General features: G+C 33.7%; 8 protein-coding genes across 45 annotated transcripts in view; 6 read left to right on the top strand and 2 right to left on the bottom strand.

The window, feature by feature from the left end:
* The first annotated feature begins 3,871 nt into the window (after window positions 1-3,871).
* Window positions 3,872-19,957, top strand: LOC129805057 (TAR DNA-binding protein 43-like). 30 transcript variants are annotated; one of them, XM_055852893.1, is made up of 5 exons: window positions 3,872-4,458; window positions 4,514-5,149; window positions 9,959-10,171; window positions 10,249-10,466; window positions 13,839-15,379. In XM_055852893.1, exons 1-5 carry the CDS (start codon window positions 4,212-4,214, stop codon window positions 13,923-13,925), a joined length of 1,401 nt encoding a protein of 466 aa, XP_055708868.1. In that variant the 5' UTR covers window positions 3,872-4,211; the 3' UTR covers window positions 13,926-15,379. The 30 variants fall into 30 exon arrangements, with proteins under 30 accessions (XP_055708868.1, XP_055708982.1, XP_055708957.1 ...); XM_055853007.1 differs by having other exon boundaries at window positions 3,873-4,461; window positions 4,532-5,149; window positions 9,959-10,147; window positions 13,848-15,379; XM_055852982.1 differs by having other exon boundaries at window positions 3,873-4,461; window positions 4,532-5,149; window positions 9,959-10,147.
* Window positions 19,958-20,474: 517 nt separating this feature from the next.
* LOC129804557 (plexin-B) lies at window positions 20,475-41,677 on the top strand. Its single transcript, XM_055851953.1, has 3 exons — window positions 20,475-21,681; window positions 29,940-35,236; window positions 40,329-41,677. The coding sequence occupies exons 1-3, from the start codon at window positions 21,185-21,187 to the stop codon at window positions 40,358-40,360; spliced, it is 5,826 nt and encodes a 1,941-aa protein (XP_055707928.1). The 5' UTR covers window positions 20,475-21,184; the 3' UTR covers window positions 40,361-41,677.
* Window positions 41,678-51,206: 9,529 nt separating this feature from the next.
* On the top strand, window positions 51,207-64,343 carry LOC129804951 (differentially expressed in FDCP 6-like). The gene is made up of 4 exons (XM_055852749.1): window positions 51,207-51,561; window positions 57,120-57,325; window positions 57,581-57,769; window positions 62,782-64,343. The coding sequence occupies exons 2-4, from the start codon at window positions 57,227-57,229 to the stop codon at window positions 64,195-64,197; spliced, it is 1,704 nt and encodes a 567-aa protein (XP_055708724.1). The 5' UTR covers window positions 51,207-51,561; window positions 57,120-57,226; the 3' UTR covers window positions 64,198-64,343.
* A 465-nt stretch (window positions 64,344-64,808) lies between these two features.
* Window positions 64,809-66,615, top strand: LOC129805032 (RING-type E3 ubiquitin-protein ligase PPIL2). The gene is made up of 3 exons (XM_055852844.1): window positions 64,809-64,940; window positions 65,010-66,110; window positions 66,176-66,615. Exons 1-3 carry the CDS (start codon window positions 64,909-64,911, stop codon window positions 66,588-66,590), a joined length of 1,548 nt encoding a protein of 515 aa, XP_055708819.1. The 5' UTR covers window positions 64,809-64,908; the 3' UTR covers window positions 66,591-66,615.
* On the bottom strand, window positions 66,556-67,208 carry LOC129805579 (mitochondrial translation release factor in rescue). Its single transcript, XM_055853592.1, has 2 exons — window positions 67,143-67,208; window positions 66,556-67,080 (listed from the first exon to the last, which is right to left on the bottom strand). The coding sequence occupies exon 2, from the start codon at window positions 67,056-67,058 to the stop codon at window positions 66,612-66,614; it is 447 nt and encodes a 148-aa protein (XP_055709567.1). The 5' UTR covers window positions 67,059-67,080; window positions 67,143-67,208; the 3' UTR covers window positions 66,556-66,611.
* A 1,604-nt stretch (window positions 67,209-68,812) lies between these two features.
* LOC129805518 (uncharacterized) lies at window positions 68,813-74,397 on the bottom strand. Of its 3 annotated transcripts, none has more exons than XM_055853502.1 (6): window positions 74,234-74,397; window positions 73,817-74,178; window positions 73,619-73,723; window positions 73,468-73,558; window positions 73,279-73,397; window positions 68,813-69,797 (listed from the first exon to the last, which is right to left on the bottom strand). In XM_055853502.1, exons 2-6 carry the CDS (start codon window positions 73,863-73,865, stop codon window positions 69,649-69,651), a joined length of 513 nt encoding a protein of 170 aa, XP_055709477.1. In that variant the 5' UTR covers window positions 73,866-74,178; window positions 74,234-74,397; the 3' UTR covers window positions 68,813-69,648. The 3 variants fall into 3 exon arrangements, with proteins under 3 accessions (XP_055709477.1, XP_055709468.1, XP_055709461.1); XM_055853493.1 differs by having other exon boundaries at window positions 73,817-74,038; XM_055853486.1 differs by having other exon boundaries at window positions 73,468-73,723; window positions 73,817-74,038.
* A 189-nt stretch (window positions 74,398-74,586) lies between these two features.
* LOC129804963 (G2/M phase-specific E3 ubiquitin-protein ligase-like) lies at window positions 74,587-76,761 on the top strand. Its single transcript, XM_055852758.1, has 4 exons — window positions 74,587-74,844; window positions 74,901-75,002; window positions 75,075-75,466; window positions 75,535-76,761. The coding sequence occupies exons 1-4, from the start codon at window positions 74,749-74,751 to the stop codon at window positions 76,589-76,591; spliced, it is 1,647 nt and encodes a 548-aa protein (XP_055708733.1). The 5' UTR covers window positions 74,587-74,748; the 3' UTR covers window positions 76,592-76,761.
* Window positions 76,762-94,485: 17,724 nt separating this feature from the next.
* LOC129804746 (high affinity cGMP-specific 3',5'-cyclic phosphodiesterase 9A) overlaps window positions 94,486-125,270 on the top strand; it is a 145,365-nt gene continuing 114,580 nt past the window's right edge. For 2 of the 7 annotated variants that reach the window (XR_008752019.1, XM_055852318.1), the window contains exons 1-2: window positions 94,486-95,677; window positions 96,154-96,653. The gene's annotated coding sequence lies outside the window, so the exon portion shown is untranslated. Of the gene's footprint in view, window positions 95,683-96,153; window positions 96,654-125,270 lie in introns of all 7 variants that reach the window. The other 5 variants (XM_055852363.1, XM_055852328.1, XM_055852355.1 and 2 more) reach the window with 5 other exon arrangements.

Raw genomic sequence — 125,270 nt, 5'->3', positions numbered from 1 at the left:
ATTACTGATTTTTGGTCCGCGAAAACTGTCTCGTCGTTAAAGGGTTAAACATTTAAATGAAATTGTTATAGATATACTCACTAATAGGACTAATAAGACACTTTACATCATATCTCACCGGTCCCGTTACCCATAGAGAAAATAATTTTTTAATGACTATATAGTATAAGACTATATATCAAATGTAATTGAATTTTATTATTTTTTTTATATTTATATTTTTTTAAGCAAAACCCTTTTGGGAATTGAAATTACAATACTTATGCACAATATTTATGAATACAGTGCCCGCTTCGTAATCCGGATGATTGGGAGACAATTTGACAGATATCCGCTTCGTAATCCGGATGGATTTTTTGAATTTGTTCAACGTCTCGAAAATATAATAGAAGATTTTTATTCTAGAATTAGAATAAAAGTTTTAAAGAAGCTTTAAAAGACAAAATTAGAGAATTCTATGCTATTGTACTTCATTTATTAAACAAAAACTTCACAGGATAATTCATTTTCATTGCTGAACACACATGCATACATGACCTCAAAATGATTTTAAATGTAACCGTCGATAACTCGTCCGGATTACGGCGATCCGGATTAGAGAGCGGGCACTGTATATTGAAAATTATCATTCATTGTATTCTCAAAAAAAAAAATCCTTACATTTTTGGGTTATTTATATCTTATATTCCTATCGAGGAAAGGTATAATGGGTTGGGTATAATAAAACCATCGAATCCTATCTTGTTGGATTTTCCCATGTTAGATGACACTTTTCATGGTTTTTGTTTGTTGGTTTTATATTGATTATAAAATTTCGTTCTATGAAAACTGTGTGATCCTTAAAGGCTTAAGAATTTGTCATTTATTACCACCATTCCTTCAGAAATTTTTGGGATATGAAATTTGAATACATGGGGAGAGAGGTAGAAAACCCAAGGAAAATTATAGAACACACCCCATATTATTTATATTTTATTACATACATAAAAAAATACAAACAATATTTTGATAAAATTAAAAAAACAGGCTCAACAGGTGTATTGCGATCCTAGGATGCCTATATGAGCACTTCACTCATAATCATGACAGATATTTCTACTCTGATGCTACTGCTACTACTGTTGAATTGATAATAACACATTACTTCACATTGAATATGAAAAAAAACTATAAAATAAGAAAATTGATTTCCACTTTATTTTTTGAACTGCTTCAAGTTAGAAAGTCAGAAAAATTTTGCCCTTTCCGAAGTATCTCTTCCAAGATTTGCAGATAATGGACAATGGGGACAATCGGGACAATGCAATGATTAACGAGGAATGAGGATCTTACAATTCTGGAAATACGGTTTGTTAAACTTCTTTTCTTATTTTGATAAAATAGGATTAATTAAATTAAAAATTAAGAAATGAAAGCATTGACTCCCCGACAGATATCAGAGTGGTTCGTTCCTCTTTTGTCTTTCTATGCATTAATTGGTGCTTAAAAGCACAGTTGTTCCATATGCGTTTTTTTCTGCGAATTGCGAGTACTTTCCGATACAATTCGTTGGAAAATCTGAATAAGAAAAAGCAAAAACAGATTATCAAAATATAAATTTGGTTTATGTTTGAAATATATTTCAAGTCTTGGAAATGTAATAAATTTTACAATATTGTGAGTAAAGTACAACATAGTTAGCTTCATAGGATTACTGTTTTCCTTCATTAGATGATTCTCATAGATATTTTTAATTTAAAGAAAATTCTCCCTATTATTGGGTAGATTTTTTATCACATATGTAAGTTCTTAGAATTTGCAACATACAGTAGACTCTCGCAAATTCGGCTCTTTTAAGATCGGGCTACTTTATAATTCGGGCAGCGGTTACATTTGAAAAAAGTTTGTTGTCATTTTTCAAGTTGGATTATGATTATCAAATGAATCAAATATGCTCAAATTTAGCATGGTTTGTCTTAGTTTTGATGTGATTTTGCATTATTGAGAGATTTTCATGCAATTTACGTTATATATGAGTGTGTAAACTCAATATCTATATGCACATGTCGCCCGAATTTCTGTCTAATTCGGCTGACATTTCGGTCCTATATGCCCGAATTTGAGAGAGTCTACTGTAATCTTATGGCTTCTACACCCTCTAACACACGAGAGAAATTTATGTCCATATTGAAGGATTTTTCCTACACAATCGTAGGGAATTGGCGACATAAATTGTGTATAGTGTGTTAGTGGTGTTAGTTGAAAGTTTATAAGAAAAATTGAAAACTACAGGTGATCCAAGGATTATGTATTATCGGTATTATGTATATAATATTATTATGCAAATAGACTTAATCATCTTTGCCTACCACTAGGGGCTACTTCGTCAAATCATTTTACAAAAACCCATAATAAGGTAAAGTGCCCTCAATTCGACCGGTAGAGTTATTTATTCAATTTATTTATATTTGCACTAATATTTGGCGTATGATCTAACATTAATAGGTCAATTATTCCATAAATAATATGAATCAGTGACAATTTCATAGAAATTGACCATCAAACATTCAAATATTGACCACCGGCCGAGTCAAGGAACCGGTCGACTTGAGGGAACTTGACCTTAGTATTCAATTGTTTGAAGTGGTAAATTTGAAATTCATATCTCATGAAAAATTGTTGCTGTAAATTGCCAAAAAATCAGCTCTAACAATATTTTGCATATTATTACGGAGTTATTCTTACATTATTTGAAAGAAATCTTCTACGGAACGGATAATATGCGTATATAATCCGATAATATCCGCCGAATATGCAAATTTTCAGTAATGCATAAAGTTATTTCAGGCAGTTTTTTATATCAGTTTCAAAGGTTCCAAAAATATGCATAATCCCGGTACCTCCTTGTATAGGCAAGAATGATGATGATACTGATGGGTCCCGGTCAAAATCTCGAACGCCAAAATCCCGAAAGCCAAAATCCCGCACGCCAAAATCCCGACTGGGCCAAAACAAAATCCCGAATTCTTAAAAGTGTCGTAGTTACTCCCATGATTTCACGCACGTGCTGCTGGAGGCAAAGGGAAATCTTCGGTGTCTTTGGAAATTATTCTAAACATTTTCCTCCATATAATTTCATTCCTTTCAGGATTTTGAAAATTCGGGATTTTGGCTTTCGGGATTTTGGCCTTTTCAGGATTTTGGCGTTCGGGATTTTGGCTTTCGGGATTTTGGCTGCCACCGGATACTGATTTATCTATTAAGTTTAATTGCTGAGTACTTTACTCACATTAGGGGAAAGCGCTCTGCCTTTGAAAATGGCAGCATTTGAATGTTTCAAATTTTTTCTTATTTTTCAAAGCAAAAATTGTACTTTGTGAACAATTGTTTTTTATTTATTTAGAAAAATTAACTATTTTCTATTAACTTCGATTAACATAATGGAATTTTAGCTTTGGGAAGTAAGAAAAATTGAAGCATTCAAAGGCTCTGCCACCCTGCCGCATTCAAAGGCAGGTTTCTTTCCCCTACCTTTACACAAAAATTCTTGTTTCTATTTGATTGAATTTATAGAAGATTAAGTGGATTTATTTGAATTCTCACTTGAACATATTTGGTATTTTCAAATCTACAAAAGATAACCGAAAAACTTATTGCTTTCTTGATTGCACACTTCCAGTGAGAAAATTTCAGGATTTTTTTTTATCAAAAAAATATTAGGTCAGGAATTAATCCAGCATTTACTAAAAAAAAAATCTAGAAACATCGTTAGCATGCCAAATTCATTTTATATATTTGATTTTTATAGCACTTCACTATTCATACTCGACTGGTAAACAAAAGCTATAAATGTAAGCGTTGCATTTGCATATCGTGAGGAGTACGATGTGAGTTATGCGTGTCCTGTCGGGTTGAATGGAAGTGTCAGAGATTTTTTTGCGGAGTGAGTGTGACTGTGAGAAATAGTTGTATTTTTGCACTTTTCCCGGGATTTTAGATAGTTTGCTGGACAATATCCCCAAGGATAAGTTAACACGGTGCGTGATAAGTGTGTTTGGTGTGTGCTGAAAGGGAGAAATTGTGCAGAATTTTGTGTAGACTGACGCGCTCGTGCATAACCTCACATTTGTATTGATTCACTTTTGCCTCCCCAAACACTCAATTTTTGTATAAAAAAATTACAAAATACCTTCCTAAAAAGCAACGCCCATAGTTATAAAGTAGCAATAGATATGTCTATTGAGTTTCTGCAAGTGAGTGAGGAAGAGGGCGAGGAGCCCATTGAGTTGCCGGTGGAGGAGGATGGGACGCTTCTTCTGTCAACACTTCAGGCCCAATTTCCCGGTACATGTGGCCTCAAGTACCGCAATCCAGATTCACGCGCTATTCGTGGGGTGCGCCTCAATGAGGGTCGTCTCCATCCGCCCATTCCGGAAAGCGGATGGGGTAGCCAGGTGTACTTCTGTGTCTTCCCCAAAGGTGGTAAATATGGCAAAAATGATAAGTATCACTGCAATCTCCCCCTAACCATTAGCCGTAACGTCCATTGTAGAGAATAAGAGGAAGAGTGATGATCATCTGGAGAATTCAACGGCTAAGACAAAGCGCATGGAAACGCGTTTACGATGCACTGACTTAATTGTCCTCGGGTTACCATGGAAGACCACTGAACAAAGTCTCAGGGAGTACTTTGAGACATTTGGTGAGGTGCTAATGGCTCAGGTGAAGAAAGACATTAAATCGGGACAGTCCAAGGGCTTTGGTTTTATACGTTTTGGCTCCTACGAAGCACAGATGCGAGTTCTGGCCCAGCGACATCTCATTGATAATCGCTGGTGCGAAGTTAAGGTACCCAATTCCAAGGAGGGTATGGTGCAGCAGGTTCCCTGCAAAGTGTTTGTCGGACGATGCTCTGAGGATCTCACAGCGGATGATTTGAGGGATTATTTCTCGAAATTTGGAGAAGTGACTGATGTCTTTATCCCAAAGCCTTTCCGTGCGTTTAGCTTTGTCACCTTCCTGGATCCCGAAGTGGCTCAGTCGCTATGTGGTGAGGATCACATTATAAAGGGTGTATCGGTGCGGGTGTCCAATGCAGCACCAAAGTCTGAACAGAATCGCAATCCCAATTACACCTCTGGACCACCGTCGCATCATCAACGCGGCTCTGGTAAGTTTTTTGTTGTATTTTTTTTTAAACTTTTTTTTAATATTTTGCGAATTTACTTCAGTATTGTAAATTGTAAAGTTGTGGTCATTTTATCAAGAAGTGCTATTTTATAGAATATGCAAAGGTATCACAGTAAACAGCGCCAAAATCTCAAGTTGCAGGAAATTTGTACTGAAAAAATGGTAGCAATGCGTCCCATTCCCATACTTTGCGAGGTGCTCGGACTCACGAGAATGAGCTTTATGCCCAACGCACAATAACTTTTGTTTAGTAAACATGTTTTTGACATTTCAATGAGAGTGAATGAAACATAGATCTAGTCATCTCGTTCATTCTCATGGGAAATTTTGAAAACATGTTTACAAACAAAAGCTATTGTTAAGCCAAGAGATGGCCTAACTTAATTATAATCAAAATAATCATCAGATACATTTTCATTAGTTTTTGAATAATTCACCCCTCGGCCAAATCAATATTTTGACTATAATTAGGGGAGACTGTGGCAAAATTTGTCAAAATGAAAATTTCAATATTCACTATTTTCTAAAATAAAAGAGACTAAACATGAAATTTTTATTATAGATAGCTTTGATGAACCTTCTTAAACTTACAACGTTTATGGGATTCGAGGAAATATTTTGTAAAATAAAAAAATAATGAAAGTTTGAGCCCTATTTTTGGGATATTTGTCTTACAGAAAATATCAATACTGATCAGCACAATTTAAGCACATTTTTCGTTAAGATAGAGAAAAATTATCTTTGACAAAGTTGTAGAGGAATCAATTTCCAATAAAAATATATCTATTTGATATTTTTTAACGTTTGCGAGAGTAAAATGTCACAAATTATCCGAAGACTGACAAAATTTGCCCCAGCAATTTTGAGAATCTCCAACAAAATCGACTTTTAGAAAATGTTTCGAAAATCACATTTATTTCGAGATAGAGGAAAATAGTCTTCTGCAATGTTGTAGAGCAGTAAATTTCCTCTAGGAATATAGGGGAAAGGCTCATAATTTTGCCCAGTTTCTTATTTTGGACACTTTGAGGGTAAAATTGGACACTAAAAATAAATTGATTAAAATTATGGTTTTTTATTCCAATATTTGATGAATAATGAATTCCATTTAAATATTTGTTCTTTTGAATATGATTTGAGTTGAAATTGCTTTGTTGAAAATTCAGTGTGAGCCATTGCTTACGAGAAATATGACAGAACTTCGTGGCTTACTTCAGTCTTATTTAGTTTTGGTGAAGTACTAACAAAGTTTGTTCGCTGTTTTTGAGTGATATTATTGAATATTCATTGAATATTGTGTTGATTCACGTTACTGATGATTTGTACATTTGACCTGAAGTGAGATTTGCCTTGTGAATTATATTTTTCGTGTGAAAAATTGGAAATTTTTTAAGACATTCACCAGTGAGGTTATGATTCTTATTTTGGACAGGTGTTTTTCTCACGAAATTTCGTGAAGTTTTAGCTTTTGTGATGACTAGGTTGGACAAATGCCTGGAGAAACAAAGGAGCATCATCTCTACGAAAGAGATGTAGCGAGAAAAGCCTTGAAAGACTCCTGGAAAGGCCAGGGAATGAGCGAATCCACACGTATTTGAAGTAGCGAAGTCAACTCACTTTAATGAATGATATGGAAAGTTTCCGGGCTTCTTGTGACATTCTACGTTTCCTTTACATGAACAGGAAGAGGACTTTGTAAGATTGGTTCATGAAATGAAGAACAATGGGCATCCTATTGAGGCGGATTAGCTGTCCAAATTTACAGCCAAGTTGTCCAAATTAATAAACAAGTTGTCCAAAATAAGAGCCAAATTCACCTCTACATATCAATTCATTTTTAAACGTATTAAAACTAATTTTAGTAAAAATAAGACGATAAATAGCTTGCTAAGTTTCTAAACAACCTTTCTGAAAAGAGAGTAACAAAAAAAGTCAATTAGTATCGAAAATATCGCACTTCAAACTTGGAACATCGATGCTTATAAGCAGACTGTCCAAAATTATGAGCCCTTACCCTACTCATTATAAAACGTTTAAGTTTTCTCAGAGCTCGTGAAAGAATTAAATATATACGTTTTGACAAGTTTTGCCCCAGTCTCCCCTACGTTAAGCCGTCTCTCGGCTTAAGTCCTATGTGTGTCCAGTAGGACAATTCTGTAAAAGTGTGACAATATGTTATGACAAATTTAATTTTTTACTATGTAGTAAATTCCGATAATCTGATTAATATCAGTTACAAAAAGCTTCATAAATCTACTTTCAATGGCCATTCGATACTCATTGAGCTTTAATGTTACGCTGCTCCTGAATGTACTACGAAAATTTGTCATATGACAAGGTCATATTGTTACAGAAATCCCCTACAGATTTAAATAGATTAGATTAGATTTAAATTCTAATTTTGATCTTTGGCCTTGCATAAATCAAGGTGGTTATTATTCTGATCAAAGGGCCAAAATCGGCTAATCCAATTTTTATAAAAATTAAAAACTCAAATTTTTTGACGCATTTGATGAGGAGGATAGGGAACGATTGAGAAAAAGGGAGAAAAGAAAGAGATTGATATCGAGATAGTGTCATTTTAAAATTGGTCACCGAAGATCGAAATTTACCCTTTGCATTTAGATGGGTCAAAAAATTAAAAATCGTCTAAAAGACTATATTTGTACAATAAATCAGTTACCGATTCATTACCAATTGGAACCAATCACATTTGGATTTTAAATACCTTTCAAATAAATCTAAATTTGACTAAATTTAGGGACGAAATTTCCACTTCGATCAACTCCAAACATACCACTAAGTAAACGAAATGATTTAAGATAAATAAAAAAAAAAACTTGTTTTTGTGGGGTTGGAAGGCGTGTAAGATGAATCAAGTAAATTAATTCACTAAAGAATTTTGACTTAGGAGGAGGCTCACTGAAAACCAGAAGTCAATATCTCTCACTGTTTGTTGTAGAAAAAAATGGATTGTGCATAATTTTCTTAGAGTGCGAGCAGTAAAATCATTGAAATTTTAGCATTATACAAAATATTTATTTTGTTTTAAAATTTTTGTTTTATAAGAAGTTTTAATAGTTTATATAAGCATGAAAATTATAGCAAATATTACTCTACAATTAATTATTTAAAAGCCACTCTTGTAATGGCCTCTACACATTTAAGTAATTTATGCCCATATTTGGCATTATTTATGAAGTTTTGACGGTTCTTCTTACAAAAGCAGAAACTAAATAGTTCAATATCCGAGATATTGATGAAAGCTTCTTATTGTATGTAGCAACGGTAGCAGCTATAAAATAAATTTCGACAAGAAAAATACAGAAGATTTGAAAATATACACTCAGTCCCTGGATTATGCACATTTTCGGGACCGAAAAAAAGCGCGTAATGGCAATATGCATCGAGAAAATTTGCATACTCGCAGGGGCTTTCTTTTGAATAAATTGGCCGTAGAACGAATTTTGCGCGGAGTAAAAGTAATCAGAGCAAAAAGATTTAATTGTTTAATAGAAATGCATTAATAAATAGTACTTTTTGGCCAGAGTTGTTCAATAAATGGTTAGAATATTTAAAATTTTTATCTTAATAAAAGAAATTAAAGTTTTATTCTGAAGAATAAGCATAGTGTCTTCAAATTTCCCGCGTCACAAAATAGTATACATTCAGGCGTATTTCAAAAATGATTTCATAAATTGACTCCCAATGGTAGGCAAACTTGCATAATTGTATGTGCATAATTCTGTCACGTGCATAATCCCGAAGGACTTAATGCCGGGACAGAGTGTACTGAAAATTGCCTTTTAGCGGTATTTTGACATTTTATAATAATAATAATAATAATAAAACATTTATTAATGCCCCAAGCAAACAATTTTACATTTAAGGGACTATTACAATCCTACAATTATCCTACAGTGTAGTACGATTTCTTTCAAAAAAGCAATTTTTGTCGAAAATTACCTTAAATTTTTCAACGCGTTGTAGCCTCTACACTAGAGAAATTTATGTCAATATTGAAGAGTCTTTCCTATACAAGCGTAGGGAATTTGCTTCAATATGGACATAAATTTCTCTAGTGTGTAGAGACCCTCAAAGCCTTAAAGCTCCGCCCATTTAAAATTGACAATACCTCTTTCGGAACATATGATCATGTGATGTAAATATTTTGTCCTCTTATGGCCTCTACACACTAGAGAAATTTATGTCCATATTGAAGCGCATTCCCTATGATTCTGTAGGAAAAACCTTTCAACATGGACATAAATTTTTCTAGTATGTGGAGGCCATATTAAATAAAAAATCATAATTTATTGGTAAAATCTTTTTGTATTTTCTCAAAAATGCATTGCAATTCTTAAACTTAGAGATTGATAAATTTAAGTTAATATGGAATTTTCTTGAACAATTCTAAACTGTGTAGGGGAAAGTGGACTGCCTTTGAATGCGGCAGCCTTTGAACATTTTTTTTTCTTTTATTTCCCAAATCAAAAAAAATATATAATTTTGTTAATCGAAGTTAATAGAAAATAGTTAGTTGTATTGACTATAGTTAAGAGAACAGGGTTTTTACTTTGGAAAATAAGAGAAAAATTGAAATATTCAAAGGCTGCCGCATTCAAAGGCAGGCCACTTTCCCCTAAAATGAATTTTCGAGATTTATTAAATATAATTAATTTATGCACTGCAAAAAAAATATAATCAAAAAATGCGTTACGTCTTAGATGAATTATTTAATTTCTTCCCATTAGATGAGAAAAATCAACTTGAATTTATTTCTTTACAGTACCCCCAGATCCAAGAAATCCCATCAATAGACAGGAGAACATCTCCTATCCACAGAGTCGGGGCTACATGCCAAATCCCCCGATTCAGCATAATAATGGTTGGAATAATCAGAATCGTGGGAATTTGGATATGCCCAATCTTCAAGCACTTGGAATTAATCCACAGGGACAGAATCCATCAAATCAAGGTCAAAATTTAAATAATCCTCTTGGTAAATTTTACCCATTTGACTCATCACCCTACCAAATTTGCCCATTCTCATTTGTCTTTTCCCAATTGATTTTGCAGGGGTTGGATTAAACATCAATGCACTTCCGATGAATCCGGCCCTCGTCGCCGCCGCCCTCAATCAATGGAGTCTCATTGGGAATCTACAAAATCAGAATCAGGAGCAGGGCTTTGGTGGCTCAGGTGGCCCCAATGCTCAGCCGGGATCATCACAAGGAGGGAACTTCCTTTCGTGGATGTCCCAAGGAGGTGGCGGTGGCGGCGGAGACGGCCAACAGGTAAATAATGTAAGATGATTTTTTTTTATTCTTAAAATGTGCTTTTTGTTGACTGTAATGGCATAATATGGATTTGGTTGGAAGAATTTTTATCTTGTCCCGTGTACTTAAGCTTCTATCTAGAAGTCATTTTTGAATTATAATGGTTCCGGCCTCAGAGTAATACTACGGAGAGGATACGTTTTAGATTAGGAAAATTTCATGAAAATAAAATTCATGCACTCCAAATTCGTTGAATTAAATTGAAATTGTTTGAAGAAGAAAGGGATGCGAATTTCGATCTAAAAAGTGTGCCGCAGCCATACCTTTTGTAACTTGTGAGGTCAGGTCACAGCCAAGGTTTGATTTTCCAAAAGTGTCTCGGCTAAAAATCAGATACCTTTTTATTTGTGCAAAATGTTGTTGTTCGGAAAATTGAAAGAGAATTTTCACACTATGAATTCGCGCAAGGCTTTAAAAATTGATGAAATACCACAGTAAAAATCTGGGGGGGGGTAGTGGGCAGCTTTGAATTGGGGCAGATTTGAAATTGGGCTTTTTTCTCATATTTTTAAATGGCGTTCAGTCTTATCATCATATAATTATTCAGCTTGGCAATTGGTTTATTGAGCTAAATTACTTCATAAGATCTAGTTTCATTTAGAAATAAGAGAAAAAAACTCAATTTTAAAGCTGCCCCAATTCAATGGTGCCCCCTATTAAAGGAGTTACTCAGTGATTATATAGGGAATTATGAAGGGACTGCTGCTTTGATTTTTGCCATCACAATAAAACTGAACCATATCATTCGAGGAGATTCTTCGAAATTCGAACTGAAAATACTGCAACCACAACGTGGATGAAACTATAGGGAAAACTGGGGCACACCAAACACGGGGTACCACCAAACACTAATTTTTATTTCTAAACTACTTGGACTATCTCGACCATTTCTTCAGTGGACAAGCATCCCTATAGTGCCTATAAATTCCTATAGGTCTTATCCTCTGAAGTCGAATATCCGATTAAAAAATCGCAGTGTTTGGTGGTACCCCGTGTTTGGTGGTGCCCCAGTTTCTCTTAAGTAAGCCTTGGCTTTCACAATTGATTTTCAAATGCCTTTTTCTATTAAGAAAACTTCGGCTGGAACGCTCTTATTGGTTTCTAAAATAGCAAACAAATGACGAAAAAAAAACAATTTAAAAACCAATTTTCTGAAATATATCTACTAAAAACACTAAAATATCACGAAGAACCAAAAGTTGAAAATAATCACCGACATATTTCTCTTTTACTTAAGATAAAACATGTAGTAAAGAAGAACTTACAGTGAGTTCCGCTTTCAAAAAAAATTATCTCTGGGCCTTATCTTATTTTAAGTGCCAACGATTCAAAAGAACTAAAATTCATAATTACCGCGAGAAAAATATTTGCATGTATTTAGGGGAATTTCAGAAATTATTTTATAAATGAGCTTCCAAGAGTAGGTACTTTACATCAAATTTTTTCAATCCATTTTCACTCAAGCCGGCACTCCCTGTATAGCGCTGAGACACCTTTTAGATCAGGAAAATTTCTTGAAATCGAAATTCACATCCCTTTTCTTCTCAAATTGCTTGAATAAGATATCAGAAAGCGGTTTTCGACAAAGGTTAAATGTCGATGGGTGGCTAGAAGAAGAGGTGATGTCAGATCTATCCCCCTAACTCCCTTCCGCCATTTTGAAACACACTCCCAAATTTTGTTTTTTCAATAATTCAACCCCTATGACATGGCATCGATCAGGCTCAAATTTTAATATGTTTTAGGTGCACGGTGCACCTAAGAACTTTCGATAAAAAAACTAATCTAAAACTTAAGCCTCCCCCCCCTGAACCCTCTGACCCGTGCTATAAGGGGTCAAAAATTGAATTTTCGAATGGACATATCTTCTGTTCTAAAATTGTCAGAATTTGAATTCAGTGTTTTGGAAAGCCGCCGTGAAATACTACAACTTTTCTGACACCACTTTTTCATTAGATATTATCGAAGGCCCGAATAATCTAAAAATCGATTTTCGAAAATTCGATGTCGAATATTTCGAAAAATAGACGATGCTTTTTTCTTTAAATTTTAGTATGTTGTAGCTGAGGTCGAGACCTTTTCAAAGATGGGTCGTACTCTTCCCTCAATGTTCCCTGACCTGAGCTATAATCAAAAATGTCTGGACCGGATTACACTTTTGGTGTTTATGAAGCAATTTCAATGAAATTTTAGTATATTGAATCTGCGATCGAATCCTTTTTAACGGTGGGTCTCGTTTAAGTCTATTAACCGATTTTAATGATTTTTTTTCATTTGTTGGCCTTCTGTACTCAAACTACCGGAGATGCGGGTGACTTTGTTCTTCGTAGGTGACTTCGTCCTCTTCTGTTCGTAAGCTTCTCTCTAATTCTAGTATTTAAGAATGGTCTTTATCGATCCGATCTACCATGTCTGATCGGTAAAAAGACCTTTTTTAAGCATGAGAATTAAAGAAAAGTTTAAGAACAGTAGAGGGCACTCACGAAGGACAAAGTCACCCGCATTGATATTTAAAATAAAAAATTAGCAGTGATAGACCCAGATAAGTTTATGGTAGCTGAGATTCATTATAGCTAACCCCAGAGTGCATGCAACTCGAGGTGTTTGCAACTCGAAATACAGTAGAGAGTAGAGTCTTCTAAATTCGAACGCTTGGGGTGTATTTTTGACATTTTCTGATCTCCCAAATTCGAACGATTTTTTCAAAATGTAACGAAATTTATGTGAGATTAACTTGTACTTGAATTAAATTCCCGTACTTCTCTTTAAGTGGTAACATATTTCCTTTTCATTTTATACGATCATAATAAAAATTAATCAGTCTTCACGATTTAAAGACGCGTTTAAATGATTAAATTAAATAATTGAATTAATAGTTCGACAATTCATTTCACACTGAGAAAAAAAAGAGAGTGCGATTAACATTTTTTCCTTAGAAATTTAACACTTTTTAGGTGTAAAAATATATCAGCATTTTTTAATGTTAAGTTTACACCTTATTAAGGGTAAAAATAACATGAAAAAGAGTACCTTTAACCCCTAATAACCTAAAAAGGTTAATATTTACACCGATTTTTAGATCAATACTGCAGGGTAAAATTAACATTTCCGGAATGTTATTTTAACTTTTTTCGGATTTCTCTCAGTGCAGAATCCAATCATATTTTTGTATTTACCATATTATGCCACTACATCAATTTGGAGCCATATTATTATTCTATTCTAACAATGTGCTTTGAAATCCTAATCTAATGTGACTTTCTTCAATATACAATTTCATGGCGTTGTTTCTTGGTTAAATCAAATTCATCGTGTAAATGAAAAAAATAGCAATTTCAGGGTGGAAATCAACCCTGGTCGAGACAACAAGGAGGTTCCGGACAACCAGGTCCAGAACACAAGCAGAATTTTCTGTAAAGTAGCTTCTCCTCTCTCAAGAATGTGGGTGCACTGATAAAAGAAAAATTTAGTGCGAGTGAAAGTAAAGCGTCTTTAAATAGTGTTTAGAAAAGAAAGAAGAAAAACGAATGATGGTTAGGTCATATGTTCAACAGCCCTTTTAACATTTTTGCAATGACTTTTCCCATGCCCTATTTTTTGTCTTTTTTTTTCTTCTAGGATAGAAGGAAGTTTGTTTTTTTCTTTGGACATAATAGTGGCTTTTATTGTGGCATAGGAAGAGAAAGAATATAATTGAGAAGTGAAATATAATGTTGTTGATAATAGTGAGAAAGGAAGAAAGTTGGAGAGAAAGAGAGAGAGAGAGAGCACGAAAGAGCGAAAGAGAAACACACAGAAGTTCTAAAAAAATTATTTTGAGGATAAAAAAAAGAAGGAGAAAGAACAAAATAATTTGTGAAAGTGATTATTGTGTCTCACGATCAATTAATCTTTCTGTTGATTTTTTTTGCGTTATCAGACATTTCTGAAAGAGAAGAATTTGTGTGTTTTCTAAGGCGTATCTGTTTTTCTTTTCTTATTTAGGGTGGTGGGTGGCGAATGAGAAAATGATCATTTTCTTTTATTGAGGGTAAAAAAAAGAAACAAATAAGAGAGAAAAAGCAATGGTGTCGAAAGAGAACAGAGCATCTTTGTACATTTTATCATTCACTAATCAACAATGAGTGTGGTAGATGATTTTGTATTTTTTTTCATATTAGTTCTTTTTCTTCTGATTAAGTTTTATTTAATTAAAAAAAAATAATATTAGTATTCTTTTTGGGAGAGTTGCTACTACATGAGTTACTTGTTTGCAAGTGTTGTGAGTTCTATAATTTGATGATTGTATTATCCATATACAAAATTGAGTAAAATAATGAAAAAAAAATAATAATTTATAAAAGTTTATTTGATTTCATTTGAGAAAGATTGATTAGAGAGAGAGAGAGAGCGAGTAAAATTGAGAGTTTAATAATGATGACGCAATTTTATATAAATTGATAAGATTATATACAACAACAAAATACTAATTGATAGAGATTAAGAAAAATTTGTAGAGAATCTTTTTCCATTCAGTGTAAAAGATTAACTATTTTATTTGTATTGGGGAAGAACTGAAAGATTTTTTTTTTGGGTGAGAAATGATTTTTTTTGTTTTTGAGGGAAAATTGTGTAAAAGAATTTTTATTTCTTTCATTCATTTGTGAGGTGACTATGTATAATGTATCACTTTGAGGAAAAGAGAAACAAAGAAAAAAATTTTTAATAATAATAAAATATTATTACAACAGAACAAGAGAAGTTGTATGAGAATATTGTTAGATGTATGAATGAATAATTCTGTTGTAATAATATGATAGAAATGATGATAAAAAAAACTACAAATTTTAATCATAATTACAATAAAATATTCTTGATGTCTGCACATGAAAGAAGTGATTTTTCATGATGAATGTTTTCACTGGGTATATTTTTTTTATAGCCTTTATCCTTTCAGTTTATTTTTTTAAATTAAAAATGTATTTTATATTTCCTCCACTTCTGCGACTTTATGAATAATTTCAATTCATTTATCACTTTTCTTCTTTCAACATGAGGAAAATGAGTCGGAAAAGCGAGGTGAATGGGTAAAGGTTCAAGGGAATGGATATTTTCAATGTGGTGTACATTTTCCATTATGGCCTCTACACAATAGAGAAACTTATGTCCATATTGAAGCAAATTTCTTACTCTTGTGAAGAAAAAACTCTTCAATTTTGACATAAATTTCTCTAGTGTGTAGAGGCCATTAGTCGCTAAGGGGAGGTGGGGCTTCTTTAACCCTTTAAGGACGATTGGAACGCCGGTGTCCCATAAAGAAAATAATTTTTCATGACTATCTAAAGTTATTTTTTTCTTATGTCTGTACATAATTGGAAAGTAAAAGGTTGAAGGAATCTAGAATATTTTTTGCAAGTCTAGTTATTTGATATGTAGTAAATATTTAAGCTCAAAAATGGTGAATTTTTGAATTCTAAAAGTCATAATTGATATTATTTATTTTTTATACTTCCAATTTTTTTAAGCAAAACCCTTTTGGGAATAAAAAATACAATACTCATACGTAATATTTTTCATTAAAACGAAAAATATTATTTATTGTTATTGTTTCTGTCCCTATCGTTCATAGAAGCACAAAATACACCAAATTAGACTCTGTTGAACTTTCCAAGGTTAGACGTAAGACTTACCATTGATTATGTTTCTCAGTTTAATTTTTATTGTTAATTTTCAGTCCGTAAAAAGTGTCTCGTAGTTAAAGGGTTAAGCTGTGGGGCACCATTGTTATACGATTTTTTTGCATATTCCTAAAGTAAACTGGGTTTTAATATAATGTAATTTGTATAGACAAAACAATTGTGGATCTAAATAAAATTATTGTAAGAACCAGCTTAATTTAGAAGTAGGCGAAAAAATCGTATATCCATGTAACGCCACAGCTCAAAGTAGCCGCACCTCCACATATTATTTTTTAAAAGAATGTCGTGTTTACGACTGCCAGAAAATGCCACAATTTCATTTTTCTACGCTATTTAAATTAAATGAAGCTTAAAAATGTTTCAAAACATATCAACAATATTCTAAAGCCCCAAATAAACTCGGGTTGATCCTCGAGAATTATGAATTCGTAAAATTTAATGTAAAAGGTATAGCTTTAATCTTAAACTATAATACATAACATGTTTAGGATCATGTATTAAAGTTTCTTTTTGCATATAATTTCCCTTACCTGTTTGCCGTTAAATTTTATGAGTTAAATATTTTCGAGAATAAGCCTATTTCTATTTGAGGCTAGGTAGAATTTTCATTTGACAAATCAATGACAGTGTTAGTGATAAAAAAAATCAGATAAGACTTCTAGGTAAATCATTAAAATGTAAATTTTGACTTTGTGATAAAATATTAATAGGGGAGAGCATTTAAAAATACGATGATTTATTAAGCGGTTTTGATCCAACATGAATTGCAATCAGAAGATATATTACAGAAGAGACACTGAAATAAAAAGGGGATGGCAAAGCGTTCCAGAATTGCCTGCAGCGCTGGAGGTTGAAACGTCAATATTTTGTCGTTTGACGAAAATAGCTCCCAACGTGTAGAAACCTTTAACCCTTTAAGGACGATTGGAACACCGGTGTCCCATAAATTTTTTTTTCCTGACTACCTAAAGTTATTTTTTTTATGTCTCTAAATAATTGTAAAGTAGAAAATTGAAGGAATCTAGAATATTTTTTGCAAGTCTTTAGCTATTTGCTATATCGTAAATTTAAGCTCAAAAATGACTATTTTTTAAATTCTCATATTGAAAAATTACTATAAATTATTTTTTATACTTCCAATTTTTTTAGCAAAACCGTTTTGGAAAAAGAAACTACAATACTCAAACGTAATATTTTTCATTAAAGCGAAAAATATTATTCATTGATATTGTCAGAAAAATTACTTAAATTTTTAGGCTATTTTTGTGCCTATCGTTCATAGAAGTTCAATCAGACTCTGTTGCACTTTCCAAGGTTAGATATAAGACTTATCATTCATTATGTTTCCCAATTTATTTTTTATTGTTGGTTTTCAGTCCAAAAAAAGTGTCTCGTGTCTCGTCGTTAAAGGGTTAAACGCTATACCTCAAATCATTTAGCATCATTTACCGATTACCGGTTTACAATCGATTTATTAAACAGATTCAATCGCTTAAAAGATCGCCTAAAATAATTTAGGATTTTCTCCTATTTTCACAAGGAATTGAGGCTTTTCATAATGCAACTTAGCTTCAGAATTTGTTTGTCGAGCAGAGTTATGTTACAGTAGACTCTCTCTCAATCGAGAATATGGGGCAAAATGTCATCCGGTTTAGCGATAGAATTGAGCGTCAAAGCCTTTGTAAATTCCACAAAAAGCGCTCAATTATAAAGATTCACGATAAAATAGGAAGAACTACAGCGAATTTGAGCGAATTAGCTTCATAATTAAACGTGAAAATTGTCAACAAAATTTGACGCCCGATTGAAAAAGAGCCGATTGAGTGAGAGTCTACTGTATAGTAAAGTCCAGTTCTATTGAAATTAGGAGAATGCCGATTTCAAAGGTAGCTCATTTCAAAGGCCCTTCCTCCTAGGTGATAGTGCTATTATTAAAATTTAAATTACATGTACAGTTCTGTCTCTTTATATGCACACTCTCTATATGCACAGCTTTTGTGTCGGTTGCATTCAAAATCAATTTGTTTACATTTTGACAAAGTAATAAAGAAAATTATTTTCTTGGTAACTAATTTTTCTCGTTTTTAATTATCTTAATTTTATTTTTTCTGTCTCATATTATAGTTAAAATAACACGGGGAATTCTAGAACAATAAAAAATAATAATGTTTTAAAAGAAAGAAAAAAACCGTTGGGAATTTCAAAAAAAGTTGTGCATATTCAGAGAGAGAACTGTCAAAAAAAGTACCCAAACTGTGCATATAGCGAGACAGCACTGTATATTCACATTATAATTATGTAAATTTATCAGACTCATTTTTATAAAATTGAGATTTTTATGCCCCTGGCACACCTTTTAGCACGGTATAATTTCATGGAATCAAAATTCACATCCTTTTCGTTTTCAAAAGATTTGCATAAGTCTATCCTACTCTTTTGGTCTCAAAATTAGATTGAACTAAATTGAATTTGATGTGATGTTTAAAAGAAGAAGAAGAGTGCAAAAGAGTGGGATAGACATATGCCAAACTTTTATGAAAGAAAGAGATGTGAATTTCGACTTCATAAAATTGTCCTGATCTAAATAAAAGGTGTGCCGGAGCCGTTACTTAGGGTAAGTGTACCAAATTTCGGCATAGTTGCATGCAAGCGTCAAAGTCTCAAGTTTGAAATGTAATATTTTAAATACAAATTGATTTTTTTTAATTCTTTTTTTTTGTAAGAGTGTTGCTTGGAACCTTGTAAAGAGTTTATCGTCTTTATTTACTCTAAAATCATTCTGAATACATTTTAAAATGAATAAAAATATAGACATAGCTTTGGTGCCGTATTTCTTCCACCTTCATTCTCATAGTTCTTTGCCCTTCGGAAATTCTTTCAATATCTTTTTCATGTCATCTCGTTTGTCGAAGCGATATTTTTTGTTATTCTTTTGCATTGTATAATCTCTAGACGTAAAATCTAAAAGTTCATGGAAATTCGAGGAACAAAAAAGGTGGCCGAAATTGCAAGCTGGCCGGAATTTGGCACACTTACCCTACAAAATTTAATTTTTCCATGTTTTTTTTTACTAAAATTGTACACCACTCAATATGAGATTTCCTCCCTTGGCGAAGAAAAAAGTATCTACCAAAAAAAATCCATTGAACCCTTCGTGACTCTACTCATTTTCCTATGCCCTTTTACTGTTTTCTGCACTAAATGCTTCTTCTGTGGAGGATGAAGATGTATTTTAGAGAAATTACCTCCGAGCATTTTTCCACAAGTGTAATACAGAGAAAATATTCCCTCAAACATCCCTGTGAGAAGAATGAGGTGAAAAAAGAATATATATACAGACATCCCACCCCCTCCCCCCAAAAGTCTCGTTTGAAAATCATAATAAAAGTGGATGTGGTGGTGCTTTTGTGAGGGCAGGAGATTGTGATGAATTTGATAGAGTGACGTGAGTATATTTAAAATTAATTGTGAAGCGAGGGTGCGCTCATTGAGGTCTGTATTTTCATTCTATAATGAACAATGGTGAGCTGAAAGGGGGCAAATGATGTGTTTTTATCCCATATCTCTCATGAATTTATTTACTTTTTTTCTCTTCTATGAAATATGCATTTTCAGCTTCATGTGTGGTGGGACTTGTAGACAAATTATCTGCTGTGATGATAACGAAATATTAATATTGAAAGTGTTTGAGCGATTAAGAGGTGACATTGGTGGTGTTTAATGCTCCAAAAAAAAAAGTGTGTTTGGGAAAGAGAATGACCGAGTGTATTTTTGCACAAAAATTTTACTCTCCTTTTTAAAGAAGAAAACTATTAAAAAAAAACATCAAAATGACTTTGAGATAAAGACTGCTTGTTGATTATTTTTCAGGGAGGGCAGGAGAGGGATAAAAATAAAAATGTACTGATGACTGTGATGAATAAAAATCACTTTAATTGAAATGGATGGTTGTTTTATTAATGGGATGCGTTGAGGGTGGGAAAAGAAAAATTTGTTCATGACAACATAATCCCTACCGTGTAATTATTTTCAAATGGTCCATTGCATTCTGTGGAATATTTTGCAGTTTTGGAGAATGTACAATATACTTAGAAAAAATCAATTCTATCCTTGATATATTTTTTTAAAACATAATTCCAATAAATTATTCCCAGTTTTGAAGCTGCTTGAAAGAACATGCTTTGGCGACCGTTAGTGTTTAAAATCTGCGCGATATATCGAAAAGTCCCCTCCCCAATCACCGATATATCGCTGAGCGATGGAATTTTCGGCAAAATCGGCGATTTTCGGTACTTTCGGAGTTCGGTGTTCGCGACTGTCACGGGGTGTTTTTATTACTGAATTTCTCGCGAAAATCTCGTGGAAAATCGCAAAATTTCCACTCTAGTTTGTAAAGTATACCCCAAATTTCCTACTAATCATCAATTCCATGCACAAGACTGCCTAGGTGTAGTGAAAAAGTGTCTGAGAAAAGTTGGACAGCAGAACGTCTTGTAATGTCCTGCGTGAATTAATATGGCCGCGTTGTTTACAAGAGCTATTTTTGCTCATGTTAATTAATTGCATTTATTGGATTAATTGTTTGTGATGTAAACAAATTGTGACCAAATACCACGTGCATATTGTTTGAGGCACAAAGTGGAGGTGTTCCAGTTGGATTTTGGTGCTGATTCACGGGTATTTTTGGAGGCGAATCCAGAGGAAAATTCCGTAAAATACAATGGAGCTGTCAAAGAATCCAATCGATGGCGGAAACAAAGAGCTCCTGAATTGTTTGTAAATCTTCCGGTTACTTCATTTTGCACCATCATCCCGAGATTCAAAGTCTAGTGCCACGAATTCAAAGCTGGTTTCCCATACAAGTAACCAAGAAAAATCCCTCACGAAGCACAGGAAGTGCTACAATTCCAACATTTTCCGGATGTGAATAGATGAGAAAGATATTATTGCCACATTTGCAGTGCAGATAGCCTCGGGAATCGATTGTGTTAGATCAGAATGATGTCCGTCCTGCAACAATTTATCACAGTGACTTTCTGGTCAGTCTTTGTACTCATCCCATACGTCAAATCCCAGCTCTTGTCCCAGGATATTGCTGCCCAATACACCCTCCCACCGAATGCCAGCTACTTCACGCACTTGTCCTATGACAGACGAAGATCTGTGCTCTATGCCGGAGCCACCAATCGTATCTTTCAGTTCAACAAAAACCTAGGGCTCTTGGGGGAGTCATTGACGGGACCCAAACTTGACAGTCCACAATGTCACACTGGAGGCTGCCCAGACGATGTCGAGACTATGGAGACGAACAATCACAATAAGATACTCATTGTCAATGAAGGAGGGGACTCCCTGATAGCTTGCGGGAGTGTTCGTCAGGGAGCTTGTGAGATTTACGATCTGAACAAATTTCCCGGCTCCAGGGAAGATATAGAAATTCCTCTGGCTGCTAATGAGGAGTACGCATCCACTTTTGCCTTCATAGGCCCATCGAGGTGAGTTCATTATTTTTTAATCAAGTTAATTATAAAATTTATCCATGATATATCTAGTAAATATTAAGCTGATATTACCGATATTACCGATTTTATTAAAATAAAAAATGAAGTTGAAATATTTTTTGGAGAAATATTGGTTACACTAATTCTAATGTTATATATACAACTTCTTACCCTAATTTTAATTTTATAAATTAGTAGTATCACATTTTATTTAAATGTAGAAAAAACTGTATTTGAGAAGAATTAAGAGAAGTTTTTTTAGTATAGCAATTCTACTGTTTTTGAAAATTAGGTCTTAAGTTTCAGCCAGTGAGATAATCAGTAAAAACAATCAGTAAATCAGTAAAATGTTCATGTTCAGTTACCCAGTGAACTCAAAAAGATAAATAAAAAAAAGTTTTTATTCTTATTTTAGCAAAATTTTTTATGCTAAAGTTTAGCAGGCCTGGAATAAGGCAAAGAATGAAAATAGGAGAGATCAGTATTTGCTATGAACGATAACGTAAGTTTAAGGCTGGAATTTTAATTCCGTTCTCTAGTGTCTAAAAATTCTAAATAATTTTCAACCTTTAACCTATCCAAATCAAAATTTTCTGAAAAACCTTGTCTGATAAAAAAAAAAAATAGAGAGGCCCCAAAATGAATTCAGGCTGATCTTCAAAACTCTCAAAATTATTTATCTTGGAAAATTAATTAAACCAGGCACAATTAATGAACCTAAGCTCTCAGTCAGTGTAGGACAGTTTGTAATAAATAAAAAAAATAGCCTATTTGTACTATAATACAGGCATCAGACCTAAGTCAGCCATATGGCTTAACTTCTCTAAATCTTTATTAGTGAAGATTTTTAAAAAAAATTTACTTATAATTGAACTATTATGGGCAAATGATCTATTTAGAAAAACTAATAAAATTGGTTGCTACTTAGGATTTTTAGACATTCAAGAACTGGGTCTAGTCTGAAGACCGTAATAGGTCTGAAAACTGTCTAATTGATCTAAATCTTAAAACACTACTAATATTACAACAGTTTCTAACATTAAGCAAATAATGCAAATTAGGGGAGACTGGGGAAATTTGTCAAAACGGATCTTTTATTTTTTACAAGCCTTTCCATTACCAGCGTACCCTTTACACGAAATTTACCGCTCTATTTTTTTTTTGAAGATCTGTTCTCGAGCCATTTTCTAAAAGTTAACTATGCTGAGATTTTCAAAATTTCTGGAGCAAATTTAATAATTAGGCTTGGGATTTTATAGGGTTTTGCTGTGGTAAATGACAAAAATCCTGTGATGAAAATTTATTCCTCTACAACTTTGTAGGGGAGACCGGGGTAGATTGGCCACCAAATGTAATTTTTCATTGCATATAATTTGTACAAAAAATATTTGTTTGAGGCTGATAAATATTTCAATGATTAGGAAGGGAAGTATACAGTGACGACAAGATAAATAGCACACCTTCAGCGATTTTCCTATTTTGATGTTTTATGATACAATATCAATCTTTGTACCTGATTATTCTTTATTTTTTGGAAAATATAAATATAAATAAACCCATTATAAATAAAAATGATAATTATTTAATATTTCTATCTGTTAAAACTATATGTTTTTGTCATATAATGAGTTTAGGTATAATTCGTGCGGCCAATTTAAATAGCACACTTTCATCTTCTTTGAGAATATTACCTGAAATTTTGTTTTATTTTAAAATTCATTATATTCCTGTATTTTTGAACATTTGCAGACATTAATGCCACAAATTTTCGTAAAATAAAGTTATGAGAACTGAAAAATCATGTAAATAAAGCCTTTGTTGCAGATGTACAGACTTTACGTGAAGAAGTTTAGGATAATTAAGTTTTTTTTAATAAATTCTCTTGTTCAAGGAAGAGACGATTAATTTAATAACTTTTTATAATCATACTTAAAAATCACGCAAAAAACTCGAAAATTTTGAGTAGAATGACCATTTCTAGTAAAGACTCTGACATTATTCATATAATAAAATTGAATTATTCTGCAGCCGTACCGAAAACAAAGGAACAAATTGAACGAAATTTGAAGAAGTAACACAAGTGAGCATTACTAAAAGTCAATTATGTAAAAAAAACCCGGTTTAGAAGCGTTGCCAGACGTACAGAGTTAGTATTCAAACGAAACCGTACCTGTTGATAGATTTTTATTAAAGAGCATATGCAGAAACACCTGTAATTCTGGAATAATATTCTTTGAACCAATGTATTCCTGTTTAATATCATTGAATATAATATAATAAAATATTAGATGTCTCAAAAGTCAAGAATTTTGTCCTTGATACATAACTAAGAACGTAAAACTTAGCGGTGGTAATTTTATAGTACGGGGTTACTTTTGCGATGTGGCGTATGGCCTGTATACAGAATATCAGGCAATATAATCGAATTTGTTTGGAATGATATCTTTGGGCAAGACATGTACTTCAAAATCGAACAGAATTTGCTTTTGGTTTTTAAGTTTTAACCAAGCTAATAATCTCAAACACACTGCCAAGAGTTTGAAAAAGTGGTTCAATCAGAACAAAATTAACCTTTTAGAATGGCCAGGATGGTCTAAGGACCTCAATTTTGTTGAATTTAAAGGAAAAGATTGAATACAAGATAAATCTCGAATGTGACTAATTTGGAGTAGTTTTAAGCAGATATCCACACTACATGAAATACAATCATATTAGAATAGTGCCAAATCCTGATTTCCTTAATGATCCTTCGTTGTGAAGCCCTTATTTTTTCCAGAAGTTACCTAATTAAATACTAATTAATCCAAATTTATTTTTTAAATACAATTCGTAAGTTATTAATTGCAGTAGAAGCCAAAAACTATAACTGCTCTTTATAATGTCCCCTTAATATGTGCCATTTCAAGAATTTTTTTTACCCTACTAAATTTTTTGATAGAACTTTCAGGTTTTTTCTTCATATTCAAAATGTAATTATACGCAAGTTCATTTATTATTATTATTTTCATCACATAAAAGCATAATTTTCCGAAAAATTAAGCATACATTACAGTGTCCGAAACTGTGCTATTTATCTTGTCGCCACTGTATATTTAGAATAAAGAGTAGTTTCCCCAATATTCCTTCGAAGGCAAACTATTATAGATACCACTATCTAATACAATACGTGGCTAATTCTGCCCCGGTCTCCTCTAGATCTTTTTTTTAAAGTTCTTTTAAAGTTGGTCAGTATTGATGTTTCCTGTAAGGAATATACTCCAAAAACAGGATCCAAAATTTCAATGTTTTTTTTTTATTTTCCCTATTCGTGGTTCAAAACTCTTAAAAATTTCTATAGGTTCATGAAGACACGCAATTGCAAAAATTTGAAGCCTCGGTCTCTTATCTTGCAAAATATCGAATTAAGAAAATTTTCACTTTGACAAATTCTGCATTTTTAAATTATGTAAATTTTTAGTAAGCTAAATTTATACAATTTTTTCAAACAGAAACGTCATTAAAAAATCACTAATTTCCTGTCATATTGACTGCGTATACAGTGGTAACAACAACTATAATTTCGCTAGTTTTAGATAATAAATTTTGACTTAGAAAATTTTGTTTGTGAAAAAAGGCACAAAAATTTACGAACTTGTTTGTAGGTTATAACGATTTACGAGCATTTCGTAAAACCCCAGTGGAAATTCATAAACATTTACGAACAATTCTTTGAGATAATTTTTTTCTGTCTTATAAAAAGAATTTTATTTTTAACCCTTGTGTCTACACACTAGATGCAATTTTCGTCAAAAATTGCCTTTTTTAAAAAATTCTGACGTTTCCTCGTACAAGGATAGGGGAAATTTTCTTTAAAAAGACATTTTTTAAAGAAATTTCTCATAGTGTATAGAGGCAAGGAGTAATGGGACACAGGTGTCCCAAAAATAAAAACTATATTTTCGGAATATTTAGTGGACAAAGGACTTTCTATAGTCAAAAAATTGTTTTTGTTTTTGAAACACTGGTGTCCCACTCGTCCTTCCTTAACTCATTGAGTCAATGTACTAGAAGTACTTGAGATAGAATGCTCATATTTTGGAATTAGTTTCTTACAGATTAGAGAGAGCCATTCTGCTCTATTGAGAAATTTTTCAACAAATCTGTTGGAAAATTTTCAATTCCATATAAAAAGGGTGCTTTTATGAGAAAGAGTTAAAAGCTTAAAAATAAAAATTGGGAACAGTTTTCCGAAGCCCCTGGCAAGTTGCCTGAAATTTGAATGGTAGATGCACAAAACTCTTCATCTAATAATGCAAATATGTGACAACCTAAAAATCTTCAAAATGGCATTGTGATATGTTGTGCCTTGAAAATAATTTTCGTTCTTTGTTGTATCTTGTTTTTCATAATTCATTTATGGAAAATTCTAGAGACACTTGGCTAACCCAAATACAGGTAATGTTTATTGACAAATAAAAAAGTTCTTGTTTTCCATGAGAATTGTATGAAAAATGTTGGCAATTTTATGTGCTAACAATAATTGAGAAAACAAAGTAGAGTGTGAGGCGACTGTGATAAATAAGCATATTTCAAAATTCGATATCCACAAAAATAAAAAATAAAGTTTAAAATTTTTAAGAAGATATTAAAATTTTGATTCACTTAAAAAATATAAAATTTAGTCAATTTTTCTCCAACATTCATGCAACATTGGTGTATTTTCAGGATAATTTGGATTTAATGAACACGAGTCCGTTGTCTGTCTTGAACTCCTGGAAATGTTTCGAATAATTTCCCTTTCAGGAATTCTTTTATCAAAAATTAACACTATAGGGTTTAAGTGTGTCAGGTGAGATGACACGGGGTAAAGTGTGAGAAAAATCTGAATTTCTTCGGTCCACTTGTCTTACTTGTATGAAGGGAATATCCAGTTTTGTAATACTCTGCAACCTCTGCAAATTTATTACAGACCATTTTGTTCTATCTTGATAAAAAAGTGATTTTTAATTAATTTCCCAAAAGTTGATTTTCGGCAAGAAAAGTCTCTTCGCAACGCCCTTTTTGCTTCATCTCTGCCAGTGAAGAAGTCTTGGCAACAAAAAACAACATTGGTTTATTATTTCAAAAATGTATTTCTCATTAGGGATAAAATAAAAAGCTTTTTGGCAATGTTGTGGAAGATTAAATTTCCTCTCAAAATATGTCAACTCGCAGATATTTTCCCTTTAAAAGAGGTCCATATTTAACGAATTAAAATGTAAAAAATCACCCCATGCGTCTGTCAATATATTTACCTGTTCACTTTTAAGAACTTTCACAGAATAAACTTTTGGAAAATATCTCGAACTATTGATATCGGTCTAACCAGGAATCCAATGGCAATTTCCAACTTGCAAACCATCAATGAACTGTCATCAGATCATCTCCCAGTTACATTTAGTTTCAGTCTACGTTGCTCCCCCGCAAAAGAGGTTATAAACTCTTTCAACTTTTCCAAAGCCAATTGGTCTTTTTTTAATAGTACTGTCACTTCTTCTTTTCCAGCCTTTCACAACAACTCATTATTCTCTTCTTCAACTGATATTGATGAAGCCGTGTCAAAGCTTACCGTGGCCATCCAGAGTGGCATCGATAAGGCTGTACCGGCCAATAAAATTCCCATAAGTTCTAAATTTTCCCTGTCGGATAAAACGAAACAACTAATTTCGTATAGAAATTATGTACGTAGACTGTGGATTCGTAATAGAGAAAACTCTGCAAAAATATTTTTAACTTTCTTAAACAAAATTATCAAAAAAAAAACTATTATCGAAGAACGAAACTTAAAATGGAATGAAAAGATCCGTAACTTTGCCCCTAATAGTGTACAATTTTGGAAATCAGCTCGTAAATTAAGAAATAAAAGCATTATTCTACCTCCTCTTTTAAATTATTGTAAACTCGTTACTTCTAATTCGGAGAAAGCCTCTTGTGTACAAAATGTTCTTAAGCAATTTTCCTTTTTATGTAGTCAAAATTATTAAATCATTCCTTTCTGATAGAAGCTTTTATACCAAATTCAATAATGCCGAAGTTAACGATCCCAGCTGGTGTTCCCCAAGGAAGTACCTTAAGTCCTACCCTTTTCAACATTTTCTCTTACGATATCCGATCAGCTATCAAAGTTTGCTCAGTAACTATTTTCACAGATGATATTTGCATATATTTCACTTCCAAAAATCCAAACAAAATCTCTAAAGTCCTAGCCAATTATTCTGACAGCTAGCCAAAACTCAAGCCGTATATTTTACTAGAAAGCGTAGCACAAAATTTTTACCTAATTCTCCATTACGGATCATGAATGAAAATATTGAGTGGCAGCCTAATATTAAATATCTGGGCCTCACTCTTGATAGGGGTATAACTTGGAAAAATCATTGTGAGGTAGTTGCCTCAAAAGCCCTTACGCTTATTCGCACTCCAACCCCACTTATCAATAGAAAATCCCATCTTCACATCAAAAATACACTTCTCCTTTTCAACATGGTTTTCCGTGGTATCATCCTGTACTCTTCCGTGGTTTGGGGTAACTGCGCCGAAACTCATACACTGGGAGAAATCCGAAAAAGTTAAAATAACATTCCGGAAATGTTAATTTTACCCTGCAGTATTGATCCAAAATCGGTGTAAATATTACCCTTTTTAGGTGTATTGGGGGTTAAAGTTACCCTTTCTCATGTTAATTTTACACTTAAAAAGATGTAAAATTAACATTAAAAAATCTTGATATATTTTTACACCTGAAAAGTGTTAAAGTTATGAGGAAAAAAAGTTAATCGCACCCTCTTTTTTTTCTCAGTGTACCAATAAAATACTCAACCCCCTTTTAATTATCCAAAACACTGGATGTACAGTTCTGCCAAAGTTTCTCCTTTACGTAAGGAAATTTGTAAACTTAAAGCTAAATTTACTTCTGAGTTGTCCAAAAACCCTAACAAGTTAATTCAAGATCTATTATTGTAAAAAAGGGGGTCGTTTCCCGGTTGATGGGGTGCCGATCGTGTTTGGAAGCTGGGTCGCTGGTCCCGGTGGGTCGTGAAAGTAGATGCTGCCAGTTGTGGTGGGAATCCTGAGAGAAATTCACAAGCTACCCCTGACCGAGGGGTTTCCGCCTTCTTTTCCCCTCACTCTTGTAAAGGTATAGCCCTGGTGGTTTCTGTCAGTGTGGTGAGGTACTGGCGGGCTTTCATGATTTTTCGCGGTCTGGCGTTTTTGGGTTATTGAACCCGATCGACACTCGTTTGACTTGAAATTCGACCACCACCCTTTGATATTTCTTCTGGTATCGGGATGGCAAGGCGTGATTGGTTCCGACGGATCGACTTGGCCTTGACCGCTTCTGGGGCCTCTCCCTTACCAAGGTCAAAATATTATTCATTCATTTGCTATAAACTATTACTTTTAATTACGTTTTTGAACTTTTTTTGTTTGATAAACTTTTTCTTCTACTTATGGCCTCTACACATTGGGAGCAATTTTTGTCAAAAATTGCTTTTTTGAAGGAAATTCCTTGCAGCGTTGTAGGGGGAAACGTCAAATTTCTGTCAAAAACGCAATTTTTGACGAAAATTGCTCTCAATGTGCAGACGCCTTTAGTTTTAATTTTTTGGCTATGCTACATGTATGTATTCAAAGAAAGCCCTTCTAGTGCCCAATTCGTATTCAATATCCGCTAGGATACTGTCAATTAAGCCTCACTAGCTGTAAGGAATTTATTATATTCCATCTCTAAATATATTTCTGTATGATATGAATTCAAATGTAATTTTCGATATATATAAATAATATATAAAAATCTCGAAAAAGTATTCCTTTTAAAGATAGTGAATAATGGGGTTTGTCAGAGTTGGATAGGGGTAAATTTTCTGAATGTACTATTTAGAAATCTATTAAGTCTTCTAGTAGACTGTTCTAAAATAAAATACGCAATAGGCGGACTTGGGGCTATTTTGAGCTATGCGGCTACATTTATTTACGATTTTTTCGGATATTTCTGAAGGAAACTAAGTCCTGCCATAATTTAATTTACATCTACGATTGTTTTGTCTATCCAAAAAGCCTAGTTTCTTTTAGAAATATGTGAAAAAAACGTATATCAAACCATAGCTCAAAGAAGTCTCATCTCCTCCCAATGTGGATTTATCCCACATGTTTTACAATGATCTTTATATGATAAACCCTGTTACAGTGTGGCAAATTTGACTTTGCTCACCAATACGGATTTTTATTTTCAGGTACACATCGTGGAAGAAGGAGGACATTTTGTACGTGGGCACAACATTTACTAACGTCGGGGACTACCGTCACGATGTCCCAGCCATTTCATCGCGCAAACTCAATGATCTCAACTATGCTGAATTCAGTATTCAGCAATCAAATATAAATATCGATGTTAAATACAGGGATCACTTTCTCGTAAATTACGTCTACGGATTCAATTCTTCAGACTATGCCTACTTTGCTGTGGTGCAGAAGAAGAGCCATTTGGCCGAAGAGAATGGTTTCATCACGCGTCTAGCACGCATTTGCGTCAATGATCCCAACTATGACAGTTATACGGAAGTTTCGATTCTATGTCGCGTAGACGATGTCAATTACAATATCTTGCGAGATGCGAAGGTGACACAAGCGGGTCAGAGATTGGCTCAAGAGATGGGAATCAAGAAAGATGATAGTGTACTAGTGGCGGTCTTTTCGCCGTCGAGAGAGATCACGAATGAGCCTCAGGATAATTCAGCTATGTGTATTTATAGTTTGAAGGAAATTGAGGAGATGTTTACAGAAAATATTCATATGTGCTTCAATGGGACGCTGAAAGATCGCAATTTGGGATATATTTCGGGTACGATTAATGATGGAAAGTGTCCGATGGTGGGTTCCATTGGGAATGTTCATGATTTCTGTTCTGTTGGATTGAAAATTAGTGGTGTGGCACCCATTATGGCAAGGGCTGTTTTTCAATTTCCCAATGAGTCTATCACATCGATTACGACGGCAATTACAGGACCCCATACGGTGGCCTTTCTGGGTACACAGGATGGGTTTATCAAGAAAGTTTGGCTGTCGGGACCGGTTGCGGGGCAGTATGAGAAAATTGAGGTGGATCAGGGTAGTAAAATTCTACCGGATACAATGGTATCACCTCGGCATGATTTTCTCTATGTTTTGTCGTTGAAAAAGATCACAAAACTTAGGGTGGAACACTGTGGCATTTATACAGATTGTTCAAAGTGTCTGGAATCTCGGGATCCATTCTGTGGATGGTGTTCATTGGAGAAGAGATGCACTGTTAGGAGTGCATGTCAGAAGGATACGTCGGCATCTCGTTGGCTAGCACTGGGAAATGGTCAACAGTGTATAGATTTTGAAATGGTGCAACCTGAAAAGATTCCTATTGATGAAATGACAACAGTTCATCTTACAATACGAACACTACCGGAACTACCGTTTAATGCTAAGTACAAGTGTGTCTTTGGAAATTCTACTCCAATTGATGCTATTGTTACTGAAAGTGGACTAAAATGTCAAACTCCGCCGTATAAATATCGACCACAAATTGAGGCACGCGAAGATCATGTCTTAGTACCGCTAAGTGTGAGATCGTCAGAGACTAACAAGGATTTTGTTTCGAGGAATTTTGCTTTCTTCGATTGTTCGAGGCATGAAACGTGCAGGGGCTGCGTAAAGAGTGAATGGGGCTGCAATTGGTGCATCTATGACAATGTATGTGTTCACAATGCTACAACTTGTCGAACAGCCATTACAAATGCCGTGATAAAGCATGAACTGGCATGTCCACGACTCAGGCAAAGGCCGAAAAATGAAACTATCTATCTTCCTATTCGTGTTGCCAAGGAAATTCGGCTGGAAGTGGAGAATCTTCCACGTCCTCAGAGTGGTCATGTGGGTTTCACGTGTACTGTGACAATTGAAGGAGCTAATATGGGATTGCCAGCACGTGTTGAAGCCAATAAGTATATTGTATGTGAGAAAACTGTATATTCGTACGAAGCTAAGACGAACGAATATGTTGCAACGGTTGAGGTAAAGTGGAACCGTGTTCATCATATCGATACAACTAAGGTCATCCTGTACAAATGCGACGTCTTGGGATCTCATCGGGAACATGCTGATTGTAGTCTCTGCGTCACACGTAATCCCAAGTATCAGTGTGCATGGTGTGGAAACAATTGTGTCTACAATGAAACCTGTGAATGGGGTCAATCAACAACGGAATGTCCAAAGCCTAGGATTGACATAATCAAGCCTCTAAGTGGTCCAATAGAGGGTGGAACGTTAATAACAATCGAAGGAAGTAACTTGGGTGTTAGACGGGAGGATGTAATGGATAAAATCAGGATTGGTGATGTACCCTGTGAATTGGTAAACTATGAAATTTCAGTGAAGATTGAATGTCGAACAGGAAGTGTGGGCTATGAATTGACAGCTCCTGTTAAAGTTGGCAATGATGCTGGGTATACAGAATCGAGTGTTCAGTATCACTACAAAGACATTCAATTACTTGGCCTAACGCCAACAATTGGTCCCCAAAGTGGAGGAACAAAACTCTCCATTATTGGAAAGTATCTCAATGTTGGTTCCAGCATAATGGCCTACTTAGATGACTATGTGTGTGAAATTAACATTACTCAAGCTTCTTCGAGCCGCTTAACGTGTATTACATCTGCTGCACGGGGACAAGATCACATTAAGACCCTAACACTCGTAATTGACGGTGCAAATCGCACTCTAGCCTGTCGATCCAATCGTAATAACTACGATGAAGTATGTAGTGTATTCAATTATACCCAAGATCCACGTATAATGCAAATCAAACCACTGAAGAGTTTTGTAAGTGGAGGAAGAATGGTGACAGTTCATGGGACAAATCTCGATGCCATACAGAAGCCTGAGATTGAGGTATATGCAAATGATGAGAAAGTGAATAAGTCAACGTGCTTTGTGATAACGTCACATCAAATGGAATGTCCATCGCCGGCAGTTAATGCTAAATTTAGTTCACTGAAAATGAGTGTGACAACGTCAAATGGGACTAAGCGTCACAAGAGAAGTAATACAGAGTCCCTGTTTACAACTGTCGGCTACTATTCGTCCTCTGTGGTTCCGGGAAGTGGAGGTGATATTGCAGCAGCTCTCAAACGAGAAACTCAACTTAGTCTGCAAATTCGCTTTGTGATGGATAATGTGCAATCGGTGAAAGATCTCAATAAACACTTTCCCAGTTTGAGGAGTACGTTGGTGTATGTTGAAGATCCAAAATTTCACACTTTTCCAGCGAATGGAGTAAAGTTGTACAAGGGTGAGAGTTTGGTGATTGAAGGAGATAATCTCAATATTGCAAGTGATGAATCTGATGTGAATGTTACAATTGGAACTATGCAGTGCAATGTAACGAGTTTAGCACTAACACAACTTGTGTGTATTCCGCCTGAACAACAACCAGGAGGAACTGATGAGAATGGTATTGAAACGAGTAATGATTTACCGTTGGTTGTCGTAAGAGTTGGTAGAAGTTTGAGATTTCCAATTGGACATCTCAAGTATGATCTCATGAAGCCCTATGTACTGTCAACAGCTATGATTGTTATAACGATAACTATTTTAATAATCGTCGTTTTGCTGATTGTGGTGCTGATTGTATACAGGAGAAAGAGTACACAGGCTGAGAGAGAGTACAAGAGGATTCAGATACAGATGGATACGTTGGAGAGTAATGTGAGAATGGAGTGTAAGCAGGCCTTTGCTGAACTACAGACTGATATGACAGATATAACGGCAGATTTGGAAAATACGGGGATACCTACACTCGATCATGTCAATTATATCATGAAGGTCTTTTTTCCTGGTGTTTCGGACCATCCGATTTTAAATGCACCTAAGGTTAGGATGAATACACCTCATACAAATTACGATGCGGCTATGTTGCAATTTGAGCAACTGATCAACAACAAATACTTCCTTTTGATGTTCATTGAAACACTAGAATCTCAGAAATCCTTCAATATTCGCGATAAAGTGAATGTAGCATCGCTTCTAATGATTGTTCTGATGAACAAAATGCCATACGCTACGGACATTCTTAAATGTCTTCTTCTGAGACTTATTGATAAGTCAGTGACGTCTAAGCATCCACAATTAATGCTAAGGAGAACAGATAGTGTAGTTGAGAAGATGTTGACGAATTATATGGCACTCTGTATGTATGACTATCTAAAAGAGTATGCTGGTTCATCACTCTTTCTCCTCTATAAAGCCATTAAGCATCAAATTGAAAAGGGTTTGGTGGATGCAATAACGCATGATGCAAGGTATTCGTTGTCTGAGGAGAAACTTCTTAGAGAACAAATTGAGCATCATGTAGTTACATTGCATATTGTTCAGGATGATTTGGATGAGAAGGTGCACTGCAAAGTGCTAGATTGTGACACAATCACTCAAGTAAAGTCCAAAATTCTCGATGCACTCTTCAAGAATACGGCGTATTCAATGAGACCGTCAGTGCATGAAATTGATCTGGAGTGGCGTCATGGACGAGGAGGTCACTTGACACTACAAGATGAAGATCTAACAACAAAGACACACAATGGCTGGAAGAGGCTCAATACATTGGCTCACTATGGGGTGAAAGAGAGTGCTGTGATGTCTTTAATTGCTCGTCAGAATGAAAATTACAACAAGCAGCAGCCTTACTTAAATTGTTTCTACATCAACAATACCCAATCTCATATTATAATCAATGCTGACATTGATTCAGAACTTCATCCGCCGAGGGTTTATCATTTAGTGAAGCCATTGATGAATGATCATCAGTTAAATGTTAAAAATGCTCATATGTCAACACTTGAGAGGACACATAAAGCCATTCCAGAGATCTTCTTAACGAGACTTCTGGCTACCAAGGGAACCATTCAGAAATTTGTTGATGACTTCTTTGCCACCATTTTGACAGTTAATGAAGAATTGCCACCAGCTGTCAAATGGCTCTTCGATCTCCTGGATGAAGCTGCCCGGAGGCATGGGATATCAGATCCTGAAGTTGTACACGCATGGAAATCAAATTCACTGCCATTGCGTTTTTGGGTGAACTTTATCAAAAATCCCGATTTTATTTTTGACATCGATAAAACACCAACAGTTGATGCCAGTCTCAGTGTTATCGCTCAAACTTTCATGGATGCCTGTTCAACGGCTGAACATCGTTTGGGCAAGGATTCCCCATCAAATAAACTCCTTTTCGCTAAAGACATCCCGCAGTATCGTGAGATGGTTAAAGTGTTCTACCGCGAAGTTGGACGATTGCCACAGATTAGTGATCAAGAGATGGGCACAGCGATGCAGGAATTGTCGGTTCAGCAAAATGACGAATTTGACACAATAGCTGCTCTTAAGGAACTCTACATCTACGTGACGAAGTATCGTGATCAGATACTGGACACACTCGATATGGATCCATATTGCAAGAAGATGCACTTGGCTCATAAACTAGAAAATGTCGCCTGCACACTCGAGGGTGAGTCAAATATAAATTTATCCTATAGAGCTATTTATGGGCTGAGACAGCTCATTACTTTAATTGTGCTGCAGACGTGGGGATTTTAAGACATTTTTATTTTGCTGTTAAGACGAGCTTTGAATACTAAATGAAGTGGAATAGGAAAGGTCGTGGTCACTTTTGCGGTAACACGGTGTTGTATTTTTTTTTAATCTTTTGCCCAAATTGAAAAGAGTGTTTTACTTTCAGAATACAAATGAACACTTGCTTTTTGAAAATATCAGAAACTTCCTTTGAAGATTATATTGTTATAAATAATTTTATTGCTTGTTATTTTTAAACAACGAATAGAATTTATAAACACTGTGGGAGTTATTCAAAAGTAAAATTTATTATTATACGAGAAGTGATAGTAAGAAATTTTCTAAATTTCACAAACTTCAAAGCAAGGGCGTACCCAGGATTTCGTTTAGGGGGGGGGGGGGCTAAATCTCAAATTTTATTGGGAGGGGGGGGGGGTGTAGGGTAAGTGTGCCAAATTCCGGCCAGCTTGCAATTTCGGCCACCTTTTTTGTTGCTCGAATTTCCATGAACTTCTAGACTTTACGTACTCTAGAGATTATACAATGCAAAAGAATATCAAAAAATGTAGTTTCGACAAACGAGATGACGTGAAAAAGATATTAGAAGAATTCCCGAAAGGCAAGGAACTATGAGAATGAAGGTGGCCGAAATAGGGCATCAAAGCTATGTCTATATTTTTATTCATTTTAAAATGTATTAAGAATGATTTTAGATTAAATAAAGATGGTAAACTCTTTACAAGGTTCCAAGCAACATTCTTTCAGAAGAAAGAATTGAAAAAAATCAATTTGTATTTAAAATATTACATTTCAAACTTGAGACTTTGACGCTTGCATGCAACTATGCCGAAATTTGGCGCACCCTACGCAATTTTTATTTTGAAAAAAAAGGTAAAAAATAAAATGGGATAATAAAGCTGGTCCTACTTTTCACGAAAGATTAGCCTATGCCCAATTTGTAGATATTTATAAGGAACGATCGTAACTGTTCCTCGGACCAGTGCATTGTTTCCCATATTATTGGCTAAAAATAAAATTAATTTTTAGAAATGATTCGCCACTTTTTATCTACAGTAAGTAAGGCATTCCGTTTAGTTCATATTTAATCTATAAAACCAACTATCCGTGCAATACCTGATTAAGTCCTTTCCGATTCGTAGAACACGGTGCATTTTTACTATTACACCTATCTTTATTCATTTCTGATAATAAACGCGCAAATTTAGATAGGGTAAAGTGGTACAAGTTGGACTATGGTACAAGTTGGACAGGTTTTTTTTCTTGATAAATTTAGTACTTCATTTTTATTTGTATATTTTTAAAGCTTTAGTTTTATAATTTGGTTCCTTGTGCTTAAAAACAAATTTTGTACTTTATTTATCAAGAAAAAAGCCATGTCCAACTTATACCGGCGAATTGTCCAACTTGTAACACTATGTTCAACTTGTATCATTTTACCCTATAGGGTAAACCATATATGGTAAAATGAGTCACTAATATACCAATTGTCATATACAAGAACATCAAAGTGTTTTAGAGCTTATATATTTTTCTCAAACTTAATATGGAGCATTGGTCTTAACATTTCGTTTCGTGATACCATTCAAGGCAAAAAGGACTATCAGTCTTTAGAGAATTAATGATATATTTACTTCTGAAAATTTCCAGCTTTGACATTTTTATTTAACGAAAATTTACTTAAGGGATTACGAGGATCAAGCAAATTTATAAAAAAAAATGTTTTTTTTTTATTTAATATTTCATTCAAGTTCTTAGGCATAAAAACAAGATTTAAACTATATTTTCTGAATTTTGATTTAAAAATTTTCAAAATTCAGCCATATCAAAAACGTAAATTTTTCCTTTTTATATAAATATATAAATTTTATTATAATAAAAGAATTAAACTAGTCCTTGAACGAAGGATTTTATGTTTACTTGATCATAACTTAGACGAAACGTGGTGTAAAATCTGTAAAATACTTGAAAAATGCTATTCTTGTAGTCTTTCAAAAATTCGAATATCATTTTTTTCAAAAATCCTTCGTTCAAGGACGCGATCTCAATGGGGAGAAGCGGTTTAAAATTATGATGATCAAGGACTGGTTTAACTCATTAGCTAACAGGAAATATTTGGCTTTTGGATTTCAGATGAACTTATTTCAAAATATTGTCCACCGAAAAGTATTTTTTTTTTCAAAAAAGACTACGAATTCCAAAAATCAGATCCCTAGAACTGAATTTTTAAAAGAAAATTTCAGAACATTACTTTAAATGTTGTACTTTTATATGCCTAAGAGCTCGAATTAAATAAACTTTTTATTATGTTGTAAACAGAGAAAAATATGCTGTTTTTAGTCTGGTTGACCCACGTAACCCCTTAAAGGGTTACATGGATCACGTAGCCTAAAAACAGAATGTTTTCTGTCTTTTTTGTCAACGTAATAAAATTAATTCAATATAAGCTCTTAAGTATGTAAAAATATATACAACAGTTGAGCTGCATTTTTTTCAAATTTTCATTTAACAATTTTAAAAGTTTAGCTCTTGGAACTAGGCACCTAATTTTTGGAAACGTCTTTTTTAAAAAAAAAAAAAAAAACTTACTTTTCGGTAGTCACGATTACTCAGTGTAGATTAATCTAACGTCAAACTAAAAAACAAATTATTTCCTATTAGAAGATGAGTTAAACTAACTTGAACCATGAATTTTTTATTGCTTTGATAACAATTTATTTTGCAAGACAAAACGTGGTGCATAATACACCGAAAATCGTATTTTTGTATTAAGTTTTCAAAAAAAAACCTAAAATTTAATTTTTTTTTTTTTAAATCCTCAAGTTCAAGAACGGGTTTAACTCATCTGCTAACAGAGAATAATTGGGTTTTTTGAGGTCAGATGAATCTACTCTGAGTAATCGTTAGGTATTAACGAAAAGTAAGTTTTTTCAAGAAACGTTTCCGACAATCAGGTTCTAACGGCCGAATTTTTAAATTTTTTATATAAAAATGTCAAAAATATAGTTTATATGTTATGCTTTAATATACCTACGAGCTTGAATTATATAAATTTTTTATTATGTTGAGAACAAACTTGTTTTCTTCTCAATAACAGTATATGGTATATTGTTAGTGCCAAAAAACGATTTTTAGAGGACTCAAGGACGACTTTTATTATAAAACAAATTCTCCGTAGCTTTTTAGATTTTCGTTATAAATCCTTAAATATCCTTTAATTCTGTGAAAAAGATTACGTGATAACTTCCTTCTTTTCGAAAAATATATTAGTGAAATTTCGTTATAAGAAGCAAGCAAAAATAATTACGAAGTATTTGCCCATTTTTACATTTTTTCTGATTTTTTAATGTAGTGCAGTGGAGCCAACAGCCTTGCCTTGGCCCCCGTCCATTTGGCTTTTATTTATTTTTGATTTTTTATAAGCTCCTTTTTGTATTGACACTGTACAAACGAGCAGTAAAACATCAAATTTGAGGAGTGACTAAATTTACAACTTTTAAAAGCAGTAGAATTTTTATTAAAGTTTCGATCGTTTCGATCATTATATGGTTAGAAAAATTAAGCTCATTTTTGAAAAGATTTTTATTTTTTTACTGATTAAACTTAATTTTTTTGCTGACCAAATATTTTTTTTTTACTTCTCATTTATTTTTGTCTTCTTTGACGCTTCTAGGGGGGGGGGCAGCTGCTCCCCCTGCCCCTAGCTGGGTACGCCCATTACTTGTGGGCTTGTGGCCTCCGCTTTTACTAATAGTCTCCTCGCAAAAAAACCTTTACAATATTACAAAATGATTTCGAAAAACATCAAAATTAAAAATATCTTTTATATGTTTTAATAGCACATTACATTTTCTTTTTGGTTTTCGGAATCATTTTCTGACAAAAATTGCGACGAGCAAATATCAGCGGCAGGTTGAGTAGGTTTCCCAAAATATCATAAATGTAATTTGTTATCCTTACCCGATGCATAACCGATAAGAACTGGTCCAGATTTTTCCGAGATTTTAAGACCTTTCCAACTAATTCAAAATTGGCCCAAGTAGCTCAGAAATACGCTCCTCTAGAGTATTTTGAACCTTTGACTTTGAAAAACAAGTTGAAAAGCGTTATTAAACCCCAAGTTGACTCAGGCTAATCCTCGAGAATATGTAATCCGTGAAACTTGGCGGTAACTGAACAGCCTAAACTATCATAGAATGAGAGTTTTGGATCATGGATTAGAGGTCCCTTGTGGGCTCAATAGTCTTGAGAAGGAGCTTGCTCATTTGGGTTGGACCTTTGGGAACACTGAGAGAAATCCGAAAAAGTTAAAATAACATTCCGGAAATGTTAATTTTACCCTGCAGTATTGATCCAAAATCGGTGTAAATATTACCATTTTTAGGTGTATTAGGGGTTAAAGGTACTCTTTTTCATGTTAATATTACCCTTAAAAAGGTGTAAAATTAACATTAAAAAATGTTGATATATTTTTACACCTAAAAAGTGTTAAAGTTATGAGGAAAAAAAGTTAATCGCACCCTCTTTTTTTCTCAGTGAAGGAATCAACGCTAAGACGAAAAGACCATAATGAAGTTGCAATATAGTCTGAGTGTAATAGTAATTTTGAATTCTATTAGATCTACAGTGATATATTTTTTAAAAAGTTAGACAACGAATTAGTTTTAAATTTCAAATATTGATATTTTAGAGATACTTAAATCTACTTGTATTTCTCTTTAATTGCTTTATCATTGGAATAGTTGGAAATCAATTCAGTTGAAATGGTGATACACAAATCTTAATTGTCTGCAAGCAATAAAAAAAAACTAATATATCTCAAGACACTATCTTAATGTCTTAAGACTTCTTAAGAAATCCATTACACAGAAAACTTTGCTATCAATCTGTTATGGTTATTTTTACTTTATTTAGTGCGCAATAGCATTTTTTTTTAAATTATAAATATTCTAATTTGATTATTTTAATGGGTAGTCTCTCTCACAAAAATCCATTTTTCCATCTCTTAGCTGGACTATCGAGTCTCCCGAGGCCACATTAACGTTCAGTTGGAAGTCTTCCGCGAATTGATCTCAATCGAATGAGACAATTGGGCAGCATAAATTGCAGAAAGTACGCCACACTGAAAAATTCAATGGTTACAATGGGGCAGTGCAACGATTCCGGTGAAGCATCTACATCTCGAAGATGACAACAGAGTGACTTTGAGTAGTGAGGAAAAAGCCAGAAGGTATTTTACAATTTATATTTAAAAAAAAGTAAAAGAAAAAAAACAACAGAAACAGAGAAGAGGAAAATGTTCAAATCACATTCTTTGATTTGAATATCATTACGATTTGATGGTTTTGAAGTGTTTTTATCCTCAAAACTGATTGACTGGAGGAAGGCAGGTGAAGAAGGTAAGAAAACAACAAAACAGATACATTAAGAAAATATCTCATTTACAATTACAATCAACTATGAATAGTTAACATTGATATATGTATATTATATTAGTATTTCAACAAATGAGAAGATTACTTTTTAAGGAATGATATGACGCATTTTCGTTGCCACAAAGTGAATGAGACAACTCAGTACTTAATGATAAAATGTGTAGAAAGATGCATTTAATCACAAAATTGATTGTAATAATTGTGTATAAATAAGGTATTTGAATTGCTTTTAAGTGCTTTGCGCATAGAGAGTGTATGATAAACAATTCCTTCCGAGACACAACGGAAAAAAAATATAATAGCTATGAGACACCAGACTCTGACTAAAATCATGTCAAGACTGATTATTTCCATCGTAAATTCCTCCACTTATTTTTTTTTTAAATAAATATCTTACGCCCAGTGACACTCAACAACTGCCCTAAATTTTTGTGCTCTCTATATTTACCTTATATTGCTGTGCATTTAATATTTTTAGAGCTAAAGCATAAGATATGATTTTTATCTCGTCCTATTTTACTATTTAGGGTTATTATTTAACTTTATGTGCACATTTTATTGTGCAAAAAGGAAAACGACATACAAAAAAAAAAAAACAGAATGGGTAAAGAACTGCTAGCGTCCATAGAAAGTGAAAATCGTAATGGTATTTCTAAATCAGATTATATGTGACATGGATTTTGCCACAAATTTAAACAAAAAAAAGGACACAAAATGAGGATGAGATTCAGTAAGAAAAAAAAAATCATAAATTCACTGAGGATAAAATTTGATGTAGAGTTGACTAAGAAGAAAAAATTAAAGGGAAAAATACAGATGAAATTATTATAAGAAGATAAATATAAAAAAAAATCATTACTATACATTCCTAGTCGCAATATTTATAAGGCAAAAAAAAAAATGAAAATATATATTAAATGTGAGATATTGTGAGTTGTTTTTAATAATTTACTATCTAAATAAGAACAAGTGCAGATGAGATAAAACGATAGACATTAAAATGTTTTAGTAATCAACTTATTCATGACAGATTATCGAAGGTGGAAAAAGATCGTAATTATGATAGTAAAAAAAAATAATACGTACTTTAGCGATTTTAGAGTTTAGCGATATGATAATGTATGACTATTTTACACATTAGATTTTTACATCGAATTTTATTTTGAGAAGAAGAAAAAAAAAACAACTTTTTTACTGATAAATCCCATCTTTATAATGCTTTATCCGTATGCAATTAAATATTTAGGTACATTAAATATTTTAGTCCTATTCACGTTTCTGGATGGTTGGAGCTTTGACTGCTTAAAAGCTCTAGTCAATGAGAAGTGTGATTGGACTGAAATATTTTATATAAAGAAATATTTAATTACATGTTGAGAATGCTTAAAAGTGAAATGAATCAATGGAAATTTCTAAAGTATCCTTTGTATACTAAGGAAAATTTAATAACAATTTAATCGTGCGGCAATAGTCACGTTCAAAATTAACCAGAATAAGTTTCTTCAATGGGGCTTTCTGTGTTGGCAAGACGATAAATTAAAAAAAAAATCAGTCCTACGGTTCTTGAATAATTTTTTATTTAAAAAGGAAATTTTAAATGTGTATAAAGAATTTTTGTGTTAATTAATGCAAGGAATGCTCTGTAAGTTTGAGCAGAATGTGCAAAATGCCATTAATAAGACATATTTATTGGTTTTCTTGGAGCTTTTATGCATATTAGTGTGATATAATATGATTCTGTGTATTTACTTAAAAAAAAAACAGATGCGAAAAGATTGTCCACAAAATAATTTTTCAGTATCTTTTTTCTTTTGACATTGACAAACCACGCAAAATTTTAAAATTAACAGCTTCAAGTTGCATTGTGTTAAACTTTTAAGTTTAATGTAATTTTTCATGAAAAAAGCACCAGTACTTTTAGATAGATTTATTGAAAATGAAAAGAATGATTTAATTTCACTTTTTAGTTCATGAATACACTCAGTCCCGGGGATTATGTACATTTTTGGGACCGAAAAAAACGCGCGAAATGACATTATGGATCGATAAATATTGCATACACGCAGGAGCTTTCTTTTAAATAAATCGGCCTTAGGGCAGAATCACATTAACAATAAAATGCTCGCCGTAACCTCACCGTATTTCGTCAATTTACGCATTTTCATTGCAATTCTTACGCAAATTTTCCATTACCGTATTACCTTATCTCATAATCGGTGGCACTAGGTGGAAATAATATAAGAAAATTAAAGAAATAAAACAAAAATTCGATAAACGGCGAGCAAAAAAAACTGTAAGAGAAATTAATCGTACAGTTTTTTTGCGCACCGTAAATCGAATTTTCTTTTTATTTCTTCAATTTTCTTATATTATTTTCACCTAGTGCCACCGAGTATGAGATTAGGTAATACGGTAATAGAGAATTTACGTAAGAATTGCAATGAAAATGCGTAAATTAACGAAATACGGTGAGCATTTTACTGTCAATGTGATTCTGCCCTTAGAACGAATTTCGCGCTGAGTAAAAGTAAGCAAAACAAAAATATTCAACTGTTTAGAAATGCATTATAAACAGTACTTTTGGCCAGAATTCTTCAATAAATTTTTAGAATATTTAAAAATTTTACCTTAATAAAAAATTAAAATTTTATTCTGAAAAAGAAGCACAGTTTTTACAAATTTTCCGCGTCGCAAAATAGTACACATTTCAGGCGTATTTCAAAAATGATTTCATAAATTGACTATTGGTAGGCAAACATGGATAATTGTATGTGCATAATTCCGTCAGGTGCATAATCTCGAAGTGCATAATGCCGAGACTGAGTATATAAAATGTTATGGCTCCGGCGCACCTTTTAGATCAGGAAAATTTTATGAAGTCGAAATTCGAATCCTCTTCTCTCTCACACGCTTTGCATATGTCTCTATCATTCTTTTGCACTCTTCTTCTTTTAAACATTGTATTTGAAATTTAATTCGGATTGCGAAAGAATAAGATATACATGCAAAACATTTGAGAGAGAAAGAGAAGGATGTGAATTGTGAATTTTGATTTTATGAAATTTTCGCGATCTAAAAGGTATGCCGGAGCCGTCAAATTGAATTTTCAAATCTACTAAATGATTTAACCACATTTTTTCCATAAACGATAATTAATCTTGGCAAAATAAAAGGTTAACAGAAAAATCGACTAGATTAAGATTTCAATTTTAATGGCTTTAGATCAGGACCTTTTAGATCAGGAAAATTGCATGAAATCAAAATTCATATTCTATTCTTTCTCACGCGTTTTGCATATGTCTACCTCATTCTTTCGCACTTCAAATTCAATTGAGCTAAATTGAATTTGTTGTCTTGTTTAAAAGAAAAAGAAGAGTGCGGAAGAATGAGATAGACATATGCAAAGCTTGTGAAAATTAAAGATTCGAATTTCGACTTCATGAAATTTTCCTGATCCAAAAGGTGTGTCGGAGCCATAATGACATGAGCAAAATTCTTATTTTTTCGGATTTGACGACTAAAAGTTTGAAAATTAAAAATTGAACACAGTGGGTGGTTTGCTAATTTGGCGTTGAAACGGGATTCAGAAGGCCTGAAATAACTTCTAGTTCATTCAGGAATATAGTCCATTTTGCTGATTGAACCATTGCAGTATTTTTTCGAAAGGATAAAGACGTTTTTACAAGAACTCCCGGCGAATATCTTTCTGGGTCTCGGAAGTTTTTCTGAATGCCGGATGGTCACATTGACCCCATTGACCACTTCCCATACATTTTTACCCAATGTCCTTTATTCCATTCACATTTTAGTATGTAATACTGTTTTCCTTGTGATCATCCCTATCTTAAAGATGGAATAGTATATTCAGACGTTTGCCGGAATTCACAGTAAATATTTTTACGTAAAAGTTCAAAATGATTAGCATATTAAATTTTTTTTGCCTATAATTTATGTAAAACATACTTGAATCAGACTGATAAATATTTCAATGAATAGGAAAGGAGTTAATTACTTTAATTAGGTTGCTCAATATTCTTTCCAAGGAAAAATATAACATCCCACTATCTAATTCTAATTCTGGCTAATTCTGAAGTATAGCGGAGGATCGACAAGCGTGGGCTGCTAAACTGGATATTATGGTTCCGCGACCGTAATATAGGGGGATAAGCGGTTGAAAATGATGAAAATGATAAATCATAGGAAGGACTGTTCTTAAAACTGTGAAAGAAAGGACTGTTCTTTCAGTATTCTTTTCCAAAGTAGACTGACATAGAAAAGGCTTATTTATACGGGCTTAGAATCATTGGTAACTTGTGAAGCTACGACTGAAAAATAAAGTTACTATAAAAAGAAAACTGTAGGGGAAAGTACTCTCCCTTCGAACGTTTATGCCTTCGAATAATGTGAATTTTCTTTTATTTTTCCTGAGACTCTTACACATGATTATCATATAATTATCAACAATTGATGATAAGCCAACTAATGTTTGATAGAAATGTGTATGTTTCTTAGGAAAAATAAAAGAAAATTCACATTATTCGAAGGCATGAACTTTCGAAGGGAGAGTACTTTCCCCTAGCGATTTTTAGTAAAATTTGTCTAATGTCAAGAAAATCCACTTAGATTTAATAAAACCTAAGCCAATTCAAGTTACTTAACGCATAATTCAAAAAGACTCAAATTTTATTATTATATTAAAATAAAGTCCATTCGATCAACTTTAATTAAGAGTTTTGAGAGCTAAGTGTATAAGGATATTTCAGTATCTGCTGAAAGCCTGCATCACTGTCTTTTATTAGATGAAGGGCTTAAATTGAGTCTTTTCAATTTTATGTATTTTTTAGTCTTTAAGGGCAGAATCACATTGACAGTAAAATGCTCACCGTATTTTGTTAATTTAAGCATTTTCCTTGCAATTCTTACGCAAATTCTCGATTACCGTATTACCTTATCTCATACTCGGTGGCACTAGGTGGAAATAATATAAGAAAATTGAAGAAATAAAACGAAAATCCGATAAACGGTGAGCAAAAAAAAACTGTAAGAGAAATTAATCGTACATTTTTTGCTCACCGTTTATCGCATTTTCGTTTTATTTCTTCAATTTTCTTGTATTATTTTCACCTAGTGCCACCGAGTATGAGATAAGGTAATACGCTAATCGAGAATTTGCGTAAGAATTGCAATGAAATTTCGTAAATTAACGAAATACGGTGAGGCTACGGCGAGCATTTTATTGTCAATGTGATTCTGCCCTAACTCAAATTAGCAAAATTTACTTCATACTAACTTCAAATTAGCATTCGTTTCTGTAAATTTACAAGATCTATTAAACGCTGTGTTCACGTCCGGCTTAGCAAGGCTTTTAGTATCCATTACAAAATAAAAGAACTCGTTCGTAGAAATTTCATAACAAGTTTTCTGACTATTAGAAAGCCATTAAAATCGCTCAAATGGGAACATCTGAGAAAGTTTTCCCTAGAATTTATAGCTTTCTTAAGAGCATAATGAAGACCAATTGTTTATGCTCCCATAGCTTATTGGAAGCCTCCGATTTATCTTATTGATTTTCGTCAGTTTTTTTCAAGTCCTGATACACAAGAAGTTAAATTAGTCTAATTCAAATGGTTACCTTAGAAAATTCCATTGATTTAATTAAATGACTTATTAATGTAATTTTTGTCCTCATTATAGAAGCAAAATATTTATAATTTAATTATGCAAATGAATCTGACTTGAAATCTGTGTAGAGTCTGGAAGATGCAATAGTATTTTGAAATATTTCTTTTGTAAATATTTCCCATTATTATGTTTCTTTTTTTTATTAAATATTAATTTTATCCCAGTAACATTAGCCTACAGCATTATTATTTCTCTATACCATATGTGGTCAATTTGTATTGAAAAAAAAAAGAAAAAGACAGAGACGTTTCAATGCTGAAAGAGTCTCACAAATTGCGAGAGATTAAACACGAAAAAAAGTACACACAAACACACAAAAATACTTTTGCTAAGAACAACAAACAAAAGAGGCAAAAGAGATGTGCATAACATAGACATTAGAAAAAAAAAGTTGATAATAAAAATGATAAAGTGAAAACTCTAATTAAAGAAAATTTTACTAATTAAGTAATGAAAGCGAAATGAAAATGATGAAAAAAAAACATTTTAGAACACGACAAAAGAAATTGTCCACCTTATAAATATAAAAAAAAAACTCTTTTTATTTTACAAAAAGTAATTCATGTGTAAATACTTTTTCTGAGAATATAATTATTTTCAAATCGATCCCATCCGTGTTTTCCTTCTGCAAAAGAGGCTCAACTTTGTCGTCGTGTGCTGGACGATAACGTTTATCTGAGTTTGCTTTTACTTTGCCTCGACTGTAATTTGTCTTTTTTTCGCTGATCATGGAGTGTCTGTTTCGAAATTGGCGAGATTCCCTCGTTTTGGTAGCATCATTTCATTGAGATATACTCCCAAAAGGAGGGATTCACACAATTTTTTACTCAATCGACATTTTTGCAGAAGATCAAGTGAACCGACTGGCAAGGTTTGTGATTTAAATGAGGGGCACGTCATAAGGATTTCTGAAAGATATTTTGTGCTTTTCATTTAAATAATATTAAGTCTTTTTTTCTATTTAGGAAAAATATATGTGAGGACAAATAAATATCAAAATCAAAAAACAATTATCTGTGCTAAAAAATATATACATCTAAATTTTTCATGTTCTCAAGTTTTGAGAAAATAAAATTATTAATGAAATTTTGCTCATAACAGAAAATATTTTTCTTTTAAGTTTTATTTAAATTAGATTTTTGTGGGATTAACGTTTAAGCTTGAAAAGTTCTCTGGATAGAACTTTAAAGCTTTTAGAGCATTAAAAGCGCCAACCAATCAGAGAACCTTTAACTAAAATATTTTTTTTATTATTAAATATTTATATGTAGACAATGCCCAACGCACAATAACTTTTGTTTTGTAAATATAGGGTAGAGTAAGTACTTTTCGCCACCTTAAGGATTGACACCCATATAATTCTTACACTTTTTGTCGAAATAAAATGAAATTTTCTGTACAAGTGCTTTGAAGCATTATCTATCTATTGAACCAGGAGACTTTCCGGGAACTTTTGAGTATCTGGTTGAAAAAGTACATTTCCTGCAACAATGCATGTTTCAGTACTTTTCGCCACCTTGTAAACACTTTTTCGCCATTCTGTAAGCACTTTTTCGTCACTTGTTTTCAATTGATTTTTAAGAAACAGCAGCTTTCGTAAACCTCAATAAGTACACGGTACAGTACTTTTCTTATTTAACACCGATATTAGACAATTATTAGAGTATTTCGAATGATTTTTTGCACATTTTTTATTTGTGACAAAAATCAATTGAAAATTACGCCTGTTTTAACTAAATTCCGCGAGGAGCGCCACTTGTAAAATGCTTGGAAAAATGAGTGGCGAAATGTACTTACACAACCGAAAAAAGTAAGCCCTATTTCACCACATCCGTATTTCTTTATTTTTTAGAAAACATTATTAAAAAATGATATTAGAACAAAGCATAGTTAATAACGAATTGACTTTCAGTGAAAAAAATATCGAATACTGTACTGAAAAAAACATAAAATAATGCAAAACAATTTGTCTGAGCATTGACAAGTTTATTAGGAACTCCATATTTTTTTTTGGTGACTGTTCACCTTGTCGACAATTTCTTTAATTAACTTGCAAATAATCTAGTCGGTGAAGCATCTGATATGGTTTTCTGATTCATTTGGCTAGAGGTCACGAAATAACACTCATTTCGTAGTTCCACGAACTCATAATTTTCTTAAAATGCGATTTTAATTTAGGTGGCGAAAAAGGGCTTACTGGCGAAAAAGTACTGACTCTACCCTATTTTTGACATTTCAATTTATATTTTCATTGCTATATTTCATTAAAAAAATAATAGTTTAAATTATTCAGATTTCCACATATTTATTTGAAGAAGGCCTCATTTAACTGGATTTGTTTTTATTTTTACTTTTTGCAGGGAGCATTTGACCTCCTAGTTAAACTCTTCCTCTAAATAATTTTAGACTTGCCTCTTTCAAAGATAGAGCATAACCAAGTAGGGTAAAGTGATACAACTTGGACATAGTGTTACAAGTTGGATAATTCGCCGGTAAAAGCTGGACATGGCATTTTTCTTGATAAATACAGTACAAAATTTATTTTTAAGCAGAAGGAACCAAATTATAAAACTAAAGCTTTAAAAATATACAAATAAAAATGAAATACTAAATTTATCAAGAAAAAAGCCCTGTCCAAATTGTACCATTGTCCAACTTGTACCACTTTACCCTACAGTTAAGAATTAAGAATTCAGTAATTTTAATGTTAAATATGGGCATACTATACACTTGCAGAGCAATAATACCGCTCGCTATATGGATCTTAGCAGCTTTAGCAGGGATCCAAATTGCTCCGTCTATAAATATACTGGACACGCCCTCCCTCTACCATCAAAGACTTGTTTCATTCACTACTTTTTACCTTTTCACCGGTCTGGAAATCTTCTCTAAGGATCTCTAAAGGTCGTCGGTTGCATCAACCATTATTTTATTAGCATTTCTTTTAAATCAGCATTTCATGCAAGAGACTATATTATTTGTACCATCGCTTGCAGTTCATGAAGCTTCCTTCGGAATCTTTTACTCACTCTAGTTTGAAAGAGTAAAGAAGTGAAATTTTCAACACCTCTCTGAGTTCTTTTAGTCGTGACGTGATACTGCTAGAATTCCATTGACCTGCAATAGGTTGTCAGTGATCGTAGTTGATCTTACGAATGTTTTACAAATTTTCTTGACTTTATTCAATTTCAAAGGCATCTTCGTGCTTTGTTTGGCTTCGATTGAACAATTAGATGCCTGAAGCTTTATTTATATTGTTAAGCAGTACAGTGTCATTGTAGAGTGTGGTCTATTTTGTCATAGGTGATCTTGGGATTTTTCATTGTGCACTCAATAGGTCAAGTGGCAGAACACTCGGTCTATTATGCAAATGATCCGGGTTTGAAACCCCTTTAGGTCATCAGGATTTTTTTTCTGGCGCTAAAAATGTTTGAATTGCATTTAGTAAGTTTTACTGCACTTAATTCCACGGGGCATGGAACTGACAATCCCATCCTTGTATAAAGAAAAATAATAATGAATGTTTCGAATTCCCCTTGCGGAAGGCCAAAGTTCGTCATTGGAACTTTGTGCCACCACTATTAAATATTATTATCTCAAGACTTCTCCCAAGATTGAAATGATATGAGTGTTTAGTTTTGTCTATAGATTACTAGAAAAATGGGATAAGGCTAAAAGTTCCGTATAAATTTGGCATTACTCTGACCAGACCATAGATTTCTATCTGATATGCATGATACAGGATTACACTAAAAGCCATATAACGTAATTAAAGAGAATAGTCGTTTCCTGAAAAGTTATGAAATGGCAACGTTTTTGAAACAAACGACATTATGTTACTGTACCCTAAATATTAAAGATTCACAATAAAGTTAGAGAAAGTTTATCAAAGAGACGTGGCCTATAATTACAGGTAAAGCTTATTAAGTTGATTAAATGTATTCTGAGCAAAAAATGGAGCAAATTCACAGTAAAGTATTTCGGGTTTTGCTGATTTTGATGAATTGGAAATTCATCTTTGAGAAAAATTTTCAAGTTTTCTCCAAATTCGACCATGTTTTATTGTGTAATTTTTCACGATTTTCTGTTTGCATCTAAAGGCTTAAATAGACTCAGGCTGATCCTCGAGAATATTTAGCCTGTAAAATTTTGCACAAAAAATTTATTCCATACTATCATACACTGGGAACTTAAGATCATTGAGTAAAGTTCCTTTGCATAAATTTCCTTTACCAAATACTTTATTACCTAATTTTACAGGCTAAATATTTTCGAGGATCAGCCTGAATCTATGTTAGCCCTAAGATTTTAAGGTTAAGGAAGGATTAAGGTAGTCAATCAAGGTCCTTTCAGAAGTTAATAATGTAGCCAGGGAATATCAGGCTTAAAAGGAAGATTCTGTAAGGGCCTCGACAGACCTGAGGATTAGCCGAGAGACGGCTTAGCGTAATTGTATTATAAATAATCGTTAAACTACATTTCTATCATTTTCTACTAAGTCGTCTCTCGGCTTAAGTCGTAAGTGTGTCTAGGGCATAAGTCACTTATTTTCGCAATGAATAACCCTTCGGTGAGTGAATAAAGAAGTGTCTTGGAGTACTAATGAGCCGGAGCGAGAGAGAATGGAATTTGTGTTATCTCGGCACGTAAATGGTCGCTGGAATAGGAGGAGAGGACTTATGCAATGTCTCTCACTCTCCTCTCAATTGGGCACAAAATGCACAAAACAAAAGCAATGTGTATATATTTCCCACCAAATTCAATTGCAGTTGGAATTATTGCAAAATTGTGCGCGAGGCCCCTTGTGGCTCTATCGATCAGTCTCTCTGCGCGATTTTTATTTTAATGTACCTTCGGCTTAACATTAATATTTACACACGATCCCCAATGTGAAAAAAAGAACCACACACTCAAGTGATTCATTTAATTCCCCACCAACTTACAATCGCGATAAACTCATTCCGTCAAGTTTGTCGCTGGAGTTTAGTCGACTCTCCGATCGCGTTCTTGCTGATACCATCAGAAATTTTTCGTGCCTCTGTTCCATTCGAATTTTCATCAATTTTTGCCCAATTTACACTATTTGGTGTTTTTCCTTGTGATTTTTGTGCTGTTTGATGATTCGGTGAGAAAATTTTGGTGTTAAGATGGAAACCTTGTACGTACTTTCCTCCAGCACTATTTTGCACTTTTGTGTGTGGAAAAGACAATTTTTTATTCGTCTTTCTTGGTGAATTTCTTATTCATCGCAGGGGCTACTCAGTAAGGAATATACACTGGGAGCACCTGATGATCAAGTGTCTTTGTGGCAATGCAAGTGATTTAATTTAGTCAAGTGATCAGTGATCTTTCCCTTTTCTTTTGGACTGCCTTCTCAATATAGCAACAAACGGAATGCAAATGAGTCAATTGTTCAGCAATATCTTGTTCATTTGAATGAATCACACGCCAAATGAGCGAAATACTTTGAATTATCAGTAAAATTCTCAGCAAAATTGTTGAAATTGCTATTTTTATATTTCTGTGATCATCAATGTAATTTTTTTTCTCTAAAGACCATTTCTTTGCAAATTTCCTAAAGCTCACTCATAATGCACACATATATTTGAGATTGTGACAAAAATGTAATGCTGAAATTATTTACCAGCGAAAAATTATTCATTATTCAACAAATTCTCAACGGAGACAATGAAGTTTCGGGGCACTTATAAGCAGCCAAAAGGAGGAAATAAACTATTTTTGGATATGTAGATTTTTTAACGAATTGAGAAGGTGTTTAAAAGTTAGCCAAAAACTAAAAACCCACGGCTGCATTATAATTTCAAAGAAAGCTCTTATAGTCTAATTTTATTGTTCAAAATATTCCTTGATCTGTAATGAAAGGCTTAGAATTTTTATACCTTAAAAAATTATAAGAATATGAGCTTTAAGTATTATATCAACATCCAAGGTAGGGGAAAGTATTCTCCCTTCGAACGTTCATGCCGTCGAATAATGTGAATTTTCTTTTATTTTTCCTAGAGACTTATATACATAATTTTCAATAATTGATGATAAGTTAACTACAGTAGACTCTCGCAAATTCGGCTCTTTTAAGATCGGGCTACTTTTTAATTCGGGCAGCGGTTACATTTGAAAAAGTTTGTTGTCATTTTTCAAGTTTGATTATGATTATCAAATGAATCAAATATGCTCAAATTTGGCATGGTTTATCTTAGTTTTGATGTAATTTTGCATTATTGAGGGATTTTCATGCAATTTACGATATACATATATGAGTATGTAAACTCAATATGTGTTTGCAGATGAATAAAAAATCGTTGCATTTCAAAAAGTTTGTCGCCCGAATTTCTGTCTAATTCGGCTGACATTTCGGTCCCATATGCCCGAATTTGAGAGAGTCTGTCTACTGTAATATTTAATAAAAAATGTGTAAATCTCTTAGGAAAATAAAAGAAAATTTACATTATTCGAAGGCAAGAATGTTCGAAGGGAGAGTACTTTCCCCTATAGTGAGGTAATTTTGAATAGGAACTAAATTTGAGCTTTAAGATTTCCTCAGTAAATTATGGATTATTAAAATAGTTATAGGAGTAATGGGGTATTTTCAGATATGTGACTTTCGAAAATTTAAATAGGGTCGAAGAAACACCTATTGATACTTCAAGAAATCGTATCATGACCTATCGAATCCTCTTTTGTACCATTTGGGATATGAAATAAATGAAAAAAATGCCGTAATACTTACATTTTAATAGATTGGTACATTAAATAAATATCAATATTTTGACGAAATTGCCAATAAGTGTTCCCTATCAGACAGGTGTTCCTTCGACCCCAGTTTAGAATAAAAAAAATAATATACAATGGAAGATGTTCTGTTTTCAAGAACCGGTACCCAAGAGCAAGGGCGCAGTGAAAGTACCTTTGCCCCCTGTATAATATTAAAACAAGACAAAAAAAAACATAAAGTTAAGAACACAAAGACTTAAACCTTAAGAACACTTTGCTCCAAAAAAAAAACACCTTTACTGGCTTTTGAAAGAAGAGATCTCCAAAAAACCGCAAATCACTCAATTTAGATTAAAAACGATGTTTTTTTTTTGAAAATATAACTCGGTTTAGGAAAATTTTGATCAAGTTTTCTCAAAGTAATTGCCGTTTCAAAAGAGCTCTTAATGTGTCTTTCAAACTCTCCATATCTGTGTAAAATAATAAAAATTGGTTTAACATTAAATTTATGGCAAATTTTTGAAAAAAACCTTTATAGAAAAAAAATTTACATTTTCCATTTAATTTCTGATTGATCATGTGTTTTCTATGTTTATAAATTTAATTTAAACTCAATCTTGATGAATGTTTAATCCTTTAATGACGAGACAGTTTTCGCTGACCGAAAATCAGCAATAAAAATGAAACGGATAAACAAAATCAGTAAAAGGTCTTACATCTAACCTTAGAAAATCTAAAAGTCTGATTCGGTGTATTTTTTTCCTCTATGAGTGATAGGAGCAAAAATAGCCTAAAAATTTAAGTAATTTTTCTGACAATACCAATGAATGATAATTTTCACTCTGATGAAAAATATTATGTTTGAGTATTGTAGTTTTAATTCCCAAAAGGGTTTTGCTTAAAAAAAAATTAGAAGTATAAAAACTAATTAAAATTAATTTTCATTATGAGAATTTAAAAATTTGTCATTTTTGAGCTTAAAAATTTACTATAAAGCAAAAAGCTGGAGACTTGCAAAAATATCCTAGATTCCTTCAACCTTTTACATTGCAAAAACGTACAAACATAAGGAAAAAATAATTTTAGGTAGTCAGGAAAAATTATTTTCTTTATGGAACACCGGTGTTCCAATCGTCATTAAAGGGTTAAATTAAATTAAATTAAATTTATCGACACATATAAGAATTTTTTTTGTTTATCGGGATTTCCACTCAAAAAGAGCGCATTTGGAAATGTTTTTGAGAGAGTTTTGCGAAAATGTTCTTGTCTTTTTTATAAAAAAAAAAAAATTAAACACAAAAATTGTCAGAAAACTTCGTTTTCAAAGAAAAGGCTATTTTTGATTTCATTTTCTTAAAATAAAAAAAATAATATTCAATCTTTAAAAACTAATAAATAAATTAAAATAAAATCATTAAAATCGGATTAAAATATGTTCTATGCCGATATTCCAAATTAAGTCCTAAGTCTTTCGGTCTAAGAACATATCTTTTTTTCTATAAGCTATTCAGATTCATGAGAACGTTTTTGTACGTTTGTCTACATTTGTCAAAATCGGTAAAATTAGTTCAAAAATGGATTAACCCATTCCTTACCATGATATTATACAGGGGCATAACATTTCCTATGCTTCCCATATGTTTCTAGCGAGCCGAAAAAACTTTTGTGTTTATTAGCTGTTTTCTGTTGTCGTAGAATGAATTAGCAAAAAATACTAATACAAAATAAAAGCCAATTTAATAGCGAAGAGGCAACCGAAAACCCTAATTTGGCGACCTACGTAGTTTTGGAGATATCTCGTCAAATGTGTATGAAAACAGGGAAAAAAGTACACTAAAACCAGTCGCATTTTTCACAGCTAATGTCACCCCCCTGATATTATACATCATACGCAAATTGAGTGATTTTAGATGATTTATTTCTGGGCAATTGTTATCCGAATTGCTGTCGGGAATAGATTTTTAGTAAGTTTAGTCCTTCAATTACTTGGGAAAAATAATCCGAAAGAGATGGGAATACATTTTGTTGTTCTTTTCTCGCTTCGCGGAAAGTCATGCAGAAATTTTGCTCAAAATGGTGAACGGAAAATACGACATTGCGTAGAATTTGTTAAAATTGGTCTTCGTCCTTTTTCCCTATTCGAATTCTGATTGCCAATTTGTTTTCTTTTGTAGTTACTCTATCTAAATCAATTGAATTTTTATAGAATTAATGTAAAGAATTTAAATTCGGTGACCGTTTAAGACACGTGTTTGAGAGCGGCTCCCCGCACCCCCATAATAGATTAAAAAAATGTCTTTGGAAAAATATCATCTATTGATCTGTAAGAAACTAATTCCAAAATATCAACATTCTATCTCAAGTATTTCTAGTACATTACCTGAATGGGTTAAAGAACACAATTTCCTCGAATAACGGTTCTTCGGCGGATTTTTTTCGAGATTTTTTGAGAAAAATCTTATTCTTCGCGTTCGGAAAACGTTTTTTATTAGGAAGATAATCCTTCTTCAATTTGCCCCCCCCCCGCCCTACCTCCTATTACTAAAATTCTGACCACACCCTACAAGAGAAGGCCAAAATTAGCTAGGCTTAGTTAGATTTAATACAATTCTTAAACGTTTAGCAAATGAATCCTGATTAAACAACTTCAACTATTTCAAACTGCCTCACCTTACCCTACGATATACGTAAAAAAATGAAAATTTTCGAGAATGGGATTTTTGAGAAAAATTAATTTTTAAATTTTTTCAAAAAAGATTCAAAAACCGTTACAAAAAAACTTGAGCAGATAATACGAAAACTAGGATATCGTTTTAAAGAGTATAAAATTATCTTTCAAACAAAAAAGAGAGTAAGAAGAAATCTTAACCCTTTCGCGAGATAGAGCATTTTGAAATATTTTCCAAAAATCTCATTTGACGAATGAAGCGCGAGACGCCATCTTTGGCGCCATGTATCTCCGGCCAGAAATTTTTTTTGGGCGAAAAAAAAATAGGGGTATATTCTTTGATCGTGTATTTTAACATATGTAAAATTCAGAAACATCTGAGACCATGAACCCGCGATTTGCGATTTTTTCGGTCGTCTTGAGATGGATTGGCCCATCAACATTTTTTAATGTTAATTTTACACCTTATTAAGGGTAAAATTAACACGAGAAAGGGTACCTTTAACCCCTAATACACCTAAAAAGTGTAATATTTACATCGATTTTCGTTAAATACTGCAGGGAAAAATTAACATTTCCGGAACGTTATTTTAACTTTTTCGGATTTCTCTCAGTGAAATAGTAAAATTTTATCATAAAAGTCCAACATGTAGAATTTTTTCTTAATATATTTTTTTCGTACGTTAATAAAACTGAGGCCACATTGAAAGCGCTGTTTACTATTGATGTGTTATTAGCATTTGATTAAATATTTAATCCCATAAAATATTTAAATGATTTTGCGGTCTGTGATTGGTTAGAATTTTTATTGCATTCATGCTTTAGCCAATCAGTGTTCGCGAAAGGACTAAAATATTTTAGGAAATTAAATATTTAACTTCATATGATTAAGGTTTTAAGTTAAGATGGGAAATGGGATATGTAGTTCCTTCCTGGCTGACCTTTCCCAAAACTGGAGCATGTCTTTGTGAAAGCTCATCAAACACCCTCAAGAAATTCCTAAATTGAAAGCAATTCTTCATCAACAAATAATGCACTTGATCCATTGAATAAACTTAACAAAATTGGGGATAATTTGTGTTGATGATTCAATTGAGTTGATCTTTTCATATGCGATCTTGAAGACCTCCACACAGAAAAGACTGCAAAGTGCTGGTGGAATGCTAGTGATTTGCCTCGCGGGAGAAACACCTTGTGGCGTGTGTGGGTCAATTTTGGGAAGGAAAAAAGACACACTACAATTGATCTCTTGCGTGTGCTCTTTTTTTTGTGTCTTCTCACAGTGCTGCGACATCAGCATGAGTGATCAGTGGAGTCAGTGCTCAGAATCACCGTGCATTGCGTGGTGAAGACCTTCCACCATAGAGTTCTTGGACACGGATTTTTTGGGATGGCTGTTCTGCTGCGGAATGTGACTAACAGCATCTGGCATGCTTTTGCGGCGCTGCACCAGGAGCAGGATGGCCTGGTCAACAAGACAAAGCTGAAGGTGAGGTATTTGTGGGTGGAATGAGCCCGTAGTTGAGTGTCCGAGCCACCATCGGCAGTCAGAGCGGCCAAAAGGCCATACTCTGGTGTCATATGAGGTGGGCGTACCCTCTTCGGAATATAGAGGTAATACTCAACTATATGGGCTCTCTTGATCTGCTTTGGCACAGTCGGACTCCAGCTCATGGTCACCGTGCCGACTAGCTGGTGCTCGTGGTGTTCCTCTCCCAGCTAATTTCTCGCTTCTCCGTTTAAGGTGCTGACGGCCAATATCGCAACTCTGGTCGACTTATATGGGGTGGAAAGGGGCCTGGATCACTTTCGGTCGACGGCCACGCTCAATTTTGAGCATTTCAAGTTCTACCTGGCCCAGGAGGTCTTCTCCTGCCTCCCCAACACACTCACTCTTGCCGAATTGCGAAATCACGAGGCCAAAATTGATGAGGTACCCATCCATTGTCACTCTTTTTTTTTTCCTTAACAATCTACCAGATTCACATCTTTTGGACTCGCGCAAAATAGATTCTCTTGAGCAATAACTCTCATTCAACCTCTTCACTAATTTCTACCATTTTAAATTAATCACAGTGAGAAAGTCTCTTCTTGGAGAATGAATCACCTTCTGTGATCTTCCCATTCTTATTCACGGTATTTAACAAAATCATATGCATTTCTCTTTCACAAGAATTTCATCAAGTCATTTCCTCTTTTTATCCGAGCATTCTTGTATCTCTCTCCCCAGAGTGAATGGCTCAATCGAAAGACTTCAATAAGAAACCACACAAAAAAACTCAAAAGAATAATATTCTTTCAAGTGGCATTGAAAGAAAGTTTGTAGATCATTTTTGGAGGATTATAAATCTCTAAAGGAAAAAAAAACAACTTAATATTTTTTGGTCCAAAACTAGAGAACAATTATTCAATTAGCATATTCAAATATGCTTGATTATCTCATTACAGAAAAAATTGAATGATGTTTAACAAAAGTATTTGAAGCGGAGAATATTTTTCATGGTATTCAATGTAAATATTGTTATAGTTTTTTTTTAGCAATCGGCAATAATACATTTGCTAATCATATTATAATTTTGGAAGATTAGTTAAAAGAAAACTATCTCCCAAAAGGTCTAAAAGAGAAAATTTTGTAGTAACTATTAGAAGTTCTTTAATTAAAACGGACTAGAAAGATGAAAAAGTACAATTGATATTTTTGTAGCAAATTCTAATCTCATAACTCGACTGTTCCTTTTTCTAAAACCCTTAATATTTTTCAGATATGTCTTTTTTGTTATTTTCTTAATAAAAATATAACAAAATAGGTATAATTTCTATTAAATAAATTTTAGAATTCAATTTGACTCTTTTGTTTGAATTTTTACTGCAAAAGAATTTAGAAGAAACTCATGGATAAGTACAAAAAAAATGATAGGAAATCATTATAGGGTCTAGAAAAATATAAAAAAATAAGTTTCTCTTTTCACTATTTGTAGTCTAAACTTCTAGATTCTAGATCACATTTTGCTCCATTAAAAAATTATCAAGTAAATTATCAATCATAATTCTTATTTTAATTTTCTCGATACACATTGATTCCATTAATTCAAAAAGAATTGAATATACCATGATTAGAAAATTTCTAAGCAAATTAAAAATGTGATTTTAAGGAATTTAGAACAAGAGAAAAACAAAAGAAAAACAAAAGAAAATTAGGAATTCTTGTGGGTTGTAGAGATAAGATCTATCGAACGGTGAAAAAATATCATTTATTGATAAATTTCTTTAGTTGAGAAATTTGAATAAAAATTATTATATTAAAGTTTATCTATGAGAGTGCTATTCCGGCTTTATAGAAGTAGGGGAAAGCGCACTACCTTCGGACGACTCAAGCTTCAGACAATTCAATTTTTTCACTATGTTCCTTATGGATTTCATCCATTCTGAAATTTTGAGGTATTGGACTACCTACAGTGCCCGCTCTCTAATCCGGATCGCCGTAATCCGGACGAGTTATCGACGGTTACATTTAAAATCATTTTGAGGTTATGTATGAATGTGTGTTCCAGCAATGAAAATGAATTATCTTGCGAAGTATTTATTTAATAAATGAAGTAAAATAGCATAGAATTCTCTAATTATGTCTTTTTAAGCTTCTTTAAATCTTTTATCGTAATTCTAGAAAAAAAACTTGTATTATATTTGCGAGACGTTGAACAAATTCAAAAAATCCATCCGGATTACGAAGCGGACATCTGTCATATTGTCTCCCAATCATCCGGATTACAAAGCGGGCACTGTATTAAAATATAATTATTATAATTGGCCAAATTCATTAATAACACATTGAAAAAAAATGATTTGTGCGACACATAAATCGTCAGAAGGTAGTGCGCTTTCCCCTATTCTTCCTTCTGTGAGAATTAAGCACATTCTTTAGTAACTTGGTAAGCTTGAAGTTCTAAACCTAAATGGATAAAGATTTTAACTTCGTTGCAAAATTGGTAAAATATTTTCAGTCATTATTAAAATTTTGATCACTAAAAATCAAAATTGTCAGCAGATTATGTCATTTTACTCGGTCTATTTTCGTCACTAGGGGAGACTGGGGCAAAAAGTCACAAAACGGATATTTTATTTTTTTTACAAGCTACTCGAGCGCTTCAAAAATTTCTAATTAGCGCAGTTTTATAGGAAATTTACCGCTCTACAACTTTGTGAAAGTAATTTTCCTCTATTTTGTAAGGAAATACGTTTATCGAACCAATTTCTAAAAGGTAATTTTGTGACTATTCTCAAAAATACTGGGGCAAATAGTACCAGACATTGGGTATTATCATATTTTTTTTATTATATATTATAATATATTATCATATTCACTTCATTACGGGCTTCCGTAAATTAAAAAAAAATACCTAGAGGACATATTTTCATAGAAAATTTATTCATCTACACCTTGGTAAAAACACCGTTTTCTCTACGAGAAAAGTGAGAAAACGAGAAAAGCGCTTTTCAAGCTATTTTAGAAAAAACACACAAAAGACTGCAAATCGTTTGACCAATGCAAAGAAAAAGCGGCGAGACGCGGAAATAACATTTCTTTTCGCCGTGAGACATCAGAAATGGCTTCGCTTTATGATACTTTCTGCCCCATACCTTTTGTTACTTTTTACCCCAAATGGCCATTTTTAATAAAAAGATATCTGGAGAAAAGAATCTTTGTAAAATTCTAAAATAGATAGCGGATTCGTATTCAAAAAATCCAAATTATTTAGGAAATATTCACCAGTGCATCAATTTTGGAAAATAAGTAGGTAAAAATTGCAATCTTCTACAAGGAAAATATTTCAAAAATAGGGCTAAAAATTTCGATATTTTTTTATTTTCTAAATTCCTTATTCGAATTCTAAGAAACTTACGACATTGAAGAAGGTCTATGGAGGCTACCTATAGAAAAAAATTTGAGCCGCTATCTTTTTTACCTTGGAAGATATTGAATTTTGAATTTTTCAATTTGTGACTTTTTGACCCAGTCTCCCCTATAATTAAAAATTGGTGAGAAATCACTAACTATAATTGACCTTTGACCTTTAATAATTCAAAATTGCGTTTTTTTTCCTGTAACAGGTGTTTTTGAACGAAACGTTCGCTTAGGCTACCTCTAAAACATATCCGAAAATGAAAGAGTATCTATATGAAAATGAAAGAAATGCTTCTATAGTGCCGTTTTCGAAATAAATAAAGAAAAACATGGTTTTGAAGGGGATGGAGCCGGTGAGGAGGAAGAAAAAAACGCCTGGAGTGTATTTTTTATTGGGGGTCGCAGAAGACGGAAAATTAATATCTTTTACGGTTTAAGCTCCAGAGCAGAGCGGTGATGAATGGGAAGAAAGCGGATTACTGCTCCCTCTTTGAGTTCGAGCAGTAAAAATAAAACAAAGAGCAGTAAAAACTAAATTGAATCTATAAACCAAAAGACTTTATAATATAATTAAATCTATAATAAATATTTTTATATTGAGAAAATGACTTGAAAAGCAAATTTCTCATTAAGAAAGGGAAAAATAGTCTTTGAAAAACTTGCATTGTAGAGAAGATTAAATTTCCCATCAAAATATGTTAACTAGATATTTTTCTTATTTAACCCTTTAAGGACGATTGGGTCACCGGTGACCCATAGAGAAAATTATTTTTTCTGACTACCTAAAGTTCTTTATTTTTAATGCTAATACTTAATCGTAAAGTAGAAGGTTATAGGAATCTAGGATATTTTTTGTGAAATTCCAACTATTTGCCATAATAGTAAATATTTAAGCTCAAAAGTGACGAATATTCAAATGACCGCACCGATAAATGATTTTTATTATTTTTTTTTTATATTTCAATTTTTTTAAGAAAACCTCTTTTGGAAATAGAAAGTACATTACTCATATATAATACTTTTCATTACAGTAAAAATTATCTTTCTTTGGTATCGTCAGAAAAGTAATTAAAATTTTTAGGCTATTTTTGTTCCTATCGTTCATGAAAGCAAAAAAATATACCGAATCAGACTCTGTTGGACTACCCAAGGCTAGATGTAAGACATTTAATTAATTTTGTTTATTGGTTTCTTTTTCTTAATGATTTTCGATCAGAAAAAAGCGTCTCGTCCTTAAAGGGTTAAGGGAGACTTGAATAAAGGTTAATTAAAATAATCATCAAATTACCAAATGTCAATTGATATTTTCCACAGAATTTTTGAGAATTTCCGCATAGAACCGGCTTTTAAAAAAAATTGCACTAAAACAAACCTCATTTCAAGAAAACCTCTTTATCTAATTATTTCAGTGTTAAAATGCAATTTACAAAAATTCTAGGTAACAGCCAATGACCCTTAATTTTTTTTACACAAGTTTGTTCAACCGAATTGTATAAGGACATATCCTCAAAGGTTTTTCTCTAAAATAAAATCTTTTGCTAATTGATTCAAATTCACTTCTAATACATCTAATTGAAATCTTGCACATTGGGTCACAATTTGCATTCAAGGCATTTTGTTTATTACCATAATTATTTAAATAAATATATATTTTAATTAACGTGAATTCTTTTTAATGATCTGCAAAAACTCTTTGGATTGGCTTTTTTTATATTTCTGGCCAATAAATCTTGCGAAATATATGATCACTGTCGCCCAAAGTATTCTCATTAAAAAGTAGAAAACACCTTTTCCATCCTAAAACTATACCGCCCATCATTTTTCTGGTCCAGAAAAAAATAATCAACCTCCACGAGAGTCATTCTAAGGAAAATATTGAGAGGGATTGCTTAAGAACCACGCAAAAATTCAATTAAACATTGCATGGACTTGATTAATGGGTTGTTGGATCAATTAGTAAATTGCAATTGGGCTTTTTTATTTAATACCTTTCTCTCCCGCGGTAACTGGAGATTGTGATTTTTTTAAAATTTTATTTGCAGATTTGCTGGCTGGTGTGTCGCCAAAAGTACACGAGTCAGCGCGAGAGTAGCATTTACCCCGAGGAGTCCATCTACAAACTCTTTCGTATCTTTTGCATGTTTAGTGATCTCGTGGTGAGGAGCGATGGCAATTGCCAGGTGCTAATGCACTCCTCAGAAGCTGTACAGATTGTCCAGCAATTGCTCAATCTGCTGGGATTGGACTATGAGGCAGAGAAGAAATATGAGTATCTTGTTAATTCCGATCTCACATACCGATTTGAGCAGTTCCTCTCACTTGTGGAATTTCGGGAGGTGCGTGAGGGTACTTTTGAATGTATTGAGTCTCTGTATGAGGCTGTCGATGAGATCTATCAGATCTACATCAAAGACATCATCAAGAAGGGCTATCTCCTTCGTCGTGGATATTTGTTACCAACTCTCCGAGAATATTGGTTTGTTCTTCAACCCTGTGAACTGTCCTACTACAAAACCCCACATCTCAAGGAACTCTGTGGGAGTATCTGTTTAGACTCCAATTGTATGGTAAAACCCTTCATGTCACCCTCTGGGAAACATGATAAAGTTCAGAGATTTATTATCACGTCTGGTGAAAGAAATTTTGAGTTAGCAGCTCATGATCATCGGTCCCGGATGCAATGGATTGCAGCCCTGCAGTTAGCAATAACATATTCAGCCGGTAAAGAGGGCTTTCAGCGGGATCTCACGGCTAGAAGACGCCAACAGCGTGATGCCACAAAGCAGAAGCGCCGAGAAGAGGAACTGGAACGAAGTACGCACATGCAGGAAGTGGAAGAAGCCAAAGTGCAGCTGGCACGTGAGAAGATGGCACGAGTGGCGGCTGAAACCCAAGCCAAAGAATTGGAAGCGATTGCAAGGGAGGATTCACGACGGGTGGCTGAGCTTGAGGATATGAAGTTGACCCTCGAGAAGCTCCTAATGGAAGAAACTCAGGCTAAGCGAGATGAAGAAATTGTTCGTGCCCTCCAAGCTCGTGTTCTCTCCGACGAATGGGAGAAGCGTTCAGAACTGGAGCAATTGCAGGAAGAACAGCGAGTCCTTCTCGAACAGGAACGTCAAAAGAGAATGGAATTTGAGGTGAAACAGAAAGAGAAGGAGCTCCAACTCAAAGAAGCAGAAAAGCGTCTCAAAGAACTCGAAGATGAACGACAAAAGCTAGATATTGAACTCAAACTCTCCCGTTGCAAGATTAAGCAATCCGAAGAGACAAAGGAGATGCTCGAAGCCAGACTCCAGACAATGCAACCACCATCCAGAGAGGGAAGTCGTGTCCGACGAGCCCTCTCCTTCATGCCATCCACACGTGAAAGACAAACGACAGGTGCTGATACAGAAAAGCGAGGATCATCCATCAGAAGATCAGACAAGATCATCTCAACCAAAATTAACCACTAGGCTTCCTTTGTAAAAAAAAAAAATAAAATAACAAAATAAACTAACTCACTGCCAGGAATGCTCTTTATCTCTTATCTGGCGAGATTAATTACAGTCTTGAGTAGGGATTTTAGCAAATAAACTAAGATTTTCCTAGCTAAAATCAATTGCCACTTTGCATTCTTCATGTTCTTAGCGACTTATTGTTTTTTTTTCGTGCCAGTAATCCACTGATGAAAAGTACACAAGACATTATCTTAAGCCGTTTTGTCTTTCTTATCTCACCGAGAGATAAGTTTGAAAAAATAAATTTGAAAAAAAAGAAAATTCCAGAAAGTCGTTATTATTAATTCCAATTTGAAAAGGAAATTTTTGGCGGGATACAAAAGCGCCATAGCGGGAAAATTATAAAGTTTTGCTTGCATGCTAGTATGCTTGGTTTTGGAAATTTCTCATAAAATATGAATGAAATATCGTGAAAATATTCAATGATTTATTTTAATTTTCATAATAAATGAAAATGTTATTAGTTGAGAAAGATTATTACTAATTTATTTTTAGAATCTCAAATTTTTAAAGCCATTAAAAAATAGTTTTCTTTTGAAATATAAATGAAACACGGAAGAAACATGTTTCAGTGTTTACATTAGAAGTGTCAAGCTTTGTTTTGATTGTGCGACACAGTTTTTTTTTTGTGATTTTTCCAGACAAAACTAAATAAATCCCGGCAAAATGGGCAAGAGACAGCACCAGAAAGATAAAATGTAAGATTCCCAATGTAAATTTTCCACGAAAAACACATCGAAGTGACTGTATTTTTGTATTTTCTGAAGGTACCTCACGTACACAGAATGGTCCCAATTTTATGGTGGGAAAAAGGAGGATTCCAAGGATGATGAGAATCTTCGATTTAAGAGACTCCCTTTTGATCACTGCAGCCTCTCAATGGTGCCATTTGAGCATCCATATTGCGATAGGAATGGAAATATTTTTGAGCTTCAGGCAATAGTGGACTTTTTGCGGAAGTTCAAGATAAATCCCATTACTGGAGAGCCATTGGAGGCTAAATCCCTAATCAAGCTAAACTTCCAGAAGAACCACGATGACCTGTATCACTGTCCAACTCTCTTTAAGCCCTTCACTAAGAATTCTCACATTGTAGCTGTTGCAACAACTGGGAATGTTTTCTCGTACGAAGCCATCGATCAGCTGAACATCAAGACAAAAAACTGGAAGGATCTCATCGATGACACCCCATTTGCGCGGAAGGATATTATTGTGCTGCAGGATCCGGGAAAATTGGAAAAATTTAATATATCAACCTTCTATCATATCCGGAAAAATCTCCGAGTGGAGACTGAGGAGGAGATTGCTGAGAAGAAAGATCCCAAGGGACGCCTAAAGACCATCTCAATGGAGACCAAGGATATCTTGGAGCAACTGGAGAAGGATTACAAGCCAGCTGAGGAGACGGTAGAGGAGAAGAAGGTTGCAGATAAATTCAATGCTGCTCACTATTCAACAGGAGCCGTCGCAGCCAGCTTCACATCGACCACCATGGAAACAGCCCTGAACCACGAGGCAGCCATTATTGCCGAGGACGAAGTGAGGTACGAGAGGATTAAGAAGAAAGGCTATGTGAGGCTACAGACAAACTTCGGGCCGCTCAATCTGGAGCTCCATTGTGACATTGTGCCCAAAACCTGTGAGAACTTCATCAAACTGGCTGCGCAGGGATACTACGATTCCACTCGATTTCACAGATCCATCAGGAATTTCATGATCCAAGGCGGTGATCCAACGGGATCAGGAACTGGAGGGAAATCGTTCTGGGGGAAGAAGTTTGAAGATGAATTTAAGCCAAATCTCTCTCATACTGGCAGAGGAATTCTCTCAATGGCCAATTCAGGACCCAACACCAACGGATCTCAATTGTAAGTAAAAACTTTCTGGGCATTCTCAAAATCCCTGATTTACTGTGAACTTTTTCTCCTTTTAGCTTCATCACCTTCCGATCCTGCAGACACTTAGACGGGAAGCATACGGTATTTGGGAAATTGGTTGGAGGTCTGGATACTCTCAATGAGCTAGAGAAGATTGAGGTGGACAACAAGGATAGACCAATTGAGGATATTGTCATACAGAAAGCACAAGTATTTGTGGATCCATTCCAAGAAGTTGATGAGCAATTGGCCAAGGATCGTGCTGAAGAGGCTGAGAAACAACAAAGGGAGCAGGATGAGAAGGAGAAGAAAAAACTCCAGGCACAGCCTCTTGTTACCTACAGAGAGGGTGTAGGCAAATATCTCAAAATTCAACCCTTTCGACCCGATGGACCAAGTTCTGAGCCCACAATCCCACCCAAAAAGAAAAAGAACATTTCCTACGAATTTGGCGACTTTAGTTCATGGTAAAAATAAACCTACTTGCACATGTTAATCCTGTTCTCGTTCCTTCCACTGCTTCTTCAGCTCTTGCAGCTTCTTCCTCCGTCGATCTGTCTCCCTGGTCTTCAGCTTCTCGATCTGTTTTTGCTGATTTTCCACCGAAAGTTCCCCATTGAGATGATTATCTAGCTTCCGCGCAAGAATTTCCCTAGCTTCCTTCCTGTTCTGACTCACTGACCGATGAATATGACATTTTACAGTGATTCCCGTGGGTTTGTGTCGCAAAACACAGCAGTTGGAGGTTTTATTGACTGCCTGGCCACCTGGACCACTTCCCCGGACAAAATTCTCATCGAGATCCTCTTCCAGGAGCCGAGGAAAGCGTGAGCGATCGATTGTGGACTTCAGCGCCTTCAGTGTAATTCTTACGTCAATAGAACCTCTCGGGAAGCTCCTCAGGGGCAGGATTCTAATTACTTTACACAATTCTTGCATTCTTCAGTAGAATCTCTCCTCTCTAAAAGAAATACTAAAAATTATTACTCAATTTCCAGGATTTTCTGCATCCCGTATTATTACCTTGAAGTTGAATGAAATATCCTCAGGTGAGGTTAGATTTTTATTCACTCGGAATTCTCGTCTAATTCGCTTTCTAAAGTACTCCTTGTCGGTCAATTTAAGCTGCTCACCGTACCTTAGTAAATCTCTATATAGTTTTATCACCTGACGACCACTGGGAGCACTCATATTAGACAAAAATTACCAAGAAAATCTTCTGGGGAAAACAAAACAATCCCCATCCCCAGTGCGCCCAGCTTTTTTCTTTTGATATTGAAATGTTGGCTGCTTTGATTTTTTAAAATTAAATTCTCATAACGGCTAATACCTCGAGGGGTCAATCATAGAGAAAAATTGATGTAGTCCAGATAAGAAGCACCAGAAGCACGGTCTCTTATCGCATTTCTGTTTCCGGTGCTGTAAATTGCGAATTTATTTCCGCAATTCTTGGATGTTATTTCACTTTTTTTCTAGGTTTCTGAATAAAAAAGGGGTAACTCATTCCCATTTTTAACCGACAAGGGTTTCTGGTTTCTAGAGTTTAGCGATGCAAAAACAGCGTTTCTTAGGTTTCGCGATGTAAAAACTGAGTGCCTCGATGCAATTTTTTGATTTCTCGTGTTTCACGATGAAATTTTAGAATTCTCGGGTTTCGTGATGAAACTCTTGGGTCTCTCTGACTTTATGATGCAAAAATTGGGTTTCACGATGCAAAAACTGGGTGCCTCCATACAAAAATTGAGTATCTCGGCGAAATTCTTGGATTTATCGGGTTTCGCGATGCAAAAACTGGGTGCCTATATACAAAAATTGAGTTTTTCTACGAAATTCTTGGATTTCTCGGGATTCATTATGCAAAAACTGGGTGTCCCCATGCAATTTCAGGATTTCTAGTGCTTCACGATGAATTTTTTGGGGTTCTCGGGTTTTTCGTGGTGATGCAATTCTTGGGTTTCTCGGGGTTCGCGCGGCAATTCTTGGATTTCTTCAGTTTTACGATGCAAAAATTGAAATTCTCGAGTTTCGCGATGGATTTCTCGGGTTTCGTGAAACAAAAACTGGGTGTATCCAGGCAATTTTTGGGTTTCTTGTGTTTCACGATGAAATTTTTGAGATTTTCGTATTTCGTGATGTTCTTGATGCAATTCTGGGTTTTTTTGGACATCGTGATCCAATTCTTTGGATTTCTCCGGTTTTACGATGCAAAAATTGAGTTTCTCGACGAAGTTCTTGGATTTCTCAGGTTTCATGATGCAAAAAACTAGGTGTCTCCCCGTGTCTCCATAAAATTTTTGGTTTCTCGTGCATCACGATGATATTTTTGGGGTTTTTGAATTTTTGGTAATGTCGGTAATGCAATTCTGGGGTTTCTCGGACTTCAGACTGCGATCCAATTTTTAGGTTTCTCCGGGTTTACAATGAAAAAACTTGGGTTTCTCGAATTTTACAAAGCGTTTCTTGGACAATTGATGATTTACTTCTTCCCCTTATACTTAGTCTTTCTTGGAAGCGGTTCCGTAGAAAGTCTAGAAACGTTTTCATCATGGTTTTGAGCTTCTTTAATGTGTTTACGCCGGTTACGGTTTCTAGAAACGTTTTTCAGCCAAAAGATTTGTGCGGTTGTTGTTTCTACAACTTCTACAACGAATTACCTGAGAATTTATACCCTTCCTCAAAATTTCAATCAATTATTTTTTCAATAAAGCCCTTTTATTGATTTATATGAGTTTTCTGATCTTTACATAATCTAGTAATGTATTTTATAATAATTCGTTCAGTGGAGGTTTGTCATATTTTATTTCTAATGCAATGTGAAGAATTTATAAGGAAGAAAAAAGTTATTTTATGGTAAAAATGTGCAGAAAATGCATTTTTGCAGAAAAAGTAGGAAGTTTCTTTTTTTTCAAAAATTTGTTAATAAATATCTCGATAAATATTTTTAAAGTCTAATTTTCTCTATCAATTTTTTTCTGCGAAAGATTATTCGCACTTTATGTGACTAAATTACTAATCAGCTTTTAATTTGAATCTATTATATCTAATTCAATAAATGTTTCTTTTTAATCACAAATTCTCATGATAAGATAAAAATTCATGCAATTTTCTGGAGCTAAAATCCTTCTAAAGGATACAAAATTGAGTCTACATTCTTTTTTTTTTTTGGTAAAATACTAACTCCTAGAGAGCTTGATTATTAATTCGAGATGATAATGGACAGAGAGATTATTGCCAAATATTTGAGATTATTTCGATTGTTTTGCTTATTGCACAAAGCTGAGATTCTGTCTTTGCTTTATCTAGCAATTGCAGCATATTAAGAAACCTGAATGAATTGTAAGTTGAAAAGTTATTTTTCCTAAAAATCTTTAACTACAATGGACAAAATGCTGCTTGAGTTGTGATTAAAAAATGGCAATAATCGCCCAAGAAATTTCCTGTTCCTTTCACTATCACTGACTCAGTGTAATCCTGCCCTTGATCCTTCCGAAAAAGTTAAGAAAAAAAATTAACAAAACAACCGCTTTTCTTAACTGATGCAGTTCTTCTTGGGGCCTCGTCTTTTCTTGAAGCCGCCCATTTGCTTCAACAGTTGCGAATTTTCATCGTCAATATCCGCATGGGGATCCCACAGTCTTAGGCGTCGGGGGATGTAAATTAACCCTGCAAGGGTGATGACTGGAAAAGTAAGAAAATAAAAGCAAAAGTACAATAATGATTAATTGCTATGATAGCAATGGTTTTGATGGAAACAGAGCTGAAAAGATTATAGATAAAGATAATAATGCTAAATATTGATGGTTTTACTGCTTTTCCGCACTCGCTATTGTGTTTTTATCGTAAATTTTTTGCCAACAAATGCTTTTGCTTTTATTGTTTAGTCAAAATTATATCGAAACTTTTCCTCAGAAAGTTGGAAAAAGATTTTTCTGTTATCTTATGGAATATTTTTTTGACCGAGAATTAAATCTTACAAAACTTGCTATTTCATCCAAAAATTGAATTTTAAAAATAATCGCTTGAAAATCTTCAAAAAATCAAGAAAAAGGTAAGAAAAGCTTAAACTAAGAAGAAATATTTTTATGGTATTATCAGAGATACGTGGCATTCTAGTAGAAAAAAATATTCTTTGACTTTAGTGATCAAACATTAGTGAACCTCAGAGAAAAAATAATACTTATAATAAGGTTCCTTAAATAGTTAGGTGAGGAATTTTCATAAGCATAATTTATAATGTATATAGGAGCAATAAATTCCGTTATACACAAAACATGTTCTGCTACTTTTCACTTTACTTTCCAAGATAGTCTCCTTCTCAAGACTCTATCTAGGGTGCTAAGTTGTCAGTCCGGGAAACTTCCACACGAAGTGATTAGGGCTCGATTCCCAGTAGCAGTAGGACTTTTCAATGCTCTCTGGCCTACAACTTCCGAGTAATATTCTACCTTCCTCTTTTCTGATCTTCCCCGACTGTGTAAATGTAAAAAAAAGACGTCCGGTCTTAATTCAGACTAGTCTGCAGAATCCGACCGCAATAATTGATATTTCGCATCTAAAATGTTTGAATTTATAAATCGTCGCTTATGTGCTGGATACATTTACATACGACTAAAGTCCAGAGACAACTAAACTTGTTCATAGCCAAGTCAGTTCCTAACACACTGCAAACGAGGCTTACCATTTGCTGTAACTCACAAAGCAGAACTTTTGTGGGTTTTTGTGCAGATATTTCTACTGAAATGCACTAATACTCATTTGAAAATGAAACTATACTAGTAAATTTACTTCAGAATTCACGTATAACAACAAGAATTATTCACTAGAATCGCCTAAGTTGGCTTAAGTCGCGACATAGCTTCCACCTCACAAATTATTGTAATTAACAATAATTATTACACGTGAACTGAGATATAAAATTACAAATAAGTTTTATTTTAAATAAACTAAACGTGTAACATTGCAATAAAAATATCTGCATAAAAAGCCACGTTTTGTGAGTGCCAGTAAATATTAAGCCTCGTTTGTAGTGTGTCAGGAACTGACTTGGCTATGAACGAGCTTAGTTGTCTCTGGTTTTCAGTTATGAATGTAGGGCATTAGATCAGCAATTGTTGTAACTTACTCATCATTTACATCAGCAATTCTTGTATAGCCTGTGTATGACACAATTTCTCCAACGCTCGATGTAAAGTCAATTGTAGTTGGCTTTGGATTTTGTTTTTCTTCGTCGGCGTCGTTTCAAAAGAATTTAATTAGCTTTCTTTTGGTGAAATTCTTGTTAAAAATATTGATTTTTGACTGAATAATTACAAGAAGATGGAGAGCAAGCAAAGACTAAAAGTTGACAATAATCTCAAAAAATCAAATGCCGGTTATGCTAAAATAGCGAAATTGACCGGGAACTGTTCCGCTCCACTACTGTCCGAAAGATTATAATTCGGTTCAAGGAATTCAAGACTGTTGCTAAGAAACCAGGAGGAAGTGACCAAAATCCTGGGATTCAGGATAAGGGCATGGAAAAAAAGCTTGAGATGTTGGAAAAAAGATGGGAATACATTGTAGCTTGATCCATAAAATCAAGAGGAGTAATGGTTTCAGAGCCTACAAAGCTAAGGCTACTCTCCATTGGACCGACAAACACCGTCAAAAAAGTCACCGTTTTTAAAGGATTCCAAGGATATGAGAATTTTGACGACAAATTTCAGGAAGAAGAGTCTCGAAAACTTGCAGCATTTCGAGAGGAAGTGGAAGAAAGCCATTCATTACCGTGGAGGAGGGTTTGTCAATTGCTTAATGAAGGGAATTAAGAAGAAGGTATGAGAATTCGGTGAGAAGCCATTGGTCTAAAAAAACCAAAATTCCAATAAAATTATCTTTCCGAAAATATTTTTGTTTTTTTATATGCTGTGGATAATTTTTGAGAGCCATTATTCAATTGAGAAATTTCAGCGTGCACACGCTAAAATATCTCTACTACAAGTATAGATGATATATGGTATGATATATATATGATATATGATAAATGGTATAGATGATAAAGAAGTTACAATTGTTAATGCAAGCTACGAAATATTAACCTAATTCAAAATTTGTAGCCTGAATTTAATATAAAAATTGGTTTAATGTTCATTAAGTGTTGTTAAGGATAATATTAGTAAAAAGGGACAAATAAAAAAATAACTTTATTTTGGAACTACGATTCAACGTTTAGTGTCGATATGTGCCTCAGGGTAAATTAGGCTAATTCAAAAGCTGCTTCAAATGGAAATTTTTCGCTACTCCAAATGGAAACGTCACTGTTTTCATGATAGTAGTACTGAATTACAATATTTATATATTTTCTATAACCACAGTTTCATTATATAGTTAATTTTGCTCCAAATAAAGCGAAAATCCATTCATATTCACAAATTTTAATTGGTAATTTCTCAGAAAAATTAAAAGTGTACCTTTTCATCATCGATTTTTCGTCGATCGACCATGTTTTCCAATGAAAAACACAATAAAGTGATTGTTGTTTATGTCATATTTCTGGCTAATTTTAGTTAAATTAAGTGCTAATCTTTATTGCTAATGGTACGTGAAGTTTTCAAATGAAATAATTACCTATTTCGTGAACAAAAAGGGTTTTTCTGAAATGTCTGCAAATGCTTCAATAGGAAACACCGGAAATATGATGTTTTGGAAAGATTTTCTTATTGTTTTAGATGGGAAAGGAGAAAAGACCAGGAATAAGAACAAATCCTGCACCAGGAGCAACTCAACAAGGTTTTTGAAGCCTTTCGTCGCGGTTTCATTTACACTGTTTGTCTCCAATTAGAAACTTTCCCTTGTCTCCATTTGGATTAATTTGTCTCCAATAGAAGCATTTTGCACTTGTGTATTTTTCTTGTATTTAAGAGGTTCTCAAATTATATCTAAAGAATTTTCACTAAACAGTAACATTCTAAAAGAGTCAAGGAACAAATTTATGTAATTCTCTTCAGAAAAAAATTGAACTTAAAGTGTTGAATCTTCTGTCAAAGTTAAAGCGTGTGGAAATGGTTTTGAATTTGGACATTTACCCTACCTTATTTTGATAATAAAAATTTAAAAAATAGAGGAAACATATCTTTTATCTAATCTAGAATATTAATCAACTCTGATGCTGTAAACTTACAATTTAAAATGCAGGGAAATGTAACGTAGAAACTGAAAGTGCTAGAGCGATAATACAAGGCCTCCGTAAAGTACAGCACCATGGTCAAAGCCAATCCACAGCCCCCCATGCTCACGATCCTGAAAGAGAATCCAATTACCATATCGGAAAATTGCTCAACTCCTCCACTTCCGGAGCACGAAAACTCACGGTTTGTAGTGAATGTAGAGGGTGCAGTGAACTAAAGCTATTGCCTTAAGAATGCAATACATTCCCAGGATGCGGGACACGGTGAAATCACCTGAAAAGGAGGGAGATGGTGAATCTCCGGGAATGTCACCGGGTGCTCTGGGACAGGAACCTTCAAGGAATTGTGCCTCCATGTGGTCCCCAAGGAAGCTCCGTCTCTCGATGTAGCATCGTATCGCTGTGCCAAAGTCCATAAAGGCTATAAATGCTATCCAGCCTGGGTTCCGGAAGAGCGTATGTGGGTGGAGTAATTGTGCAATTAAGTTAAAAATATTGATCCGGGGAGGTACATGCATTAGAAATTATTCACCTCGAAAAGCATAGAGGACTTTTCTCTCCATGGCAGTTTGACTGGGCATAGTTATTGGCTTTCCCGTAAATATGCCAATGAAAAGGGGGTCAACCTGACGAATAATTAATTTAATTTCCCTCTGATTTTTCCTCTTTGCACCAAAACTTTTCAAAACTACACCGCAGGAATTTATGGCATTTTCGCACACTTCCCACCCAATTATGCACAATTTTCTCTGACCTGCAAATCAAGCAAAAGGGGAATGCAGTGAAAATTGCCACAAGAATAGCCTGGGCAGAATATTTGTGTCATTTTCCTCCTTTTTTTATCAACACGCTTGATCCATAAATAAAATTAATGTCGCCTGCAGAATTCTCCGGCTTTTGAGAAGAAAATTGTTTTATATACTGCATTTTTGCACAAAATATCACTTACTTGATTGTTATGGATATGCTGGGATGATTACCACATTTCTTATCACTCACTTATCACAGATTTTTAGAAGAAAATTGCTTTTTCTCCTAAGATCATTTTTGTTTTTCTTCAGACAAAACAAACTTTCCCAACAGCGCAAGTCATGTGATTTCTGCAGAATTTTCGTATGACTTTTCTTACAAGGAAAAACTGTTGAGTTGAGAGTACTTTTCTTAAAATTTCTCATTGTTTTTTTTATAAAAGTGTTTTACTTTATTTTTCTAAGTTCCTAATCGCCCTTAAAGACTTTTCTTAAGAAAGAAATCAGTAATTGAATTAAAAAATGGTGATAAATAAAGTAGGGCAACCGTTTTTGTTTGAAAACAGTATTTAATATTTCAAAGTTGGCAGCACTGAAATAACGTCGTCAAAAAAGCCGGGAAATCGCTAGTTCTACTTTGTTAAGACGCTTTTATATGGGAGTTTTTCTGGTTTTCCAGAGATATTTTTGACTTTTTTAGTGAACTATATTCGAGATGTACTGTTGCCTGTGTAAATCGTCCGAGCAGGACGATGTCCTGTATGGAGAATTTCTGCGAAAGGGCAAAGTTTCTGTGCACTATTATTGTTTGGTGAGTGACTATACTTCGGATTTGTGGCTTTTTCAGCTAATTTATCAACTTTTTAGCTACTCACCACGGTGATGGAGCAAAATGGAAAAGACGAAGAGGGCATACGTGGGTTTTTGTTGCCGGATATTCTCGAATGTGCCCAGAAGAATGCAAACAAGGTGAGTCTGAGAATGAGGTTAGAAACATTTCGGCTACTAGGAGCCTTCTTTTGACTGTTTCCCCCAATGTAGAAATGCACGTACTGCCGGCAAACTGGAGCCAATATAGCCTGCTGCAACATGAAATGCTTCAGATTCTTCCATACTGTGTGTGGAGCGAAGAATAATGCTCGGTACACCTTCCACGACACTTTTCAGTCTTTCTGCCATCGTCATATTGATTTGCCGGTTGATGCCCAACCTCATGATCCCCAAGAGGCTTGTACGATTTGCTGCAACGACATGGGGCAGTATCATCCAATCAATTCTATCCGGACTCCTTGCTGTTCGTCTGGATGGTTCCACAGAATTTGCCTGGGGCAATGTGCTCTGTCAGCTGGTTATTTCTTTCGGTGTCCTCTGTGCAATGACGAGGAAACCTTCAGGAATTTTCTCATCAACCGCAATGTCTTCATTCCAGACAGGTAGCTAATTTAATGGAAAGCAATCCAAGCAACTGAGAATTTAATTTAAATTATTTTGTCATTTTCAGAGACGCCTCTTGGGAATTAGCTCCACAGGCCTTCTCGGAGCTCGAACGCACGATATCTTGCAGTGCTGATGTCTGCTCTTGTCCCAGAGGACGTACGATGGATTCAGGTCATTGGAAGATGAGAATATGCAGTGTTTGTGGTTCATGTGGTATCCACATGAATTGCAATAAAATATTCCTTCGTCGAAAATTCACTTGCAAAGATTGCGAGCAAATGCTATCAGAGATCAACAAGCAGAAGATTGGAGAGCCTTCCAGTGGCTACGAAGAGCCTTCAGTTATTGTCATTCAGGACTCTCAAAGTGATGTTTCAGAGAGTCGTGATAGGCATGAGATAATTGAGATTTCTGATTCTCCGTTGCATGATATTACTCAGAGGCGGGTTCTACGGTCCAGGACAAAATCATTTTGTCTAGAGCGGGCTATGGCTGCAGTTCAGGATGATTTTAATAAGGCAGAAGAGATTGAATTGAAACCTGAAAATAATAATTGTCCGAAGAGAACTCTTAGACAACGAACTAAGAGTGTTCTTACTCCAGGCTCATCCACTAGCACAGCTACTCTGAATTCTATTTGTAGCGATAGCCAGATCCCAGAGACATCCTTTGTCTCTGAGGCAGGTAACAGTGAGAGCTCCCGTAAGAAGTACACCAGTGAAAGTGACGCATATGCCGAAATTCCAAAATTGACCCTCAGGAAACGCTCCCGATCCTTGTACGTCAAGACACCAAGCGATATCGATGATGACATTCCTCCAAAATTGGTGATCTCAGACAAGAAGGATTCTAAGGAGGAGAAAACACCTCCGCCGAAGCGTAAGAAATCAGGGAAATTTAAGGACGCGATGATGAGGGATATTTTCGCGGAACCACGTCGTCGATCTCGAAGAATCGCGGATCAGGATGAGCTTTTTGTTTCAAAAAAGAGACCAGAAATTGTTCCCATGGCTCCTTACATATCATTTCTCAACAACCGCAACCGACCAATTCGGAAGGCAGCGATTGATAGTCGCCTGACCACGATCAAAATGACGAAATACTTCAACAGTGACAACTGATTCCCATATGAAATATACAGCATCCTGGATATTAATACAAATTTGAACATAATTTAGGACTTTGTTGAACAAAAGGACTTTCGCCTAATTCTAAATTCGAAAATTATCTACAAAAAATACATGTAAGTCATATTCTTTTACAATTAAATTTGCTTGAAAATGATCCAAAACCGATTGACTTTGAATTGACAAAAGCGATTTAAAATTACATCTATTCTAGAATTTTTTAAAATTTTACATGCAAATAGCGAAAATAAGCAATTCAACTCTTTTTTTGATAAAAAAGAGAAAGAATTAAAAAAAATAAAATTAATACGTTTAAAGTGCTGAATGATTTGCTTGAAATTCGAAAAAATATAATTTAATATTTTAAAGCGATTTACAATTTAATATTGCATGAAAACTTGAAAATATATATTTAGATGATGGGGGTGGTGTTCTTTAATAAAATGGTTGCATCATTTATGAATCGATATATAAATCATTAAAAAGATCGTACAAAATATTTAGTTTAAAACTAATAGAATTGATTTTCGAACAAAAAATACTTAGGGGGAAGTGGGGCACTTTTGAAAGTGGGGCACCTTTGAAATTGGAATTTTTCTCCTGTGTTTAAATAGAACTGAGCCATATCATGATGTAATTCAGTTTCTCAATCTGTGCAGCTAAATAATATCACGATAAGGCTCAATTTTATTTAAAAATAGGTGAAAAATCCCAATTTGAAAGGTACCCCACTTTTAAAGGTGCCCCACTTCCCCCTAACAGATCATAAATCAGTTCATTACTGGTTCATAGCCGATTTGAATCGATTTATAAAACACTTGAAAAATTGCCCAAAAGGAATAATATAATTGAATTTCGGATAAAAATTACTTATCGGTAATGAACCGGTTCATAACCGATATGTATAATCGATTGGAATCGGTTTAGGCTTGACAATAATTCCAAGACCTTTCCATCCACTTCAAATATGATACCATTCCGTCGAGAAATATGCTCTCTAGAGCTTTTTTAAGCTTTGACTTTGAAAAACTTCTGTTAGAAATGACTCAACGATATTTTCGTATATGGATGAAATGTCTGCCTGGGTAGGGGTGACTGGGGCAAAAAGTAACAAATCGAAAATTTTAAAATTTTAATAGCGGCTTAATTTTTTTTCATAGATAGCCGCCATAAGTCTTCTTCAATGTCGTTAGCTTGTTAAAATTTGAACAAGGAATTTAGAAAATAAAAAATATCGAAATTTTTAGCCCTATTTTTGAAATATTTTCCGTGCAGAAGATATCAATTATTAGTTACCGTCGTTGCGGGTGACTTTGCACTCGGGGGGTGACTTTGCACTCTGCTGTTCGTGAGAGTTTGAACAATTCTAGCACTTATTGATAGTCTTCGCCAATCCGGTCTACCATGTCAAAGTATAGAGGGATATGTTAAGTACCAAGTAAGGTACAATGATCCTCAAAAGGATTCTTGTAGTTTCAGTAATAGTCGATGAAATCCTAGCATAGGTATTTTGTCAAAAAACGACTCCGCGAAAAAGTTATCTGAAGATGCAATTCCAAAATCGATTTCAGAGAAGTAAATTGCCCAAATCTATTCTAAATTTATCTGGCTAGAATAATCCACTTCGATTTTGTTCATTATTTTTAGTAAATTCCTTTTTTTCACTATAGTCTTCCTAAGAACGCATGATTTATGTTATAAAATTGCATATAATGGGCTTTCTTAAGCTTTATTATAGAAGTATTTGGCTAAAAATTATCCAATTTTTTTTATAACTTAAGATAAAATGACCGAGATCTACAAGATAGTGTGGTCGCCATCTTGATTTGACGATTCTGTCCGCCATTTTGAATAACTGTCAAAACAAAAAACTTATCCGATTGAGCTGAAATTTTAGTATGTTCTGGCTGATGTCAAGACCTTTTCAGAACATATATAAAATCCGACCTATGTCAAGCGATTGTCTGGATACTGGGGCTCTAACAAGGGAGGTTCTCGGACTCGATATCGAGTTCATTCATGAAACTTTGCATATTACCTAATTTGGGCATGCCAAATTCAATGGTGATAGTAAAAAACTTCGATAGGCATCGATACCCCCGCTACAGGGGGTGGGGTTGGGGTTCAAAATTCATATTTTTGGCTCTAGCAGCCAGAGGGTTGGAAATAGCGACTTGGGGTCTTCGGGTGACCCCCCCATAACTTGACCTTGGGAATCTAAATATGACCTTCATTTTCCCCCCACCCCTCCCCTTCTCTTAAAAAACGTGTTTTTTGGGATATTTCGAAAACTACTCATCCGATAGTTTTCATTGTCGGATATGTTTTAGATGTCGTCCAGATGGATATTTCGTCCATACATACCAATGACCTTGAAATATTCCTTCATGTCATTTTTCAAGGTCAAATGTATGACGCTTAAAATATTCATTTTTTTCAATCAATTTTATCAAAGTATGATTTCTTAATAACACTAATTTATTGAATAATGAATATAAACCTCTTTAAGCCACTTTAATGCCATTGATACGTTTTTGACATTTATATATACTTCAATTTTTAAAATATCATTTTAAAACAACTTTATGTCAACCAAATTCTAATATTGGGCATTGACTGTTTTCCTGAAGTAAGACATTAAGGTAATGAAATTTTCATGAAATTTGTGAAATTTATGAAATTTTATGAAAGTTATGAAAATTTACTGGATTATGTTTTAACGATTGTTGATCAATAATTTTAATTTTATAACAAGGATTATAATATGTAAATGAAATGAAATCTCACATATTAGAAGAAAAACAACATCTATTACGACAATTATGTATTCAATTTCAAGCATATAAAGACCTACATGCAATAATGAACAAAAAATGTTATTTTATGGCAGGCTTTACTTACAAAAAAAAAATTTTAAAGTCACACAAGACATCTTTAAAAAAAACTACGCAGATCAATCATAAAACGGTAAAAAGTATATTTAGAACATGTACAGTTCAAGTATAAAACGATTAACCCTGTGCTACAAATAGCTGAAATATAAACTGGTTAAAGAAAATGCTAAAAATACGCACAGCTCAATCATAAAACGGTAACTGTGCTTAAAATCACGCACATCAACATCATAATACGGTAAATGTGCTTAAAATCATGCACATCTCAATCATAAAACGGTAAATGCACTTAAAATCACGCACAGATCAATCATAAAACGGTCAAGATTGCGCTTAAAATCACGCAAAGTTCAATCATAAAACAGTAAATGAGCATAAGATCACGCACATCTTGATTATAAAACGGTAAATGCACTTAAAATCACACATAGTTCTTTCATAAAACGGTAAATGCGCTTAAAATCACGCACAGCTCGATCATAAAACGGTAAATTCGCTTAAAATCACGCACAGCTCAATCATAAAAAGGTAAATGCGCTTAAAATCACGCACAGGACATCATAAAACTGTAAATTAGCATAAGATCACGTACATCTTGATTATAAAACGGCAAATGTGCTTAAAATAACGCACAGTTCTATCATAAAACGACAATTGCGCTTAAAATCACGCACAGCTTAATAATAAAAAGGTAAATGCGCTTAAAATCACGCACAGTTTAATCATAAAACGGTCAACATTGCGCTTAAAATCACGCACAGTTCAATCATAAAACGGTAAATGAGAATAAGATCACGCACATCTTGATTATAAAACAGTAAATGCACTTAAAATCACGCATAGTTCTATCATAAAACGGCAAATGCGCTTAAAATGACGCACAGTTGAATCATAAAACGGTTAAAATTGCGCTTTAAATCACGCACAGCTCGATCACAAAATGGTAAATGCGCTTAAAATCACGCACAGCTGAATCATAAAACGGTTTAGATCGCGCTTAAAATCACGCACAGCTGAATCATAAAACGGGTAAGATTGCGCTTAAAGTCACGCACAGCTCGATCACAAAACGGTAAATGCGCTTAAAATCACGCACAGCTGAATCATAAAACGGTTAGGATTGCGCTTAAAATCACGCACAGCTAGATCATAAAACAGTAAATGCGCTTAAAATCACGCACAGCTGAATCATAAAACGGTTAAGATTGCGCTTAAAATCACGCACAGCTCGATCACAAAACGGTAAATGCGCTTGAAATCACGCACAGCTGAATCATAAAACGGATAAGATTGCGCTTAAAATCACGCACAGCTGAATCATAAAACAATAAATGCGCTTAAAATCACGCACAGTTGAAGCATAAAACGGTTTAGATTGCGTTTGAAATCACGCAGAGCTTAATCATAAATCCGTAAATGCGCTTAAAATCACACACAGTTGAATCATAAAACGGTTGAGATTGCGCTTAAAATCACGCACAGCTCGATCACAAAACGGTAAATGCGCTTGAAATCACGCACGGCTGAATCATAAAACGGATAAGATTGCGCCTAAAATCACGCACAGCTGAATCATAAAACAATAAATGCGCTTGAAATCACGCACAGCTGAATCATAAAACGGTCAACATTGCGCCTAAAATCACGCACAGCTGAATCATAAAATAATAAATGCGCTTAAAATCACGCACAGTTGAAGCATAACACGGTTTAGATTGCGTTTAAAATCACGCACAGCTTAATCATAAAACGGTTAAGATTGCGCTTAAAATCACGCACAGCTGAATCATAAAACAATAAATGCGCTTAAAATCACGCACAGTTGAAGCATAAAACGGTTTAGATTGCGTTTGAAATCACGCAGAGCTTAATCATAAAACCGTAAATGCGCTTGAAATCACGCACAGCTGAATCATAAAACGGTTAAGATTGCGCTTAAAATCACGCACAGCTGAATCATAAAACGAAAAATGCGCTTAAAATCACGCACAGTTGCAGCATAAAAGGTGTAGATTGCGTTTAAAATCACGCAGAGCTTAATCATAAAACCGTAAGTGCGCTTAAAATCACGCACAGCTGAATCATAAAACGGTTAGGATTGCGCTTAAAATCACGCACAGCTCAATCATAAAACGGTTAAGATTGCGCTTAAAATCACGCACAGCTGAATCATAAAACGGTTTAGATTGCGTTTGAAATCACGCAGAGCTTAATCATAAATCCGTAAATGCGCTTAAAATCACACACAGTTGAATCATAAAACGGTTAAGATTGCGCTTATAATCACGCACAGCTCGATCACAAAACGGTAAATGCGCTTGAAATCACGCACAGCTGAATCATAAAACGGTTAAGATTGCGCTTAAAATCACGCACAGCTGAATCATAAAACGATAAATGCGCTTAAAATCACGCACAGTTGAAGCATAAAACGGTTTAGATTGCGTTTAAAATCACGCAGAGCTTAATCATAAAACCGTAAGTGCGCTTAAAATCACGCACAGTTGAATCATAAAACGGTTAAGATTGCGCTTAAAATCACGCACAGCTCGATCACAAAACGGTAAATGCGCTTGAAATCACGCACAGCTGAATCATAAAACGGTTAAGATTGCGCTTAAAATCACGCATAGCTGTATCATAAAACCGTAAGTGCGCTTAAAATCACGCACAGTTGAATCATAAAACGGTTAAGATTGCGCTTAAAATCACGCACAGCTCGATCACAAAACGGTAAATGCGCTTGAAATCACGCACAGCTGAATCATAAAACGGTTAAGATTGCGCTTAAAATCACGCACAGCTCGATCACAAAACTGTAAATGCGCTTGAAATCACGCACAGCTGAATCATAAAACGGTTAAGATTGCGCTTAAAATCACGCATAGCTGTATCATAAAACCGTAAGTGCGCTTAAAATCACGCACAGTTGAATCATAAAACGGTTTAGATTGCGTTTAAAATCACGCAGAGCTTAATCATTAATCCGTAAATGCGCTTAAAATCACGCACAGCTGAATTATAAAACGGATAAGATTGCGCTTAAAATCACGCACAGTTGTATCATAAAACGGTTAAAATTGCGCTTAAAATCACGCACAGCTCGATCACAAAACGGTAAATGCGCTTGAAATCACGCACAGCTGAATCATAAAACGGTTAAGATTGCGCTTAAAATCACGCATAGCTGTATCCTAAAACCGTAAGTGCGCTTAAAATCACGCACAGTTGAATCATAAAACGGTTAAGATTGCGCTTAAAATCACGCACAGCTCGATCACAAAACTGTAAATGCGCTTGAAATCACGCACAGCTGAATCATAAAACGGTTAAGATTGCGCTTAAAATCACGCATAGCTGTATCATAAGACGATAAATGCGCTTAAAATCACGCACAGTTGAATCATAACACGGTTTAGATTGCGTTTAAAATCACGCAGAGCTTAATCATTAATCCGTAAATGCGCTTAAAATCACGCACAGCTGAATCATAAAACGGTTAAGATTGCGCTTAAAATCACGCACAGCAGAATCATAAAACGGTTAAGATTGCGCTTAAAATCATGCACAGCTCGATCACAAAACGGTAAATGCGCTTAAAATCACGCACAGCTGAATCATAAAACGGTTAAGATTGCGCTTAAAATCACTCTAATGGATTTCGACCGTTTATTGTATCAATATAGTGAACGGCGGGATTTCGGTCTAATTTATGCTCTGCAATTTTACTTTATTGTTGCCGACGTTTCGATCCTGGATGGGATCTTCTTCAGGGCATCAAAGTATCAAGGAGAACAATTGGCAAGTTCACATGAAACACTGCTTCCCGCTGGTTCTTCAACTGGTTTTCAACTGGTGATGGGTGAGAGAGCTTCAAAGGTACAAGATCAGGAAGTAGTGTTTCAAGTGAAATTGACAATTGCTCTCCTTGATACTTTGATGCCCTGAAGAAGATCCCATCCAGGATCGAAACGTCGGCAACAATAAAGTAAAATTGAAGAGCATAAATTAGACCGAAATCCCGCCTTTGACTATATCGCTTAAAATCACGCACAGCTCGATCACAAAACGGTAAATACGCTTAAAATCACGCACAGCTGAATTATAAAACGGATAAGATTGGGCTTAAAATCACGCACAGTTCAATCATAAAACGGTAAATACGGTCAAAGTCACGCACAGATCAATCACAAAACGGTCAACAGTACGCTTAAAATCACGCACAGATCAATATCAAAACGGTAAATACGCTAAAAAACAAACACAAGTCGATCATAAAAGATCAAGTTCGCTTAAAATCACGCACAGTTTAATCATAAAACGCTTAGGATTTCGCATAACAAATCGCATAATTTTAAGCGCATTCACCGTTTTATTATCGAACTGTGCGTGATTTCAAGCGCATTCACCGTTTTATGATTTTACTGTGCGTGACTTTAAGCGCATTTACCGTTTCATAATAGAACTGTGCGTGATTTTAAGCGCAATCTTAACCGTTTCATGATACAGCTGTGCGTGATTTTAAGCGCATTTATCGTTTTATGATCGACCTGTACATAATTTTAAGCGCATTTGCCGTATTATGACCAACCTGTGCGTGATTTTATGCACATTTACGGTTTTATGATCGAACTGTGCGTGAGTTTAAGCGCTATGTTAACCATTTTATGGTTCAGCTGTGCGTGATTTTAAGCGCATTTACCGTTTTGTGATCGAGCTGTGCGTGATTTTAAGCGCATTTACCGTTTTATGATCCAGCTGTGCGTAATTTTAAGAGCATTTACGGTTTTATGATCTAGCTGTGCGTGATTTTGAGCGCATTTGTCGTTTTATGATTCAGCTTTGCGTGATTTTAAGCGCATTTATCGTTTTGTGATCGAGCTGTGCGTGATTTTAAGCGCAATCTTAACCGTTTTATGATCCAGCTGTGCGTAATTTTAAGCGCATTTACGGTTTTATGATCTAGCTGTGTGTGATCTTGAGCATATTTGTCGTTTTATGATTCAGCTTTGCGTGATTTTAAGCGCATTTATCGTTTTGTCATCGAGCTGTGCGTGATTTTAAGCGCAATATTAACCGTTTTATGATTCAACTGTGCGTGATTTTAAGCGCATTTACCGTTTTGTGATCGAGCTGTGCGTGATTTTAAGCGCAATCTAAACCGTTTTATGATTCAGCTGTGCGTGATTTTAAGCGCATTTATCGTTTTATGATCGACCTGTGCGTGATTTTAAGCGCATTTGCCGTTTTATGATTCAACCTGTGCGTGATGCGTTTACGGTTTTATGATCGAACTGTGCGTGATTTTAAGCGCAATCAAACCATTTTATGGTTCATGCTGTGTGATTTTAAGCGCATTTACCGTTTTGTGATCGAGCTGTGCGTGATTTTAAGCGCATTTACCGTTTTATGATCCAGCTGTGCGTAATGAGCATTTACGGTTTTATGATCTAGCTGTGCGTGATTTTGAGCGCATTTGTCGTTTTATGATTCAGCTGTGCGTGATTTTAAGCGCATTTACCGTTTTGTGATCGAGCTGTGCGTGATTTTAAGCGCATTTACCGTTTTATGATCCAGCTGTGCGTAATTTTAAGAGCATTTACGGTTTTATGATCTAGCTGTGCGTGATTTTGAGCGCATTTGTCGTTTTATGATTCAGCTGTGCGTGATTTTAAGCGCATTTACCGTTTTGTGATCGAGCTGTGCGTGATTTTAAGCGCAATCTTAACCGTTTTATGATCCAGCTGTGCGTAATTTTAAGCGCATTTACGGTTTTATGATCTAGCTGTGTGTGATTTTGAGCATATTTGTCGTTTTATGATTCAGCTTTGCGTGATTTTAAGCGGATTTACCGTTTTATGATCGAGCTGTGCGTGATTTTAAGCGCAATCTTAACCGTTTTATGATTCAGCCGTGCGTGATTTTAAGCGCATTTATCGTTTTGTGATCGAGCTGTGCGTGATTTTAAGCGCAATCTCAACCGTTTTATGATTCATCTGTGCGTGATTTTAAGCGCATTTACAGTTTTGTGATCGAGCTGTGCGTGATTTTAAGCGCAATCTTAACCGTTTTATGATTCAACTGTGAATAATTTTAAGCGCATTTGCCGTTTTATGATAGAACTATGCGTGATTTTAAGTGCATTTACCGTTTTATAATCAAGATGTGCGTGATTTTATGCTCATTTACCGTTTTATGATTGAACTGTGCGTGATTTTAAGCGCAGTGTTGACCGTTTTATGATTGAACTGTGCGTGATCTTATGCTCATTTACCGTTTTATGACTGAACTGTGCGTGATTTTAAGCGCATTTACCGTTTTATGATAGAACTATGTGTGATTTTAAGTGCATTTACCGTTTTATAATCAAGATGTGCGTGATCTCATGCTCATTTACCGTTTTATGATTGAACTGTTTGTGATTTTAAGCGCAATGTTGACCGTTTTATGATTCAACTGTGCGTGATTTTAAGCGCATTTACCGTTTTGTGATCGAGCTGTGCGTGATTTTAAGCGCAATCTAAACCGTTTTATGATTCAGCTGTGCGTGATTTTAAGCGCATTTACCGTTTTGTGATCGAGCTGTGCGTGATTTTAAGCGCAATCTTAACCGTTTTATGATTCAACTGTGCATAATTTTAAACGCATTTGCCGTTTTATGATAGAACTATGCGTGATTTTAAGTGCATTTACCGTTTTATAATCAAGATGTGCGGGATCTTATGCTCATTTACTGTTTTATAATTGAACTGTGCGTGATTTTAAGCGCAATTGTCGTTTTATGATAGAACTGTGCGTTATTTTAATCACATTTACCGTTTTATAATCAAGATGTGCGTGATATTATGCTCATTTACCGTTTCATGATTGAACTGTGCGTGATTTTAAGCGCATTTACCGTTTTATGATAGAACTATGTGTGATTTTAAGCGCAATCTTAACCGTTTTATGATTCAACTGTGCGTCATTTTAAGCGCATTTGCCGTTTTATGAAAGAACTATGCGTGATTTTAAGTGCATTTACTGTTTTATAATCAAGATGTGCGTGATCTTATGCTCATTTACCATTTTATGATTGAACTGTGCGTGATTTTAAGCGCAATGTTGACCGTTTTATGATTAAACTGTGCGTGATTTTAAGCGCATTTACCTTTTTATTATTAAGCTGTGCGTGATTTTAAGCGCAATTGTCGTTTTATGATAGAACTGTGCGTTATTTTAAGCACATTTACCGTTTTATAATCAAGATGTACGTGATCTTATGCTAATTTACAGTTTTATGATTGAACTGTGCGTGATTTTAAGCGCATTTACCTTTTTATGATTGTGCTGTGCGTGATTTTAAGCGCATTTACCGTTTTATGATAGAACTATGTGTGATTTTAAGTGCATTTACCGTTTTATAATCAAGATGTGCGTGATCTCATGCTCATTTACCGTTTTATGATTGAACTGTGCGTGATTTTAAGCGCAATGTTGACCGTTTTATGATAGAACTGTGCGTTATTTTAAGCACATTTACCGTTTTATAATCAAGATGTGCGTGATCTTATGCTCATTTTCCGTTTTATGATTGAACTGTGCGTGATTTTAAGCGCATATACCGTTTTATGATCGAGCTGTGCGTGATTTTAAGCGCAATCTTATTCGTTTTATGATTCAGCTGTGCGTGATTTTGAGCTCATTTATCGTTTTATGATTAAGCTGTGCGTGATTTTAGGCGCAATCTTAACCGTTTTATGATTGATCTGTGCGTGATATTGAGCGCAATCTTAGCCGTTTTATGATTCAGCTGTGCGTGATTTTAAGCTCATTTACCGTTTAATGATAGAACTGTGCGTGATTTTAAGCACATTTACCGTTTTATAATCAAGATGTGCGTGATCTTATGCTCATTTACTGTTTTATGATTGAACTTTGCGTGATTTTAAGCGCAATCTTGACCGTTTTATGATTGATCTGTGCGTGATTTGAAGTGCATTTACCGTTTTATGATTGAGATGTGCATGATTTTAAGCACATTTACCGTATTATGATGTTGATGTGCGTGATTTTAAACACAGTTACCGTTTTATGATTGAGCTGTGCGTATTTTTAGCATTTTCTTTAACCAGTTTATATTTCAGCTATTTGTAGCACAGGGTTAATCGTTTTATACTTGAACTGTACATGTTCTAAATATACTTTTTACCGTTTTATGATTGATCTGCGTAGTTTTTTTTAAAGATGTCTTGTGTGACTTTAAAATATTTTTTTTGTAAGTAAAGCCTGCCATAAAATAACATTTTTTGTTCATTATTGCATGTAGGTCTTTATATACTTGAAATTGAATACATAATTGTCGTAATAGATGTTGTTTTTCTTCTAATATGTGAGATTTCATTTCATTTACATATTATAATCCTTATTATAAAATTAAAATTATTGATCAACAATCGTTAAAACATAATCCAGTAAATTTTCATAACTTTCATAAAATTTCATAAATTTCACAAATTTCATGAAAATTTCATTACCTTAATGTCTTACTTCAGGAAAACAGTCAATGCCCAATATTAGAATTTGGTTGACATAAAGTTTTTTTAAAATGATATTTTAAAAATTGAAGTATATATAAATGTCAAAAACGTATCAATGGCATTAAAGTGGCTTAAAGAGGTTTATATTCATTATTCAATAAATTAGTGTTATTAAGAAATCATACTTTGATAAAATTGATTGAAAAAAATGAATATTTTAAGCGTCATACATTTGACCTTGAAAAATGACATGAAGGAATATTTCAAGGTCATTGGTATGTATGGACGAAATATCCATCTGGACGACATCTAAAACATATCCGACAATGAAAACTATCGGATGAGTAGTTTTCGAAATATCCCAAAAAACACGTTTTTTAAGAGAAGGGGAGGGGTGGGGGGAAAATGAAGGTCATATTTAGATTCCCAAGGTCAAGTTATGGGGGGGTCACCCGAAGACCCCAAGTCGCTATTTCCAACCCTCTGGCTGCTAGAGCCAAAAATATGAATTTTGAACCCCAACCCCACCCCCTGTAGCGGGGGTATCGATGCCTATCGAAGTTTTTTACTATCACCATTGAATTTGGCATGCCCAAATTAGGTAATATGCAAAGTTTCATGAATGAACTCAATATCGAGTCCGAGAACCTCCCTTGTAAGTTCAAAATTTTGACATTTTCATTAATACAGAACAACGGAGAGCTTCTTTTATCGAAACCATCACAAAAAAGGCAGTATTATCGTTAGGCGATGAGATCTAAATAACAAACAAAAAGAAAAGTAATGTTTTTCTTTATAACAGCATATTATTTTAAGATCTGAACAAACTGGTTTCGCAAAGATGAAAAAATAAAAAAAGTAAATAAATGCACTTTTCATTTTTTTTTAATTATGTAAGGGTAAATAAATATATAAAATAAAAGCCTCAGCCATTTTTAATAGTTACTGAGGCATTTCGTTTAGGTTTTAAAATTCAGGATTAGAAAATAAAGGTCGACAATATATGAATATTTCAAAATTTTAAATTTTGAGCCTCTGTATCTAGGTGAATACTTGACGTAGACTGAAACATAGATACGTTCTAAAAAGGTCTTGATATCAGCTACAACATACTAAAATTTAAACCCAATCGGACGAGTTTTAGGATTTAACAGTTATTCAAAATGGCGGACAGAAACGTCAAATCAAGATGGCGATCATGTCATCTTGTAGAACTCGTGCATCTTACCCTTAGATGTGAAGATTTTCATTGTCGTTTATTATCAGAAATTGTTGATTTTTTAGTATTTATTAAAAAGTGCAAAGTCACCCGCACCTTATCCCCAGTGCAAGCCTTTTTTCTTGATTTTTTTAAACATAGTAAAATTTTATAAAATTAATACTAGTGGCACAAAATCCATTCATTAACAACTGAATACAAATAATTTTAATCAAAAAACCCCCTCCCTTCACTTTAACTACCCATTTTTAGAGGGCAAAGTTGAAAAACAGCGAAAAAACGTGCAAAGTCACCCGCAACGACGGTAATTATTTTAAATTTGATGCACTGGTGAATATTTCCCAAATTATCTGGATATTCTTTGAATACGAATCCGATATTTATTTTAGAATTTTACAAAGATTTTTTTCTCCAGAAATCCTTTTATTAAAAACGATCACTTGGGGTAAAAAGTAACAAAAGCTATGGAGCAAAAAGTAACAAAAATCGAAACAATTTCATATGTCCCACGGTGAAAAGAAGCGTCAATGCTATGTGTCGCCGCTCGTTGTTTGCATTGGTCAAACGATTTGCAGTCTTTTGTCTGTGTTTTTTTTTCTAAAATAGCTTCAAATGCGCTTTTCTCGCTCAGATGGAGAAAACGGTGTTTTACAAAGGTAGAAGAATAAATTTCCTATGAAAATATGTATTCTAGGGATTCTAGGTATTTTACTTAAATTTATGAAATCCCGTAATAAAGCGAATCAAAATGTGATAGTATCTTATGCCTGATACTATTTGCCCCAGCATTTTTGAGAATGATCACAAAATTACGTTTTAGAAAACGGCTAGATAAATATATTTCCTTAAAAAATAGAGGAAAATGACTTTCACAGAGTTGTAGAGCGGTACATTTCCTATAAAACTGTGCTAATTAGAAATTTCGGATGTGCTCGGGAAGCTTGTAAAAAAATAAAATATCAGTTTTGTGACTTTTTGCCCCAGTCTCCCCTAATCATTAAAACATATCCAAAAATGGAAAACCACTGATAAGCCCAGATAAGCTTATGCCGGCTTCATACCTGGGGTTTGGCCAAGTTCCCGAAAGTCTCAATTTTCAAAATAGTAACCAATTTTATTGATTTTTCAGAATTAACCAGGTAGGAGAACTCTGTAATTTTCGTGGCATTGTCACGCGTGAGTTCGAAACCTGACAATGCCAATCGAGCTTTTTTTTTGTCATATCATATGAGTTCGAAAATGCAATTCATTGAATTTTTAATGAAATCCCTTTACTTGATGATTTTATGAAAATACATTACATCTTGGTCGATTTGTTTAACAAAATTCATTGTCATTTGAATTGCCAGAAATCTCAAATATGTGACTTGTGTTCTGACAATGCCACGTGAGCTGAAATGGCAATGTCACGGTTACAGAATCGCATTTTCGAAAAAGCTCTCCTAAGATTCAAACCCAATTTGTCATATGGCATTGCTAAAGCCTTACAGAATTCCCCTCCAGATCATTTACTCATAATATTCAATCCTAAGTCATATTTTCCCAAAAAATCTCGACTGATAAGAAATAAGAGAAGTTAAGCCATATGGCTAAGATTTAGGTCTGACTCGTGGAGCTCCCAACTTGAAATGCTTAAAAATTCGACTGTGAGTTGAATTTGGGAATAAAATTTAATCCAAAATTTAATTCACAATCGAATTACCAACTATTTCGAGTTGCAAGCACTCCGAGGTTACCTGTAATAATCTCAGCTACTGTAAGCTTATTAGGAATTATCACATGTAATTTTCTATTCTAAATAATTTGAGTATAGAAGGCTAAAAAAGAAAAACCAGTGATAAACCCAGATAAGCTTATGGTATCTGAGATTCTTTACAGGTGACCTCGAAATGCGTGCAACTTGGGGTGCTTGCAACTCGGAATGCGTGAAAATTCGATTGTGAGTTGAATTTTGGGGGTAAAGAATCGCGTCGAGTAAACTGTTCTCGGCAGTCGAAATGGATGAAATTGGCTCGCCGCGATTCTTTACCCCCAAAATTCAACTCACAATCGAATTTTCACGCATTCCGAGTTGCAAGCACCCCGAGTTGCACACATTTCGAGGTCACCTGTAAAGAATCTCAGCTACCAAAAGCTTATCTGGGCTTATCACTGGTCATTTTCTATTTTAAATAGTATGAGTGAGGAAGACCAACAAAAGAAAAAAAGTTCATTGAAATCGGTTAATAAACATAAGAGATAAAGTCCGGTCCATGTGGGTATAGTAAGGGTCGGGGTACAGTGGGTTGGGGTAGAGACGGATGGGACCCATTATTAGAAAGATCGTGCTCTCAGATACAATATACGCTAAAATTTCATCGAAATCCCTTTATAAATACAGAAAATGCAGTCCGGTCAAGACATTTTTGATTATAGCTCGGGTCAGGGAACATCAAGGGAGGAGTGCGACCCACCGTTGGAAAGGCCTCGACCCCAGCTACAACACATTAAAATTTAAAGAAAAAGCATTGTCTAGTTTTCGAAATATTCGAAATCGATTAATCGGACCTTCGATTAAATCGGATAAAATTGGGGTGTCACAAGGGTTGTAGTTCTCCACGAGAGCTTTCCAAAACACCAAATTTTTTTGCATTCCGATAATTAGAACCGGAGATATGACCATTCAAAAATCCAATTTTTGGCCCCCTCTAGCTCAGTTCAGGGGGGTCGGAGGGGGTGAAGTTTGGTATCGATCGAAAGCTCTTATAGGCCCTCTTATAGGCTCTTAGGCCCAGCTATAACATACTAAAATTTGAGATCGATCGATGCCATAGGGGCTGAGTTATCGAAAAAAACAAAATTTGGGGATGTTCCAAAATGGCGAAAGGGGGGGTGGGGGGTGGATTTGACATCACCAACTTCTAGCGGCCCAATGACTTTTAACCTTTGCCGAAAACCGCTTGTCGATATCCCTTTCCGTTCTCTCTCCAGAAGTCGAAATGTAACGGACAGGACGGGACGGGACGGGACGGTACGAGACGGGACGAGACGGTACGGGACGGGACGGGACGGGACGGGACGGGACGGAACGGGACGGGACGGAACGGGACGTCCACGAAAATCAATTTTTGGCGCACATGATTTTCGTGATCTATGAGTGTCAAAACGTGTACATCCAAAATTTGAGCCCGATCTGACGAGGTCGGATTTCACCTGTGACCACAAAAGCTGAGATTGTAAAGAATCTCAGCTAAAAAGGGTGCGATTAACTTTTATTCCTCAGAACTTTAACACTTTTTAGGTGTAAAAATATATCAACATTTTTTAATGCTAATTTTACACCATTTTAAAGGTAAAATTAACATAAAAAAGGTAACTTTAACCCCTAATACACCTAAAAAGGGTAATATTTACACCGATTTCGGATTAATACTGCAGGGTAAAATTAACATTTCCAGAATGTTATTTTAACTTTTTCGGATTTCTCTCAGTCAGTGTATAACCGGAAAATTCGACATTTTGAGTCATTGAAGGTCAAAAGTCAACCAGTTTGGTTGGCCCATTTTTCAACCGATTTGGTTAAATTTGGATTTTACTGCTCGAAGTCTACGGAGAGAGCAGTATATAATCCCTCGATTTTTTCACCCCCCTTCCCCCAAATTTCCACCTTCCACCCCCCGGAGACCACTTTTCTCAACAAATCTTCACGTTTCAGACGATTTCTGAGAAATGTCGTCACGCTGTTTGTCCGTCTGTCTGTCATCAGCTATAGAGGCCAAACGGTTAGAGATAGAGACTTGGGACCTTCGGGGGACCCCCCCCCCATAAGTCAACCCAAGGATTGTTAACATGCCCCTCATCCTTCCCCACCAAAACTATGTTTTTTTTGGGATTGCTTGAAAACGCGTCGTGCGATTTTTTTTCATTTTTGGATATGTTTTAGAGATTATCCAGGCGAACATTTCGTCCATAAACGAAAATACCGTTGAATCATTCCTAATAACGGTTTTTCAATGTCAAAAGTTAAAAAGACACTAGAGTGCCCATTTATCAAGCAAATGGGGTCATGTTTGGGGTCATTGGAAAGGTCTTGGAATTTCCTATAAAACTGAACCGGTTCCAATCGGTTTTGAACCGGTAATGGACCGGTTTATAACCGATAACTAATTTTTATGAGAAAATTAATTTTAATATTTTTAAAACTGTTTTGGGCTATGTTTTGAGTGATTTATGAATCGGTTCAAATCGCTTAAGAACCGGTAAACGGGAAATGATGAGAAAGTACATATAGTATATGAGTACGGTATAGCATCTAAGTTACGAGTTTGGGCATTTTGCAAAGCCTGGGACGCTTTGCCATCCCTTTTTGGAAAAGTATTGTAATTTCGAACCCCTCTGCATCGGTCTTCATCGGTAATGAATCGGTTAAGTACCGATTTGTGATTTATGAATCAATTCGATCTCTAGTAAATCAGTAAGCACCAACAGATCATGGGAAAAACCAGGGGCATGACGTTTCCTATGTTTCCCATGTGTTTCTAGCGTGCCGAAAAAACTTTAGAGTTCATTCGGTGTTTTCTGTCATTGTGGAATGAAATGGCAAAAAATACAAATACAAAATAAAAGCTAATTCAATATGGAATAGGCAACCGAAAATCCCAAATTGGCAACCTACGTAGTTTCGGAGATATCTCGCGAAATGTGTACGAAAACGAGAAAAAATTTACACTAAAACTGGTCGCATTTTTCAGAGTTAATGTCACCCCCCTGGGAAAAACTATAATTCATGGTGAGCTCTATCTCGTGAGTTCGAGCATTTCGCAAAGCCTGGGACGCTTTGCCATTTCTTTTTGGACAAGAATCCAAAGAAAAAAAAAACAAATCGCTTAAGAATTCGATTCGTTATCAATTATGGCGTTTATCAATCATCTTTGGTGAATTGAATTTGGTCACGGTTATTCCAGGAGGATTTTACATTGCCGTAAGATATTGGCTGGAATTTGGAGGCATTTGTGCGAGTTATCTTGCAAATACTCAGGTGATGCTATTGAGGTCAACTCTGCGCGTGAGTGCCAATGACCTTGGGGGTATACTACTCCTCTCGATTCCTCACGATCAATCAGGGATTTTCTCGCATCTCTCTTTCTGCTTGGAGATGCTTAAGTGGAGAGACGATGGTGTGGTCTCCCCGCCACGGCTCTGACTTTCCACACATCTTCACGCGCGTGTTGTGTGTTTGTCCAGGAGGGGGGAGATTTGCTGGGGCTTGGGGAATGGGAGCAAGAGTGAGATGAGCACATGTTGGTGCTGTGAGTGTGTGTGGCCAGGGGCAGGAATATTTAGTTGTAAAGCAGCAGCGGTGCTCATAGAAGTGTGCGCTAGACAGACAATTATCATCGTTGTCGCTCTCTTGGCGCTGGTGCCTGTTTTGTTGGCTGGCGCAAATCAACTAGGACAGGGCACTCACGGTCTCACTCGCTCTCGCGATCGACGTACCATCGGAGCCAATATACAACACGGGGCAACCAGACTGCTTTAGGAGAGCAAATATTACTACCTAAAAGAAAAAAAAAAGTGTGTGAAGGGGAGCACAGATACTTCTGTGCTGGTTGTTAGTGAGAGAGGGGACGATAGATGTGCAGAAAAAAAAAAACAGGCAGCAACTGATAAAACACAAAAGTGCATTTGAGTTCAACAAGTTGTAATTGTGGCGAATGCATCGATATATCGCTACTTTTTTTATTTTACCAATTTTTCAATGGAAAATCACTGAGTTTTCTCGATGCGTTTTGTGTGTGAAAGTCCCATACTTTAGAGAGGATTTATATTGCAGAGTGTTCTGGGGGCTTTTGAGATTGTGTTAAATTGGAAGAAAGAGTTTCATTTCAGTGAAAAGTTTTATAATCTCTCATGTGTTCTATTCAAAATTCTTCAACTTCATTCACTCCCCAATCGTTCACTCATTATATTATCTGGTTCTCCTCTTTTGGGGAGTGAGAGAGACTATATAACACAAAAATTCAATTCGTCAATTCGTTTTTGCTGTGATGCTTCTTTCATGTATCGTCGATTATTTATTGTGATGAATTGAAATTTTTTTTTCGTGGGGGGTAGGAGGCAATCCAGAAAGCAAAAACTCAAGTGCGCTATAGATGAGTGTATTGAGCCAAAAACAGAATTATAAAATAAAAAGAAATAATAGAGAACGCGAAAGGTTACAAATGAAATAATTAATTATGCAAAAAGGAAGAAAATTGTGAGTGATGCTGAAGAACAGTTTGAATACAAAGTGATGCTTTTCACCTTTTTCGCGCCAAGCAAATTAATTTTGACCAAAAAGCAAAAAGAGGAAAAAAAAGCTCCAAAATAATCAATTTGTGTACACCAAGTATCTTTTCTATATTCCTCCTCACTCTCTGTCTCTTCCTGCTAACGATTCACGGTGGACACACCGAATGGAGAGTATTTAGTAAGGTTTATATCACAAATACATAAGAGATATTGTGTACATAATTTCTTGAATTTCTTACATACTATCTAAATTCCATACGGAGATAAACCGGATTTTTTCTCCACAATTCTCACAATATTTTAAATATTTTTCTCATATTTTGTCTTAACTTTAAGTCTCATCAAATTCCATCCACTTTATATTTTTTTACTTCTTTTTTCCTCAACATTACCATGAACCATTGCAACATAGCAATAATTTTAAAGAAAAAATAAATCGATATTTCAAAGTAAAATGGATGGAAAATTGTAGTAGGAATTGATTGAAATAAAAATTATTTTTATTTTATTTTCCAATAAAGTTCAAATTCACATCAAAATTGTCCGAGTGAAAATCGGGATAGAAAAGAAAGTGAATTTCATTTGAGAAAAAAAGACTTAAAAGTTGTTTTTTAAAGTTATTCAGTGTATTAAGAATAAAATTTCTATTTGCAGAAAACATTTAACAGAGTTTTCCATTGCACTCATGTAATCTTTTAGCTATCTCAGACGAGATACTCGAAAAGATAATTGGGTAGAGATAAGTTGTGAAATATACTTCTCCATAAAGCTGATCAATTTTTAAGGACATTTCGATCGGAAGTGCAATTAATATATCACCCTAAGAAGTGTCTCTGCTGTAGTTCTTTCTATCCAAAGTAAATTGATATGCATTCAATGTCGTGAGAGAAGAAATATTTGTGACTGTGAGATACTCTATCAAAAGTGACGTTATAGTGGACTGTTGGGAAAATACTGGTGTTCAGCCAGAAGTGTATTTGAACATTGGTCCAAGTGCAGCACAATGCAAAAATAAAGGTCATCCTCAAACACCGTGCTCATGATACAGTGTCGTCTGGGTCCAAGGTGGTAGTGAAAAGCGAAAGGAAAATTCATCACGACTTTTTGCTTGTAGCTTTTCTCACGATTTGTGCCTCTGCAGACTCCATTTCACGGTGAGTTACTTTCAATGCTTTCCTCTCTTAATATACTGCAATTGTGTAGGGGTTGGTGATTAAACAGGACAGGCTGTGTGCATAAGGGGTGCAAAATCTACAAGAGGAACTTCATCTGGTTTCTGCAATGTACAGAAAAAGATGAACGTTTTATGTAATGCTGCAAATATGTTAGGTTTAGTTTTAGGTCTATCAAAATTTATTATAAAATATTATAGCGAAAAGTTTTGAAGTTCCCGATGACGGAAATTTCATGCCACTCGATTTTCCTCTGTTCTCTAATGAATTTGACCAATAGTCCTTTTCAGGAAGTGTGAAGTATGGGACTAGTTATTAAAGTTACATATTTTCATGGGTCAGTTTAAATTAAGTGGTTAAGTGGGTCAAAAAGACTAGAAAGCAGCATATTTTCTATAATTTTTTTTTTTTAACATAATAAGTTTCTGTTTCCAAAACGGTTTTGCTTAAAAAAAAACTAGAAGTATATATAAAAAAAAAACAAAATAATTTTTCAATATGAGAATTTAAAAATTCGTAATTTTTAAGCTTAAATATTTACTATACAGCAAATAGCTGGAGACTTGCAAAAAATATCCTAGATTCCTTCAACCTTGTCCTTTGCAATTACGTACAAACATGAGAAAGAAATGACTTTAGGTAGTCAGGAAAAATTATTTTCTCTATGGGACACCGGTGTTCCAATTTTCCTTAAAGGGTTAACTCATCAGCTAAAAGGAACTATTTTCTGTTTTGACGTGAAATGAAAAGACTCTCAGAAATTTTGTCCACTGGGAAGTATGTTTTTTCAAAAACCGCCTCTAAAAATCAGATCTCAGTGGCTGAATTTTTAAAATTTTGAAATTAAAATTTCAGAAAATATAGTTAACATTATCTTTAAGGGCTCGAATTAAATGTTTTTCTTTTATATTGAAAAAAGATGTCAAAGATATACGCTGTCTTATTAGTCTTTTGGACCCACGTAACCCCTTAAACAATATTGGCAAAAATCGAAATTATCAATAATTTCTGCGAATAAAAGGAGATAATTAGTTTATTAGTTGTTATTGTTATATTAATGTATATATAAGGCGGAGTTATCACTTATGGATGTTATACTACTTATGGACAGCGTCCAAAAATCTTAAGTTTTTATCTTAAACAAATTTTGAAAAATAATAAAATTATTAGTTTATGATATGACTAACAATTTTGTGATTTTTCAAAATCTGTTTTAGGTAAGAACTTAAGATTTTTGCAAGTTGTCCATAAGTCTGTAACGTTCATAACTGGCGACTTCACCCTAATATAATGTGTGTTTGAGCTGCTTTAGTCACATATAGGTATTATTTCAAATTCTTGTACAAATTCGAAAAGAAAAGAATTATTTTAGAACTCACAGTTTCCAAGATTTTAGATCAATGAGGAAAGCTTATGATAAGTTTCTAAGTGCTAATGGAAAATATTCAAAAAATCGGTTTTGTGTTCAAAAATTGAAAGGAATTTATAAAAAAAATCTTTACTTACACGTTGTAACTTGTAACAGATATTTTCCTCAAATCTGAGATAAACTTTTTTAATTTTGAAGTTTTAATGTATTACATAAGTAAATCGACTGTTAAAAGCTGAATGTTCAATTCTTCGATAAAGTATAAGCCTAAACCTTTAAATATTGAAAATTTTGAGTAGAGTTTGTATTAAGGAAGGTATCATAGTTTTAAAGCCAGGAAAGAAAATCTTCAATTCTAGCATTAAATATTTAAATCTTTAATTGAGGTGATCCATTACTCTACTAATAGTTTTTCGTTTATTTCTAGTATAAGTACTGGAAAATGAAAAAAAAATACAAAATACGAGAATTCTTATTATAATAGAAAAAAAGAATTTTTCGGTTTTTTGTAGAATGAAAGTTTTGCCAAAAATCCTACGTAAAAGATTGTTAATTAAATAAAATTGAATGGCTTTTTGATAACTACGCAAGATCTTATAAATTTGATTATTCTTGATTATATTTACAAAAGGGGTGGCAAAGCGTCCCAGGCTTTACGAAGTTTTCAATTGTGACTTAGATGTCATACCTCAAAAGTACTTTCTCATCATTAACCGTTTTCCGGTTCCCAACCGATTTGAATCGATTCATAAATCACTAAAAAAATCCACTAGACTACAAGAGAAATAGATTTGATATTCGGACAAAAATTGCTCATAATATAACCGGTTCATTACCGATTTATAACAAGATTTATAATCAATTGAAATTGATTCAGGCTTGTCAGGAATTCCAATACCTTTCTAAAGAACCCAAACATGACACCATTCGGTTTAGAAATGTGTGATTCTGGAGTATTTTTAAATTTCAAAACGAAATTCTGAGAATAATCTCTAAAACATTTTCAAAAATGAAAAAAAAATCGCACGACACGTTTTCCAGCAATCCCAAAAAAAAAACATTATTTTGATGGAGAAAAGAAGGGTTGAGGGTTGAGAGTTGAGCGTTATGTTAATGGTCCCAGAGTCGACTTATGGCGCGTCTTATTTTAAGTTAATATATTATGTATAATAATGTATAAGTATTTTGACTATACTTATTTATGGACAATAAATTTTGTTTTGTAAATATATTTTTGACATATCAATGAGAATGAATGATATCTACCAATAGTTCTAGCACCTTGCTCATTCTTATGCACAGCGCACAATAACTTTTGTTTTATAAACATGTTTTTGACATTTCAATGAGAGTGAGTGAGATGTAGATCTAGTCATTTCGCTCACTCTCACAGTCAATTTTAAAACATATTTACAAACAAAAGTTATAATCCCTTGGGCATTATAGACAGTTTCGAAAACATGTTTAAAAAGCAAAAGTTATTATGCATTGAGTATTACCTCCATGGGACCATGTTTTGGCAAAATTTGTGAATGTTGCTGGATGTTTTGTGAAAAATTGCGTTACGGTATTTGTAACTTGGGCGTATAAGATCTTATTGGTCTATAAGACAGGTCGTAAGAGGTATCTATTTCGTATTTTCGGTAACCCCCTATATAAGTGAACAACGTTAATTTCCATCAAGCACTCCGAAGTAATGGTTCGCCTAATAGATCACTTGAGTCCTATGTGTCTTATGAGTAGCCTCTTGATTAGAGATGTATTCATTTCGAAAGGACATTCTTTCCGTTGAATAACCTCCCATTAATATAATGGTCCTGTCGCAGCATCTGCTGGAGTTTCTCTTGCATTCACATGGAAGCAATATTTTTCTGCAATCTCATATATTTGGTGTTTTTATTTCTTTGCATTTATTGCAATTTACATTGCATTCTCCTGGTGCTTTTTTATGAATACCCAAAGCAATGTGCTACACCAGCTCAAGGTATAATGAACATGAGGCGCCAGTGGTGTTGTCTATTTTGACGGCATGAAAGTATTAACTTGTTTGGGGATGGGTTGTACTGAGAGTTGGGTTGGGGCGAGGAAAAAGAAATTACATGGCTGAGGAATTGCAAGTTTCCAGCAAGTTTGCGCGAATTTGTTATTTTCTTTTTTTTTCGATACCTCCGTCCGTACTGATGGTGTGTCCGTGTAAATACACCTCTAGGCGACCAACGGAGTGATTATTCAAATCACCATCGACCTTGAACTGAAAAAACCCGACCGAATCGTCAACATGCGGAATGAGAAATCGCGGCGTCGGGGAAGCAATAATTTTCCCCCACAGTGCCAATTAATTTATTATTTATTTTCTTTCTACACTCTCATCTTAATCTCAAGAGTCAGTGAAATGGCTCTTTTTCTTCCATATCACAGGTCAAAATGGTAAAAAATTCAGTTTACTTAAAGCACACACATTATTCTGTTTCAAAGTCAGCCCCCCTATCTAAGCACGTTTTTAGCACACGTCACAGGTGTAATATGTTTGGTTTAGGGGGATTTCCGAGAAAAAGAAAATATGTACCACCTTACGCACTAATATTTTTCTTCAACAGTTATCACTGAAAGGCTTTTTTTTATACATATCTTTCATAGTATTGTTATTTGATCTCACATGCATATACCACCGCATGTTCGCTTTTGAAACATCCCGGCAAGTGTTGGAAGATATCTCTTAACACTTCGAGCACCTTTTTTGCTCATCTTCACAAATCCACTTTGATAATATATTAATACACATGTGTGCAAATATTACAGATGGAAAATGTAATTAACACAATTTTTTTCTTCCTCTTTGAATAATTTGATTTACTTGTTAGAGGTTACTAATAAAGCACTTATAGCTTATCTTATAGCTTCACATTGGACGAAAAATTTCTGTGGATAAAAAAATTAAAGAAAAAAAAAACAAGAAAAAACGTAAAGTATTTGAACAAATTCTATTCTCTATGCTATGAATCTTTGGTGATTTTAAATAATAGTTATTGAAGATTTAAATGCCTGCATATTTGTTCTAGGACAAAATGAAGCAATGTATTAAAAATCATTTTTAGAAAAAAATCGACTGGCCTTCATGTTTAATAATAATAAAGTCAACAGTTCCCTAAGTGGCAACTTCAACATATTTTTTAATTGAAGATTTAATAAAGATAAAAAATTTTGGAATTCTATGAAGATTTTGCTAATTCTGATCTATTTGGCAGCCTTAAGCTCAAAATGGACTCAGATTGATCCTCGAGATAATTTAGTCCGTAAAATTTGACGGTGAAGTATCAATCCAAATTAACAGATCAGAATCATTACTGGGGACACACAAAATGCTCGTAAATCGTACAAACCACTAAAAACATTGCAAAAGTTTGCACTTTTTTCATAAACATTCTTACATTTGTACATGATCACTTGACGAGTTTTTTTTTTGTAGAACAGTTTGTTTGTCTGACAAAACTTTACGAACAAATTACAAAATTTTACGAACATTTTTCTGTGTGTTTACGTATATTTGCGAACAAATGTTTGTAAATGAACAAAATACTCATCTAGTGATCACGTGACGAATAATATTTGTGAAAAAGTGCAAACTTATACGATGTTTTTAGTGGGTTGTACGATTTTCGAGCATTTTGTGAGTTCCCAGTAATCATCCTGATCTGTTAATTTGGATTGATACTTCGCTGTCAAATAAACAACGTTAAATCGACTTATCAAAATTCGTGCAAAATTCGTTTTTTTCGCTTTTCGGGTATTCCTTGACACCCTCTACTTTCCCTATGAATATTATACCGGAAAGTGAATTATTCTCAGAGTTAGGGGAGACTGGGGCAAAAGGCTCTGAGAAAACTTAAACGTTTTATAATGAACATATTCTTAGGAAATTTACAGCTTTACAACGTTGCAGAAGACTATTTTCCTCTATCTAGAAAGAAATGTGATTTTCGAATCATTTTCTAAAAGTCGATTTTGTGGAGGTTCTCAAAATTTGCTGGGGTAAATTTTGTCAGTCTTTGGATAATTTGTGACGTTTTACTCTCGCAAATGTTAAAAATATCAAATAGACATATTTTTATAGGAAATTTATTTCTCTACAACTTTGTCGAAGATAATTTTTCTCTATCTTAACGAGAAATGTGCTTTAATTGAGCTAATCAGTGTATTTATATTTTCTGTAAGTCAAATATTCCAAAAATAGATCTCAAAATTTCATTTTTTTATTTTACATAATCCTTCCTCAAATCCTTTGAAACTTTGTAAGTTTAAGAAAGTTCATGGAGGCTATCTATAATAAAAATTTCAAGCCTCAGTCTCTTTTATTTTAGAAAATAGTGAATATTGAAATTTTCGTTTTGACAAATTTTGCCCAGTCTCCCCTATAGGTGTTTCGAAACTTAAAAATCCTATAACTCAGCATATGTAAAATCACAGCTTGAATGAAATCGCTCTCCTGTAAAGTTGACCATTTGCTACTTATTCGTTTTATAATCTGAGATGTCGAAATTTTAACTATAAATCGTGTGCATTATAGTTTCATATTGAAAATTGGTTAAAATTACACACAGAGAAATTTTAGTGGAATGACAACTCCAATTGGTGTTGTCGGACACACCAACCTCAACCCCAAAATCAACTAACCCCAATTCGGTGTTCAGAATACACCAATTGGTACCAAAATAGCAACCAACACCGGTTTTGGGTTTCTGATTACACCAATTTCACACCAATTATTAACACCAAATTTAGCGGTGTTAGAACACCATTGTGGATTTTGTATTACACCATCTCAAGACGATATAGGTGTTACTTTTACACCAATAAAAGTGTGAATTTTCCACCACTTTTTTTAATATAACGATTTTTTTAAATGTTCCCTTATCGAAATCCATATCCGTATCGACATAAAATAAATAAAACACGAAATTTGTATACTTGGTAAAACTTTTTATTATAAAAAAATTTTAAATCAGAATTTACAACATTAAATATAATATAAAATTAATTTTCTTTCATTTAGGGGGAGGCTTTGATGTTTCGCACATAAAAATGCTGTTCAAGTTCAGAGATTTTTTCTGACTACCATGCAAATCGTATGGATTCTCCAACTATGCAAAAAAATGTCTTACTTATAAGGTTCATAATCCCACCTCACAAAATCCCAGGAAGTCCTTAGATTTTCATCCAAAGGAAAATGAAAATTTCATGGCGATTTGTCCGATAGATCAGTCAAGTTTCCATGGTAAAAATCTCGTTCATTTTCAATTTCGTTGATCGATACTTGCATATTTCCTGAGACGTTTTCCAAACTGCCCTTTTTAGACTCTTGCCTTATTCGTCATTCGCCCAATTTGGACTGAAATTTTTCAAAAGATATGTCAGTAAAAATGCATTAACACAATTTTGAATAAATAATTGGGATTTTGGAGATTTACTGTACTGAGGGGAAATTTTCTGATAAAAATGATTGATCAAAGGGCACACTCACCAAGAAATCTCTGCGCAATTTCCACTGGAAAACCCAAATTGACACAAAAGAAAAAAACACTTCTGTTATATAAATTATCAGTAAATAAAATACTTTCCGAAAATGCACTAATTAACACAATAAACAATTGAAATGAAGCGCAGAAAATTGCGTAACATAAATTCCGCACTCTTCACTGACCAATTTGATACTGATGCAACGGGGAGGGAAGAGAACGCAGGAATGATAGTGAAGAACACCGGTTGGCGTTCTGACAGCACCATTATAGAGAATTGATTGTGTTACTATTGCACCATTTTCGATATTTCTGTGGTGGAGTTAATACAACACCTCCAAAGCATTTCATACAACACCATTGATTCAAAACTTGGTGTTAATTTGGTGTGAATGGTACTACGTTTGGTGTTCAAGCAACTCCAACACCAAAATCAACCCCAAATTCAACACCGCTTTCTTAAAATCACTTCTCTGTGTGTAAGCAAACAAAATTACGTCAAACTAAAATAATTCTAAATTTATGTATGCAATTTTCATGCTGAACTAGAAATATAAATTTTGAATACTGCAATATTAAAAAATTAGCTCATAGGGTGGAGTCTACACTTATGGATGTTATACACTTATGGACAGCTTGCAAAAATCTTAAGGACTTACGAAAAACAGATTCCGGAAAGTTGTAAAATTATTAGTTTATGATGTAATTAACCATTTTTTGATTTTTCGAAATCTGTTTAATGTAATAACTTAAGATTTTTGCGTTGTCCATAAGTGTGTAGAACATCCATAAGTGTAGACTCTACCCTACTACATCCATACGTGATGATGATTTAAAATTTATAAAAAATAGATTTTTTTAAAGATTAGATTTATTTGCCAATAATTCATGCCCCTGTTGGATATCTTTGAATTGAGACCATCAATATATCACATCGTTTTTCATATATTCTACAATACCTATATTACAAAAAAGACAATAAAAAAAGTATATATAGATAAACAAGACACATAGTGCAATTGAATAAGAAAAATTTTTGAGAGGAAATATTTCAATAACATTTTCAAATTTTCCTATATTATTACTTTATGTATTGTTCATCAGAGATATTTTTCATTTTTCCATTGAATAACGCTATCTATTCTGTTCTATTCAGCAAATATGATGTGTATACGTATCGTGGAAAAAAACCTTATCTTCTTCGTCATGGGAGTGTGTGACTTTCTTATCAGTTTGGAGCAGGTCATGCATTATAAAGTTATTATTGTTGGTCATTATAGTAGATTTGTAATATGAAAAGAAAACTGTCTGCCATATAGTTCTTTCTTGTTTCCTTTGAAATATTTCCCAATAATGGCGTATTTAAATAGGATTATTCTACGATATAGGTATTGTGTCAAATGAACGTGTTTTTCCGTCCGGATGTAAAATTTTGAAATCACATCAAAAGAATAAATCTTTCCAAAAATATCAGCTATATAACAAATGAGAAAATCGCACGTATATACAAATGTCACAAGCGTAAGATTGGAGCAAAAGAAAAATAACAAATAAGTTTTTTTCCCTGGAGGAAGAAAAAAGGAAAATGAAGCTAATCTTGTGAAGTACATTGTATAAATTAACTTCCGTGACGTAAAAAGATTTTAGAGAATTTTGTGACGATAAGATGCCACGAGTTTTGCTTAAAAGTTTATTTCCTGCCTTTTTAGGAGGCAACTATTACAATTTGCACATATATACACAATTCACTTTTCAATGCTACGTAGTTAGGGACTTGGATGGGTGAAAAAGTAAGTAAATGTTGAATATAGTATGTGACAATGTTAGAAGCTCAATTGCGTACGCCACATGTTCAAAGATATTGTGTGCATGGAAAGCATAAATAACACATGAGCGTGTAAATGTATACAAGCATGATTAGGTTATCACTTATCAACAGTAGCCGTAAAGTTTGTTCTCTGTGTTATATTGTGGGTTATTATGTACAATAGTGTCAAATTATATTGCATGCGATCTCAACATTATTTTATATAACAATAATTCCATGTGTGCAATGTTTGTACATAATTGGAATTCTGTTAAATTTTTCTGATTAAGCTATCATAAGCTTTTGAGTTTAGAATATGGGTTTTACTTTAGTTTGCGTGAAAAGTCTTGGGAACGGAAATGTGAAAAATAGTACGACTATAATAGAGTCAACGTGTTTGGTTCTTATATTTTTGTGGTTTTTGCGATATTAGTTATTATTCTTACTAGTTTACTCGTTAAAAGTTGGCTCAGGTTGTTATAGTTATCAAATGTAGTTTAAAAGAGATGACAAAGCGTCTCAGTTTTACGGAGTGCTCGAACTCACGAAAAAGAGCTATCCGTGTATTATCTTTTCGCATGGTTTTTGAGTAACATATCGCTTTACTACCGATTAAATTGATTCATAATTAAAAAAAAAGAAAAATCATTCGTAATCATAAAAAAGACTGTCCTAGATAATGTTGACTTGTGGGGAGTCGTCGAAGATCGGAAGTCGATACCTCTTGCCGTTTGGCTTCTAGCCGTGCCATAAGTTGAAAAAATAGTGAATTATGTAACTGATCTCCCTTTCAGTTTGAGCAGTAAAAAGCTTAACCTTTTGATATTACAACCTTATAAGGAGATGTTTTCACTGTTTTGCTCTTCAGTGGATTTGTTATCAATGATAAAAAGACGGCGATGGCCACAGAATCTCAGATCTTACACACAGCTATATATGTGCTGCGCTCTTAAGTCACTAATGATGAAATAAATATAGAAATAACAAAGAAAATGCATTTAGCATAATTGCTGATTTAATTGACGAGCAAAATGTTTGGACCACCCCCTGGCATGTAGCTTGGGGAGTTGAAGACAAATTTCACATTTTACATACATGGGAATTTCTCTACATTTGCGACCGTTACGCAAAATAGCTTAAAAGCAAGGACTGAACTTCTATTGTAAGGTGCTGGACCCTGTGGAGGGATAATAATATACTATATTTGTGTCGAAATACTTTTGGCCTGCAAGCTTTGTGAGCTGAGGCCATGGGCTGGATTCACGTAGCTCCATATAAAAAAGACAATTTGCCGTAGGGTTGATTGGGACGTATACTTCATGGATCATTTTTAATGTTTACAGATCACTGTGTAAAATTATGAATCTTCGGATGACGAAAGTTTTATAGGGGAAGTGCTCATAATTTTGGACAGTCTGCTTATAAGCATCGAAGTTCCAAGTTTGAAGTGCGATATTTTCTATACTAATTGACATTTCTTGTTACTCTCTTTTCAGAAGGGTTGCTTAGAAACTTAGCAAGCTATTTATCGTTTTATTTTTATTAAAATTAGTTTTAATACATTTAAAAATGAATTGATAAGTAGAGGTGACCTTGGCTCTTATTTTGGACAGCTTGTTTATTAATTTGTCCAACTTGACTGTAAATTTGGACAGCTAATCCGTCTCAATAGGATGCCCATTGTTCTTCATTTGATGAACCAATCTTACCAAGTCCTCTTCCTGTTCATGTAAGGGAAACGTAGAATGTCACAAGAAGCCCGGAAACTTTCCATATCATTCATTAAAGTGAGTTGACTTCGGTGCTCCAAGTACGTGCGGATTCGCTCATTCCCTGACCTTTCCGGGAGCCTTTCAAGGCATTTCTCGCTACATCTCTTTCGTAGAGATGATGCTCCTTTGTTTCTCCAGGCATTTGTCCAACCTAGTCATCACAAAAGCTAAAACTTCACGAAATTTCGTGAGAAAAACACCTGTCCAAAATAAGAATCATCACCTCACTGGTTAATGTCTTAAAAAATTTCCCATTTTTCACACGAAAAATATAATTCACAAGGCAAATCTCACTTCAGATCAAATGTACAAATCATCAGTAACGTGAATCAACACAATATTCAATGAATATTCAATAATATCACTCAAAAACAGCGAACAAACTTTGTTAGTACTTCACCAAAACTAAAAAAGACTGAAGTAAGCCACGAAGTTCTGTCATATTTCTCGCAAGCAATTGCTCACACTGAATTTTCAACAAAGCAATTTCAACTCAAATTGTATTCAAAATTTAACGTATTTAGTGTTAAAATCTTCCAAAAAGAAAAAATATTTAGATAGAATTCATTATTCATCAAATATTGGAATAAAAATCCATCATTTTAATCAATTTATTTTTAGTGTCCAATGTTATCCTCAAAGTGTCCAAAATAAGAAACTGGACAAAATTATGAGCATTTCCCCTACTACTCGTTTTTTTCTGTATTTATAAATCTCTGTTTTTATTTAATTTTATTATATTGTTACGTGTGCGGTAATGCAATTCATATATGAAAATTTGTAGCAAAAACACTCTTGGTAATATTATTATGGAGGATTATCGAAGATCGAAAGTTGATGATATCTCTTAGTTTAACTTCTAACCCGGTAGCATGTTAAAGATTTGTAAAAAAAAGAAAATAGAAAAAGTAACGATAATATCAATTAAACAAAAGTAAAAAATCGCCAAAATATTTTCACGATTTCATAAGCCACTATGAGCCGATAATTGTTTCACTTATTATTATTATTTCAGTAAACTCTTATGCAATAAAATCTTTTGGAACTATACAGAGGGCAAAGCATAATAAAATGACCAAAAATTAAGCCTTATAAATGCGTGACAAGGCATAATAGAAATAATTAAGGGTTTTTACTTGCATTTTTCCACTTCTTATGTAATCATTACTTCCCTCGTATAAAATAAATATTCATAGTAATTAGTCGTTAATTAGAATAGCTTTAAAACCCTCTGAACTTTCATTTATTCTATGAAATGTTGAATGAATTAATCCCACCCAGCATAAATGAACTTTGAATTTCTTATGCAAATTAACTATTGTATCACAATTTCTGTTTATTTTATAATAGTTCTCTGCTCAATAATTCATTATACACAGCGCTAATGGAATTAATGATATTGATCCAGGTGGAGTTATATTCTATAGAGAAAACATTTTGGGAGTCTGAAAGGAATTGGATAATTACGCGTAGTGGAAAATTTACTAGAATTGTGAATTATAAATAAAGTTAATTTAATAATAAGATAATAATATAAGGGCATTTAAAATCATCGGAGTAAATCGTTGATTACAAATTCACTGAAGTTCAATAGTTTTCCAAAAACTAGCTTCGATAATTCTCATATTTCGAAATTTAAAGCTTTAGAATCAAGTACAAAATTAAAGAGTATGTATTAGTATACTTTTTTTCCGGAAAAATAATAAAAATCAATTGCGATTTTCTCAGAAATTCACTGAATTCGTTATCTCCAAAAAAAAATTTTCCAATGTTGTCCAATCTCAGGCATGATTTGCATTGTAAAGAATGTTCAATATTTATTGGAAAAGTTTGCAAAGGTCTCTAACGTCATAAAAAAACCTTTTCAAATGTACACACTTAAATTTTCCATTTCTATTTTTTTTATTCTCGTCCCTGTTGTGGACAAAGTTTCTCTTTTAGATATCACAATCTCTTTGTTGTTTCATTTTCTCTGGGGGGGGGGGGGGGGTGAAGGAAAAATTTGCACCATTGTGTATTTTATTTGAATGTAGCAACTATAAATAGGATTTGGGTGAAAATGAATTTTCATCGTCATTCGGACGCAATTTAATATCAAATTTTCTTGTGCTTTGCTGCGGATGATGTCATGTGTTTGTATATTTTCTCTCTTGAATAAGCACACTACAGTATATGGAGAATATGTATGTTTATAATCTTTTAATTTGTCTTTTAATTAAAAACTTTATAAAATTAACATGCGAATACATTATTGAGTAAAATGATAAATTTATTTATAGGGGAAACTTAGGCAGTAGTTAACATGGTATAGTTGTAAATTTGGCACTAATTCTATTTCTACATTACTTAGATATACGTTGACCACTTCTTCATTGGACAAGGATCCCTATAGTATCTATGAATTCATATAGGTTTCATCCACTGTAGTCTAATGTTTAATTTAAAAAAATGCGGTATTTACAACTGCCTCATATTTAGTACTACTCTAGTTTTCCCTACATCCTACGAAATTCAGATGCTCGCTTCGCATGAAGTGAACTTTAAATTAAGTAAAAGTATAGGGGAGGGTGGGACAGTTTTATCCTTAAATTGTAAATTGGATTTTGACATCGTTTTTTTTTTTAATAAAAATGATAAACCGAATTAAAACGAATCCAAAAATAATCGGAATGTATAAACTGTGAATTACAGTTGGGATTGGAGATAATAAAAATAGGAACAATTATTCTATTGATCTATTGTGGAAGCGGTGATTTCACCTGTTTGGTAAAGTGCGTGAAAGTCTACCAATGCGCGGCAATTTCACGAAAAAATGGTTTAGTTTATAGGTTATAAAAATTTGTATTTATTTAAGACTTCAGATACTGAATGGACTTAAATCAGTATTTTAGGACTTCTTAAAAGCTTTAAACACATAAAGATATATTCGAACAAGGATTCTATTATATAATTTTAATACCATTTTTTTAAATATGAGAACTTAAGATTATTTCATAATTTGTTATTAATTGTTCGATTTTCGAAATTTAGTCCAATAATTATGTTAATTATAATTACGCCAAGCCGTCGCCTCCCGACTTAAGCAAACCTTTCGTAGTTGTGTTTAGTACATTTAGCACTGCTAAACTACTTCTGAACATTGAAAGATCACAATAACGCTTTAAAACTTATTTTATTTAATATAACAGTCTTTTTAATAATATTGTATAATAATTAAGCTTTATAACTATCAAGAGTACAGAAAATTTTCCAGGAAATATTTTGAAAAATATATTACAATGAAAGTGACGCTTTGAAACTATTCATAAAACAATAAAAGACAATTTTTATGTCTTTTAAATTTTGTTTTAAAGATACTTTAAAGAAATATATATTTTTGAAATTTCAAACTTAATCGACTAAAATGACAAAACATTTTCATTGAACATTTGAAGTTTTTTTTTAAATTAAAATGGTTTGCAATTATTAACTACAGAAAACGCCAACATGAGCCTACACTGTGAGAAATCCGAAAAAGTTAAAATAACATATCGGAAATGTTAATTTTACCCTGCATTATTGATCTGAAATCGGTGTAAATATTATGCTTTTTAGGTGTATTAGGGGTTAAAGTTACCCTTTTTCATGTTAATTTTACCCTTAAAAAGGTGTAAAATTAACATTAAAAAATGTTGATATATTTTTACACCTAAAAAGTGTTAAAGTTACGAGGAAAAAAAGTTAATCGCACCCCCTCTTTTTTCTCAGTGTACATGAAACTGATCCTCTCGTATACCATCAGAACTTAAAGCAAAATTGTCAGAACCATCTTTAAAATTTTGCCAATGATAAATATCTTATTATAACAATGAAACTAGTATAGTAAATTATTAAAATTATATTAATTCCGTAGATAATTGTAATGGTTGTGAAAATGGAATCCTAAGAGGTTTAATTTTAATGAAAATTTATAAATCAATTGCAGAACTCAAACGAGAAGCGTTGCGATATTTTTTGTGAATATAGTGCTTTAGGCACTACTTCTTTAGTGATATAAAGGTTTTATCCCATTCTTTTCAAAAGGATAAGAAAAATATGAAAAATCATAACTGCCCCAACCTCCCCTACTTGAATTTCATGGCGTGTATTTGTCATTTTAGTAGTTAACTTCGGTTATTTCTTGTTAAATTCAGAATTTTCATATTTTTTCTTGTGCAATTTTGCTCCTCACTGTAATTTGTGAACTCTGTGTTTAGAATACGGTGTAGAATGAAAGAGAAAACGTTGTGATATCTCCTAAATTGTAATATTGGAAGCAATTGAAGTGGAATGTTTTTCAAATGTTGTACATCAGTAGGTACTCTTTACATTTTTTTTTGTGAAAAGTGTTTTCTTTTTCGAAAAATTTTCCAATAACTCCCCCAATTGTGATGATGCATTTTTCAAGAGATTCTGCTGTTTATTTGATGATAAATATCTTTCGAAAATCACACAAATAATTTTTCTACTTATTCCTGAAACTTTGATATAGGATTCATCGTTCACACATCGTGCTCGTCATATTGATGGGAAAATTGTATTTATTTTTGAATCGCTAAAGCACCAATAAATTTTCGTTCACTGACTTGAAGGTGGTGCGTCTGTGCCTTGGCTTTTAACCCATAAGTAAATATTTAATCAAATGAAGATATGTATGTCTATATCTCCTTTTGCATATATTGCGGAATAAAGGGGGTGTCGAAACTCATGAGTTTTACTCTTCATACGCACTTTGATATTCTGCTTTCGGTATAAACTTTGTTCGATAGATTTTATTCGGTTTACTTTTTTCTCTACTGCCTTCTTGCTTTGCGTTATTTGGCTTCCGGTGTTTGAGCTTTCGATTACCTTATTTTTATTTTCAATGCTTTACCTTCTAGTTTTCTATACGTTGATTAATTCGTATTTTAGATATTTTGTTTTTGTATATCAATTTCTCTTTATCACTTGAAAAATTTCATATTTTATGTTTTTTACTAGGGATCTCAAAATTGTTAATAACATACTAACTGTGTCTCTAGAAATAGTGGGTTATTTTAATACGGAAATACATATAACAATTGGTTCCTTTTTTTTCTATAAAAGTGGCTCAATTTTCTCATTACTAATACCATTTCAATATTTTTATGGAATAAAAATGCATTATTTAACATTTCGCCCCTTGGAAATTGCAAAGGACCAACTTACTCTTTTACAATGTTGAAAATTTAATGCACTTAGGATGAGAATTTAATAAATGTTCAGATGATGTTAAGTCAGTAAATTTCGTTATTAGAAAAATTTTTCAAAATTTTACTTTTTTTGATTACTTGCGCAATATTGTTTCAAGTTAAGGGCACAAAATAGATTTATCGTTCAAGTTTTTGTGAAACAAAGGACCAACTCAAGCCAATTGATGCCCTGTCATTCTAATTTCAGGAAAATTTGTACATAATTTAGAATGACAAGGAGCTAAAAAACATTTTTTGAAAGATAAAATTATGTATGTTTTTCATGTTTATATTAATGTTCCAAACCATTATATATCGAAACATATAACAGCCAAACCATGTATATTAAAAATGTATAATATTGTATAGTCCCAACTTGTTGCATTCAACCGGGGCATTAATCACCAAATAAATATTCTATACTACTCTATTCTATTCTAAAACAATGGAAAAGAAATAAATTGTTCTTCTTCAGTCATAGAATTGAGACAATTATTTACACAAAGTTAAATCTTTTATGCTGTCTCCCGAAAAATGGCTGAAAACGAGTTTGCCCTTTGTAATTTACAAGGAGCGAATTGAAAATGCTGTGGTTTTCTGGTATCATTGTTTGGATGTTTATACGATGGTTTACCTCATATTAATAAGAGATTTCTTCTAAGATTACCCAAGCAGCAATTTCTTCTTAAAATAGTCTTGTAGAATTCCCTAAGTAAGACACTATAGCACCAAAAACCTATTTATTTACTTATAACGCTCTTGCTTCCATCACTGAGATTACTGTAAGTCAAGTGGCGCACTCTTAAGGATCTTAAGAGCTGCTATAGGAATTTCTACAGAAAATTTTCACTTTAAGTCTTTTAAAAATGCACTAAAAGATTTGTCTAATATTTCGTTCTATAAGGCAGCTATTTTGCTTCTTGGATAAGTTCATACCTTAAATACATTGAAATTCAAACACAAGATCAAATGAGTTTCTGCTTAGTAAAAGAATCTTATAGCTAACAAATAGGGGAAAGTGAATGAGGAAAGGAATGAAATGAGGATGGTAGTGGAATTACTTCGAATGACATCACAGAATAAAATGATTGAGTAAATATTGAACAAACTTTTTTTTTCGCTTAAATTAATACATCAAGTCTGATAACTGTGCGTTTTTAGCACTTTTTCGCTCCTTCCCGTCGTTTTTAATCACCCTGGAGAGACGAGAAGTAGTCGTACACTCTTTTCGTTCATAGCAAACAAAATCAATTGAATATGATTGATGTATCGATATTTAATTGCTCTAATTGATTTGTTGATGATCCACATTGCATGTAGGAAAAGTGGATCTCTCCGGCGAGGTACACGGTTAACAATGGTTTTGTAATGTTCAGTTTGAAGATTAAATTGAAATACTGTAAAAGTAGTTTACTGGTAAAGTAAATTCAATATATGAGATTATGGAATTATCAGTCAACATTGTTTGTATTGGGTAGAGACTAAAGAGAATTACATGGTTTATTCAAAAGGATGATATTTACTAAGAGCATGTTCAAAATCGATTTCCCAAAAGGAGATGACTAACGTAAGCATTATGACACAATCAATTTCCAACTGTGTAAGAGTCCAGATAATATCGCAATATTGCTGATGAAATTTGCAATAATAATTAATTATTGTGAACACCCGCGATCTGTTGTTTATTTTTAATCTACTTAATTCTATATTGTCACACGGAAAATTTCTTCCACTGCCATTTGAGATCTTAAACAACCAAGACAGTTGGACATAATTATTGAAGTTGGCACCGAGAATGGAATTAATTGAATGGTCTCTTACAAAAAAGGACATTAATTACTCTATTTAAAAAGTTCAACGTAGTTCTTAAATGAATAAAATATGAAGGAGTTTTAAAATGATAAATGCTACATTTTGTATGCATTGAGTACATACAGTTTAATCGCTCTTATTTTTTTAAATGTACATTGACGAATTGAAAATTTTAATGAAGGTGTGAATGCGTGAGGTGGGTAATTTTTCATAAATTTGCATTCAGAGTTTGTCGTTGCGATATTTGGTGTAATTAATTGATAATTTCCACTTGAACAAAATTTCCCTGGATAATATTTAAAGAATGTTTGTTGTTGGATTTTCCGGCATGCGGCACAGCATTTAAAACAATGAGAAAATGTATCTAATTACACAGTAAAAGTTTTAATTAACCCTCCGAGTGGAGTGTTATTTGGAAGGCGAAAGAATTAATTAGCTCACTACATCTTTTTACCTCTACTTCTTACCCTTTCACTTACTTTTCATCTTGTTTTTTATCATCCTTGAGCTCAATGTGTAATTTTAAGAATGGTCGTCATTTGGAACTTTTTTTATTTATCAAAGTAGCACCTTATCTGCAGCATCACATGTCCTTCTTTTTACACACTCCTACCAGCATGTTTACTCTTTTGCACTAACTTTGGAAGAAATCTTCTCGTATTTTTTTTTGCACAATTCCCTGCGGCTTCAAAATTTTCTTTTTCTCACTAAACAACACTGTGAAGAAGAAATTTTTCTCAACTTTGTAACACAAACTGTGTTGGGGATTGAAGAAAAAAAGATCTTGTATGTAAGTGCTATTGTCTTTCTGTGTAACCGGGATAGAAATTTGAAAGTGTAAAAAGAACTCCTCTCACACCTTCAGTCAATATGGATTATTCATGCAATTCAAATTTATTGTGTGCCTCAATGTGTGTTTTTCGAGGTCTAAATATTTTATTGTGATGAGGAAAAAAATGAAGAAAAATTTTATTGTGTTATTCCATTTAAAGCCAAAATAAGCTAGGACAAGAATGTCTCGTAACATTTTTTTTTATTTATGTCAAGTAGTAAAAATTATTTATGCGTTTTTCCTTGTATTCTTCCTAGGTCCTCCGGAAATTGAGCTTAGATATTCTGGTATTTTTTTGTAATGCATATCTTTCTCCTTGGGAAATTCCCAAATTTTCTTAGAGAAAAAAGATAGATAAGATAGATCACTCTAAAAATTTTGTATCCCTTACTGCTGTTTTTCGGTTCACGCCGATTGAAACTGCTTCATAAAATCAGAAAGGCATTACAAAATCAAAAATTTGTTTGAAAAGTGTGCATTTTTGAATGCTTTATCCTTTTTTTTACCTTATAGCAAATTTAATAATCATGATAGCTGTTAAATAATTTTAAAGGAATTTAACTTATCATTAAAAAATCGGTAAAAATCTCTTACTGTCTGAAAAAGAAAGAGATCGCTTTTTCAAAATAAACCAAAAACCTTGGATGGAAGAATAGGGATATATTTTGGGAAAAAAATATTCACTTATAAGGAGCACGGGGTGCACCGTAGAACGGAAATCAATACCTTTATCCGTTTGGCAATTCTCTCATTAAGAAACAGACGAAAAGATGGACAATCACGTGTCGTTATTTTAATGAAACTTTAGGGCACAAAAATTTTGTCGAAATACGATTTCACGGAACGGATATATTTAATTCAAAATCGATAGATTATAGGGAGCAATAAAAAAATATCGTCAAAATGTGAGTTCTCGGTGTTAGGACAGAGTATTCTTGCGTTAGTAAGTTAGAAAATTAATACAATATTTCCAAAATTAACTTCACCGCTGGCGCTGGTCAGAGTAATATCATTTGAGATGCTGTGCTACAAAGGAACTCTTTTACTCCCTTATAGAACTCATTTTGCTTCCACTGATTCAATTTGATAAAGTTTGTGACTTTCATTAGAGACCATATGTTGTTCAAGAAAATAAGTTCCATCTTAATTTCCGTTTGGTAACTTACTAATTCTACTTTCTTTATATACGTAATTTAACAATTCTGAAGATTAGGATATACAATTTCCTTGTGCAAATCTATAAATGTTAGAAGTTAGACCATCATTTGATGTAGAAACATATATTAACTGTGATCCCCTCACCGGAATCGCTTTTCTAAATTTTACGTCCTTATCGAGATTTTATTCTATAATATTAGATCTAAGACTATAGTAGTTAACCTTGTTTAACATATTTTAGATAAGATTCCTAATGTGAGTCAACCAACGCTCGGAATACCGTAAATTCAATTATAAACTCAAGATGTAATTGTGAATAAATCCAATCTTAGAAATAAGAACATAAATATCTGAAATTTCAAATGGACTTGTTTACATGAAATATATTAGGATTGGGTGGGGTAGTTTCACACAATTCAAATCTTCTGAGATTTATTGTCTCAAAAATGTAATAGTGGCAAATCTTAGAAGTCGATATACGTTATGAAAAATGTTTTGTATTTTAAAATTAGAGCGTTCTTAGAGCTAGTTTGGTGAATTCAAAATAATTCAAATCTTAATTGAATTTTGTAAAATTCGTCTATAAACTTTATTTTAAAATAAAAAAAATAAATTCAGCCACTTTTGCAATTTCGGCCACTTCTTTTGTTCCTCTAATTTCCACTAATTTTTAGTTTTTTTTTGCATACTTTAAAATAGAGGTGAGCAAGAACCGTTTGAAACTGAACAAACGTCGAATGAAAATTGTATGTCAATGGTCAAAAACGCTGCGACAAACTTATTTTGACGTTTATTCGGTTTCAAACGGTTCTTGCTTACCCATGCTTTAACACTTTAACGACGAGACACTTTTTACGGACAGAAAATCAACAATAAAAATTAAACTGGGAAACATAATCAATGATAAGTTTTACATCTAACCTTGGAAAGTTCAATAGAGTCTGATTCGCTGTATTTTGTGCTTATATGAACGATAGGTACAAAAATAGCTCAAAAATTTAAGTAATTTTTCTGACAATACCAATGAATAATATTTTTCGCTTTAATGAAAAATATTACGTATGAGTATTGTAGTTTTTATTGCCAAAAGGGTTTTGCTTAATAAATATTAGAAGTATAAAAAATAAATAAAATCAATTAAGTATGAATAAATTTGAGAATTTAAAAATTCGCCATTTTTGAGCTTAAATATTTACTACATATTATCAAATAACTAGAGACCTGCAAAAAATATTGTAGATTCCTTCAACCTTCTACTTTACAATTATGTACAGACATAAGAAAAAAATAATTTCTGGTAGTCAGGAAAAATTATTTTCTTTATGGTACACCGGTGTTCCAATCGTCCTTGAAGGGTTAAAGGCTATACAATGCAAAAATTAAAACAAAAAAAATGCCGCTTCGACGAACGAGATAATGTGAAAAAGACTTTGAAAGAATCCCGGAAGGGCAAGAAACTATCAGAATCAAGGTGGCAGAAATATTACTCAAAGCTGTGTCAATATTTTTATCAAAATTCCTATGCTATCACACTATGCTTTCAAGAGATTTTTGTGCCTGAAATGTTAAATGAAATGGTATAATTAAACGAAAAATAAAAAAATGTATTAAGAATGATTTTTAGAGAAAACAAAGGCGATAATCTATCCACAAGTTTCCAAGCATCACTCCTTAAATATAAGTAACAAAAAATTCATTTTGTAATAACAATATTAAATTTCAAACTTAATAAGTCTCTGGCGCTTGCATGCAACTATCCCAAAATTTGGTACAGTTATCCTAGTATCTATTAATTCATGCAGATCTCGTCCTTTGAAGTCTAATATCCAATTTAAAAAATTGCAGTGTTTCTAACTACATACCTCAGGTTTTCTACTGCCCCAGGTCCTCATTTTTCTTTTCAAAATAATTTTCTCAAAGTTAAAAAAAAATTTAAAAAATAATTTCTGGCAATTTTATCTTATTGATATCGTAGATATTGTAAGATTTTAGATGTCAAAAAGTTTGTACACTTTTGTAATTAACTTATTAATGTGGTTCCCAGTAATAGTAATGTTGTATGACTGCGACATTTATACTGCATAAGTTTTATGTTAGTATTGTGTGTACGATAACTAAGAATTACCTAAAATAGAAGAAGATGCCTTTCAGTTACTGACTGAATTTTGCATTAAGGATGACGCATGATATGCTAACGAGCTTTTTCTCCAAATATAGAATGTTCTTATGTGACGCAATACTGCGAAATTATTCTTTTTACCATAATACAATTTTATAGTGTAATGAGTATAGATATTCTCATTAGTATTCTTTGGATATTCTTGACAAAATTCTATAATGCTTTTACTTTGTTTTAAAGCGATGACAAGAAATTATAATTTTTTTTATATGTCTGCAAAACACCCTCGGTTTTTGGGAAGTATTTTGACCCCAAAAGTGTTTAATATGTGTGAAAACTGACAAAAATGGTGATTCAATTAATCACACAACATCTTATTGTGATTTTGGGTCCCATATTCACTGTCTCGGGAGGCTCGGCTCTGAGAGATTTGGTGATGTGTAACATCAATCATTACCTGAGGGCGGGCTATTCAAAGAAAGACTATTTGGGAATTTTCAGTGGGTGCCTTGTGACTCTTTTCAATTAGAACATCAATCATGGACTTGACCAGAGTGAGTCCCTAAAAGTTAATGAAAATTGCGAACCTATGTTAATGGATGTGGCAAAAGAATTTTTTTTGGGGGTTCCCTCTCAGGCCTTTGAGATGCCACACCGCATGGAGTCAGTTCACTTGAAGTTGTGTGACTCAGCTTTTGGTGACAGTACAATGTCCTCCAAATAGGGATCACTGAAGAGAAGATTGAAATCTGTCTTTCTGTAGAACTAAAGTTGACTCGGCATTCTCTGACGAGCTGTAATCATAAAAGGATTTAACAACATAATCGGGAAAGGGTTTTAGACGTTTTAGACTGAAAGTCTCAAAGCTAAACCAGTTACGATATTTTTGAGTGTGACGATAGTAAATATGCAAAAAAGGCGAGGGTACACAATAACATAAAATTCTACATAAAATACGGAAAAGCACTAACACAAGATATACTGTGAAACATTGTAAATAAACAATGGGCTTCCCGAACTCTATTGATTCTCGATTAATCTCCCCTATTGAGGTTTATGTGCGTTCTCCTGTTTCCCGACGCGATTCCAATCTCTCGACCTCACTCACTGATTCCCTTCCCGCCGTATTCGGAAAAGGTACCATCAATTTCCTCCCCATCCTGTCTGGGTTTTTGACTCATTGGTGATGTATTCAATTCGTGGTACATGTCATACATTGTCGCAATACAATCGACATGTAATGCAATTGTATATGCTTTACAAAAATTTACATATTTGACAAAAATGACATGATTTTTCTGAAAACTCAATAATGCGTTATAAATTAATTTTGAATGTGACAAGTGGATTTTGAATTATTGTCAAAATTTTACAAGGCATGCAATTATGTGAATTGAAATTAGGTCGTTGTATTTGTTGTATGTATCATTCTATTTCCCTCAAATATATAGTTACTATATAATATTCATTGTATATATTAAAAAATATTTTATTTATAAATATTATAATTTTTTTCTTAGCAGTTATATCAAGATTATGTATAATTAATGTGAAATATTAGTAGTAGTGCACAGCAAACCAATAATGAAAGAGAGTAATAGTTGATAAAATATTTTATGATAATCCAAGATATACAACGTAAAAGCTGTGAGTATAGTGGTCTACTTTGTTTTCTTTGAAAAATAAAAAAATGGCTAAAGCTTCGAAGACTTTCAAGCTTTAGCTAAATTGAACAACGAGTTGGGACTAAATCATTTTATGAGATTATAATTTATTATATTTTAAAAGTACTTCACAAAGATTTATAAGAAATTGGTGAAAATTTCTTCTTATTCTTTTTTATTTCATTACTGTCAGAACTTGAGTTTATGTGACTGACAAATGACGGAAATAATCAAATTTGATGGCAGATCTGACAGATTTTACGTTAGTGCCGGGATTTTTAAAACGGTGAACAAGGATTCAAAGTAACCCTCGACATATCCGGTTTTTGTTCACCAATCCCATATAAATGTACAAATAGAGCAGGTCCATCCTCTATGTTAACCTAATGTTTCGCACGAGCAATTTGGCGGCATAGTCAGCCCTAAGCCATATTAAGCTCCTGGTTTATTAAATTTTATTTCACTCTGTGAAAAAAATACGCGAGAATTTTGCATACATATTTTTCAATTTAAGCTTCTCCCATTACTATGGATTACTGAAAAATGTTCAGCAAACATATATTCGGTATTTCACTGTAATTTTTTTCTAGAGTTTCACTGAAAAAAGTTCTGCCAATTTTTCACTCCATTCTTTGGAATTGCTGGTGTACTTTTGTCATAGAGAAAAATTTGTATTTCATGTGTAAAAGGAGAAATTGAATAGAAAATCAATTATTTGCCACAAGCATTTGGGTACGTACGAAAGATTGTTTGTTCTATTTTGCCAATAATACAAAAAAAACTATCAATCTCTCCCCTCTGTAAACATTGGGAAATACTATAAGTTTGCATATAAGCTAAGTTTATTAGGAAAATCAATTGTTTGAATGAAATTGATTGATTGGGGATTTGCATAGTATGCATTGTCCAAGCTGTGTCAAAGTTTCATTCAGAAAGACAATTTAATTTTGAGGCAAGATTACCTTTGTAAATATAAGTTAAAAGGGTAAGTCAAAAAGAGCTTTATTGTTGCTAGAAATTTAACTTTGAATTTCCTGATATTATTTGAATCTTTGAATAATCTTTTGAGTGATTTATGAATCGGTTCAAATTGGTTAAGAACCGGTAAATAGTATATTATGCGAAAGTACTTTTAAGGGACAGCAAGTTACGAGTCCGAGCATTCTGCAAAGCAAGGGACGCTTTACCATCCCTTTTTGTCAGTCAAATATATGAAAGAATAACGAAAGAAGTTTTTAGTATCTTTTTTTTCTAAACTAATAACCTAAAATACATTTTGAAAAGATTTTTCGAATGATTTATCTCGATTCTTTTTAGAAAACTGCGTTAGTTTCATCAAATAAATAATTAAATAGTAATAGAGTAAAGTCTAAAAGGGTTTATTTAGCTTCACAGTATTCTTAGTTCATTGTTGAGATTTGTGGTATTATGAGCATCAGACTCAGAGAATATTGTTTGGTATTTGTTTAGTATCAAGAACTTTGAATAAAACCAAACTTTCCCCAATTGATTAGGAAATACGCTACTTAGAACTGTTTAAACTTTGACCCTAAAAACCCAGTGAGGAGAAAGGATTCATGGTCAATAGAGCGAGTGAATGAAAAACTTTTTATACAAAAGTGATAGAAAATATTTGAAAAAAATCAAACAAGTCGTATTCAAGTCATTCGATAAAACGTGATCTCTGTTTGGATGGTGAAAATGGGGGAAAAATTAAGAGTATGCTAATTGTGCCACAATTAATTTGTGGAAGGTCCACTGAAGATTCCACTTGGTTATTTCTAAGGTCTTTAGCTCTGCGAACATTAAATATCGTGCGATGTATTGGAATGTTAGATTCGTGAAACTTCTTACTCTATCTGTAGTATACGGGCAATGCAATGATTTTGGGACATAAACTAATGAATTAAGTTTTCATAATTACAACAATCATGAGACACTGTAGATGTTGTATGCTTATTATGGGTTGCATGGACCATTGTCACCATTCCCAGCGAGCACAGTTAGCTGAAAAACCAGTGTTTTCAGCATATTTTTGCTGAGTTGATCAGCAAAAATATGCTGACCCATCAGCAGTCCCCGACTAAAAAATGCTAACCAAATATATGGAAATGGCACTGCTTTGCGAGTTTCATTTTAATAAGGTTAGCAGAATTCAGCTGAAAATTACATAATGACATAAATAATTATAATGATAATAATTATAATTATAATAATCATTATGACATAATTACATAAATTACATAATGAAGTGACTTAGGTTAGCATTTGGTGCTCGCTGGGTAGGTAGTACCAATTGCAATACACACCAAAATGCAGATACGACAACGGTCGATGCAACCGACGATATATTCAAAATTCAAGTTCTTGTCTTATGGGCTTTTTCTGGCACATATCACACACATAAATATTGTCATTCGAGGAGAGATGGAACACCTTTTTTGTATTTAATATTGTGGACATGGTTTTAATACGAGCCAGAGACGTATCTCACTGGTTTGTCATTTGAAGACTCTACATTTAAGATATCAATATTAGAAAAGCCTAGATGAAAATAGTCACTTCGAAAAATTAGATTTAAGGGTGAGATGGAGAACCCCTAATTTTAACAAAATAATTTTTATTTTATTTTATTAATTTAGAATAAGAGGGAATTAATTTAGGTGTGATTCCTTCATAATCACACCTATTTAGACCAGAATGCTATTTCATTGAATTTATTGGAGTTTATTTCAATTTTTCAGTATAAATGATTTATTTTGTGGAAAATGTGGCTCATTTACCTCGATGACAATTCCACTGAGTGTATCAATTCAGTCTCATCAGACATTTAGGGAAAATAATATCTGAGATTAGCTTTAAAAGATTTTAAAGAACACTGACCAAAATTCACACCAGAAGTGTTGTCAAAACTGTTATGTTCTATCTCTCCTCCTCAACCTCCAAATAGGGGAAAGCGCGCAACCTTTGCACAAATCATTTTTTTAATGTGTTATAAATGAATTTGGCCCATTATAATATTATATTTTAATAGGTAGTCCAATTCCTCAAATTTTCAGTAAAGAGCTATGGGTGAAATCCATATAAGGAACACAGAGAAAAAATTGAATTGTCCGAAGCTTGAGTCGCCCGAAGGTAGCGTGCTTTCCCCCACAGAGAAAAAACGGGGGTGCGATTAACTTTTTTTCCTCATAACTTTAACACTTTTTAGGTGTAAAAATATATCAACATTTTTTAATGTTAATATTACACCAATTTAACGGTAAAATTAACATTAAAAAGGGTAACTTTAACCCCCAATACATCTACAATTTTACACCAATGTCGGATCAATTACTGCAGGGTAAAATAAACATTTCCGGAATGTTATTTTAACTTTTTCGGATTTCTATCAGTGCCTACACGTATTCTTATGGAGAAATAAAAATTTTTGGCTTGGACACTCAAAAATTCAATGCCTCGCACAATTTTCAAGATAGAAAACCGTAACTTGGGGGTTTCCATTATAGAATGTTGAAGGGCATAAATAGACTAAATGAGGTGAAGATCGTGCGTAGGGTGTAAGCAGGAGGCGAAGTGGTCCATCTCTCCTACTGTTCCATCTCTCCTCGAATTACTATATATCTATGAATATGTAGTGTAGTATTTTCTTTGAACAGCTTATATAGAAACTATGTTTAGAACTGTGCATCAAGGATTCCAGACGCTTAACAGATTTCTGTTAAGCAGATTTCTGAAGGTGAAAGATGGATGAATATTCAATGCTATATTTCATATCAAATACCTAGAGGATATGATCGTTATTTGCCAATTAGCTGTCAATGTCGGTTGCATTTCAACTGCCAATATGATGTATAACTCTCATTTCATTTTGGAAGTTTATTGAAAACGTCGAGGTATTTTCTAAAGTTGATTTGGATTTTTTTTCGGGAACGTTCAGCATTTGGGTGCGTACTGCATTTTTGAATGACAGGCACAAGTAGATTTAAAAAATTCCAATGCTTTTATCATACGGCTTTTACCAATAACTCGTATTTTTGGTAATTTAATAATGACACGTCGTGGTGATATTTTGCATTGAATTTTATTGCATTGCCATTGCAATTTGGGAACATGCTCTTTTACGAATTTGTTGCTCTGTTCAATATTTAAAAATCTGCATGTGATTGTATGCATGAAATTTTTTTCAACATATTTTCACGTATTTTTTCTTGTATAGTAAAATCGTTTATTGTGCCGAATAAATGGGTAAATGTATAGTTATATATTACTTTCATGTACTAAAAAATATCTATGGGATGCAGCTGAAGGTACAAGTGTCTTGGATGTATTTTAAGGATCTCATTGACCTAACTGAATGGGACACAGACGCTTGCACGATCTACTTTAGAATCTTCGTTGAATAAAGGGAAAATATACAAAGGGCTTGGCCTGAGACGATGAAGCTTTTGTTGGTTCTGCAAGACGCACCCCTAGTATTATTGGGACATATATTTCCCCACAGCATGAGCGTCAGACCGAAAAACACATGTCGACACTTAAGGGCTTGTCTCTCTGTGGTATTGGAACAATAATAATAGGTGCATAGCTCCTTGTCCTTAACCAATTTTAATTGGAGGAAGGTTCATTTATTTTAGGTACTGAGACGTGTGTAAAATGATAATGAAACAAAATGATATTATGTGCAAATGTTTTAATTTAAAGTTAAATGTAAATGGGATATACTCCTTATGAGTGATACGAGTAACGACAAGCAATTTGTATCTTCTTCAAATCGTAACCATTTTCTAGTGTCTCTAGCTGTGGTTGTATGCCACAGAAATACGACTTTTTCCATCACTGTAAATTCCCAGGTTTTTCTGTGGAATTTAACAAATCCAAATTTGTTGAAAACTGTCAGTTGAGTTCTTTTGCCTCCATAGTTTTTTTTTTTTTTTTGATAAAAATCCTATGGTTCAGCAATTCGAACAAGAAATAAACTCGTATCGAGTTGATCATTAAAGATATAACAAACTTCATCAAATGTTTGCTCTTATTTTTATATTGGTTATACTTTTTTTTAGAATCACAGCTTGTGTGATTCAAGGTAAAAGTCGAACTTGCCTGATTGATTTCATATTTAAATAGAAAATATCTTTACACAAATGAATTACTGAGAATTGATATTAACAAGAAAATTATATTAGTGTATAAGTATATGATACTAATCATATGTAATTTACATTTTTGTAAGATAATTTCATTGTAAATTTTATCACAAAATATGTAATTAGGTTCCTAGCATATTTTCAATTTAGGAGATAAATCTAATGAGAGCTGTTTATA

Source organism: Phlebotomus papatasi, chromosome 1 (assembly GCF_024763615.1).
Source record: "Phlebotomus papatasi isolate M1 chromosome 1, Ppap_2.1, whole genome shotgun sequence".
NCBI classification, from domain to species: Eukaryota; Metazoa; Arthropoda; class Insecta; order Diptera; family Psychodidae; genus Phlebotomus; species Phlebotomus papatasi.
The sequence above is the reverse complement of the archived record's forward strand: the minus strand, read 5'-3'. Positions and strand labels throughout refer to the sequence as shown.

Bases quoted from the DNA above. Each gene is read 5' to 3' on its own strand.
- LOC129805057 (XM_055852875.1), top strand. From the start codon at position 4,212: ATGTCTATTGAGTTTCTGCAAGTGAGTGAGGAAGAGGGCGAGGAGCCC. The intron at 10,172-10,248 runs GTAAATTTTACC...TTGATTTTGCAG, and splicing joins AAATTTAAATAATCCTCTTG to GGGTTGGATTAAACATCAAT. The intron at 10,476-13,838 runs GTAAGATGATTT...TGAAAAAAATAG, and splicing joins ACGGCCAACAGGTAAATAAT to CAATTTCAGGGTGGAAATCA.
- LOC129804557 (XM_055851953.1), top strand. From the start codon at position 21,185: ATGATGTCCGTCCTGCAACAATTTATCACAGTGACTTTCTGGTCAGTC. The intron at 21,682-29,939 runs GTGAGTTCATTA...TTTTATTTTCAG, and splicing joins GCCTTCATAGGCCCATCGAG to GTACACATCGTGGAAGAAGG. The intron at 35,237-40,328 runs GTGAGTCAAATA...TCCATCTCTTAG, and splicing joins TGTCGCCTGCACACTCGAGG to CTGGACTATCGAGTCTCCCG.
- LOC129804951 (XM_055852749.1), top strand. From the start codon at position 57,227: ATGGCTGTTCTGCTGCGGAATGTGACTAACAGCATCTGGCATGCTTTT. The intron at 57,326-57,580 runs GTGAGGTATTTG...TCTCCGTTTAAG, and splicing joins TCAACAAGACAAAGCTGAAG to GTGCTGACGGCCAATATCGC. The intron at 57,770-62,781 runs GTACCCATCCAT...TTTTATTTGCAG, and splicing joins ACGAGGCCAAAATTGATGAG to ATTTGCTGGCTGGTGTGTCG.
- LOC129805032 (XM_055852844.1), top strand. From the start codon at position 64,909: ATGGGCAAGAGACAGCACCAGAAAGATAAAAT. The intron at 64,941-65,009 runs GTAAGATTCCCA...TATTTTCTGAAG, and splicing joins CAGCACCAGAAAGATAAAAT to GTACCTCACGTACACAGAAT. The intron at 66,111-66,175 runs GTAAGTAAAAAC...TTCTCCTTTTAG, and splicing joins AACACCAACGGATCTCAATT to CTTCATCACCTTCCGATCCT.
- LOC129805579 (XM_055853592.1), bottom strand. From the start codon at position 67,058: ATGCAAGAATTGTGTAAAGTAATTAGAATCCTGCCCCTGAGGAGCTTC.
- LOC129805518 (XM_055853486.1), bottom strand. From the start codon at position 73,865: ATGCCCAGTCAAACTGCCATGGAGAGAAAAGTCCTCTATGCTTTTCGA. The intron at 73,724-73,816 runs GTGAATAATTTC...TCCGGAACCCAG, and splicing joins AGTCCTCTATGCTTTTCGAG to GCTGGATAGCATTTATAGCC. The intron at 69,798-73,278 runs GTAAGTTTACAG...TTACTTTTCCAG, and splicing joins ATTTCCCTGCATTTTAAATT to TCATCACCCTTGCAGGGTTA.
- LOC129804963 (XM_055852758.1), top strand. From the start codon at position 74,749: ATGTACTGTTGCCTGTGTAAATCGTCCGAGCAGGACGATGTCCTGTAT. The intron at 74,845-74,900 runs GTGAGTGACTAT...TCAACTTTTTAG, and splicing joins CTGTGCACTATTATTGTTTG to CTACTCACCACGGTGATGGA. The intron at 75,467-75,534 runs GTAGCTAATTTA...TGTCATTTTCAG, and splicing joins AATGTCTTCATTCCAGACAG to AGACGCCTCTTGGGAATTAG.